The sequence below is a fragment of the Prionailurus bengalensis genome, chromosome C1 (assembly GCF_016509475.1).
Source record: "Prionailurus bengalensis isolate Pbe53 chromosome C1, Fcat_Pben_1.1_paternal_pri, whole genome shotgun sequence".
NCBI lineage: Eukaryota > Metazoa > Chordata > Mammalia > Carnivora > Felidae > Prionailurus > Prionailurus bengalensis.
This window is the reverse complement of record NC_057345.1, coordinates 208453401-208574217: the sequence shown is the minus strand read 5'-3', so window position 1 is coordinate 208574217 and position 120817 is coordinate 208453401. Positions and strand designations below refer to the sequence as shown.

Sequence of the window (120817 nt, the reverse complement as noted above, 5' to 3'; positions counted from 1 at the left end):
GATGGTTTTTGCAGGTCAGAATTTCACAAGGCTGAAAGGTTTTAAGGTGTCAGTCTGGCTGCGATTCTCATTTGAGGTTGGGCGTTCTCTCCTAAGTTCACTGGCTACTACAGGATTCAGTTTCGTGTGGTCGTGTGACTGTCTTCCAGTAGTGAAGACAGCACTAAGCGTTCATGATATGATCCAGCACTAGAAATACTCAAAACATCACCATTTGATACTCCCAATCAATGACTTCTAGGAAGCAAGAATCTGGGTGACTCTCTATGGACGACATTATGGTGATTGGACCCAGCAAAGAAAGAGTAGCAACTCCTCTGACTGGTAAGACATTTGGGATGTCAAAGGGTGGGAAACAAAGCCAACTAAAATTTGGGAGACTTCTACTCCAGTGAAATTTTCAGGGGTCCAGTAGTGAGGAATACGTCAAGATATCCCTTCTTTAAAAAAAAAAAAATGTTTATTTATTTATTTTGAGAGAGAGAGAGAGAGAAATTACACGAGCATGAGCCGGGGAGGGGCAAAGAGGGGGAAACAGAGAATCCCAAGCAGGCTCCGCACTGTCAGCCAAGAGCCTGACGTGGGGCTCAAACCCACAAACCGTGAGCTTGTGCCCTGAACCAAAATCAAGAGTTGGATGCTTAACCGGCTGAGCCTCCCAGGCCCCCCAAGAAGAATCAGTTTTTGCTTCTAGCCCCTCCTACAACCAAACAAGAAGCACGACGCTCAGCGGACCTTGTTAGACGCCCCGTATTCCTCACATGGGTGTGTTACTCGGGCCCATTTACTGAGTGACCCGAAAAGCTGCTGGTTTCGGGTGAAGCCCAGAACCAAAGAAGCCTCTTCAACAGGTCCAGGCTGTTGTGCAGCCTGGACTGCTACTTGGGCCATATGGCCCAGCAGGTCCAATGGCTCCCAAAGCATCGGTGGCAGATGGGGATGCTGTTGCAGTCTTTGGCGGGCCGCCATATGTGAGTCACAGGTGAGGCGCTTTCGATTTTGGAACAAAGCCCTGCCCTCCTCTGCAGAGCAACTACCCCCCATTTGAGAAATAGCTTGTGCCCTACTGCGGGTCCTTAGCGGAGACTGACCACTTAACCATGGGCCACCAAGTTACCTGGTGACCCGACCTACCCGTCGTAAACTGGGTGTTGTGGGACCCGCTAAGCCATGAAGCTGAGTGTGCACAGCAGCCCTCCATCACCAAATGGAAGTGCTATCTTCACGACTGGTCTGGGTAGACCCTGCAGACACAAGTAAGTTACAGGAAGAAGTGGCCTAAATTCCCACAGTCCTCTCTTCTGCTCACTGCCTTTTTTTCTCCCATCCTTCACTTCATGGAAAGTTCCTGATGATAAGTTGACACGAGAGAAGATTCAGATGATTCTGTACAATAGGCAGACACCACCTAAAAGTAGACAGCCGCAGCAAGTACAGTCCCTTTCTGGAACATCCTGAAGGACAGTGGTGAAGAGAAGTCCTCCCAGTGGGTAGGACTCTGAGCAAGGCAGCTGGTTGTTCACTTTGCTTAGAAGAAGAAATGTCCAGATGTGTGATCATATTCCAATTCATGGGCTGCAGGCACTGGTTTGGCTGGATGGTCAGGGACTTGGAAGGAATGATTGGAAAACTGGTGACCAGGAAACCTGGGGAAGAAGTTTGTGACAAGAAACAAGAAGGCATCTGTGTCCTGTGTGAATGCTCACCAATGGGTGACCTCAGCAGAGGAAGATTATAATCATCAAGTGACCCATTCTGTGGATATGAATCAGCTTCTTTCCCCAGCTACTTCTGTGATCACCTAATGAGCTGATGAACAAAGCGGGGACGGAGGCAGAGACAGAAGTTATGCACGGGCTTAGGACCACGGACTTTCACTCACTAAGGTCAATCTGGCAATGGCCACCACTGACTGCCCAACTGCCAGCAGAAGAGAATAGCACTGTATTGCTTCTGATCAAAGATCTCGCTTTACAACAAATGAAGTGTGGCAGTGGACCCGTGCTCAGGGAAGTCAGTGGTCTTATGATGTTCCTCCCACCATCCTGAAGCAGCTGACTTGGCGAAACAGTAGCACGGCCTTCTGAGTATGCAGGTACAGCACGAGCTAGGGCAAAGTTCTTTAGAAGGTTGCATGTGCTCCAAAACAGCATCCACCATACAAAGTTTCTCCCATTGCCAGGATTCCAGAGTCTGGTAACCAGGGGTGGAAATCGGAATGGCACCACTCACTGTTATCCCTAGTGACCCACTAGCAAAATCTTTGCTTCCTGTTCCAGAGCGAGAGCATATGCTCTGCTGGCCTAGAGGCCTTAGTTCCAAAGAGAGAAATGCTTCCACCAGGAAATACAACAATGATGCCATTGAACTGGAAGTGAAGACTGCCACCCCGCCACTTTGGCCTCCTTGTGCTTCTGAATCATCAGGCAAAGAAGGGAGTTACTGTTGTCTGGCAAGATTGATTCTGTCTGCCGATGGGAAATTGGGCTGCAACTCCACGATGGAGGAAGGGAGAATGTGTCCGGAATACAGGAGGTCCCTTAACGTCTCTCTCAGTCTTACCACGCTCTACGATTGAGGTCAATGGAAAACTACAGCAACTCAAGCCAGGCAGGCCTATTAATGGCCCAGACCCTTCAGGAATGAAGGTTTGGGTCATCCCACCAGGTAAAGAAGCATGACGAGCCGAGGTGTTCGCTGGAGGCAAAGGAAATGCAAAATGGGGAGTGGAAGAAGGTAGTCATAAATGCCAGCCATGATCACGTGACCAGTTACAGAGGACAGTAATTGTCTTGAGTATTTTCTCCTTATTTTGTATATTAATATATATACATATACACACATATACCTGTATATATGTGTTATGTATATTTGCACACGTAGCAGGTATCTCTATATGTATATGTGTATATACATGCATATTTATGCATATATATATAACAGATACTTCTGTTTCCTTTCCTCTCTTCTTCCCTTATCATGTAACATAATATTTCTATTTACTCTTTATCATAATGTTTACATATTAATTTTTCACTGTAGTATTTAAATTATAGGCTATCAAGAAGAACAAACATCACTCAAGGACTATTCCTCCCCAATTAGTTAGTATGTTTTTAGTTGTATAAAGAATAGTTACACATGTTAGGTGGAATTATGACCTTGTCATTCTTTTTATTTGGAGATTAAGTATGGTGTAAGGAGACGCATATGGGTGCCAAGTTGACAAGGTTTGGACTGTGATGGTTAATTTTTATGTGTCAACTTGACTGGGCTACAGAGTACCCAGATATTTGGTCAAACATTACTCGGGATGTTCCTGAGAGGCTGTTTTTGGATGGGGTTAATATTGGAATTAGTGGTTTGAGCAAAGAAGATTGCACTCCTCACCCAATCGGGTGAAGACCTAAATAGAACAAAAAGGCGGAGTAAGGGAACTGCCCTTACCTGACTGCCTCTGAGCTGGACATTTTGTTCATGCTTTGGGACTGAAACATTGGTTCCTTCTGGGTCTCAAACCTGCAAAGTTTCATACTGCCGTTTTACCATTGGCTCTCCTGAGTCTCCAACTTGCTGTCTGCAAATCTTGGGACTTGTCAGCCTCCACGGTCACATGTGTCCGTTCCTTATAATAAATCACATATCCATGCTGTTTTTGTTTCTCTGGAGAACACTGACTAATACATGAGCTTACCATTATAATTTTCCAAATAAACTTCAGGAGAGCTTGGTCAAGTTCCAGAGCAAAATCCCACGGAACTATTTCTTTACCGGTAGATGATGTCAACATCTTATGAGTACACGGCATGCCTATAGAAAAGTACACAAAGCACAAGTGTACCCCTTAATTCTCACAAAACTAACACCTCCCTGATCAGTTTCCAAATCAAGAGCCCCTCATGCCCCTTTGAGTCTTTATTCCTCCATGGTAGCTACGATCCTGACTTCTAACAACATAGATGGGTTCTGCCTGTTTTTGAACTTTATATAAATATACATATTTCATACAATATGTATTATTTTGTGTCTGGCTTCTTTTATACAACCTTACGTTCGCAAAATTCATTTGTGTTGTAAAGTGTAGATGCTCTTTCTCACTGTGCATAGTATTCCATTGTGTGATTACACAACCATTTATTTATATATCTTGCTGGATTGTTTCCAGTTTTTAGCTACAATGAATTGTACTGTGACAATCATTCTTGAACGTGTGCTTTGGGAAGGTACACCTATGGGGATTTTAATTGGAATTTTTATTAACTCTATACATAACTTTGGCAAGAATGAAATACCTAACCTCTTTGATCCAGGAACACAACAGATCTTCCATTTATGAAAAATTCGTGTCTCTTTCAGTAATGCCTCTTCCAAACTCACCCAGACTGATGTCCATTGTCCCTGGTCAAAAAGACAGAAGACAGAAGCAAGGAAATTCTGACCTTTTATTACTAATGTTGCACCATTTTGCAAAACATTGTTCTGAGTCATGTCTCTCACAGCCTCTTCTGAGGATAGACTTTATGCCTTTTGTTTCCTTCACTTTTCACAAGTGTTAATTGAGCCCAGTCATTAGCTTTCACAACACACTCCTTTGCTTTTCATTCATGGTTATCTCTTGCTCATTCAATTTTTGTGTACATGACCTTTTTCAAATGTACACTCACTGGAAAGCTCCCTGGGGGACTACTTGGGCTGTTTTAGAGACTTCCTTTCCTGCCTTATGCACTGTCACAAATGCCCTTCCCTCTTGAGTCATACTCTTGTTTAGAATCTGGTTTGTTTTTTTTTTTCACATTTCAGAAATATATGTCTCGGTAAGATCTTGGACACATGTCTTCCCATGTCTACAATTCCTCCCAAACAATGAAATGGTCATTAAGGCATGCCGGGAAGTGACCAGATGTCCTACTTTAAGCAAACAAAGCTTCCAGCCGATGGTGTAGTCTGACGTCTCCAGTCACTACTATATCTTACTTCTGAGCTGAGCTAGTGTGATAAATCTTCATTTAAAAAGCATCTGTAAGACAGAATAGTCTATAAATGATGAGGTCCTGGCAGAGACCATGGCTTGCATGTTGGGACGTTGAGCCCCTTCCAACGTTCGCCAGGTGGGCATCACCTCCCTGTTACCTGGTCAGGACTGCAACTCTGTGCTCTCCTCTGACCTCTGCGCTCCTTGATCTGGAGCGTCAGGAAATCCTAACATCCTCTTCCAGGTCTTCTAGGGGCCACAGGAAATACCTGTGTTGTCAAGTACCCCAGAGCACAGTTCATACTTACTCCTTTGTCCCCATCTGCTTTATTAATCCTCCTGGCTTCAAATAATTTCCGGTGAGAAGGAGTTAATGTTCTCTCGGTTTATCAAAGACCACAGAACCCCCTCAGAACACATTAATTTCTCCCAGTTACTCCCTCACCACACTGCCATTCTGCAGCTAGTCAATCATCTATCATCTATCTGAAGAGCAGATACCAGCCTTCCCTCAACGAAATCTTCCAGCTCCAGGAACAAGTCTCTTACAGACTCTGGGGTCACTTGGTTGGGCAGGATGGTGGTAGGAACAGAGGAAGTAACCTCCCACCATTCCATGAGGACAGTAGTCCCTGACTCCCTACGTCTCTCCCCATCCTTGTCCATTTCCAGAACTTCCTCCCCAGTCTGAGGGTAATGGAGCTGTGTCTGCAGTTATTTTGTTAGACCCAAGGGAGGGACCTGGGCCTGATCATTTATGGCAATTTTTAGAATTCAGGGGTATGTAACAACTCACTTGTTCTCAGATTTGAACCTAAGTGAGCTATTTAAAAATCATATGAAAGGTCTCAGTCAACAACAGGTTATACAAGGAGACATGTAACAGTGATTTCAGGTAGTTATAAATGATATGACAAAAGTGAAATTAGGCTAGATGATCAACAGCAGTAGTGAACCTCTTTAGCTATGAAGGTCAAAGACAGGTGGTATCCAAGAACCCACTGGAGTAATAGAAATCTCCCAAGTCCTTTGAGATCTGGGAGAAGAAGGGGCAAAGGAAGGAGCATGTGCAAAGACTCTGAAATATTCAGAGTGAGCTGGAGAAACAGAGAGAAAGTCAATGCTCCTTACATGCATTTTGCTTGAGCATGGGCAAGATTACTGCCCCATCCTCAATCTTCCAGGCAAATGACACCATTCATTTATCAATGAGAATGCATTGCGGAGCCTCTCCTCACAATCAAGGGAGGGGATAGGTGATGCTCAGTGAAGCCATTCTTTAAAAGGAACCACCTCGAAGCAAGTTTGACATAATTAAACCTTGGGCCCTGAGATCTCACTAATGTAAAAGTCGTTCTTGTCTACTTTTATGTGATCTATATACTACTGGAAACACAACAGGGGTAATTATTCTCTGTTGAGGCCTGGACATTCTTTAAAATGAGGAAACTAATTGAAGTCTTCATAAAGGTCCCTGGTACCCGGGAGGCAGCAGTCTACAACTCTAAGTAATATGATCAGGAAGGCTTTAAACAATTGGACGAACCACACAAAGAAAAATGTTTCGTGGTATGCCTGTTATCAGCAAGGAAGCAAAATAAGCTTGTGAACGTTCTATTGCCATTTCTAGAAAGGGAAATTATAAGACTATTTCTAGGAATAGGAGACAGTAAAATAGAAATTAATTTCATGATCCCCATTCTGAGCTAGGATTATAAAATGCCACTGATATTTCTTTAAAAATGAAATTTTCGCTTGATTTTATTAAAACTTTTTTAACACATTCATTTCTGATAGAGACAGACAGAACATGCATGGGGGAGGGGCAGAAAGAGAGGGAGACACAGCATCTGAAGCAGGATACAGGCTCCGAGCTGTCAGCACAGAGAGATCATGACCTGAGCTGAAGTCGGACACTTCCCCAACTGAGCCACCGAGGTGCCCCATAAAAATGAAACTTTCATTTTTAAAAAAGCCATTCAAACGTACCTCCCCAGTACAGAACTATGACCAGGATTGCCCTAGACACCACCATTCCCCTGCCGTCGTGAGGGCTGGAGCACTGACTACATCAGGGCTCTTCTGGACACTTTTATACTGGACGCTAAGGCTAACATAGGTGTGGAGGGCTGGGGTATGTTGGAAGGGCAGCTGAGGTTTTCCACACTCTGTTACTGAAATTCTGAAAAAACACTCATAGAATCAGGCTCTTCCTGATTCTCTGAACTCAGTCACTTCCTGCTTCTCACTGATGATCTTTGTCTACAGCCGTTCAGAGTCAGTTCATGGTGGTGATGGGAAATGTACAGGCTGAGTTGTTCTCTTATTCTCTTTCTCCACTCATGGACACCCACCGGTAAAAACAAGACAAAAGCTCTCCTCTTTCTTTCCTTAGTCAAAAAACAAGTCTCTATGCGTATCAGCTCACGTACTCAAATAGAACTCAAACATAGTCCATGTAGACTTTTGCTTCATCGTCTGGCCCTCCTCCTCCACAAAGAGCTAAGCCTCTTGAAACACTAATAAATGTCAAGTTTTGGTACTGTATACCAGATTTATTAGATAGTCCCCACAATCCTTTCCTCCAAGCCCAGTATGCATAGTTCACAGTGAATACGGTGAATTTTATTCCCACGATTAGGTGATGTTATATGGCATCATTGACCTTAAGGTAGGGAGATTATCTGGGTGGAGCTGACCTTGTCACATGAGCCCCTTAAAAGCAGAGAGTTTCTCCAGCTTATCATAGAAGAGAAAGTCAGAGATTGGGAGCTGGAGAAGGATGCCCTGCACTCTTACTAACGGAAGATGGAGGAGGCATGTGGCAAAAAAACGTGGGTGGCTTGGAAGAGAGGAGAACAGCCCCTGGCTGAAAGCCAGCAGGGAAATGGAGACCTCAATCCTACAACTTCGAGAAACTGAATTCTGCCAATAATCCTAATGAACTTGAAATGCATTCTACTCTAGAGCCTACAAACAAGAATTCAGCTTGATTGACATATTGATTACAGCCCTTTGAGACTCAGCAGAAAACACGGCATGTGCCTTCTGACTTCTGATGCTGAGAGTTAATAAATGGGTGTTGTCTTAACAATTAAATTTTTGGAAATTTGTTATGCATCAATAGAAAACTAATTACTCTTTGGGTAACTGAAGTCAAGATTTTAATATAGCTATGCCCTGCTATCCGCAGTCCTATTCTCTTCTGTAGGAAGGGTGAGACACTCCAGTGCTCCCCCAAGCCCTGGGAGAGTCGCACACATGTCTAATTCAAGAGTAGGTTCTGGGTCAGCCAGCTTGATCTCAGACCAAGAACTGTTAAAAATACATTATTTTAATTTTTATATTTTTCCCAATTCTTTTTCTTCTTTTCTCTGATATATAGGTAGATCTCTCTCTCTCTCTCTCATTAACTATCTCCCTCCCTTATTAAATATTTTCTTAGACATAAGAATTTAGCCTTTAGTTTTTCTATGTGGGCTCAGTATAGGTGCATAGAATGAACAAATGACAGTACATGGGAGAGAAGAGGAGAGATAAGAGAAAAAAAGAAGGAAGGAAAAATGAATTGAAGCAAGGTGGAAGGGAGGGAGGGAGGGAGGGAGGGAGGGAGGAAGTTAGGGAGGGAGAAAGGGGGAGTAGGAAAAGAAGGAAATAGGGAAGGGGTTAAAGAGGGAAAAGAGGAAAGGAGGGAGAGGGAAAGGAAAGGGGAATGAGAAGTAGTGTTTCAGTTACCTATTGGTGCATAAGATATCACTCTAAAACTTGTGGCTTAAAAAAAACAACTATTTTTATGTCACGACTCTACGGGTTGACTGGCTGAGGTGAGCAGCGGCTCTTCAGCTCGATATGATGTTGGCTGGGGCTACAGGTATGTAGGGAGCTGGCTGGGCTGGAAAGTCCGAGAGGACAGTCGACCAGTATTGCCAACTACTATCTGGAGTTCCCCTGGGGCTGCTGACTGAAGCTTCATTGTTTTCCTCCATGTGGCATCTCCATGTGCCTTGGGCTCCTCATAGCATGGCAGCTGAGCTTCAAGACGATGAAAACAGAAACAATCCAGCTTCTTCAGTTCTGGATTCCACGGTTTAATTGTGTCACTTCCCCTGCATTCTTGTGGTGAGAGCCAAGCATAAGAACAACTCAGATTCAAGAGGAGTGGAAATAAGCTCTATTCCTTGATATGAGGAGACATAGACATGTACAGGTTGGGAAAGAATTATTGTGAGTCATTTTTTGAGACCTACTACTAGAGAGAGGAAGAGAAAAGTTCGCACGCCATCACCACCACAGTGATCCTTCTAAAGCTTAGGTCAGATCATGTCATTCCTCCGCTCGGGGTATTACAATGATCTACAAAGTGGTGGACAATCTGCTCCAATCCTTGAGTCTCTCTTGAGTCTAACCCCTTGCGCTCTCTCATTGACTCATGCACTCTGCTCCCACAGGTCCCTGAACTGTTTCTCAAACTCACCCCCCTCCCCACATTCTTATTTTGGGCACTTAGCTCTTTTATAGGTCTGGAGAGGGTTCTCCAGCTATCCAGAAGGTTCCTTCCCTCACTTCTTTGGCTCTCAGATCATATGTCAGGGGAGTTTATCCTGACCATCCAACACAAAACAGCAACTTCCATTGTTGCAGCATGATAGACTGACCTGTGTCCCTCCAGGATTCACTCCGTTAGGACTGTACTTGGAGTAAGGAAATAATTAATGTCGAATGAAGTCATAAGGACAGACACTCAAGCTGGTTAGTGTCTTTATAAGGGCCCCCCCTCTCTCTCCACCATGAGAAGAAGTATCTGACTATAAGCCAAGAAGAGAGTCCTCACCAGGAACTGAATCAGCCAGTAACCTGAGCTTGGACTTCCCAGCCTCCAGAACTCTGGGAAAGTGAATTTTTGTTGTGTAAGCCGCTCACACTACAGAATTTGTTGTGGCAGCCTGAGTCAATGAAGACCCCCACCAACCTCCTCCCCGCTCATCTTGCCTGGTTTGTCTTCAGAGCCCTGTATCGCCACCTGAATGATTAAACCTCTATTTATTTGTGCGTTGTCAGTCTCTCCACTGCACGCTCCATGAGAAAAAACTTGGTTAAAATCCCTGCCCTCTCTCTAATACCCAAACGAGAACTGCACAGAGGGGCTATTGATAAATATTTGCTGAAAAATCGGAATGAATGAGTAAATTGGATTTTTTTTTTCTAGCATCAACAAGGGTGGAAACAGCGCTGTTTCTTCACCAGCTAAAAGCACATTTCTCCCCATTGCTAGCAAATGTTTACAACAGATGTTCTCACAAGATAGCACCGTGGATGAAATACCACAGAGATAAGACCTTATTTAAACCTTATGAGAACAGAGTGGAAGAGGAAATAAAATGGTGAGATAATAGGTGACTTTGGACAGTTCACAGCCCAGAATCTCTGATGGGGAGGACATGCTTCATTTTCATACCTGTCCATATCCGCGTGCTGGATTTCAGTGCCTCTCACCCACAGGAACCTGTTAGTGTAGCACAGGCGAGGCAGCTCTACCCACTGGGAAAAAGTGCTTCAGTTCACTGCAGACCCAGGATGTCTGTTCTGACTCTGTGGCCACACTCAAGGTGTATCTCAGAGCATCTTCTAAGAGCCCCGGGGGTTTGTTTCCATAGCAGACCTGCCGCGGGTGTCCCCTGAGACATGCGTCGTTGAGTCTGGGCCGGGATATTTTGGTGCCAGAACATTAACCCTTCGTGGGGTGTCATCACCAACTCTATAACACGGAAGGGTAAATCTACGACAGCCTCCGCGTTAGAGACACTGGAAAGCAGCTGTGACACTTGCCTCTTGGGGCTTCGTGTGTCTCAACCTATGACATTTCCTAAATGCGGACTACTCCGTCTTTCCGGCCAACGGCTGAATAAGGCAGCGGACGGTGCCGTCCGGTTTGCCAGCCAGGGGACTGATACTGAATAAATTGTTTAAGGTTAGGCCATAGGTGGAACCAAAGAAGAACCAAGATGAGGAGTTGAGGAATTCAAACGAACGGTCTGCTTCCAAGCGCCAGTTTAGACAGCTTCATAGTGGGAACGTAAAAGCTACCGCCCAAGAGGTCACTTTAAGGAACGCATCTTCTCTAGCTTCCAAAGAAGACTAGCCAGCTTAGTTGCCCTGTTGTCAAATCATTTCTCTGAAGATGATCCCTGAAGCCCCGAAGGAACCCTGGGAGCTACAGGAAGCAGGTCCACCGACACAAAATTGACAGGCACCCTGTATTAGTTTCCTAGGGATTCCAAAACAAATCACCACGAACCTGGTGGCTGAAAACACAGAAGTGTATCCTCTTGTAGTTCTGGAGGCCGGAAGTCTGCAATCAAGGCACGAGAAAGATTGGCTGCTTCCGGATGCTGAGGGCGAACCTGTTCTAAACCTCGATTCCTAACTTCTAGTGGTTCTAGCCATTAATTCCTTGGCTTATGGACAAATCACTTCAATAGCTGCCTCCGTCTTCACGTGCCTTTCCCCTCTGTGTCCCTTATAGGGCACTCATCCTTAGCTTTAAGGGCTCACCCTAATGCTGGATGATCTCATCTGGATACTCTTATCTTAATTAACATCTGCAAAACCATTATTCCAAACTAAGATCACATTCTAACGTTCCAGGGTTTAGAACGTGGACACATCCTTTTTGGGGAGTAGGGGGAGGTCACTGTTCAACCCACTACATGCTCTTAAACCAAGCTCGCCACGGGTTCCCAGCCTCATAGCTACAAATATTTGCATTCCTTGGTTTTAAAGCACAGATAGGATGGGTGACCTTCAGCTCTTTCTAATCTTGATCTGTAACACCCCCCTTTCCTCTCTAAAACTCTTTCCTTCTTTCTTCAAGTCTCTTCCCAACTTATACCTTCTCCAATAGTCTAATAATTTCCATAGATTATAGCTACTCCTTCCCCCCAACCCATTGCTGTAAACTCCTATCTAGTTATAGAGTATGTTGAAAAGCATATGGGCCTTAGCTCTCGACTCCTGTCATGTCACCTTGGATGAGGTACCCACTTTTTCTGAATTAATGACATTGTACATAAAGCACCCCGTTCAGTGCTCTTGCTCTGAACACAGCAAGGGCTCGGTCTGTGCCAGCAAATATTATTGTTCTGCCAGGGAAGACATTTCTTCTGTGTGTTGAGCACCTACTCTAGGTCTGACAGAGTAATGAGCATTGTGGGAGGTTTTCTGAGGCCAAAGAAGAAACATCAGCATCCTTCGAAAACTCACAAATGGATTTTCCCTCGTTCTGAAGTTCTTAGAAGATGCTTAGTAATACTCTTGAATCAGAACACAACCTGCATGGATCATGGCTCTTTCTGGGTCTAGGAAGGCAGGCACTTTCACGATTGCTGATGACGGGTATTTATCCTAATTTAAAACCTCTTCCGAAAAGAAATTACCTTTCAATAGCAACCCTCTCTCTCCTGAAACCTGCTTTCCTGCTCTCTGCAGCAGTTTTCTGGCAATTCCTATGAACAAAATAAACGCATGTCCTTCTAATTTTCTAGGTGAATGCCGATTTTCACCTATTCGGTTGCTTTTTTAGCAATCTTCTCTTGTTTTCAATTATGGTGACTTGATTTGCTCAGAACATTCCACAGGTTTAATCTCACCACAGCAAACTTCCTATTAGCACTTTACTGTCAAATGAAAAATGTCTACACGTGACCCCCTTTGCGTTTCCCTGGTGCAATGCCAAAACGATGCCCCGGAATCATTGCCAGCCTCCTCTAGTGTCTTCTGAATCATTGGAAGGATTGATAATGATCAGTCTAGTTTGGATGCCAAATGTATTTCCTTCCTTGCCAATTTCATGGGAATGGAAAATCTGCCTATTGTTTATAAGATAAAGCGCAGAGATTGTAACTGTGAATTATAAATCACGATGTTGATAAGCCGATGACTCCATTAATCTTACTAGCTACCAAAACGCCACTATTTTCTAGGGTCATTCTAGCTACTGTTCCTGAAATCTCGCCTCTCCTTTTAAGGTCGAGACAGGGGTACACACTGTCATGGCTTGAAATCAATTCTTCCCCCAAATTAACTTTGTTTGGATGACATAGTATAAAAGCTTTCTTTTCTTTTAGGGGTCAAGTGTTCCCCACTTCGGCATGACCTTTGCCACTCTATATTATAATCTTACCCATATGTGCTATTGCCTCAAGGTATTTGAATTGGTAAGCCCTAGATATATGAAGCAATTTCACTGGAAGATGTTCAGTAAGATGTTGGCTAACAGGTCCACTCAGGGGTACTAATAACTCCTGGTCTGCTAGGCACACCCATGAAGAGCTGGCTTGGTCATGCTGACTCATGGATTCATATTTCAAGCTTACTCAGACAGTTAATTGTCAGATTATTTGATTCCAAGAACCACATGCTGAATTTCGTTGAGTTATGGCACTTTGGTTATTTCCTAAGTTGTGCTGTAAAAGTACCAGAAAGAATATGCTTGAAAATGTTTCCTCCATTGAAAATTTAATTTGTAAATTTAGCATTTTAAATAAAAGCTAAACTAGCCCAATAAAGGCCATAGCAAAGTCAAAAATGTACCCAGGAGCCTGAGTTCACTGGTAGAGGAAACACCAAACAGACATATCAGTCTTTTTAAAAATTTTTTTTTCAACGTTTATTTATTTTTGGGACAGAGAGAGACAGAGCATGAACGGGCGAGGGGCAGAGAGAGAGGGAGACACAGAAACGGAAACAGGCTCCAGGCTCTGAGCCATCAGCCCAGAGCCCGACACGGGGCTTGAACTCACGGACCGCGAGATCGTGACCTGGCTGAAGTCGGACGCTTAACCGACTGCGCCACCCAGGCGCCCCCAGACATATCAGTCTTTCCTGCACGGAAAACTTATTCTACTCAAGTTGGTGGATGTTACAGAGAACAAGGTTCCTTGGTCAGATATATTGGGAAAACTCTGTGATAAATGTAGGGAAATGATTTTTTTTTTAACTATAAGATATCTGGGTCATTAGTATGCTCCAAGAGCTACAGTATGTTATTTCCCAAACTCATTTGTTTAGTAAACTCTTTTTGCACAAAACAACTGTTCACCAGTATTCCAATGCACATATTTTTAAAAAGGCTGATGCAGACATTGGGTGATGGAGCCACCCCTAAAAACTATCAGACCTTTGTGAGACCTCGGGCAAATGTCACAACTGCTGTGAGTCACTCTTTTTTCATCCAGAAAGTGGAAAGGTTAGCTTCTCCTCCAGCTTGAATATTTTCTGACTTGCCCCCAGAGCTTTATAATAATAGTGTATTTGGTCATTTTCACTAAAGGACTAAAGAGGAAGAAAACACACACAGAAAAACCTAGGACTACTCCAAAAGAACAGAGTTCCAGGACTTCCCAGACCCACCTGACTGAAGAAATACAATTTGGATTCCAAAGCCAAGTGGTTATTATTTTCCCAAAGACTCCATGATATTCCTTAGGTGGAATTTCAAGGCCTTGAGTGTTAGGATCACTAAAAATGGCTACTGTTGGCAGCTTTATCAATCCAAGATTTTTTTTATGGTTCACCAGAACCCCGAGACAGTCTTATCTGAGTACGGAAATGGAGAGAGGTTAATGTATTTTCATTTCCTAACCTTGGCAGAAATAGGTCTGGAGTTAGACCTCCCCATCCCCACCCAGAGTTGCCAGTTTGTCCCTGGCTTGGGTTCTCTTTCTTTACTGTGGTGGATAAGGATGGAAAAGGAGGTCATGGACCCATCTCCTCTCCTTCTGAGTCTTCACTTCCTGGGGTTTAAATCTAATGACTCATCTTCAGGGTTGGCTTAAGTGGCCTGGAAACAGCCCTGCTATTTTCAGCGATTTGTCTTTTGATGGTTCAGGAAAACATGGGAGCAGTTTGCATAAGTCACAGACACAGACCACCAACCTCTCCAATTTATGAGTCTTCTTTTTAAATCCAGGAAATAGGGAAAAAAAAAATTCTGCTTGTTTCTCAACCTTAGAGAAAGGTTTTCTGGTTAGAGATGAGAACAGGGCTTTATCTGAAAATAATACCTCCAGTTACATAATAAGGTTGTAATAAAGTACATTCAAAAGGAAAGTTAATTCCCATTAAGCAATTCATTCTTAGCACCGTCTGCTTTTACCAAAGATGCAAACATACCCTTTGACTTTTCTTCTGGATGATAATCTGTATTTAAAGAACTAAAAGTTTTCTCTTACAAGTTGGAGTCCAAGTAAACTATCTAACTGTCCTACATAAGAGAAATGTTTGGTGAGTGGAAAGTTTACATGAACTTATATCTAACTTGTATAGCAAGATTTAGCGTGAATGATATATATACACATATATGTGTGTGTGTGTATATTTATGTATATACACATCTATATAAATTAAATATAAATATAATTCATATAATTTAATATAATTTATAATTTAATAGTATAATTTAATAAAATATACATAAATATGCATACACACATATATGTATCATTTACACTAAATCTTGCTATACAAATTAGATATAAGTTCATATATATATACACATAAATACATATAAACACACACATATACATATATACATACACTTTTTGGAAGTGGTGTTAATCCAAATCTTTCGGTTGCAAGAGATCCAAACCCAATACAAACTAGCACTTAACCAAAAATGGTAAAGCGTTGTCCGGGAAGCCTGAGAAATGCATCTTTCGTCATACATGGGAAGATCACGGGCCCAGGTTGTGAGGACTGAATTTTCTCCCTCCTTCTCTCCATTTCCCTCTTTCTATTCACCTCTGCTGCGTGTTAATCTCAGTGTCTTTCTCCGTCTGGCAGTTCACAGTTACACAGTTCACAAAGCCATTTTGTCCTTAAAGCTTCTGATCCTAGAAGGAGAGAATCTCTCCCAGCTTTAACACATCAAATCTGATGGAAAAGTTCTGGTGGCCCTTACCTGAGGCATTTGCTGGTGGCTGCACCAATCACCGCGGCCATAGGAATAGTCTACTCTGATTGGCCAATCTTAGGTCTTGCACCCACCCTAGAGTCAAGGCAAACAGAGCCAATGACCTGGCAACATGGCAGGAGGGATAGTTTCCCAACGGAAGAGAGGTTAGCAGGCCGACACAAGGGATGGCTAGGACAAAAGACACTAACTTCCTGACCAGCACGGGTGCTGGAGAGCTAACGGTAAACTCGGAACTCAGCTAGCGTCATCTTTCCTACCCGGATACTGCTGAGGACTCCTGCGGGTCGTAGTAACCCAGAGCACATTTGCCAAACTTCTTCTCCCCAGGTAACATTACCCCTCTCTGAGATGTCTGCTGATGGGAGACTTGAAACCCAGGCACTCAGAAGTGTAGTAAGAACAGAAAGATGAGCGAGACAAAATACCTAGAATTCAAATTAAATATTTTATAACTTACTTAATGGGAAATTATATTTCATCTAGACCTCAAGAACTTCCTTTGCCCCCCCTTCAGTTTGCAATTGCTTTTCTTTGTTTAAAGCTTATTTATTTATTTTGAGACAGAGAAAGAATGCGCGCATGTGTGTGAACGGGCTATGGGCAGAGAGAGAGGGACAGAGAGAATCCCAAGCAGGCTTGATGCGGGGCTCTATCTCACCAGCCACGAGATCATGACCTGGGCTAAAATCAAGAGTTGGATGCTTAACCAGCTCAGTCACCCAGGCGCCCCTACAATGTCTTAAAATAAGGTTAATAAAAATATTTTTAGAATGCTTCCTATCCTACTCATGTGTCCCTCAGCCCAAGAACTAGTCAACCGTTACGAAAACTATAAATCACCTAGTGATGAACGCGATTCCTGAAGATATTTGCTGAAGATTCAGGAAGAATCAATGATTCACAGTTTAACATTCTTCTGAAAATTCTGGCTTGCCCTCCGAGTCATGGTGTTCACACCGGCTCTTTCCCTGCCTAGAGCACCCATCCTCCTCTCCATGTGGTTGGTTCTCTCTCTCCCACATTTTCACCTCCACAGAGAAGCCCTCCTGTGCCATCTATCATAATGCCACTGTTTTGTTGTTGTTGTTGTTGTTGTTGTTGCTGCTGCTGTTTTGCTGTCACAGAGCCCCATTTGATCCTCTCCTGGAGCCAACCACAGTTGATGATAGGTTTATTTATTTGCCTGTTTCCTGTTGATCCTAGGTCATAAGCCCTGCGAAGGCAGGACTGCGTTTTGTGCCCCAAGGCCCGTCCAGCAATCAGCATGATGCCTGGCACATTGTAGAGAACATAACATGACTGAATAAAGTAGACCAGAAGAAAGAAGTAACCTAGGGTCTCTTGGTCATTGGCCGGGCTGAGAAAAGCAGAGAGAGGCAAATGTGCTAAAGCACAGATCATTTCCGTCTGGCGGAAATTGAGAAGGTGATGAGGTGGAGTAGGGAGAGGGGGCCGGACGCCCTGCCTCACCTGTCAGTCTGCAATTCCTCCCATCTTCCAGACCCCATCTCAGTACTATGTCTCCTCCACAGTCTGCCCTAGTAAAACTTGCCCTTGGGAAGGAGAAGCTAAATCCCATCACTGTGTTGCATGTGACGAAGAACAGCTTAATATGATAGCCTTTTTAAAATTTGATTTAGGGGCGCCTGGGTGGCTCAGTCGGTCGAACGTATGACTTCGGCTCAGGTCATGATCTCACAGCTCGTGAGTTCGAGCCCCGCGTCGGGCTCTGTGCTGACAGCTCAGAGCCTGGAGCCTGCTTCGGATTCTGTGTCTCCGCCCCCCCTCTCTGTCCCTCCCCTACTCGGGCTCTGTCTCTCTCTCTCTCTCAAAAATAAATAAACATTTAAAGATTTAAAAACATAAATTAAAATTTATTTAAATTCAAGTTAGTGACCCTACAGTGTAGTATTGGTTTCAGGAGTAGAACCCAGCGATTCATCACTTACATGTAACACCCAGTGCTCATCCCAACAAGGGCCTTCCTTAATGCCCATCCCCCATTTAGCCCATCCCCCTACCCACCTGCCCTCCAGCAACCCTCAGTTTGTTCTCTGTATTTAAGAGTCTCTTGTGGTTTGCCTCCCTCTCAGTTTTTATCTTATTTTTCCTTCCTTTCCCCTATGTTCTTCTGTTGTGTTCCTTAAATTCCACATATAAGTGAAATCATATGATATTTGTCTTAACATGATAATCTTTTAATACAAACCATAGCCTGAAACCCATAGGTAGATTTCAGTCACCAGACTGGAGAGAATAGGAGATATACAGGCGTCTTTAGAGTCTAAAATAAAAAGGCAAATATGCAAACTGTCATCCACAATATCTTCAATTTATAAAGAAATCACATTTTTTTAATGTTTAGTTTTGAGAGAAAGAGGGAGACAGAGTGTGAGCAGGGGAGGGGCAGAGAGAGAGGGAGACACAGAATCCGAAGCAGGCTCCAGGCTCTGAGCTGTCAGCACACAGCCCAATGCAGGGCTTGAGCTCACAAGCTGTGAGATCATGACCTGAGCCAAAATCGGATGCTTGATCAACTGAGTCACGGAGGTGCCCTGATTAACCAGGGTTTAAAGTGGGCTTACTTACATGTAGGAACATTTTGTGGTTGTTCTCACTGAGACTTGAAACTGAGGCTTGAATAAAATCCACCCTTCACCACTGGCTCAAAGATCTGTCTAGCCAATGTCAATGGAATCTGAATTTTATTGTATGTTTTTTCTTTATTTTTTTTAATATGAAATTTATTGGCAAGTTGGTTTCCATACAACACCCAGGGCTCATCCCAACAGGTGCCCTCCTCAATGCCCATCACCCACTTTCCCCTCCCTCCCACCTCCCATCAACCCTCAGTTTATTCTCAGTTTTTAAGAGTCTCTTATGGTTTGCCTCCTTCCCCCTCTGTAACTTTTTTCCCCCTTCCCCTCCTCCATGCTCTTCTGTTAAGTTTCTCAGGATCCACAGATTCCTCAAAAAATTAAGAATCTGGACTTTAAAGAAGTCTGCTCCTTCTGGGACATGCCCCACTGGCTCATAGGTTTCTAATCTCTCTTAAAACACAGAAATGCATTTAATCTCTCTCTGGGTGTAAGTCCAAACCGAAGGCCCTGTCGCAGTGCACTATTAATGAAGGCACTAGGTTATCCGTGGCCAGGTGGATAGAGTCTGGCCATTTTGTGTAGGGGCTATCACTTCCAGGCCAGCCACTCTCGGTGGATGTGGTCTTTTGGACCCTTGCCGTTGAGCTTGCTTTCAACCTGTTACCTGTCTTTTTGACTCAGCAGCTCAGGGCTATGAGTAGTGTTTATGACACCAGGTCAACCAAATACTTGATTTCCAATATAAATAATGCTACAAATGCTATAAATAATGATTACAGATGCTGGGGACTTGCTTTCCAATTTTTTCCTTCTGGAAGCCACCACTAGAGTTTGATGAAATGAATATCTGGGTACTAGCAAACATCTCGGTGCCAGAAAAGACTCGCTCATACCAAGGACACTAAGAAGATCAGACATGACTTCATTCTACTTGTGATATTAATGAAAGTGGCATCCACCTGTACAAAAGGTCCTGAGCCCAATGACCGTTGTTCAAGTTCAACTCCTGTCTTTCCATGAACCCTGATGACCACTTCTCTGCGGTCAAGGAATAAATATGATGGTGATTTTATGCTTTTGTCCTCACCAGCGAGCCTGTAAAGATATTTCTCAACTTCTCAATATCTCTGTTCTTAGCATGAAAGGACAAGTTGATGCCCCAGTAAATACAGGAATTTCTTCAAACATCTGAAATATCTTGAAAAGACCACAAAAGCTTTGAGTTTCCTGCATCACTTGTAACCATTTTTGAATAAACCTCACTGTTTAATTTAATTTGTACTGGGGGTTTCTACCCTGACTGACATATTCTTTCTGTAAAGTGGCTTTAGAAATCATAAATACTGGAATTTAATTACATGGACCTATTTTTCCAATAAGGGCTTGTTCGGTTTTGGCTGTCGATATGCCTTGGGTCAAAACAAACTGTTCTATAAAAAATAAGGTATATAAACTGGTTAGGAAGAGAAACTCTGGAGGTAAGACTACTGTGGGAACACACTTACTAAACTCCACGATGCTCACTATTCATTTCAGTCCCGGTCACATAACTCTAGACGAACCTCATCTAGCTGCTTATCTTACAGGTGACTCCCAGAGAGGTTGAAGGTTTTATCCAAGATCACAGAGTTGGTTAATGACAGGGATAAGATCAAGCCCTATACCTTGGCCTTAATTTTTTAATCTTTATTTGTTTTTGAGAGAGATACACAGACAGAAAGAGAGACAGAGTATGAACAGGGGAGAGGCAGAGAGAGAGGGAGACACAGAATCCAAAGCAGCCTCCAGGCTCTGAGCTGTCAGCACAGATCCTGACACAGGGCTTGAACTCACAGACCATGAGATCATGACCTGAGCTGAAGTGGGACTCTTAACCAGCTGAGCCACCCATGCGTCCCTCTTTAAAATAGGACTTTAAAATGAAGCATTGTCTTTGCCTTATGATCCTTTTCAAGCCAAATCTGTTCACTACAATTTATTCAATCGATGTAAATTTATTGACTAATCACAAGGTCCCAGGCATTGGCATTTGACTGTGAAATAATGTAATTGGTTCCTGGCTGGGACAGATGCATATGTTAAAAAAAACAAAAAAAAAATTACAAACTGGGATACATGCTACAAAGGAAACAGTTAAGGGGCTGAGAGACAATAATGGGGAAGGATCCACTTTAGATACTGCAATTGTCACCAAGTGATAGTTGCCAACTTTCAACAGAAGGGGCATGTAAGCCCAGAGATCTGAAGGATGTAAAAGACATAGCCATGAGAAGAGTTTGGAGGGGTGTGAGAAGAAGATTCCAGACATACAGAGGTGCCTTCAGTGTTGTTAAGTATGAGGCCAGCCTAGACTGTTCTCTGATGAAGAACACATTTTGATGTCCAAGGATGAATCATACCTGACCCCCACTTGGTTCCACTCTTCATTCAACTTGGGACAATGCTTCCTATTTTCATAATAAGGGGCCCCTCTTGTTATTTAGAATGAGACCCACACTCTTACTCATTCTCTCCCCCACCCCATCCATCTGCCACAAACAATATAAGAAAATGAGGTTGCTCAGGTTCCCACTCTAGACCTGCTCAAGAAAGCTTGACTCCTTCCTGATTAAACTGAGGACAGGTTCCTAGCAGGGGGGAAAATGATAAAACATAGGTCTTAGGAAGTTACTCAAATAGTTCATGAGTGGATAAGAATTCCACCCCCCTCGTCAGTTATGTTTATAACCTAACGAGCTTGGTTCTCCATAGTTTACACATGAAACACATGTGTAACAGAAAATGATGCTCAGAAAGTACAATTGCATTAGATTTGCTGATTTGATGACATGGGTAGTCCTGCTCACATCTGAATCCATTGACCTTCTTCAAAATCTGTCCCATCAAAAGATCCCAGAGCCACTAATGGTCATCTTCATTAAAAAAAAAAAAATATATATATATATATATATATACACACACATATACATATATGTGTATATACACATATACATATATATGTATACACATATACATATACATATATATAATTTCCATTTTGGACATAAATAAGAATACTTTCTCAAAGTTTCAGCCAACCTCCAGTAGACTCCCTAACGTCAGACCTCGCACACTATGATGTAAACGTTTTGTAGGTAACATGAACATAAACCCACCCTGTCTGTCTGACTTAGTAGATAACTTGACCTCTCGGATAATCTTGGATTTGACTACTACAGCTTGCCCAAAGCCTGGTTGTTCTCCAGCCAATGGATTCAGCTGGGATGATACTAATGAAGCTGGAGCTACAGATTCAGTTCCCCTGAGGACTAATTAGATTCACACAGAGAAAAAAAAAAAATCTTCCAATTTTCCCTTATAACCCCAGCCATTATTTTGGAAGTGCACTCACTGGGGAAGGAAGGGTATTCTAATTCATTCTCCCCAAATTTACAGAATCCTTCTTCTTCTCAGCAAAGTTTCTTGTAAGAGAGGTTTAGACTCGTTAGCTCAGTCTCCTTATTTCAGAGTTACTTCTTAATTATCTGGATTCTTCCCTCCTCCCAACACTCCACTGAAATAATTCCTCTGAAACCACCAACAATCTGTTAACTGCCCTGAGTAAGGACCATTCAGGGCCAATCCATTTCTCCAGGGAGGAAAAACAATGGCAAATGTAGTCCCACTCATGGAAGATAAATGAGCCCCCGTGGAGGCCGTGCTGCCAGATCCTTCCCCATCTGTTGGGGTAGTTTGGGGCTGAAGCCTCTCAGCAGAGTTGCTCTCTGGAAATCCATGTCAGCTAAAGGAAGCTATTTCTCTCAAAGTCTTGTGCCTTTCTGGGAATAGCGAGCATCCAATGACTGGTGGGCAGGGGAGTGAATATGAAGGTTCAGCCCTCCTGCCCTAACTAAAGACAACTCTGAGGGCCCATTCTTGTTCCCAGGCTCCCTGTGGGTTTGACTGAAGCCTCTGTTGCAAATGCTTTGAAAGGACACCATCCCTTGATGCGGGTTACACTGGACTCTTTCCACCACGGAAGGGACAGCGATGGACTCTGACAGACATATGAGCACATTTTGGAGGGTCTAGGTTTGCCTTTCCTTCCCACGAAGCTATCAACGGCCAGAAACACTATCCAGGCGTTTACAGAGCATCTGATCCACTGATGTGAGTCCTATAGAATGTCATATGGAACCAAAGAACCCACTTGGCAGCACAGAAGTGTGGCACTTGTCACATGATCATACGATCTACTGGTTCAGTTACTTACGGGCCACTCAGAAACTGCTGGCCTGATAGAGCAATGGGATGGACTTTTGAAGATGCAGTTAAGGTACCAGGTTGGACGTGACACCCTGCAAGGGTGCTCCCCGCCCCCAGGATTTAGCGAATACTCCAAATCAGTCACCATTATGTGGTGTTGGGCCCACATTAAGTAGAATACGTGTATCTGGGACCAAGGGGTGGAAGTAGGGGTGGTCCCATTTCCCATCATGGCCGGTGACGTGCTTTTACATCCGAATAATTCCAGTTTCTATGGATTGAAAGATCCTAGTTCCCGGAGTGGAAACACCTGCACCCAGGGGCAATGCAAGAGTCTCATTCAACTTTAAGCTACAGGGCTGCATGTAAGTCACTTCAGTCTCCTCATGCTAAGAAACAAGAAGGCCAGGAATGGTGATTCCACTCTAGTAGGAGTGATTGACGCTGAGCATTAGGAGGAGGTCAGGCTGCCATTACGCAGCGAAGGGGTAGAGAAAACTGTGTTTGGCACCCTGGCAGCCCAGGTGAGCTTCTCACGGTACTCCAAGCCCAATTTCACTGGCAAATGGATAAAGGCATATCGACCAGTGTTCAGAGCCTTCGGGGCTGAGTCTCTGGGTTACTCCACTGAGTAAACCACCAGAACCAGCAGAAATGGCAGCTCAGAGTGATTTAAACGGATGAATCATTTGCAGCTTTGAGACCGGCTATAGCGGTGGGGTCTGTAGATCATCCTCGTAACTTTTTTTCTCATCAGTTCACCCAGGAGAGAGATTACGGAATCCTGGGGGAGTTATTCCCAGAAGGTATCATATGAAAAAATGGATCTGTGCAGTGTCAAGGGTAGACAGGAGGGCACATTTTAGTACCGCACCCAATCTTCCCGCTCAAGAGTAAGGCACCCATTCCCCCATTTGTTGTGAGGGTTGAAAGCAGAAAACTTCCAGGTGAGCTTCCCTCCAGAAATTGCCCTATGTTAAGCAGAGTTCCCTCACACAAGGTCATGCCTTCTTCTCACTGGAAGCCCACATCCAGTGGCTGGATGATCCTGGGAGGGTACAAAGAACAAGGCCCTTTGCAACAAGACAGCACAACTCTGAGGGGCTATTTCAGCTTCTGAGATGCCCGTGGGATAAAATGAGGCTTTTGTGAGCGTGTCATAATTCCTCCCTACGACCAAGACTGGCTTTCCTCAATCCCCCATTATTACTGATATTGGTAAGTACCCCACAATGAACTTTCTACCCACCCATATCCATCTCAGAGACTGTTTCCCAGGGAACCTAAGGCGGGAGGCTTAACAAAGGAAGAAGGTATTTCATGGGTTTTGAAGCCCCACAGAGCTAGTCCAACTGCTAAGTTTCCTTCTATTCTCACCTGTGAACTCTTTTTTTTTTTTTAATTTTTTTTCTCAACGTTTATTTATTTTTGGGACAGAGAGAGACAGAGCATGAACAGGGGAGGGGCAGAGAGAGAGGGAGACACAGAATCGGAAACAGGCTCCAGGCTCTGAGCCATCAGCCCAGAGCCCGACGCGGGGCTCGAACTCACGGACCGCGAGATCGTGACCTGGCTGAAGTCGGACGCTTAACCGACTGCGCCACCCAGGCGCCCCTCACCTGTGAACTCTTAAGCGAGGTGCTTACATTGAGTGTCCGATTCTGCGTCTGTAAAATGATAACGATGTGGCACTCAAATGGCTATGCTGATAGTAAATTAGGTATGACGCAGTTCTTAGTGCAATGACATAATAAGTACTCAGTAGATGGAAGCACATATGTTTAAGTGTCTTCTGCCGGGCCCTTCCTGAGTCAAGTGTTTGAATGCAGGTAATTTATCAGGGAGGTGGTTACTTCCTGTAACCACCCAAGCATTTATACTGTTATTTACCCTGTTGGGTTAAGTATTATCTCCCCTGGATAGTGGGTGAGGACCTGGAAAGCACTCACTGGGGAGAAGGGAAATGTGATGGAGAGAGGAAAGAAGGCAATACTGGTGTGTTAATGAGCAAGTTGCTGCATTGGGAAGTTAGGACTCGGTCCCACCAGGGACCTCTGAGAGACTGGCTAGAATCTGCTTTCCTCAAGTAGTACCGCCAGAGGCATAAGAAGGCTGGAGTATTGGGCCCTACATCCTATCCATCATCAGTTGAAGGAGTTTCCCTGGGGCATTAACTCATTAGTATTTTTAGTCCGCCTCTCCCGCTCATGGGCCAACCACGGTCCAGCAACCAGAGAAAACGCCTAGGCGGGAGTGGGAGGAACTTATAGGTAGAAGTCCTCGGCGGGTCGGGGAATGGTGGCCTTTCCTTACACGTTTTCACTTTCACACACTTTCCTTTTCTCTTGATTCCCTCACTTTTATTCTTTGAGGAGTGCAGTGGGTTGGAAGTTGTCTCCCTAGGAGATAGGTCCATGTCCTCACCCCTGGAACCGGTGAATGTGAACTTATTTGGGGGAAAGGGTCTTTGCAGATGTAATTAAGCTACAGATCTTGAGATAAGATTAGCCATCTGGGCCCTAAATGCAATGATAAGAGAGAGACAGAGAGTGTTGAGTCCGAGGCGCGAGAGGCAACGTGACTACAGGGTCAGAGACTGGAGTGAGGCTGTCACAGCCAAGGGACCCCTGGAGCCACCAGAAGATAGAAAAGGCAAGGAAGGATTCTCTGAAAGACTATAAAGGGCGCGGCCCTGCCCAAACCCTTGTTTCAGGCTCCTGGCTTTGGGAACTAAGGAAGACTCAATTTCTGCTGGTTTAAGCCACCCAGTTTGTGGCAATTTGTTATAGCAGGCCTCATAAATGAAATCAGGAAGTTTCCACGAATTTGTTTCTGGCACATCTTCAGAGTATGCCACCATTAATGTAATGCCATTACATTAATTAAGCTTTTTACTAGAGAGGAGAATCTACACTGACTATTCCCCAGGCTGGCACAGGTGCTCCAGGCCTTAAGAGCTAGGTTCTGGTCCCCTCTGCGTCCTCTGGCTCCAGACTACAAGCATAGCGCTTCTCTGACATTCTCAGGCCATTTCAGAGAAGCTACATAACATGTGGTCTCTTCTGTGCTCACTAAAGGAGCCTGAAAAAAAAATGAGTTAAATGAAAACTAATTGATGAAGTTGATTACTCTCTTAGAAACACTTCAAAACGCTTTCTGCAAATTGATGCAGAAGTTGGATAGTTATTCCACAAACATTTTTGGTGTGCCAGGAATTTTTTCTGGGTGTTAACTTCTCAGAGGCAAGAATCCCTATGGAAAAGTAATGGTTGTTTTGTTAAATGTGCATTTGTTGATGCCTACATTTCTACTCCAGACAAGGACTGTTGTGCATGTGGGGTGTCGGGGCGGAGGAGATCCGCTTTGACTCTGTTCAGAGTTCTGGAACCCTGACCCTTTATGTGGGAACTGATGCTCATCCTACAATCCATTCAGTTCTGAATGTGCTGTCGAGGCATGGTGTCCAAGAGGAGCACTGTCCCCAGGAGACAAAGGATACAGAGGCTGAAATCGTACCCCCTCCCCCACCCCCGCAGAGCTCCAGCCTTATTTTAAAGATCAACACCTGCAGGCAGGAAATAGAAGGAAAATATGAACCTTCCCCCCATTTTTCCTGGACCAGCTAGTCCAACCTCCTTCAAAATGCTTCCCAGACTTTTCTGGCCCAAGTAATTCATCCCCCAATGGTACTCAAAACCACCCAGCCTGACCCACGCATTTATATTGTTATTTACCTGTTGGGTTAAGTATTATCTCCCCTGGATAGTGGGTGAGGATCTGGAAAGCAAAAATAGGACCTTAATACTGTCCTAGTTCAGTAAGTCTAATAGGTATTCAATCATTTGTTTGAATGACTATCGAATGAAACTCACTAAACAGTTGGAAAAAATGAATGAATTTTGACACTTCTCTGCTTGAGGCCTCCCACTGGCTTCCCATTACACTCAAAGGAAAAGCCAAAGTCATTACAGAGTCCCCAGGCCCTCTCTGACCCAGCCACCTGCCGCTTCCAAGACTTTGTCTCCTGTCAGCCTCCTCTTTCTCATGTCTCCGTCCTTCCTGTTTTTCCTTGAACACACCAAGCATACTCTTTCCTCAAGATCTGGCAAAGGTTGGCAGATTTAGCAATAAAAATACAGCATTCCCAGCTCAAGGTGAATGTTAGGTATATGACTTTTTTTTTTTTAATAAACATGCCGCATGCAATATTTAGGACTTACTTAGACTAAAAAGAAAAAAAAATGGTTTTCATCTGCAATTTGATTAAAACTGGGAGTTCTGTGTTTTACCTGGCCCCCATCCAGACTTCCCCTCTGCATGGACCACTCTTTCCCTAGATGTCTACATGGCTTGGTCCCTCATTTCCTCCCATCAGAGAGGCCTATCGTTAGCGCTCTGTCTCAAAGACCACACCAGCATTCATATCCCTAATTCCCAGACTAATTCTTCTTAGCACTTATGACAACCTGACAGGGTACATTTTTGTAGGCTGTTGGGTATCTTCTCCCAACAGCATGTCAACCTCACATGAGCGGGGACTTGTTTCCTTTACCAATATATTCCTCATTCCTGGGACAGAGTCTGGCACAGGGTAGGCCCTTAGTAACTACTTGCTGAAGAAATAAATTCGAATGGCTTATAATTTGCTTTAAGTGGTTGGTTCCTATAAATGCCATTTGCAGGTAAATATCTGAGCTTTAAATTGTAATATTGCCCCCCTTCGAGAGTAATACTCCCAGCCTCCCCTTCAACCATCAGGACAGACTCCCTCAGGCAGAAAATGTCTCAAACCGGAAGAGAATTTACCTTGACTCTTGGGATTTTTCAGTTCAGTCTTTTCCCCTCCTTTGTTCTATGCTGAATGCCAGCTTGGAGACAGATGTCATTTATTTAGAAGTCGCAGAGAAACATTGAAGTTCTCATCCTTTCACTGGCAGAAAAGTATAGCCTTAGAGGTCCCACTGATACTTAAATCAGAGGATTTCTTTGACCTTGAGTTTTTCACTGAAATGTCGTGTGAGCCAGTTTATCTGTAATTGACGATCTGGGGAAGGCAAAAATAAACAGTAGTAATTGAGGGGATGACCCATGCTATTCTGTCCCACGTTCCAATTTTCTATTTGTCCCTTGCCCGGGAATAGGGAGAGAAATTTCCCTCTTATTGTAGAGTTTGGATAGAAAAAAATTCTAGCTGTTGTGTGAGTTGCCAGGTGAGAATGCTGTTCTCATTCCTGTTTCTCAAGCACTTGGAGGACCGGTCTTTGTAAGCACCTAAAAGGCAACGTACCCTGGTTTCTGCCAAGTTGACAACAAGGAGAGGGGAATCTCAGATCACCCATCCAGTATCCAACAAGACAGCTTTTGCCTTCTGAATCTTTGCCCAAAGCAAAGGTTTGAGCCAAGATCGCACCGATCAGTCTAGACTAGATGGGGCTCAAAAGAGCCTACAGCTCTTTTAACTCTCTTCGTGCAGAGTCTTTGAGACTTTCTCCTACCCCTCTACCACATCAGGCCAGGTTCCACCACCGTGTGCCTGACTTCCTGCCAAGCGCCACTTGATTACAGGCTCTGCCTTAGGGACCTGGAAGTGTCCGCAAGGGATAAATCTTCGTGATCTCTTTCACCTGTTCAGAAATCGTTAGTGATCTGACTGTCCAGGGTCTCCAGCTTGGCTTTCAAAACCTTCCATCATTTACTTTCTTCCTACCTGATCAGCCTCGCCAGCCCACCCCCTCACCTCTCTAATTTCTACCTTCTTTTCTAGTCTACACTGACCTCCAGGCATTTGTTCAGAGTGCCCCCTCTTGCCATTTCTATACCCCGAGACCGCTCACCTCCAATATCCACTCAGTCCTTATTGATCTCCCTTTGAAGGCCCTCAAACTCCAAATTTAACCCTTGATTAATAACTTGCTGCATTTCAAAGTTTTCTGTGCTCTTTTCTTCCCAGCTGAATCGCAAGCACCTTGAAATCTGCAGTAACTAAATGGGAGATAAAATCTATATCTGATGGGGCTCCTGAGTGGCTCAGTTGGTTGGGCATGTCTTCGGCTCGGGTCATGATCTCACCGCTCGTGGGTTCAAGCCCTGCTTCAGGCTCTGTGCTGACAGCTCAGAGCCTGGAGTCTGCTGCAGATTCTGTGTGTGTGTCTTCTCTCTCTGCCCCTCCCATGCTCACGCTCTGTCTCTCTCTCTCCCCTCTCTCTCTCTCTTAGAAAGAAATAAACATTAAAAAAAAATTAAAAATCTGTATCTGATGATTTATTTTTAATTTTTAATTTAAAATGTTTATTTATTTATTTTGAGAGGTGGGGAGGGGGCAGAGCGAGAGGGAGAGAGCGCCTGACTCAGGGCTTGATCTCCCCGCAGTAAGTTCATGACCGTGAGATCGTGACCTGAGCTGAAGTCAAGAGTTGGACGCTTAACTGACTGAACCACCCAGTGCCCCAGATGATGATTTATTTTTAAATGCTCCCAGTAACACATGAGCCTGACACGTAGGACCAACACCTAAGGAGGTCTCTATCCCTTTATTTCTCTACTACAATCAATAAGAAGCAGAGAGGTCTTTGTTGGCTCCATGGCTTCCTGACACTGGACTTCAGACCAGCCTTTTTTTTTTTACCAAATCTGGGGAATCTGCAGTATCTTGATACTGGCTCAGTAAAGGCAGGTTTATAGCCTCTTTTTGAGGCATCAGAGATAAACATTTATGCACTTAATAGTGATTATACATTATCCCTAATTCTTACAATAAACTCACACACAAGGATGGTTATCCTTGTGTTAAGACTTTTAAAAAAGCTTAGTCAGATAAGAAACAGGTCCGAGTTCACATAGTAGAGTGAAGTCGGGATTTGGATACAGGATGGGCTGACTTTCGGGACCTCAAGTTTTGGCTTCCCAGGCATGTCCCACTCGTTCTGTCGGTATTATTATAGATTTCAAGCACCAGCACCATTAGGACAGAAATGGGTGAACGAGAGAGTACGTGCTCGGAGGAGCCGTCAAATGTTCAAAAACACTGGCAGCGTTGTGCACTTAGGAATTAGTCAATACCTCATTTCTTTACCCTTCCGTGGATATTTGGAAAAACTCAAATCACAAAGTCTTCAGAGAGCACCACATTTGCTCAAAATTTTGACATGCTAAACCTGACAGTGTGCTTAAAAAATATTCACCATCCAAATATGATTGATTGGCCTCCTTGACGAGGGGAGGAAATCGATGTTCTGCTTTTCCCCTAGCTTGGAAGAGCCTTTTTTTCTTTCTTTAAGATCTTCCTTTAGAAATCTAAATGCGTAATCCAAATGAGTCCCGAGACTCTGTCTTACACAGTTGCATGGAAAAAATGCATGGCTCAACAGCCAAAAAAGTAACTTAATGGAAATCCCATGCTTTACTTGCATGTCTTATAGAATATCAAAAGGGATCAAGTTCCTAAACCGTGAAAACACATGTTCAAACCCTATTTCCTCTCACCCCCATTTCTTTTCTATACGGAAGTTGTTTGAAGCCTCTCATTTGCCAAATCCCCCAAATTCTTTCTGACATTCAACCCACATGAACTGCCTGTCTCCGCCACCCGCTCCTCTCTGTTTACTACCCCTCTCCACCCATTCTTCCCATTTGACTTTGCACAAAATACAGACGAGCAGAGTTGCGACATTCCTAAGTGTGGGAAATTGAAATTGTCCACCATGTGTCAGGCCTCTCTATAGCCATACCTTTGGTAATGTGATTTCGCAGCGCCTCCCGTTGAGGTAGAAGAGACTGCGTGCCAGTTCTGAGCTTAGACGTCCAAAAAGTGCTCTGCCTGTCCTCTCTCTCAGACATGGCTATCCCAATAAGTGGAGGCCAGCCTGCTGGAAGATGAGTAGGGAAGAACTCACTTGTTCCAGCTGAGAACATCCTAGGCCAGCATACAGCCAACCAACCTCCAAACGGGTGAGTACAGCCAAGATCACAAAGCCAGCCAGGAGTTAGCCCACCAACTCATCCCAGATTCCTGAGCAAGCCTAGCTAAGACCAGAAGAACCACCCAGCCAACTCACGAACTCCTGAACTAATTAATGTTTGTCGTTTTAAATCCCAGAGCTGAAAGCAGAAGGGAATAGAAAATACTCTCTCGTAAGTATATTTTGTTTCCTTTTGATATCTGACAGTGAGAGTTTCTAACAGTCCACGGTACTGGGTTGGATGTTACTTTCTTCTTCTTTTGGTCTGATCGATCAAAATAACTCTAGTCAAAATTTTAAAAAATATCCTTGGACTTCCTATTACAAATGTAGGAATCTTCTCTAGCCCCTGCTTGATCGTAACAATTTAATCTGCAATCTCAAGGCACCTGGGTGGCTTAGTCGGTTGAGCGGCTGACCTCGGCTCAGGATTCTCTGTCTCCCTCTCTCTCTCTGCCCCTCCCCTGCTAGTGCTCTCTCTCTCTCCCCCACAAATAAATAAACATTAAAAAAATTAATCTGAAATCTCCCTTATGATCCAAAGCAAAGGTCTTTTCCCACCACCGATGTGGTTTCTGGTCAGAGGCCACTGCTTGAGAGTTTCGCTAAGAGCAGTGCCTACATATCAAGGAAACATTTATCATAATCTATGAAAGGTTTATGTGTGAGCGACAGCAATGTGGAAGCCATCGGTTCTTGGAACAGAGCTGTAATAAAATCTACATATTGTCTGCATCCACTTAGGAAATATTCCCCTTCTGAGGATATTTGTTTGCCTTCAGACATTTTGGACATAAATTATTTTGAAGTTAGGGTATATACTCCTGAGATATTGCCGAAGAACTGCTTTCATCACATCCAAATTCTGTCCCCACGAAATATTCTATAGCTTGGTTTTTGTAGAAAGCAGAGCTATAATATAATCACGATGATGAAGCATTTCCTCAAGAAATTTAACAAACACACGCATGTCGAGATAAATTGGATTAGGAAATAATATGTAATGTCACCATCTGGTGACTCCCCCGAAATGTTACAACTATCTCCATGCCAATAATCAACATTTTATTAATGCCTTAAAGCAAGTAAAGATAATATTTGAAAGGACATATGGGAATTGTTTTGTTATATTTGATAATCTCATAAAGAACAGTGCATCAGAGTGTCTTTGGGGGTTCTTTGCTTACAACACAGAAATCACCCGTAACTAAATTAAGCAAAAAGAAATGCACTGGGAAGGATACAGGATGGCTCTCATAATCAAGAGAGAAGCTAAAACAAAACAAAAGGTGGCCGCCTCCAGAAAGATAAGGAGTAGGGTAGCTCCAGGTATGAGGTGCTAGGAACTATTTAATGAGTCACCTCTTCACATTGCTATTGTCATGACGAATAACAATCTTCAGTTGTTTTCAGCATTTTTGCGCCATTTTGCTGATGGTTCCAATCCCGGGAAGAGAGCGTCTCCTTGGCCTAACTTGGGTCACCGGCTCATTTTAAGGGCGGTTTGAAAGGAAAGAGAATATTAGCTTTCCGCTTAATTAGCATAAAGAGGATCCTGTTCTAATCACTGAGTCAAGGTAAAGAAGAGAGTGGAGCGTATGGAAAGGGAAAATGGACACAGACAATGAAAAGCAATGAAGGAGATAAATCTGTTATCGCAAAAAAAAAAAAAAAAAGCCATAATAATTATTGATTGTTTCCCTATGAAACCATGCAGAAGAAACGGACCCAGGATGGACACCCGCCCACGTCAACATCACGGCATGTGAGATGTGACTGCGAGAGTAGCTGGAAAGATTCGATGTTTACGTTTTTTAAGCTGCTTCTACTAGAACTCTCTCCGTCCTCTTTTCTTTGTACCTAAACAGACTCTTCGCTTTTGTAATTCATTTGACTTAATCGTGGACTCTCAGTGGTGATGGCGGAGAATAACACGTCATTATCTTCCCGTGAATGGCTTCGCCTATACTTACCATTCTCACACCCATCCCCGATCCTGCTGTGAATCAAGCTGAATGATCACCCAGCCTTCTGCCGTCGGTCCTGCATACTCAGCCTTTAAGCTTTTCTGAAACAAGATGGGTCACCTTCACTGTGCTCCCAGAGGAGGCAGATTTCTATTTGTTCTTCATTCAGAATGGAAAAGATTATTTATTTATTTATTTATTTATCTTTATTTATTTTTGAGAGACAGAGAGAGACAGAGCCTGAGCGGGGGAGGGGCAGGGAGAGAGGGAGACGCAGAATCCGAAGGCGGCTCCAGGCTCCGAGCTGTCAGCACAGAGCCCAGAATGGGGCTCGAACTCACCAAACGTGAGATCATGACCTGAGCGGAAGTCGGACGCTTAACGGACTGAGCCACCTAGGCGCCCCTATTTTTATTTTTTATTTTCAGAGAGAGAGAGAGTGTGCGAGCCAGGAGAGAGAGAGAGAGAGAGAGAGAGAGAGAGAGAGAATCCCAAAGAGGCTCCACGCCTAGCACAGAGACCCATGTAGGGCTCAATCCCATGACTGTGGAATCACGACCTGAGCTGAAATCAAGAGTCGTACCTTCAACCGACTGAGCCACCCAGGTGCCCCAGAAATGAATTTTTTTAAAGCAGAATCATATGGAACTAACTTGGGTTTCATCTCCATCCTCCCTTCCTGTGAATATCCTTTCACACAAAAGCAATGACACAGTTTACCTAAAGTGTATTAAGGCATCTCAACCTAAAGATATGTTAACATCTCAGCATCTCAGATTGCTGGAGAAGGGGCAGAAGCCGTAAGAGGGAGTATCCAGGGCAAGCTTGGTGAGCAGCCCTACCCATAAGACCAGCCTCCAACCAAATCAGCCCATCGTGAGTTATAATAATAATAATAGTATCAGGTAGTATTTGTATGTGCTGGACCTTGGGTCAAATGCTTTACATGCATGATCTCATTTAATTCTCTTATCCACTTTTACTGTAGGGTTATTTTTCTTACCTACCGATGCAGAAACTAGGGCTCAGAGGGTGAAGAAATGTATTCAAGGCCACACTTGTAGGAAGTATCAGAGTCTGGAATTCAGACCATGTGATCTGTTTCCAGGGCCCAGGCTGGAAATCACTGTCTTCTCAAGGGCAACACCCAATGCTGGAGGTGGAGACAGAACGGTGGGAAGCTGCCTGAGGGTTTGGAGGGAAGGTGGAAATCCTTGACAAAAACTGGGCAGGATACAGGAAATCCACTCAAGCCTCAGCGATAGGGCTTGGCCTGGAACCTCAACAGGAACCCATATGCCAAACAGTGTCAGTGCCTGACAACCTCACGCATGCCCAGGATGAACACCAGTGACCTATTACCTGATGGGTCATTCAGGCAGTGCTCATAAGCCAATGAGAGACATGCCTGGTGACATATTAGCAGTTGCCAAACCACCGGGGCCATGCTCAGTGTTGGGCGCTTAGCCTGGATAAATGGCCACCCAAGAGTTCCAGAACCAGAACTAAAACTTATGTACTTCCTCCCTACCCACGACAGCCCCACTCACAACCAGCACTGCATGTGCCCAGGCACTATATCCACCCAGGTTCCTGACCCATCCCCTGCTGGACCAGAACCCTGAGAACCAACACATTCTCCTGCCCCCTTCTTTCTCCAGTGGACTGAACCCTGATTGTCGACCTAGCAGCCTTTTGTAACACTGTTCCATTCCAAATACATTCTCCCTGGGTTGAAAATGCTACTATCCATTGACGCTGGCTACCGCTACTCCTCAGAGATCTTACCACTATACCCTCAGTCCCCAAACTGGACCACTAGGCTCCTGAAGCCAGTCAGATTAAACCCAGTCTGATCAAGATGGCCGGCTACCTTCCTGAGGCAGGACCTCCCAAATGGTCACTCCCCCTTGTGTCCGTCTCTGTGGCCCCGGCTCAGTTGGAGTCAGCTTACCCCCCTTCTCTACCAGTTAGTGGGGAGGGATCCCACATGCTTGGGGACCACGCTTCAACACATCATCCCCACACAGATCGCAAAGTAGAAGTTCGATTTTATTGACTGGCCCTGAGGGGCAGGCGGTGGTGAGCAACCACACCGACTGACGGCACTTACGTGCGACTCCAGTCACCAGGATGGGGCTGCCGTGAGCTGCCCAACTTCACACAAGCAGAGCTGGGGGTCACGGGGCCTGCCACTCCCTCTCATGTCCCCTCCCATTTCTCAGCCATCTATGCTGGATGTTCTGTTATTGGGGACCTGCCTCTTACCTGTACCCCAGGTTTGGGCCACTGGCTTTTCTCATTTTGAAACTGCAACTCTTCTCTGCTCACTGTTTTGGGAAAAGAAGAGTTACGCAAGCCCTTTCTGTGGCTGTGCCTCTATGTTATCCCCATGCATGAGGGTGGGGGGGCCTGCTTCGTTTGGACACTGGGCTGTTGAAGATGATGGCTTCGCACATTTGGAGCAACACGAACCACTCCAGAGAACCCGCACAAAGAACCTCAACCTGGCTGTTGGCCAATAGCTCTCAGAAGCTGGGATGAGAGGGGCAGTTTTTCCAGAGGTCGGAAACTACTCTCCTAGGAGCAGGACTTAAGCTCAGGAATGAGAATGGGGCCTGTTACAGGAGTCATTATGCTTGGATAAAAATTTTTGAATGTGAATTGCATTGAAAATAGAGTCCACAGCTTTGGTCAGATCTTTCCCTTACCGCCCCCCCTTACTTATCAGTATTGTCCCTTGAGTATAGCCGCACCTGCGTTCCTCTACCATCACCCTGGTCCAAGCTCTCGGGACTGCTACACTAGCTTCCCAGTGTCCTCCTGACCTCTGCATGCTCTTGTCTGCCCCCCATCATCAGGCTCAGTTGTGGCCAGAATGGTCTTTCAAAATGCAGATTCGGTGGGGACCTATTAACGTCCACCTTCACTCACGCACTAAAATATTTTGGCTGTTGCTTCTTAATTTTCTCCCCTTTGCTCTGCCCTCTAAGGATGTCCTGCCTTTGCCAGCCCAATTCCCAGGACTGTTGCGATCTTAAGTCAAGATGAATGTATGGAGACGTGGTGTATGGAAAGGTGGGAGAAAAGGTGAGGGTATGACACAACAATGGCCCCGCAGGCTGCACACTGGGGAGGAGTTAGGGTGGGAGAAGGGAGAGGGAAGGAAGAGATGACAGGTTCCAGAGCTGCCCTGGAATTGGCGATGACGGAAGTGGTGGTTTTAAGAAACGCTGCTGTTGGGATGAGCACTGGGTGTTGTATGGAAACCAATTTGACAATAAATTTCATATTAAAAAAAAAAGAAATGCTGCTGTTGTGTAATAAATTATATCCTAGAATGGTTATTGTAGTGGGTTGAATAGTGTTCTCCCAAAAGCGTGTCCACTAGGAACCTCAGAATGTGACCTTCTTTGGAAACAGGGACCTTGCAGATCTGATTGGTTCAGTTAAAATGAGGTCATCCTGGGTAGAATTGGGCCCCTACAGCTAACACTTGTGTCCTAAGAAAGCCATCTAAAGACACAGACAGATACGAACACACATGGAGAAAATGGAGGCAGACACTGGGTGATGCAGCTACAAGCCAAAAAAAAAACGCCAAGGGTTGCCAGAAGGACCAGAAACTAAAAGGCAAGGAAACATTCTTCCCTAGACCTTTTGGAGGAAGCGTGAATCTGCCAACACCCTGATTTCAGACGTCTAGCCTCCAGAATGGTGAATGTATAAGTTGCAATTGCCACTCAGTTTGTAGTGATTTGTTAGAGCAGCTCCATGGAGCTAATACAGTTAAATTGCACTGCAGTAACAAAGAGACCCCGAAACCTCAGGGCCTTAAAAAGGGGGTCCTATTTCTCACTCATTCAAAATCTGGTCTGTGCAGGTCACCACAGCCCTTTTCCACCTTGCTGTCCAGAATGACGATCTCCAAGTTCACGGTGGCAGGCCAAGCAAGGACCGAAACATCATCCCCGTGTGTTTCAGAACCAGACCTGTAAAGGACGGACATCATCACAGCCAAACCCAGTCTCATGGTCCCAACCACACTGCAAGGAAACCTGGAAAACAGGGAGGACCAAAGAGATATTGGAGGAGGTCTAATACTTTCTGTCAAGGATCTCCTTCAAAAGGCCCCAGTGATGATAAGAATGCTCACTGACAGTGTTTTGCATTTGAATGCAAGACTATGGCAAGACTGAGTCCAAAGGTACCCAAAAAGCACTGGTTGGGTCATGATTCTCAGAACCCTTCATTATCCCTTTTTCTCTTAGGAGAGAGAGAAAAGTCCTTACAATGGTCTCTAAGATTGATCCTTTGTCATCTGGACCTTGCCCACCTCTTTGGTCTTAGATGTGCTACTCTTTCCCCCATCATTCCCCCTGTTCCACGGATCTTCTGCAGATATCTCCAGGGCATCGTGCCGCATGATTGGAGGCTTTGCACATGCAGTACCCCATCCTTAACACCTTCCACTCCCTACGTTTCCTCTCAGACCACAGCTCACACAACACTTGCCAAGGAAGTCTTACCTGAATGCCATCCCTTCTCAGTCTAAATCGTACCCTTCAGTCATTCTCACATGGTTACTTATACCTTTCCTTCTCATTTATCATAGTTTCTCATTATACGTGCATGTGATTATTTGCTTAGTGTTTCTCTATCTTTTGCTGCCATTTCTTAGTAAATATTTGTTAAAAATAAATGGATGGATGGATGGGTTCTGAAAAGAGCCTTGGATCCAAATAAAAGTGAATAGTTGCTTTAAAATATTCTAAAGTAGGACATGTTTATTATGATGCTCTTAGCTGTAAGTAAAAGAAATCATTCAAATTGCCAAGACAGTAAGAAATATTTATTATCTTATATAACAAGAGACTCCTAGGTAGGGGGCCCCTTGGGTTGGTTAGGAATAGCTCAATGACATCACCAGAGACCCACGTTCTTCCTATCTTTTGCCTCTTTGTCCTCAGCATGTTGCCTTAGTTCCTCTTCGTGGTCACAAGATGGCTGCTGCAGTTCTAGGTAGCAAGTAGAAGTGACCTCTTTCAGTATGGATCTCTTCTTGTTATCAAGACAATCTTTCTGAGAAGCTTTCCCGCCAGTTGACTTCCCTGCAGATTATTTCTCCCTCTAAACCAAGCATTGGCAAAGAGAATGGAATTATCATGACCGGCCAAGATTAACCAGGATTTACTCCAAAATCAGGTATCAGAGAGATAGATGAATAGATGACGGAACAAAATCCGACTTCTGTAAGAAAGGGGGATGGCATATAAGGTGCATGTGATTACTCGATCAGTGTCTCTCTCTTTCGTTGCTATTTCTTAGAGTTTGTTAAAAATGAATGAGCGGTGGGGCGCCTGGATGCTTCAGCTGGTTAAGCGTCCGACTTCGGCTCAGGTCATGATCTCGCGGTTTGTGAGTTCGAGCCCCGCGTTGGGCTCTGTGCTGACGGCTCGGAGTCTGGAGCCTGCTTCGGATTCTGTGTCTCCCTCTGTCTCTCTGCCCCTCCCCTGCTTGTGCTTTGTCTCTCCCTGTCTATCAAAAATAAATAAATGTAAAAAAAAAATTTTTTTTTAAATGAATGAGAAGTGTACAGGTAACTTGTATACCATAAACAATCATATTTGCTACATACTGGCTGGCAACCAGTGTGCTGAATGTCGTAAGCCCTCCACAGGTATATCCAGATTTTGATCTGAGTTGAATTTATTATACGAATACCCATCTGGGTATGTTAATAGGTGTCGGACAGAAATGCTGTATTGAGCTGATTGTACTGCTGTGGCATGGTACAGAAAATAGTTTCCCATGAATAGGAGGCAAGGGGATATCAAATATTCCCAAGATGTGTGCAGTGGAACACATGAAAACCTCTCCTCATGAGTAAATCAGAGTGAGCTCTCAGGACGTTGGAGACATAGTGCTAAAGAGAGACCATGTGGCTTATTTCATGCCTGTGGGTATAATACCAGACATTGGCTTTCAAAAGTGTCCCATGCCTTAGTAGCAATAAACACACAGAGTGCCCTGCTCTTGGCTTCTAAATGCTGTTCTCCAACAGAAGGAACCAATGACTGATTCTAGGGTTGTGTAGGTATGCAAGATGAGCCTGGAGCATCTTGGAGTTCCAGAAAGCAAGAAAGTCATCAACAGGCAAAAGGATGAGGGGATGTCATGGGGATGGAAGAGGACCTCTAATGTCCACCAATGTCCAATGGCTAAATCTAGCCAAATATGAGCAACAGAATGAATAGGGTGCTATTGTATTGCAACCCTAAATCGAAAATAAGCAAAAAGAAGTCCTTGTTAATATAAATAAATAAATGAATGAAATAAGTCCATGGGGAGAAGGGACAAATCATCCCCACGGAAGATCTCCCATTTAATATAAGTAGATATTAAAGGAGCTCGATGTTCTTGAAGGTGCGCTGAACTTAGTGACAGGTAGCCAAAGAACAGAGTTTGGGAAGGGGAGAAATGGGGACTTAACAGTGGAGCCACGTGGCAAACATCACCTTACCCACATGACCAAGGTTAACTCCACCAAGGATGCTATTGATAGAACGCAGCCCTGATACGTTGTGATAGGAAGGGTGCCTCACCTTGGTGGTCTTCTCCCCCAAACCCACAACTCCAGTCTAATCATGGGGAGCACGTCAAACAAACCCACATTGAGAGAGACACTACAAAACACCTTCGCAGTCTTCCTCAAACGGTCAAGATCATGAAAAGGTAGGGAATTGAGACTCTGTCACAGACGGGGGGGGGGGGGGGGGGGCGGGGCGGGAAACAGTGAGGTCCAAACACAGTCTGGACTTTGTCAGTTAATGACAATGTGGCAGTGTTAATTTCTAAGTTTTGGCAAATATTAGACTGACTCTGTACATTATCTTTGCAGCTTTTCTGTAAACCTCAAATTACCCCCAAATCGAAGTTTACATCTATATCTATATCTATATCTATATCTATATCTATATCTATATATTTTACATTTATTTATTTTTTGAGAGACATAGAGAGACAGAGCACAAGTTGGGGAGGGGCAGAGAGAGAAGGAGACACAGAATCTGAAGGAGGCTCCAGGCTCTGAACTATCAGCACAGAGTCCGACGTGGGGCTCGAACTCACAAACCGCAAGATCATGACCTGAGCCGAAATCAGACACTTAACCGACTGAGCCACCCAGGCGCCCCCAAAGTTTATATTTTTTAAAGTGTGGCTGATAAAATGAGAAGAGAGGGAGAAAGGAAAAGGAGGGAGGGAGGGACGGAGGGAGGGTGGGTCTCTAGGGATCATTTTAATCAAAGGTGCTGCTGCTGGTGGAAAATAAAAGGATCCCATTGTCACTCCACTCAAAAATATCTGTGCCGCCGAGTGATACATTGCTCACTGTGCAGGGCTTAAGACGAGAAAAGATCTCACTAAAATGCAAATAGAAGTGACTGTTGAACTTGATTTTTCATCTTAGCTGGCAAGCCCTCTGGGATTAAGTACAGGGCAGGTGACTTTAGATATATGGAGGGAAGGGCCCAAATTTATTGGGCCTCCCAGGAGTCAGAGAGAGGAAGAGCCCCAGTTGGAAAGTCTATAAAGAGCCCGCACAAGAATTCTGGGGGCCAAAGGATGCCTACAGCAGTGACAGAAAAGGGGACAAGCACCCGGAAAATAAGGAAAAGCATGTGCACATTTCCCACCTGCACATTGCCCCAGGGGCTGGTTGGTTCGGCAGATCGGCACGGACAAGCCAAGCCAGGGGTGCTGGGAGAGCAGGAGGCTGAGAAATCTCCCAGTTGGACCACATTCTGTTTACTTTACTCTGGAAAACGAGGAAACCCTTGTCCTCATTCTTTCAAAGCCTAGAATCTAAATTAGACATAATGGTCTCAAAAAGACCAAATTTATGTAAAGCACTATTTTGTATTTCTTGCACGCTATATGGGATGCCTATAAAGCAGCACAGAATCAGGAAATCTAAGTTAGATTCATGATCATTTCTAGGTGCGTTTCACACGCTTTTTGTTGTATGTTCTCAGCAAGCCTTTGAGGGAGAATTACTATGTTTAACAACAAATAAATGGAGGCTTATAGGTACATGCAGGGATTTACCGAAGACTTTAGGTTAACAAAGGGGAGAGCCTGGGCTTGAATATTGGTCTATCTGACTCCAAGCACGGGCTCTCACCCACTTATCCACGTGAGCTCCTGGTTTACTTATGTGGCCTTGAGCAAGTCATTTGGGTTCCTGGACCCCAGCTGCCTTGTATATTAACAAGCGGATTCGACCAGTGTTCTTTTTTTTTAAATTTTTTTTTTCAACGTTTTTTATTTATTTTTGGGACAGAGAGAGACAGAGCATGAACGGGGGAGGGGCAGAGAGAGAGGGAGACACAGAATCGGAAACAGGCTTCAGGCTCCCAGCCATCAGCCCAGAGCCTGACGCGGGGCTCGAACTCACGGACCGCGAGATCGTGACCTGGCTGAAGTCGGACGCTTAACCGACTGCGCCACCCAGGCGCCCCTCGACCAGTGTTCTTAAACTTTGATGTTCATACGATTCAAGTGGGGATCTTATTAAAGTATAGGTTCTCATTCAGTAGGTTGGGGGCAGGCCTGAAATTCTGCATCTCTAACAAGCTTTTGGGTGCTGTTTATACCACCGGTCTAAAAATTCCATCTTCAGAAGTAAGGTCTTGGACTACATCAGTGCTTAGATGGGTGTGTGTACAAGTGACATCAGAGGGCTTTTTAAAAATATTCACGTTGAGATGAGTAGGTCTTGGGATGGATTCCCAGGTGCATTTTCAACAAGAATCTCAAAGACAGTCTTGCAGACCATCCTGGGACTACATTTTTAAAACACGCTGGGCTGCGAATCTATGAGGTCCTTTCTTCACTTCAGAATTTCTGAAGCGGTGTTCAATGCCAAGATGACACAGCCATCAAGAGCATGTGTTAAGAGATGCAGTGAATAAGAGGTCACACAGACCTCCTCGCAGCTGAGTTGCTTCTTCCTAGATCTTTTAGGGTAGAAGTCTGCAGACGCTAGACTAGAGAGGCAGGAGAGTGACTTCCGGGGGCCGTCTAGGAGTTATTGGTCAAAAAGTGATGATGGATCTCCATGTCTGGTGTAAGTTAATAATTGGCTTTTTAAAAAATGTTTATTTACTTTTGAGAGAGAGAGAGAGAGAGAGACAGAGTGTGAGCAAGGGAGGGACAGGGAGAGAGAGGGAGACACAGAATCGGAAGCAGGCTCCAGACTCCGAGCTGTCAGCACAGAGCCCGACACGGGGCTCGAACTCGTGAACCGTGAGATCAGGACCTGAGCCAAAGTCGGACACTCGACCAACTAAGCCACCTGGGCGCCCCAATATACATCTTTTTTAAAAGATGTTTTTATTTATTTTTGAGAGACAGAGACAGAGACAGAGAGAGAACGAGTGGGGGAGGAGCAGAGAGCGAGGGAGACACAGAATCCGAAGCAGGCTCCAGGCTCCGAGCTGTCAGCAAAGAGCCCGACGCGGGGCTCGAACTCACAGACTGTGAGATCATGACCTGGGCTGAAGCCGGATGCTTCACCGACTGAACCATCCAGGTGCCCCAATAATTCATTCGCTCTTACTCTTTAATAAGAACCAGTCTTTCTTCAGGGTCTCACCGAGATGGGGGCATCCTTACCCTCATTAAATCTGACCTGGCGTGCAAGGAGAGGTGACAGGTGGAAGCAGACGAGGGAAGTGGGACACAGGGTCCTCCCCAAAATGGGAGGCGGGTGGCCTGGAACACTGAACCGCTTTCCGGTGATGCAAGACGGAGCGCGTGTCAGCCCCTGCCCCGTAGCCGGCCGTGGAGCGGGTTCGGCAGCCTGTGATTTTTAAAAATTAAATTTCTTTTCTTTCCTACTCAGAAGCTATTGTTTAGAGTTTAAAGGCTGGCTATTCCCACTCCGCGATCTGAGAGAAATTTGACGATTCAGGGGTCATCCTGAGCGTTTGGAGACAAACCAACAGAGTTCTCGGAAAGCTCTCTGACCTGGTGCAAAGGTAGGAACCTAAGAGGACAAACCTTTTCCTCTATTTTACAAATGGAAATCTCAGAGCACTTCGCCTCACTTCCCCCTCCCCCAACATCTGTCGTTAGGGACTGGGAAAACAATAACAAATGTTATCATTTATTGATTTCTGCAACGTGCCAGCCACTCTAGAATGCATGCGGACAGTGCTGGTATCGAGCAGAATCCGCAAGGAGCCGAACGAGACCGATAAAGATCAGCGGCGTGCTTCCGCATTAACAACAGCAATCTTAACGGACTGAATGGTTCCTCTTCTCGACTGTCGGAGCCTTAACCCCAATGTGACGAAATTTGGAGGTTTGTCTTTGTGGAAGAAATTAAGGTTAAAGAAGGTCATAAGGGTGGGGCCCTCATCTAATAGGATTAGTGTCCTTATAAGAGACACAGCTCTCTTTCTCTTTCTGCATATGCACAAAGAGGTCAGGTGAGCACAGTGAGAAACAGGTCCTCTGCAGCCCAAGAGGAGAGCCTTACCAGAAACTGATTGTGCTGGCACCCGGATCTTGGATTTCCAGCCTCCAGGACTATGAGAAAATAGATTTCTATTCTTTAAGCCACCCGGTCTCTGGTATTTTGCTATGACAGCCCCACCAGAATAAGGCCAGGAACAATGCCTGTGAGATTCTTTGGACTTCCCAAAGTCTACCTTCAACTAAATTATATTCCTTCCTTACAGCCTGAAAAAGGTACTGTTATTCTTCTAGTAGACAAGAAGAAACTGAGGCCCGGAGAAATCAAACGACCTGCCCGTGATCACGATAAATAGGAGGCAGAACTGGGACAGGAACCCAGGCCCTCTGGCTCCCAGGGTCTAGTCTTCTGAGTTCTTCCCGCATGCAGTGGAAGAGCTGGAAGAAGCGGTGAAAACATGCAGGGAGCTTGCTCGAGTGCCAGACCTTAGCTTGGTCTGCGAGTGGCTCTCACTTTTTAGAACAGTAAAATCAACTGTGCCGTTCATTCATTCAACCGACGTTTATTATGGCCCTTCTCTGTGCAAGGCACTGTATGAAAACTTAAAGATATAAAAAACTATGGCCACTGCCTTGAGGTTAGAGCCTAAACCAAACGCTTACGTCCAAGGCAGGATGTGGTCATGTGAAATAAGCAACCCATACTTAGAGCTGCAGGAGTGCCCGGAGAGGACACATCATGGCCGGCTAGGCTGAGGGGGGCGGGAAATTGTGAAGGGTGGAAATTATTTCGGTGGCAGAAAAGGCTGGTGGATGATGTCCAAAACGAGGCACAGTAAGCCCTCTCATCCCTGCATGCCCTTTGGCAATGTGATTTTTTTCACTCCTCTTGTTATAGACTAAATTGTGTGCCTCCAAAGGTTGTATGTTGAAACCCCAGGCCCCAGTGTGACCGTATTTGGAGGTCGGGCTTTAAAGGAGGTAATTGAGGTTAACTGAGGACAATAAGGGTGGGGCTCTAATCCAATGGAAGTGGTCTTTATAAGAAGAGGAAGAGACACAGAAGATCCTCTCTCTATCTCTCTCTCAAAGACCACGTAAGCACACAGCAAGAAGGCAGCAAACTACAAGACAAGATATCTCACCAGAAACCAACCTTGATGGTACCTTGGTCTGGGATTTCTAGCCCCCAGAACTTTGAGAGAATCTATTATCTAAGCCTCTAAGTCTATGGTATCTTGTTAATGGCAGTCCAAGGTGATTACTACACCTCTCATCAAGAGGTCGTCTACTGCTCCTTCAATCTGAGATCGCTCTGTGACCTGTTGTGAACGCAGAAGAAGTGACGTTGTGCTAAATCCAAGGCTAGCCCTTAAGAGATATTGCAATTTCTGTTTTCACCCTCTTGTTGGACTCTTGAGCTACTGCTGGAAAATCCATGTCGAGGGAACCCCCTCAGTCTGAAATATGACAAGGGGGAAAGGCCCATGAAGATGAAAACACTAGAGGAGAGAGATGGCACAGAGTTCCAGCCATCCTGCTGAACATCCACACATGTGAGTGAGGTCGGACAACACTGGTGAGTCAGAGATGAACCATTCAGCGGAAGCCTGACCAGCTAACCCACAGAAACATGAACAAATGGTTGCTTTAAGCCATTACGATTGAGGTGGTTTGTAGTGCAAGACCATTTAACTTATCCAGATGGAACAAGAGAAAGGTATTTGGAGCAGAGAGAATGGTTTGAACAATGGTGTCACGGTAAAAAACTACAATATGAATTTGGGCGAGGAATTCAGGTCTCATTAGTAAAGCCCTTAGGACGATCTTAGAGAAAAACGAGAAAATAAGGCTAGCGAGATACATTGGAGTTGAATTGTGGAGAGCTTTCATTGTAATAATTTTTTATTGGGCACTTACCTAGCTTACTCAGCTGAACCCCTTTCATGGATAACTACTCAACTCTCACATAAATCTATGTTAAGGTTATACTATTATAATCCTCCACTTTATGGATAAGGAAACTTAGGCTCAGAGGTTAAGTTACAAAGAAGAAAGAAAGAAAGAAAGAAAGAAAGAAAGAAAGAAAGAAAGAAAGAAAGAAAGAAAGAAAGAAAGAAATCACATAGTGGTGAGAAGAGAATTTGAACACAGGTGGTCTAATTCCAGAAGCTGTGACCATGACCTCCCAAGAAGATTGCCTAAGCCAAGGAATTTGGACCTTAGTGATAAACATGGAAGTATTTTAAGCTGGGGTAGCATGACTGAAGCTGGCAACGGTGGGTAGAAGCTGGGAGCTGAGGGAATGGCTAGGGTGCCTTTGGAGCAGTACAGTCATAAAGTGAGAAGGGTCTGAATTAGGAAAAGAGGGGGGAAATGGGAGAATAAGAGGGATTTGGGGCGAAAAAACTATAAATAGCACCCAGGGAATGGCTGGATATGGATGCATAAAGGGAAGGGGAGGAGTCAGAACTTAGTCCCATCTTTCTGGCTTCGTTCCAAGGGCGGTCATTCCTCAGAAACACTTGGGGAGTGCAAGGGGAGGAGGTGCTTTGGGGTGGCACAGGATAAGTCAGCATTAGACTTGTTAGGTGGAGGCGACGAGGGAATATCAAGTGGAAGGGTCTGCCGGGCATTTGGAGATGTGTGAGTAGGAGCCGGGGACAGAGGTCAAGGTCACGTGTAGACAACAGGTTTGGAATTCGTTCAGAACTGAGGCGCCACACCTCTAGGACATGTCAGTTAGGGGCCCTGGGTTGTAAGCAAAAGAAACCAAATCTGGCTAGATGTGGGAAAACCTAGAAGAAATGAAGAGTCTACTGTGCACCTCTCCTCAGAAAGGGCAGGAGCCATGGAGGTTCCGGGTGCCCAGGTGGGAAGAATTCACGAACAGTCTGGTCAAGCTGAGATGAATCAGCTCCAACTACTTGCCCGACTCCTCAGGATTCAAAGTCCTGGGAGGGGATCCTGTTGGCTTGGTCATATACCCACCCCTTGGCTAAAGGAAGTAAGGACACCTTGTCTTCCATTCCCAACAATGTGGCACATAACGCAGGAGTGGTGATCTTCCAAAGGAAACCAGACCCGGCTATCAAAAGACAGGGGGGAGGAGATGCTGAGTGGCCACACCAGTCAATGTTCGGTCCGTGGAGAGAGTGTGCAGAGGAGAGAGAGCTGTTAGCAGCTGGCACCGCAACACGAAAGGGAGGAGGCGGGGGATCTGATGAGGGAAAGATAAAGGCTGGCCAAGAAAATGGAAGAGAGAGGTTAGGCTAAGGCATTTCGAAAAGGGGCAAAACACCAGAGTTAAATGCTGCCAAGTGATCAAGGGTGATAAAGGACAGTGAAAAACGGATGGGGCTGCCACCATTGGAACTTACTGGTAACCTTCTCAAGAAGGGGGGGTTGGTGGTGAGAGAGAGGCAGAGGACGCAGTGATGCAGGAAAGAAGGGAGGTCAGAGGGGCGGGGGCAGGAAGAAGACATACGTTGGTGATTGAAGGGGTCAGTATCGCAGTGATCCTCAGCACCGAGAGCTTTCCATTCTATTTGGCCAAACACGAGTACAAAATAATTCTCAGCCCAGCACTTAGTAATGTCTTTTCTCTGAGGCTCTTGTGGAAAGTAGTGACGACAATGGGAAGGTGTGAATTGATGCTCTGGTTTAATCTGTTTCAGAAGTTACAGAAAAAGAAAATTGGATTTATTTAAAAGCCAACCAGAAAGGGAAATAAAAAGACAAATGCCTTTTGTAAGCTTAAAAAAAAAAAAAAATCACACCCAATGCGACAATCCCAGAAAACTAATCGTCTAAGTGAACTGTTATAACCAGTCTCCTTTCCCCTGGTTAAAACAATCTTGTGTAACAACATTTGCATCCATGATGTTGTGTAACAAGTGGCTTAATGTGTTTTTAAACAGGGGTTAGATAGGAGAGGAGCAACTATTACTATCTTACTATTGTGACATGGGTCACTCTTCCAGACAAAACACCACCACCCATTGGAAGGTAGGGATGGTTTTTACTTAAAGACAAGGTCATACTGTTTGGGTGTGGGGGGGAACGGTGGGGGTGGGGCAGGGGGATTTTCGTCTTCTTCCAAAGCACTCAACACTGGATCTCTTCCAAGAGAGGAAACGAGACTAAATAGATCATTTGTTTTATTCTGTTTGGGCATTTCGTGCGTTTCTCTCAACTGCAGCTTATGGACACAAAGCCAAACTCAGAGACTGGCTGCAGCTGGCTAAATTCCAGGTCACTTTTGAAAATTTTTTTTAGGGAATAAACAATTTGAAGCTCTATCTGAGGATTAGGGCAAGCCACACAACTGAAGGACAAAATGAAATTCTGCTGTGAGTGCGAATCACAAAGGAAGAGGGAGGTAGGAGCATGAAACAATTGGGGTTTCTCAAATAAGACCGATGAAGAGACGGGAGGAAAATGCACGTTGAAAACACACATCTGCGAGAGATACATTTCAAAGAGGATCCCATGTGAGAAGCACGGTCGTTCATGGGCACCAACTGCCCGAGGACGGAACACGGCTTCTTTGGGGCAGCTCCCGAGTGACGGATGTCAAATTGCCTCGTCACTTGAATGTCATGGAGAGCTTAGGAGGTTGCTTCTGTATCCTCTTGCTGGGATGAGGAGGGCCAGCCAACACCAGCCATGCACATTCTGTAACAAGCATAGTTGGTATTCCCCACATATCCTACTGGAAGAATGGGTCTTTGTCTTGAATCGCTTCCCTTTGGGAGACACTCATTGGCAGTCCCATCCAATGTCCAAGGGAAAGAGAAAGGCACATTCGTGGTTGGGCTTAGTTTAGGAGATTAGTTAACACCGCATCCTGTCTGATTTCAGAACTGACAAGTCATGTACACTATTGCTCAAAATGTTCCTTTGACAGTACTGGGTAGAACAGGGAAGTGAGTGGCAGTCATTAAAACGTAAACAAAAGAGGTAAGTCCCCAAGATTTCGGTCTTTTATAGTTGGAGAATTCGGACCCTAATGATTAAAAATAAATCATTTCCCCTCCCTCAAAAATGTTGGCTCCGTTAAAACCAGAGGCCGAAACCCTTCAAAAGAGTCTCTGTGCATTCTTTCAAAAACTGAAGAGTAACTTTACTAAAAATTTTCAATGGCAAAAATTGAACCGAAGTGTTTCAGATCTAAGTCAACCTATCAGTGTGAACCTTCAGATTGTGATACTCTACGATAGATTTGCAAAAGGTTCCTATTGGGGAAAACGGGATAAAGTATACAAGGGACCTCTCTGTATTATTTCTAACAGCTGCACGAGGACCTACGATTATCTCCATAAGAATTTTCAGTTAAAAAAGTGATGGAGACAGAAATGGATGTAGGGAATCAAGCAGGCTTTCAGAAGCTGGCTCTACCCACGCTTCTTGGTTCGAACTTATTTCTCCATTCGCTAGGCTCCTGAATGACTCCCTTCCATCTGGAAGAGGCTGGTCCCCAGTTTCTCAAACACACCAAGCTCATTCCCACCTCCGGGTTTTTCTTCTCTAGCTTCCTGGCTTCATGTCATTCTTCCCAGGTCCGGCTGGCCCTCCCAGGCTAGAGTAAGCCCTAACACTGTTCCCCGGGCAGTACTTACCATGTCTGTAGTCACTTGGCCCTGTTCACCCACCAGTCAACAAACATTTATTGAGCAACTACTATATGGGTAGTGTTGGCTCGAGGCACTCGGGACGGGGTGAGTTGAAAACCATGTGAACTGGTTTCTCTTCCCTGCTTTCTGGAAGCATATTTTCTAATGAGGAAGAGTAGAAGACAAGTAGCCAAGAAAAAAAAATCTTAAAAAAACCCCCAAATGATGATGAGTTCTCTGAAGAAAGTTAATAAATTGGAGAAGAGAGGGAGTGACTATAAGTCAAGCGGTCAGGGAAGGTTTCCTCGAGAAAGAAGGTGACACTTGAGTGTGCCCTGAAGTATAAGGAGGCAGTGATGAGAAGATCATGGGGGCTAGGGGGAGCATTTTAGGCAGAGAGGACAAGGAAAAAGCATTTATATCCTGCCCTGTAATTAAATATGAATATTAGGCATGACTGTAAAATAATGAAACAGGTTTTCTTTCGGTGGACTGTGTTTCCTTTTTATTTTAAGAGCCAAACCTTCCCTAGCATATTTCTCTATAAGAGAGGCTGTGAATACCCTTAGGCTGGCCCAGATTTCACACTTTTGAAAGTGACTCCTTCACCCCGACAGGCACACACCGTCTAGCATGGCCGCCCACACACCAAGTGTAGATCATCCAAGTTGCTCTCATCAGTAGACGCAACCTCATTTCACGGCCGTGTCTTAGATTCGCCACATTTCCTTCTCACAGTTGGGGCCGTGGGCCTGCTGGCACGGGTTCTGCACTGAGGGCAACAGGACTTACGTCATTAAAGTTGGGTCCCCACAAACCCAAGTTGGCGCAAAGGACGACTGCAAGCCAGGTAACGCAGCTGGGAGCCTGAGGGTGCTACGTCTCCGGGCCTCTGGGGTCTGCGCCTCTGTGGCGCACAAGGTCCCAGCAGTTTTAGTTAGGGATTGGGAAGGGCCGGATTCCCAGGACTCTGCGGGTACCTCGCGCTGTCACCGCAGCCACGACTCCAGATTTCCGGATTCCCTTGTCTGCCATCTGCCTCCGGCGACCGGCCCACCTAGGAGAAGTCGGCTGTGGGGCACCCTGCGAAGCGCCTCGCGGGGTCATCTGCCCCTCCCCGGCCGAGACCTGGCACCGTTACCCCCATCACCCCGCCCGGTGGGCACTGTCCCGGGGCACCCCCCCCCCGCCCCGTCTCCTCCCGGGGGTGGGGGGGAGGGGTGCAGCCAACACGACTTGCCAGCATCCCCGGGACGCGCCGCGAGCCCTAGGGTCCCTCCCTCTCCGCGCGCGCGCGCGCGCACACACACACACACACACACACACACCACACACACACACACACACACACACACATGCACCCACACCCGGACCCCGGCGACCCACGTGCAGCTCGGCCCGGGGCTGGCGCCGCACCTCGGGCTCGGCGCGGCCTCCGGCGCGTTCCGGGCGCAGCCCCGCGACGTGGAGCCCTGGGGGGCGGCCTCCGCGCGGCCGCGGCCGGAGTGGGGGCGTCCCGGCGTGCGGGCGCGGGGACGCTGCGGCCCGCTGGCACACAAAGGAGGCGGCGGGAAGGCGGGGCGGGGCGGGCCGGGGGCGGGGGCGGCAGGAAGGGGCGGGTGCGGGGCGGGCGGCGATAAAGCCCCCGCCGCCGCGACCGCCCAGCTCGCGCTGTGGGGCTGCCGGGCCGGCCGGGCTGCGCTGCGAGGGCAGGAGGCGCCGCCGCCTCTCCGCTTCCCGGACCTGCCTCGCCGCCGCCGCCGCCGCCGCCGCCGCGGCTCTCCGTCCTCCGACTCTCCGCCCCGCCGCCCCGCCGCCACCCGGCTCCGGCTCCGGCTCGGGCCGCGCCGCCCTCGGCCGCCGCCACCTGGGGATCCCGAGCGAGGGGCGGTGAGTACGGGCTGCGGGCGCCCGGGGGCGGGAGGGGCGCGGCCGGCGGGGGTCCCTCCTCCCCTCTCCCCACCCCCCTGCGCCGGCCACGGTGCCGGAGCTCCGCGCGCCGCCCCGCTCCGCGACCTTGCGCCCGGCCCGGGGGGCGTGCGGGGCGAGCGGGGCGAGCGGGGCCCCGGGGCGGCGACGTCGAGGCGGAGGAACTTTCTCAGCCCGCCTCGGGCTGCCTCGGCCGAGGCTGCGTGCGCGCCCGGCTCCGCGCCCGGCCCGCGGGGAGCCCGAGGAGGACCCGGGCCGGGCGAGGAGGGGCCGCGACGGCCGTGGCGTCCAGGTGTGCCCGCAGCCGGGGAGCCCCGGGGCCCGCGTGGTTTCCGCCGGCGCATCCTCGCTGGCGCCGGTGACCCTGAACCTGAGGTACCCAGGTACGAGGCAGGCGTCCCCCCACGCCGTGCTTGGCGTGTGCGCTGCCCGGTGGGGAAAAGACAAACCGACTTGTGTTTACTGCTGGCCGAGCCGGGTGGGGGCGACCAGTGGTTTGGGGCAGAGCCTTTAAATTGGCCTCTGACAACCAACTCAGCCCCATGGAGCAGATTTTTGCCATTGTCACCATCTGTAGAAATGTAGCGATCAGTGGCTACAGGTAAGGTGAAAGTACTCGGGAATTCTGGGCGGAATTAGGTATTTAATTTGCCTCCCAACTGAGCGGGGATGGAGGGCTTCTATTACATAAGATAGCACTCCACCTTCAGGTATTATGGGAGACGCTATTGAAGGTTTTAGCGTTTTAATGAACGAAAAATAATCTTCGTGTGTGTGTGTGTGTGTGTGTGTGTGTGTGTGTGTGTGTGTGTGTCTTGAGAAATCGCAAACGCTGCCGTGTCTTGCTTTGGCCACTTTGCAGAGACCGCGCTTATATTTAGCACCAACATAAAAAGGTGTTTGAAGGTTTGACGTCCGCTTTCAAGCCGGGAAGCAGTTGACTTTTCTGAACTGTTCAGGAATAATTTACGTGGTAATTTTGTACTTTAGAGATTTTCTATCCAAAGTTGAACAGAGATAACTGGAAGAAATGTAAGCATTGCTAATTTGTATATCTAAAGCACAGTTCAAACATTGAAGATATTTCCAGTGCTGTCTGCATATCTAAATCAGTAATTATTGCTGTTTGCAAGTATTTCAGCAAAAATTTTCTTCAGCTATGCAAATGAAGGTGTTAACCCAAAGAATCTAGGGATCCTTTCAACTCTCAAATTTTGATTCTGTATTAAAATGACGCTTGAAAATATTGTACTATGGGGGGCAATTACTGAAGGTCATAAAGTTGTCCTCCATATTTTATTTTATTCGGAACAAAAGTGAATTTAAGCAGAAAATCTCCGCCTCCTATGAACTTCACATGTTAGTGTAATTTTAAAAGGGCAAAAATGACTCAGTCTCCAAAGGACATTAGTTTTTAAGTTCCGCACATGGGTGATTAACTACCAGTCAGAGATTGAGGTGTTGGAGTTGGACATGAGCCACGTCCTACCTACCCCTCCGTGTGGCCATCTTCTGCCAACCAGTCCTTCTCCTTCGGCCTGGGGGCCCTTGGCTGGGCTTTTTCTGTCCCTCGGGTCCCAAAGTCCATGGAGGGCGCGCTCTCTAGTCCCACTGCTGTGACCATCTTAAATGAGGTTACCTCCATGCACTCTAGCGACGGAGTCCCCTGACTATATCCAAGTCTTGCCCTCGCTCAGAGATCCTCATCTTCTGAAATCAGGAACCTCATTGTCTGAATGTCTCAGTCACAAGCTCCTGCCTTCCAGGTGGCCAACCGGTGCTCCCACTGCGACTCTTCCTCAACACAAGAGACTTCTTCCCTTCCCTCCTTCCCGTGTGACAGGTGACATCGAGGCCGGCTCTACCAGGAAAGTAGGGGCCACTGAGCTGAAGTCTTTCCGTGTCCTACCCCATTTCCCTCCTGCAAACCTTTCCGAATTTACCCCCTCACCCGAGAAACCTTCGTAAGCATCTGCTGTGTCCAGGTGCTTTGCTTGGTCCTGATGTGGCAAATAGAGCGGGTCCCTGGCATCTGTCTTGGAATGGCCATTCTTGTGGGAGGAAATAGACAAAAAGCAAACGTAATCCTGCTTTGATAAAATAAATGGGACAGAATCATAGGAGCTGGGGCAGGGAACTTAGGGAAAATTAGAGGGAAGGCCTCTCTTTGGCGTGCCAAGTGGCACTGCCTAGTATCTCCCTGTGAACTCTTATTGAACAGTATTTTTAGAATGCCATAGCCCTGCTCCTCCCTGCACCCCCACCTTGTCCCCAGTGACCACTGTGTCTCCCCAGGCTTCTTAAGCAAGTTAACGCTTCTCCAGTCGCTGCCTTCTTCTTCTCCGCTCCCTGCAAGCTGGCCAGAGGCCCCCCCAGAGTAGGAGAAGACCCCGTGATTCCTGAATGGTGATCCTGCAGATTCTCTCTCAGTCTCCGTGCGCCATTGGATGCGGACCTTTCCTACCTTCCTGATACCTACCCCCCCCCCCAAATTGCCATGTCCCCTTGGTTTTCCCTCTGCCTCCCTTGCCTCTCCAGTACCTCCTGAGGTTACCCAGGGCTCTGCCCTGACTCCCGTTCTGCTCTACGTAGAGTCATGGGATGAACCACATTCCCCACAACTTCAACTATCTCCAGTACAAAGTGAATCCCAGATTGGTGTCTCCAGCTAGTTGCCTACAGTCTGGTGGCTTATCTGTGCCCTGTAGGCAAAAACAAACAAACAAACAAACAAAAACCCCACCATGTGTCTAAGACTGATTGATTTAAGTTATCACCATTCACCCCATACCCATTTCATCGTTGGCCAAAGTTTGTCACTCTTTTTTTTGGGGGGGGGGGTGGTGGTGGCTCGGCCAGTCACTAGGGTATTAAAGCAGGAACCTCCTGGTAATGCCAGACTCCTCCAGCACCCCACCCCCCCCATGCAGTCACCAGGTCCTATTGTTTCTCCACGCGGTGAGAAGTTCCACAGACCTCTGCTCTAGTCATGGTGGCCCCGCCCTGCTTCAGGGTCCAGAACCCGCAAAATGGTAGCCGGTGTGCCATTTCCAGGGGGCAGATGTGTTGTTGGCCTGAACGAAGCGTACAAAAATTGGGTTCATATCAGAAATGTTAAAATGTCGCCTGGATGTATAGCTTCTCTAAAAAAATCAGAAGACCCGGAAGGAACATGAGGCCTCCAATCCCACGCGGCAACCCATGGCTGGCATGGAGTTTCCACTGACCAACTATGCTGGAGGTGGCTTCCTTCCTGGTTTCTTCTGGACCTGTGGTCCTCATTTACAGGAGCTTCCTGGTTCCTGTGGGCTTTGGAGTTAGCACCCAGAGGCTGGGAGACCATCGACAGCCTGTGAATCCCTGGTGCCTAACTATATGGCACCCTGCCACGTCTCTTATGCCTAGTTTTGCACCCCTTCCAGCCATCTCCCACATGTGCTGGGATGACTTTCCTTTAGTGCCCCAAGTCCGAATCTGTTCGTGTCCCTCTTTTTTTTTTTTAGATGTTTATTTTTGAGAGGGAGAGAGAGAGAGCGCCAGCAGGGGAGAGGCAGAGAGAGAGGGAGACACAGACTCCGAAGCAGGCTCCGGGCTCTGAGCTGTCGGCACAGAGCCCGACACAGGGCTCGAACTCACAAGACCATGAGATCATGACCTCAGCGGAAGTCAGATGCTTAAGGGACTGAGCCAGCCAGGCACCCCTGCTTGTGTCCCTCCTGATAAAAACTCTGCCTCCCTCTCGCCTTTGGGGCAAACCCTGACTCTGGAGGAGCGGCTCCATTGTGTCGCAGGTTAGCTGTCTCAAACTGGAAGGTAAACTACTGTCTTTATAAGGTGTCGTACCTCAGTGTCTCAAAAAACGCTTGTGAGCCTCTGTAGGGAGGGTGGTGAATCGTAGTGTTGCCTCACCTGGGTCGAGATGCAGTCTCCACTGTTTATAAACTGTGTCCACAGACCTCACCACCCTCCTCCTTCCTCACAAGTGCCTTGGGAGTGGACGGGACAGGGTGGATTCCGCAGTCTCCCTACTCTCCTGGGACCCTTCAGCCCCTGGAACGTGGCGGCCCCATTTCATACATGGCGTCCAGAGTCCGGCCTTGTGCTCCCGGGCTCACTCTTTGGACAGTCGTGCCGCAGAGCTCCTCAGCACTCAGCCAGAGAACTGGCCACAGTGCTCTGCCACTCTCCCCAGCAACTCCTCAGATTGCTGGCCCTTTGTGATGACATGCGAGAGTCTAACTTTTCTTCGTCTTCTTCCCACCTCCCTGCCCTGCCTTTTTAAAACCTTATGTTCTTGCAAAACTGACCTCCTGCAGACTCCTCACCCCACGGGGCTGCCCAGGCCCCCTTGCTCCTACTGGACCTCTGCCTAGAATTCTCTCTCCACCTTCTGCGTTCACTGGTTCGCTGTCTGGCTAACTCCCCCCTTTTTAAGACTCAGGTCCATGGTCCCCTGCTCCAGAAAAGTCTGTCCTGAAAATCACTATCCCCAGCCCTCTACGGCATGTGTGGAGTGTGCATACACATGTAAACCCTGCCCCGTGGAGGCCTCTCTGATGACAGTAACTGTGTCATACCTACAGATTTTACCCACTAGACTCTAAGTGCAATGAAGGCCTCCTGTATTTTAGCTTCGTTTGCACCAGCCAGTGGTGCATGACCCAGAGGCACTTAACGGATATCTGAACTGAACCGTACTTCTATTTTTCTTAAGTTTACTACATGCTTTATGAACTAGTGCTCGTGTTTTGGGCTTGAAGGGGAACCTCTCCCCTCCCCCCCACCCCCAGACCTCCACTCTTGTCCTGGTACTTCTGCATTAAATATATTTCTTCACGTTAAAAAAAAAGGGGGGGGGGGAGGGGCGCCCGGGTGGCTCAGTCAGTTAGGTGTCCGACTCGGGCTCAGGTCATGATCTCGTGGTTTGTGGGTTCAAGCCCCGCGTCGGGTTCTGTGCTGAGAGCTCGGAGCCTGGCGCCTGCTTCGGATTCTGGGTCTCCTTCTCTCTCCGGCCTCCCCCCACCTGTGCTCTGTCTCTCAAAAATACATAAATGTAAAAAAGCAAAAATTAAAAACAAGAAAATCTTTGATTCCTCGTGACTTTTGAGATAGAACATTACTTAGAAGAAAAGCAAAAATCTAACCCAGAAGTACTTCCGTCTCTACGTTCGCTTCAGCTATCCTCATCTGAACCTCTTTTGGCTTGGTTCAGCCTTCCTTGAGGTCCACTGGCTGGGCTGTACTCCCTGTTTTGTGGTTTGTACAAGGTAGGAGAGAATGCATTCTGGTTTATTTCCGTTAACCTTTTCGGTGGCGGTAATGCTTGCCCTCTTGCTGACTCCCCCCCACCCCCTTGGTAGTTTTTTTGGCTAATGTCTTCAGTCAAGTTTGATGAGAAGAGTTGGGAGAGAGTCTGGGCTGTGCTGCCGGGGGTTTGTATAGTTAGTCATCCAGGACTGAATTTTTTTTGTCTATACAATGGGTGTGATGAAATTATGATCTCAAAGATGTCATTAAAAAAAAAATGTAACTTCTTGACTTATTTTTCTTTTTGACCCAGCTTTCTCCTAAATATATCAGATCTAGGTGAATTTTTTTAAATGCATTGTTTTGTGTTCATCTACATGAAATTCTTATCCCTCTCTCCTAAGTCTCTGAAATCATTCAACTTGGCTCCTTTGTACTCAGAAATGGCATTGAGGGCCAGCGTGAAGATCGAGTTGGTCTTCCCACTTAAAGGCATTTGTAAAAGTGTTAAATACATTGGGTCCCCTATACTTGATCTTTTTTGTAAACCATTTCTCCACCCATGACTATGCCTATCTTCTCTTCCCAGGACCATCTTTCCTCCTGAGTAGATTGCATGTCTGATCTGCAAATCAGCATTGGGTGAAAAAATAATAATAATAAAATACCTTTAGGTGTGGAGTGGATTCAAATGCAATAAACTACATCTTTAGGTGGTTTCTTATGTATAAGTTCACAGTTTATGTAAGAACACTGAAAGAGTAGTATTTTGTTTCTCTTTTGAGAAACGCTGCCTTTCACTCAACGGGGCAAGTCTATTTACATAGTCAGTGATTCTTCCCTTGTTCTGCTCTTGGGTTTCTAGGTCTGGATGTAAGCCCAGGGCAGAGAGGTTGGTGTTCCTTCTGGGACTCTTTATTGTGCATGGGGATGTACACCCAGCCGAAGCAATCCTCTGTTTGCAGCTTCTGTTCTGCATTTTGACAAACGTGTCCCTGTCTCATCCTTGAATTCCTTCAACGGTTGGGGTGGACGCCCTAGGTCAAGATCAGCGCAGGAAACCTCATGCTCTTGCTGCAGTTTGACCTCAGCCTTTGCCCTTTGCTTCAGAAGGGGTAATTTGAGCATTGGAATCCACTGTGCCTTTCTATTTTTATTAGTTAATTCGTGGGAGAAAGATAATGTGGAGGAGGTTTTGCTATAACAGGGGAAAACCAAAATCCCATGAAAAGGCAGAAAGGATTTCTTGTAGTGACTGCACATCTTGGTAAATGTACTTTGTTTTGTTTTTGTAATGCCCTCCCCCCATGGCTGCAGCCAGAACTCTGGTAACCTGGGGAATTTCTCTTAAGAGCATACCAAAAATAGCATCAGCACTTTCTCCCCACACTTTCCCTTTCTACTTAGTGCCAGCTAATATAGCTACAGAAAAAATAACCACTTGTTTTCGCCCAAGTTTTTAGGGACCAAATCTTGAAAGTGGGTGTGGTATGTGAGAGAATTTAACACCAAATACGAAGCCCACTCGAAAACAACCAAGGTGACCCCAAATGAAAATAGATTTCTCTTTCTTTGTTTTGAGGAAATGCTATATAAATAATGGCAGTGTTTGCTTCCACTGTATTTATTCTTCATTCTTGAAATAAGGACTCCACTTAGGACGGAAACTATTTTGAGGATTTGATCACTGTTGGGATTATATGAGCTATTAACTACGGCATTATCTTTCGGTTACAAATGCAGAAATCCCTATCAGAATAAGTGATGCAGGGGTGCCTCGGTGGCTCAGTAAGTAGGTTAGGCGTCTGACCCTTGACTTTGGCTCAGATCATGGTCTCGCGGTCCATGAGTTGGAGCCCCGAGTCGGGCTCTGTGCTGACAGCTCAGAGCGTGGAGCCTGCTTCGGATTCTGTCTGCCTGTCTGTCTGTCTCTCCCCCATTCCCCCAGCTTGTGCTCTCTCTCTCTCTCAAAAATAAATAAACATTAAAAAAATAGATGATGCAAAGACATGGCATGCAAGGGGGGAACCTATTGGCTTACATTGCTGATCCTGAGTTGGCAGGGGTGTCTCTGGCCCTGGACTGAAACCAGAGACTCGGGGCTTTAGAGCTCTCCTCTCTCCCTCCGTGTCTCTTTGCAGGCGGTCTTCATCCTCTCCAAAAGCAAAAGCGCAGGTAGCTTCAGGCTTACCTCCCAACAGCATCAATGACCAAGAGGAAAGAGGGGCTTCCTGCCAGGCCAGTTGGAAAAATCCTAGGGAGGTACTCTGATTGGCTCAGTTCGGGTCATGTGCCTTTCTCTGGACCAATGGCTGTGGTGAGGGGAATGGGATACTCTGGTTGGGCAGAGTCTGAGTCACATGTTTAGACCTGTGGTCAGGAGGGGAAAGAGCCTTGGATGGGGTGTGCTGGACAGGCAGGTTACCCCCACTGCCATTGTATTTGTTTTCAGTCGGCAGAGGCTGTCTGGGGCCTCCTGGGGCCTCATCCCTGCCTGTAGGACAGATACTAGTGTTCTTTCCACCGGCTCGGTTGGGAAAGGCATGTGCCGCGGCGGAAGTATCCATGTCCGACGTGCAGCCTGTGTGTGTGTGTGTGTGTGTGTGTGTGTGTGTGTGTGTGTGTGTATCCATGGCCGACGTGCAGCCTGTGTGTGTGTGTGTGTGTGTGTGTGTGTGTGTGTGTGTCAGTGCCAGAGTCTGAACCCAGGTGTGTAAACGTGTGAGCTGTTTGAGCTGATACCACGAATTTTCAGAGATTTAGAACTCGTCAATAGTTGTAACTTCTCAAAAAGAAGTTCTCGTGAAACTCCGTGCCTCCTTGCAGAAGGACCCATGTTCCCGCTTGGCTGCATGGGATCCTTAAGTAACACAACCAAAACTCACCAGATGGGAAGAGGCTAGCATTTGTGTGTTCTGTTGGAAGTCACATTTTTCTGGCTGTTGTTCCCCACCCAGTTTATTCCTTAGACACTTGTTTCTTCCCTGGGACTCCAACTCTAAAATTAGTACTGACCTTTGGCTCAGAAAGGTAGAGTGCATTACCCGGAGTCCGAGGGAATAACTTAGGCTGAGCTGGATAAAAGTCCACATCACCAAAGAACAAGTATGACATGACTTTTAAAAGATACCTAATTGAACTCCACAAACGTGTACAGACTGAGCTTAGGACACTGGTTGAGGTTTAACTTCTGTTTCATGGGTTTTTTTGGTTTTGTTTTTTTCACGTATGCCTTTTGTTCAAAATCTGTCCTATCCACGGGGCGCCTGGGTGGCCCAGTCGGTTAAGCGGCCGACTTCGGCTCAGGTCACAATCTCATAGTCCTTGAGTTCGGGCCCCGCGTCCGGCTCTGTGCTGACAGCTCGGAGCCTGGAGCCTGTTTCGGATTCTGTGTCTCCTCTCTGACCCTTCCCCATTCATGCTCTGTCTCTGTCTCAAAAATAAATAAACGTTAAAAAAAAAAAATCTGTCCCATCCAAATGGTATACATTCCCCTTCCGCTCCTCCTCTCCTTGTGCAGTGTAGTGATTAAGAGTATGAAGGGCTCGGAAGGGCTTGGAGGCCCACAGACTGGTCTGAATCTCAATTCAGTCAGTCACTAGCTAGAGGCCAGGAGGCCACAGATGACTCACTAAACTTCTCCGAGCCTCAGTTTCTTCACTTGTGAGTTGGGCATGAAGGTATCCCCGTCTGAAGCCTGTGGGGACGAAGTGGGCCGTATACTTCAGGTGCTGAGCACAGGGACGAGAACGGAGCTGACTTCCGGAGCCTAAATGACGCGGCAGGGGGGTTCCCTCCGTCCCAGGAGTCAGGTGAGCTCCTCACTCCTGTGGGACGCACGTTCGCGTGGTGTCTTTGATCAAGCGAATGACTCACTCGCCCTGTTGAGTTCGCGTGCTTGGTTTCCAGACCTGTAACGCTCTGGGCGGACAGTACTCCTGGCCATCGGCTGGTCATCTGTGCATTCTGCAGGCTTCCACCTCTTCCGGTACTGGCCATGCAGCAAAGGATGGCCGGTGCGTGAAATAAACTACCCACCCCCCTGTGTGAGGATGTATAAACAGCTGTGTTACCAGTTCTTCCTGGGGGCACACCGCAGGCTAGCGCTGTCAGGTTGGGGGCTTTTTTTTTTTTTTTTTTATGTTAGTTATAAAGAATCAATAAATGTCTCTACAGCCTGGAAACATTATTTGGTTTAATATTGTGGCCTTTGCGCGTGTAGCATCCAGAGCCTTCTTTTTGTTCTTGTCTTTTAGGCTGTGAGAAAGTCCGGTGGGCAGTGCTACCCATTGATATGCAGATACCTAGAAATAATCATTTGAAACACATGCTGAATGTATTTAAAACACACGGTCACGTAATTATGCTTTGATTCCCTCGCTGTGCAGAAGGGTTCGATGCCCGTTGGACCTAACCTCGGCAAACATTCCTGGTTAGGAAATGTATTTTCTGCTGCCACTGAGAGGAGACTTTCGGGTTTTACAGGCAAAGAGCCGTTTGGGATTTTAGACAGCACTCAGCGCCTGCCCACACCTGAACTGTTGCTCGGACAGTGGGATAGGGGATGCCAGGGAGGTGGATTCTGCGTGATGACTTAATTATAAACCTTCCTTTCCCTGAAGGTGTGGATCTCGTCTTTGAAATTAATTTACTCACAGACCCCTATCGTCATAGGCCAAACCTGTGTTCATTTCTTAATGACACTTAATTAAAATATCAATTTGGAGGATTGGCCAGAGAATGCCAAAGTATTCATAGGAAACCTGTCCTTGTGCAGAACAGTGGTATATCATGAATAGCAAAGCGCTCAGCATACTAACCGTGAATGAATTTAGCAAGTGCTGGAAATACAGTGGTTCCCGTGCATGTATGTTACTCATTAGCCTAACATTTCTTTCGGGTAGGATAAATATATATATTTTTACATGTGCAATGGCAAAATCATGCTTTTTATCTCACTCTCTACCTTGTGTTGTAGTTCTGTGTGTCTTATCTGCCCCGTTAGGAACGCTCAAGGGTTTTTTGGTCTGTCTTATCCTCCTGGGTTCTTTCCACAGTACCTGCTGCAGAGGAGCTCAAAAGGGAAGAAGGAAACGAAAGAGCCTGGATCATCAGTGGGTCAGATACGTCAGGCACATCTTATACATGACCTTTTGAATGTCAACCACCCTTGTAAGGTAGAAATTAGTCCTGGCCGGCAGGTGAGAAAAGGGAGATTTGGGTGTGTGCAGCACTCTGCTGAGAATCTCGCCCCTGGGATAGTCACTCCAGGTCTGCGTGTCTCCCAGTGGAGATCTTGGATTCTGAAACATTGTTTCAGTGACTGACTGAGACTAAGCAGTGGTGGCTGAGCGACAGTGCAGGGTGGCCCCACAGAGGAGAGGGCAGAGCGCTGCTGGACGGGGTGAACTTGGGAGTCAGATGAACCTGGGTTTAAACCCCAGCTCTACCGTTAGTATTTTTTTTTTAAGTGTATTTATTTGGGGGGGGGGTGAGACCAAGGGAAGGGCAGAGAGAGAGGGAGAGAGAGAGAGAGAGAGAGAGAGAGAGAGAGAGAGAGAGAGAGAGAATCCCATGCAGACTCCATGCTGTCATTGCAGAGCCCGCTGTCGGGCTCAAATCTGTGAGCTGTGAGATCTTACTTAACCTGAGCTGAAATCCAGAGTTGGATGCTTAACCGACTCAGCCCCCCAGGTGCCTGTACATAGTTTTCTGTCCACAAAATACTTTCCCTCTCTGGGCTTCATTTCCAAAGGTAGGAAATGTTGTGATGAGGATAGTCCCTTCTTTGTATAGAAAGATAGTATTGTCCCTGTTTCACAGACAGGGACATAGGAAATAGTGACTTAAATCACGTGCCAAGGTCAGGGCTGAGACAGGTTGAGAACTCGTGTCTCTGCTCCTATCATTTGTCACCTCTCCGGTCACCAAGTCCGGGTACAGCAGCCAGAACTGCCATCACCTGTCACCCATCCTTGATTAGCGCCCAGAACACCGCACTGACTTGGAGGCAGTCACCGTGCATTCCTTAGAGTCACTTGACTGATTCCTGTCTCCTTTCCTCTGTGTTGTTCACTCCCATCCTCCCAAAGAGGATTATTTCCAGAGAGTCAAGAGATCCACAAGACTTACTCTTGATGGATCTGGCCCACACAGGACTTCAAAGTGGCCGTCCTATCATGTTTGGGTGTGTTTGGTTTAAGAACTCGTCTTTTCAGCCGGGTCCTCTGAGGCACACAGAAGTATCCACAAGACAAGTTGACCTTGGAGGATCTTACATGTTTCAGTAGAAAGGGCATATCTGTGATACTTTAACAGCTCGAGAGCTGTGGTAGACTGTAGTGGGGGGAATCAATAAGGGGGTGCATTTTCTGTAGAGGATTTCAATGAAGTAGCAAAAATACCTCAAAATCGCTTAGCTTTTTATTATCATCAAGTACCATAGTGATAAGCTCTTCTTCCGCTGGAGTAGACCCATCATCCTGAGGGACCCTCAGTACTGCACTGGGTCAGTAATTCACTGCCAGAATGAGTGCTCTGAATGAGATGTCCGGGAGGTCAGACTGGAGGGGATGGTGTGGACTGAATCACGGGGAAGGCTGCACAGACGCCCTCTCCCCTCCCTCCTGGTGGGGAAGGACTCTAAGAGAGCAGTGTGTGACCCCCGACGACCAGAGCGGTCACGGTGGCAGCATAAGTTGTGGGCTGTGGAAGCTCTTTACGTGCATCGCCCTCCTGCATTCTCTTGGCAGCCTTGAAAGGCTGGTGGCCCAAGATTGTTCTGTAGATGAGGACCCCGGAGACTCCACGAGGTTTGAGAATGAGGGCGAGTGATGGACAGTCTTGGAGTGTCAATTTCCTCTCACATGAAATGACTCCCAGCTTTCAAGGAGTCTGGGAGGCTCAGCAGCGCTAATGCTAATGCCCTTTGCGCAAAGAAGTTTCTTAAATATCAGTCGCTCCTAATGGCTGTGTGGGGGAGAGGTATGTCCATGCACGATGTGAAATGTTGTCAAGTAGCTGATAAACACAAATGTCTTAGCTAGCGCTCGTGGGTAATGCAGCCCTTGCTTTTTTCTTTCACCCCACCTTCGACAAAACCCTTTGTGCTTTAAATTTTGTGGAATTGCTACTTACTGATTTGAAGCAATAATAAGAGTTGGCCATCTCGTCTCTTTCCGTGCTCTCCACGGCTAAATCCAAGCAGGTAGTTCCTTCATGGAGGAGAGAATAGTTGTCTTTAGAAAAAAAAAGAAAAAGTTTTAGTGGATGACTTTGGAAAGGTGTGGAACTTTACAAGTTTTCTTCAAATTTTTTTTTTTTTGATTTTTTGGTTTTTGGTTTTTTTTATAGAGCACAAGTGAGTGAGCGTGTGCAGGGGAGCGGCAGAGGGAGAGGGAGAATCTTAGGTAGGCTCCACAGGCTTAATCCCATGACTATGAGATCATGACCTGAGCCAAAATCAAGAGTCAGACACTTAAGTGACGAGGCCATCCAGGCACCCCACAACTTTTCTTTTCATTGAATACTCATGGGTACAAGATGCTGGAGAACACAGAACTGCATTCAGGCCTGGTCTCTTCTGGGTTGGGCATGCAAGGCAAAAATGGTGTCTAAGTGATGCCTGAGTAAGTCATTAAAAGACACTGAAATGTGTAATTTTTCTTTGTGAATAAATGTTTTCTAATTTGAAAACTGCGTGCATGAATATGAAGTGAAGAATTTCCCCAGAATTGTTCTTTGGGGAAATCGGGCGTTGCTACATGTTAGGGTCCTTTCAAAATCTTCCTCTTACAAAGGTCATGATAGGTTCATTATTCAGAGTCCACCAAAAGCCTTAGATGGATGAGACTCATGAATGAGTCTTGGGAACAAAGGGAGAAGGACAAATAAGCCTGCCATCCCCTCAGTCTATATTTATTATGAACATTCATAGAGGTTGCATGATACAAAAGGGTTAGAAAAAGGCACAGAATTAGAAGACAGGTTTAGTAATTATTTCTGAGGTCAGGACTTCACAACTGCCAAATTTTGAATGCTGTGTTCATTAAGGTAGTGCTAAATGCCGTCTTAAATAAACCCAAATGTGTACCGTGGTACAGACTTCCACTTGTATCAATCCCAAGATGGGCATGTCTGTTCTGATCCTGGAGATTCAGGGAGCCAGCCTCTTTCCATCTTTTGGCTCCATATGATTTAGCAGGCGGTTTCCAAAAAGTCATGGTACTTGTCAGCATCGAGCTGGTGGAAGCAGAAAGATCACGGAGGATTGATTGCATATGGCGGCTTTTGATGGGCCAGGTCTGAGAGTGCCATACAGCAGTCCTGCTTCCATTTCGTTGACCGTGTTTCAGTCTCATGGACACTCCTACCTACAGCAGAAGCTAGGAAACGTAGCCCCAGCTCTGTGTTGGGGAAGCAAAAGAAATGGGTTTGCTGAGCGATAGCTGCTCTCTGTCAAGTGAATTCATGGAGACCGTTGAGGGTTTCATGAAAAAGTCACACACTCCGTAACATGCCGTGGAAATCATGTATATCTTTTCACCTGTGAAGGCAACAGTCCCAATGGCCTGTGCAAGGCTTCTCACGGCTTCAGAGAGATTTTTCAGTGACAGCGTGGCACACAGATTTGAAAAGTGCTGTATCGTAGGCAACTTGGACGAAAAGGAGATGACGTGATCGGGAAAGTTGTGAGACAGCTCGGAGTGATGACAGGCTTGGAGAAGATGTCTGGGAAGGCTCGGAGTGAAACTGCTTCGTGGAAGGGGAGAAGGGAAAGAAAAGTACTATTTCTAAATCCCAACATACGTGATATCCCATAGTAGTCATAAAGTTTGTTTAGTCGGGTTGACCAAACCTTGGGTGGGCAGGAGGGGGAGGTGTCGGGGACCTTCTCGTTGGGAAAAGAGGAGGTCTGTCCTATTTGGGAGATAACCATCTACTCAAGCACATGTGGTGCCTGGAACTTAGTCAAAGAAATGAAGCCCTTTATCCTGCAAGAAGGGGTGTCCTTCCAGTGTTGGAGAGCGTCGTCAGCAATGCTGGGAACGCCACGCGGGAGCAGAAGGGAATGGGATCCGTGCCAGCGCTGAGCTCTGCCTGCAGAAACGAAAGGACCCCAGGGATTGGACAAGGAAGAGGCAGGTGACAGCTCTGTCCTCTCTGGCAGAAGCCTCCGGCCACGTCTGACTTGTGGGCCTATCCACGTGGTTTCTCACTGGGTGCTGTGGGCAGATCAGTCAGTCTCTCTTCATCCCTGTTACCTCAGCTGTACCCGGGAGGGCTCGTGTGAGATTCGGTGAGATGACACATTCACAGGGCTGTGGACGCAGTAGGAGCTCTCTAAATGCCCTTCTCTCCACCCGTGTCCCGCACAGCCAGCCACTTGCCAGCCTCTGTTGTTCGTGAACATGGTCTCTGTGACTGGCTCTGAGAAACTGGGAGACGGTTCTCCCCCTATAAACTGTGCCTTCGTGACAGAAAGATGCTGAGCCCCTCCATCCCTAGAGTTTCCTCCCTGCGACATCTTACAGCAGGGGTTAGACAGAGGTAAGACGGAGAGCTTTCATTAAGTCATTGACTTTTAATTCCAGAAAGCCTTGTTCTTGGGCCTTAGCTTTGGATGGGGGAAAGTTAAAAGCCTGGTCTTATGAGGGAAGGGTGCGTGGAGCCTGAGAATTGTCCCCTCATCGCCCAGGATGATGTCTTACATGACCCTCAGAGCAACCTTTGGAGGTATGGGGTGGAAGAGAGGGGTTGTCATTGAGTCACAGAGCGCATATGCAATTTATCCGATGTAGGCAGGCCCGGGACTAGACTACAGGCCTGTCCCCCAGTTGTACTAACGCCAACACAGGTTCCTTCTGTGAAATAGCTGAACGCACGCCCCGCCACGTCCCTTCAGAAGGCATTCGGAGGGAGCTCGGCAAGAGGAATTGAGTCGGGCTAAAGGAAGAACCTATTTGGGCGGCTACAGCCGAGCTTGAAATCCTACTTCCCATCCCTTAAGACGGTTTCCGAGCTTTGCAGGACTTTGCTGGTTCGGAGGTTGCTTGCCAGAAATAAACACGTAAATGTAGAGGAGGCTTCTTTGAAAATATTGCTTGGAGATTTTATTTGTTTACCTCTCTCGTACTGGAAGAAGTGAGCAAAACTTCAGCGATCATAGCCAAAGGAGCCTTTCTCCAACTTAGTTATCTTCTCTTCCGTATCCCTCGTTCCCTCTTCCACTTCAGAAGTATTTCTAGATTCTGTGCCTGTAGATAACATGTGTATTTATTTCTGAAGATACCAGCCTCCTCTAATTTCCAGCCCCCCCCCCCCCCAGAAGTTAAAATGTGGGGACCGGGCAACCATTCCCTCATACCCTTTCTCAACCTCCTCTGTGTAACTATTTCGCTTGTAATCTATGCTGAAAACGCCCTGCTTGAGGGACTCCGATGGGGTTCTTTGGATCTCTTAAGCCGAGCCTGGGTAAAGAGGGAGCTTACTCACCAGAACTAGATGGGAAACTGAAGAAGAAGGGATGAAAGTGTGCCCAGGTATCCCGGGATCACTTCTGGGGGTACCGAAACTTACCTCAAAGCAGCCCTACCTTCCTCTAATGAAAAAGGGAAGACAACGGCTCCGTGTCCACCACTGAATCCATTTTTAATACGGCCTTTCATATATCTGGAGGGAGGGCAGGAAAGTTGCTGCCTGCCTCTTTGCCCTGAGCCTTTCGTTCCTGAACTCTGTCCGTGAACCCACCTGGGCCTGGAGGCGTGTCGGGAGGCTGAGGGAGCCACGTGGCTGTCCCCTTCCCCTTCTCAGGCTCCACAATACAAGTTCAGCCCTTTCCTGCCTTCCCTCTTGTTTCCCTGGGAAGAAAGGATTGTAAGTAAGTACCCAGCGGTGCCCCAAGGGAGAAGCAAAAACCTAGGATGGGTCACCACATGTTGCCGAATTCTATTTCCATGATGTCAGAGAAGCTGACTTTTCAGTTGTCCCCCAGCCCTCCCCCACCCCCTACCTCCCCGATGGCATCACTTAGGGGGACACTGGCATGCAGCACAGAGGAAAAGCTCGGATTCCATCAGGAGCCCCAGGAATGTTGCAGATCAGAGAGGCTGACGGTTACCACACTCCCAAGAGATGGAAGAGTGAGAGGCTGGCCCTTTAGCCACCTAGCCCGCTGCCCACAGCAACAGCGCCTCCGCGGGAAGCCCGCTGGCTATGGGAAGGTTGGCCGATCGGTCTCTTATGAAAGCACGCGGGACGGTGCCTGGCCCGAGTCCTAGAACTCAGCCTGGGTCTGTTCCAAATGGCCTGTGGGGAAGTTCCCGGACCATCAGCACAGGAGGCTAAAAATTGTCAACACAGTTCCGCACAGTAGATGCCTTTATCCTCCAGTGGCGGGGATGTCTACGTCCTCATTACAGGTAATATGAGACATTAGCCCCTGGTGACAGGTTATCAAAATAGACCATGTTGGAGTCCTTTCATTACTTCTCAATTCTGTCTCCTAATTTGTGGAACGAACGTGAGGGGTTAAAGGTTCGCATATCCAAGGAGTAACACTACTTTGCGAGTGGTACCTTCATTCCTTCAATAACTGTATGTCGACCGTCCATTGTTACTTTAAATTCCGACGCTTTGAGTTCCTCGTCAGTTTGGTTATCACTCGCCTGTTGCCACATTGCCGGTCACCCTTGTCATTGTGTGTTACTTAGGGCGCGGGACCGAGGGAACCGTGGTGTTGGGTAGGCAGTAGCGTGAGTATGTCGTGCAACTTCTAAAACTCTATTCGAAATGGAAGATGATCGGGAGTTCTGCAGCCCCCTTCCTCCAGACCCCCGAGAGTCTGGCCACTCCTTCTTTGGCACCTGTTACTTTGACAACCCCTTTCTTTATTGCCACATACCCTGCCAACCACCATTTGATCAACCATCAAGAATATCGAGGCCTCCTTCCTAACTCCAGAGCAGTCCTGTGGGCATTGAAGAGATCACGGCTTGGGTTCCCAAGCGAAGGATGTTACACACAGTCCCTTCTTCCTGGTGGGCATCTCGCTGCCATCTTGGGAATTTTGTCTGGGCTGTGAGGTTTGAACCAGTCAAGTCTGAATGCCTTCTCAGGAAACGCAGCTCTATTAAAGTCATTGTTTTAAAAGTCGCTCGGAGCATTAAAATCCTCAGTCGTCAATTTGTAGTGTGAAAATTTAGAAGTGGTTGGGGCTTCAGGCGAGCAATATTGACTTAAACGTGCAGGGCGCTTTAAGACAGCGCTTGACTGTACATTTTAAAATAGGGAATGCAAATTGGAATTCCTCCTGGGTGCTTTAAATCATGCATTATATGTGCAGTATTTTCAATTAGCTGCAGAAAAAAATATGTTCTGTGTGGCTCTATTTTACAGCCGGGAATTGCTCTGAGAACACAATTGACTGTTTCATACATGTGAGATTTATTTAAATGACTCATGGGGCATCTGCAGTTTAACCAATAATTGAAAATATTGTTGCAGTGTGGCAGGTGAGACGAGGATGTCAGCAGCATCCCATTAGTCAAAGGGGTTGGCAGTGGACAGGGAGCTGGTTCTGGGTTGAGATTCAGTCCTTCACGTTCCATTCCTGGGCTTTGCCACACCGTGAAAAGACTGCCTTGCGGGTTCTGTCGGTTGTGGTCTCGGGGAAAGACCCCAGGCATGAAGGCGGTCTCTTATTTCTCTGGTTTCTCTCTCCTGTTTTCGTGTGCCAGATACAGACAGAAGTTCTTACCAGGTACGGGGAACCCCATCCTTCCCCCAACTCTTCTCTCGCTCCCTATTCCTCCCCACCATTCTCCACCAGCCACTTCCCATCAGACAGCACTGATGTGACCTCAGACGTCACCTACGGTACCGATGCAGAAAGCTGAGTTGACTCTCGGGACGGACCAACCAGCCCCTCCCTGGTGGTTCGTGAATGTTCCTGGAATGCATGTTTCCACTGAAATGATGTCAATGGCGGTTGGGTAATTATTAAAATGCATTATTGCTCAATGTGATACAAAGTATCGGTTGGGTATTTTGTGGGCAGCATTAAAGTCCTAACCACCTCTTTTTAATTTGTCTCTGGACCAGTGGTTCTCTACCAGGATGATCTTCCCTTTCACCCCCGAGCATTTGTCAGTGTCTCCAGACATTTGGTTGTCCCAACTCAGGGGGAAGGGGTGTTACCAGCTTCCAGTGGGCAGAGGCCAGGGACGCTGCTCCACATCCTACAGTACACCGGACAGTCTCTCCCACCATGAATTTTTGTGCTTAAAATGCCAATAGGGCCAAAGTGGCGAAACCTTGTCTAGAATTTCGTTTCAGAAAAATGACTGCCCCAAATACATTAGTACCTGAAGGGAGTTAAGCTGATCGCTGAAAGCCCGGCTCTTTTTTTTCATCAACACTTGATGACACGTTGAGTACCTCCGTGTCCCGTGTGCCATGTTGGATGCTGGAGGAGAGCAGTGAACGCGACAGACGGGCCGCCCCTCGCTCTCAGGCACAAGGAGGGGGGACGATGGCAAGTGTTCCGTTCAGCGGGGAGCGTGAGCACAGAGGCTGGAAAGAGCCCGGCTGCTCCTGTGAACTGCATAAGGCAGGCCAACTCATTCCAAGAAATTGGAAGAAATTCCAAGGCCGCACAAGGCAGGCCAACTCATAGGCCGTGGGAGGGACTCTGTATTTCATCGTAAGAACGAGGGATGCCGTTAGAGGGTTTAACACTGGTCTGGGTGCCAAGGTTCCTGGTCAGCCCTTCTGGTCCGCAAGGTCACTGGGGTAGTACAGACAGTGAGGTGGGCATAAGAGCCCAGTGTTCTCTTCCAGGGACTAATGTCCTCTTTCCGGAACGTTGGTGGCTTGACTCTGGGAGCAAAGGAGGTAGAGAGAGTAGACCATTCAGGAGCGGTGTCAGAGGTAGAGTGATAGTTTGTTGATGGTGCGAATGGGGGAGAGAAAGATAATGGGTGGCTCTCAGACTTTTTGGCTCAGATTCTTGGGGGGGGGGTGGGGTACTCGCACCAACTGGGTCATAGAACCTGGAGGGACAGCACGTTTAGGGATGAGTATGTACTTGTTCCTCCCATCTCAGAATTTCTCTGAAAATGGATAAGGGGACGTCAATGCATCTTTCTACTTAACTTTTTTTTTTTTTTAAAGAAAACCATTTGAGTCGGCTCTGCTTGCTAAAAATGTAAGGTATTTTTCCTGTATTACCTCTGCTCTCTGCTTACCATCATAATAGGCTTTCCACTGTAGCTCAGAATTATTTCTAAATGGCTTCTTTGGGAAATCATCAAGCATTTTCTGTATTAGATTTTTTTTTTTTTTCTTTTTCCTATCTAAGCAAGTAAAACAGATGAGAGTTGGCTTACAGTCAGACTTGGACCACCGAGGCTCTCGACCACTGAGGCAGGTTTTTAAATTGTTTTAAAATTGTTTTAGTCTAATCCCACCCTATTTTGGTTTCAGCTGGTAGGAAGACGTTTTTTTTCTTTTTTTCTTATTCATGAGCCTGGCAGTCTTGGAAAGAACACGAGGAAAGTCGCTAGAAACTGAACCCATTTCCAAAGTCACACAGTCCCATCAGTCATTTCCTGACCCCATCACCAGGGCCATCGGTGGAGGCCACGTGGACCCTGGCTGCTGCTCCCTGGAGCACAAGGCCACCTTCCCTGAGGACTTGTGACCAGCTGTTGAGCTCTGATAAAGTCACCTAGTAGACCTTTGAATTCCCCCTACAGCAAAGAAATGAAGGAAATGGCCTACAGTTGAAAAAAGACTACACGTAAATAGAAAAATCAGCTCCTAAAATTTGTTTTGATGTTTAGAAATTAGGGTTGGGGGATATTTTGCAGTTGAGAGAACTATGAAGCTAGGTTGGCATGTGGGCCTTAAGAGGCGGAGGAGAGACCCGAGGGCTTTTGAGCTGCCGTGATAATGGCAGTGAGTGACAATAACGACAGAGACAGCTGTGGTTGAGCTCAAGAACTGTCCAAAGGACCTGAGATGTATCGCCCTGTTTTATTCTTCACAGCAGCCCGTAAGGCGAGACTGCTGTTTTATGAATCCATTTTACAGATGAAGAAACTGAGGCCCAGTGAAGAGAAGTTCTTCTCAAAAGTCATACAGTGAATTGGTAGTGGAGCTGGGATTTGAACTTGGGTGGTTTGTCTCAGGAGTCTGCAGAGGCCAAGAAGACTAATCAAAGAGTTATGAGGAGACATAATCGTGCAAAAACATAGTTTGGGTATCTTTTTTTAGAATATTGGGTTTTTAAGCGTGCTTGCAGTGTTGGGAAACGATTTAAGTACATTTAAAAAAGATCTGTCTTGGGGCGCCTGGGTGGCGCGGTCGGTTAAGCGTCCGACTTCAGCCAGGTCACGATCTCACGGTCCGTGAGTTCGAGCCCCGCGTCAGGCTCTGGGCTGATGGCTCAGCCCGGAGCCTGTTTCCGATTCTGTGTCTCCCTCTCTCTCTGCCCTCCCCCGTTCATGCTCTGTCTCTCTCTGTCCCAAAAATAAATAAACGTTGAAAAAAAAAAAAGATCTGTCTTGGGGTGCCTGGGTGGCTCAGTCAGTTAAACGACCGACTTTGGCTCAGGTCATAGTCTCATGGCTTGTGGGTTCGAGCCCCACAATGGGCCCTGTGCTGACAGTTCAGAGCCTGGAGCCTGCTTTGGATTCTGTGTCTCCCTCTCTCTCTGCTCCTCCCCCACTCACACTCCATCTCTCTCTCTCTCTCTCTCTCTCTCTCTCTCTCTCTTTCTCTCTCTCTCTCTCTGTGAAAAATAAATAAAACATTAAAAAAAATCTGTCTTAAGGTGCATGTGTTTACTGACAAAAATTTGAAAATATGGTTTTTTGTTTTTTACTCTTTATTTTAAGATAGCTATAGATTCATATACAGGTAAAAAAATAATGATGTAATGAGGTCTCATGTAACTTTTACCTAGCTTCCCCAGTGGTAACACGTCATGTAAGTATACACAACAATAAATGCCACAGCTAGGACATTGACTTTGGTACAAACATATACCTCACTGAGGTTTCTACAGGCACTCATTTGTGTGTTTGTGCGTGCGTGCGTGTGTGTGTGTGTGTGCGTGCGTGTGTGTGCGTGCGCGCGTGCACTTACTTGTCTGCGGTCTTATCCCGTGTAGATTGGTGTGACCACCACAGGAAGATAGCACAGAGCTGTATCCTAAGGACCCTACGTGTCACCCACCCACACCAACCCACCCTAACTCCTGGCAATCGCTTTTATGTTCCCCATCTTCATAATTGTGTCATTTTAAGAATTCTTTTTTTAATTTAATGTTAATTTATTTGAGAGAGAGAGAGAGAGAGAGTGTGTGTGTGTGTGTGTGTGTGTGTGTGTGTGTGAGCGGGGGAGGGGCAGAGAGAGAGGGAGACACAGAATCCTGCTTTGGATTCAGGCTCCAGGCTGTCCGCACAGAGCCCAACGCGGGGCTCGAGCTCGTGGACCGCGAAATCATGACCTGAGCGGGAGTCGGACGCTTAACCGACTGAGCCACCCCACATGTTTAGTGTTATAAGAAGCTGCCAAACCACTTTCCAGAGTTGGCCGAACCATTTTACATACCCAGCAGCAGTGTGTGAACTATCCAGGTTCTCTACCTGTGTGCTAGCATTTGGCATGATCGCTAGCTTTTATTTTGGCTATTCTGATAGGTGTGAGGTCATGGCCCATTGTGGGTTTCATTTGCGTGTCCCTAATGGCAAATGGGACTGAGCCCCTTTTCGTGAACTTATTTGCCATCTGTAGATTGTCTTCAACGACATGTGTATTCATGTCTTTGTCCATTTTCTGATTGGAGTGTTTGATTTTTTTTTTTTTTTTTTTTAATGTCGCGTTACGAGAGTTCTGTATATGTTCTAGATACCGGTCCTTGGTCAGATATGTGCTTTGTAAATATTTTCTACCAGCGTGTAGCTGGTCTTTCCATCGTCTTTGCAGAGTCTTTTGCAGAACAAATATTTTTAATTTTTAAATTAAATTTTTTTTTTCAACGTTTATTTATTTTTGGGACAGAGAGAGACAGAGCATGAACGGGGGAGGGGCAGAGAGAGAGGGAGACACAGAATCGGAAACTGGCTCCAGGCTCTGAGCCATCAGCCCAGAGCCCGACGCGGGGCTCGAACTCACGGACCGCGAGATCGTGACCTGGCTGAAGTCGGACGCTTAACCGACTGCGCCACCCAGGCGCCCCAAATATTTTTAATTTTGAAGAGGTCTGCTTTGTCAGTTTTTCTTATTTTGAGTCCCGCTTTTAGTTTCGAGTCTAGGAACAAGTAAGGTTTTGATTCCTGCCTCTGCTAACCCAGAGGTCTGATTGTGGAGAAAGAAGGCAGTGGGACAGGATGGACATCACAGTGGTTCTGATGGTTCTGATGGTTCTTCCAGCTCCTGTCTGGTTTGGCCTCTGGTCTGTGTCCTGATGAGCCGGTTGTCCGGGTTATGGCCCCAGGGCAGGCCTTGTCTTAGAAACACTATGAGATGTAATGGTGTGAAAAGAACAGTATTTCCAGAATCTCAGTTTCCAGAACCATTTATGATACCTCCTAACATAAGACCTTTTTGCACTTGAGATCTTCTGTCTGGAATACTCCTTTCTGCCCCACTCCCTGTCCCGTTATGTCCAGCTCACCCTCTCACATCCCCCCGTGCGGCCCTTCCCCACCTGTGAGGTCCCCCAGTGAGACCTTTCCCCACTTCGCATAACCCCCCATGCGGCCCTTCCCCACCTCCCATGTCCCCTCCACCGCCACTGTGCGGCCCTTCCTCACCTGTGAGGTCCCCCTGTTGAGGCCCTTCCCCACCTCCCATGTCGCCCCACCCCATGCGGCCCTTCCCCACCTCCCATGTCCCCCCCCCCACACACACACACCGTGCGGCCCTTCCTCAGAGCTCCCCTTCAGCTGTGTTGGCGTTTTGAGCAGACAGCTCCTTGCACTGGCTCTCCTGAGCCTTGGAGCGTGTTGAGCAGTGTCCCTCTTGGCCTCTGCCCTCTGGATGCCAGTAGCTTTTCCCCCGTGCCCAGCGGGGACAGAAAATGTCTGCACACGTTGCCGCCTGTTCCCCGAGGTTCAGACGCGCCCCGATCAGAGGCTCCAGGCCCTCCGCTCGGGGAGAGTCTGTCGTGGCCACGTCCTCACCTCGGCACCGTGCCCGTCACGCTGGTGTCCACTGATGTTCTGGAAGAGCGAGTGGACCAACTGCAGCCGCCGTCACGCAGCCCCTTGTATGGCAGCCTTGGAAGTCCCACCCTGCCTGCAGGAGAACCGAGTTGTGAGTTTGAGCCCCAGAACCCTAGAGTCCTCTCCACACAGGTGAATACGGGCTTCCTCAACCTTCTCCCCGCTGACCCACATGAGGATGCCCCAGTCTTCCAGGTCCTGCCCGATTAGCGCCCACATCCTCCCTCAACGCCGCCAACGCAGGGGCCCTCACGGCCTCGGAGTCTGGACCTCCTTCTGAGACAAAGAGGACATCTCCGCAGGGGGACCCGGGCCTCCCGTAGGTGGCGTCTCGCAGGGCGCCACCGGAGACCCGATTCAGCCTTCACCTGCTGGGCCTCCTTTCCCCCCAGCCGGGCCCTGCTCCCTTTTCACGAGGTTGGGGAGGAAAGTTGGAGTCGGAGCTCGGTTTTGCTGTGCAAAGCACATACCCGGGGGTAACGAGTTCAGAAAGTTCCCAGGGAGTAAGTGCAGTGGCCATAAGAATAGTTCAGGGTATGTGCAGGTGTTTTCGGTTTTGCCCTCTGGACCTGGTAGTTCCATTCAGGTAGAACCTGAATCCCAGAGCTGGCTTTGGCTTTGCAGAAAAGACATCGGGGGGGGGGGGGGGGGAGGGGGGGCTCGGGGGGGGGAGGCCAGGCAGCAGGTGGAGGGCAGAGGGCAGAGCCCGGTCATGTCAGCCCTGGCTCCCTGCTGCCGCTTCATGGGAAGTCTGTCAGGGGCGCCCCGAGGACACGCAGCCCAGGGCGGCTGTGGAGGAGTAAGTGCTGGTGACCTGGCCCCACGACAGGCTATACCCGTGAACCTGGTTTGATGAGGTGGACTGACAGCCCCAAGCTTTGGCCACCGTCGCACAAAGCTTCCCCTCTGGGATTCACAGAAGGGAACCTGCTGGATTCCCTCCTCTCCCACGCGGCAAAGACTCGGGTCGACCATTCCGGGGAGACCAGCTGTGACCGTCGGTGTCGGTACAGTTGTTGCTTTGAGAGGGACCAGCCTGGGACTGCAGGCCGAAGCCTTGATGCTAAATCAAGGCTGGTCGGCGGTGTCCTTGTGTGACGCAGCGTGGAGGAGAGTGGGAAGGGGTGTTCCAGCAAGGCCCTGACGCTTGGGGCCAGACGCTTCCGCGTGGGGCCGAGTGGTCTTGCCCATGGTAGGGCGTCTGGCGACATCCCTGGGCCCGCAGCACCAGGAACACCCCCTCCCGGTTGTGACCGCCAAAAATGTCTCCCGACCTTGCCAGATGTCCCCTGGGGGGCAGTGTCACCGCCCTCCCGGAGGAGAACCACAGCCCCAGAGTAACAAACGTTCTGTTCAATTCTGGGGCCTTGTAAAGCTGTGGTCACTTGTTTGCTCCCAGTATCTGACGGCTCAAGCACAGGACAGAGGGTTAGAAAGAAGGCAGCGTTTCTCTACATTTTCCTCTGTTGACTCTTTGAACTTCACCACGGGAGGCAGCATGACCTATTGGCTAAGCGTGTGGGTTTTCAGACACGTCTTCACCACGTGCCCTCTGGCAGGTTGTTTACTTTTCCTGGGCTTCTATTTTTGTTATCTGTAACGTATAAATACTAATGCCTACCTAAGTTGAGGATTCAGCTAGATGTTGGATATATAAAATGCGAGGTTCGTTGTCTTGCCTTACGGTAGACATTCAAGGAATGACACCAATTATCGTTGAGCGCTTACGAATGTACTCTCCATAAGTTTTAAGCAAATTGGATTTTTTTTTTCAAGTTAGCAATAACAGTTGCTGCTGCTACTTAAAATAGTGATGGGAACAGCTAATTACCATGGAACGCCAATGTAATTCACGAATACTGAGTCCCTGCTATATACCAGGTACTATGGTAAACAGGGAATAAGAAAACTAATAAACTGTAGTCCCTGCCTTTAAATATCTAATATGTAGGTTTAGCTGTATATAAACGTGTCAAATCGGGTTTGTCAAAATGGAGCCATCGCTTACTGAAACGGCTCCACGTGAAATGGCCTCTGGGTTGGAATGGGGTATAACACTCATCTGTGTATATAAAGGGATCCCACTATGTTGTTCCTCAACTATTTCTCCTTTTCCAATAACTACTATTTTTTATTCAGGCTTTTATGATCCTGTGATTTAACCACTGTCGTGCACTCTTTTCTGCTCCCCCTTCCTACACATTTAAGCTGATCTAAGTTCCCACTGCCGTGGTTTTATAAACAGAAAAAGGGATGTGTTCACCGTAGAAATTTTGAAAGATACAGAACAGTGTAAAGGGTAATAAACTGTCCTCCTATTCCCACCATCAGAATGATTATGTAGCTAATGTCTTGATATCCATCTTTCTAGTCTTTATGCCTGTGTATTATTTTTGCATAGCTTATCATATCATAGTTTTCCTTTTTTCAGTGAGGATATATCCAGAATGTATTTCCATATCTTTAAATTTTCTTCCAAGATAGTTTCTTAGCAGCTGGATGAATGTCATGGACCGACCCTGTGCTCTCCCACACGTCGCCCCTGGGCCAAGGAGAAAGCGAAAATGATTCATTGAGGAAGCGCTCTGGGGTGAGACAGCAAGACAGGCGGGGAGGTGGGAATTAGAAAGGAAGCAGCCAATCGGGGTGAAGCCCCGCAGCCCAATCCCATGGGGCGCTCTGGAGAATCAACTTCACCTTCACGTGGTCTCTGCCACCCGAAGGTAAAGGAGCTAAGCTTTCCTACTCCTGGATCAGTATTTAGTGGCTGTTGGCCTCCAGCAGGGTCAGGGAATGGTGTAGGTGAGCTCCAAGCCACGTAAGGCCCGCTAAGAAAATGGATTCCAACTCACAGCAGCAATCCTGTGAGGGTAACAGGTGCAAATATTAGCACACAAATCTGATAAAAGGTAGGTTGCAGTAATCATTGTTACTGCGATTATTTCTTGCAAAGAATATTGCAGTAATTCTACTAGAAATAACTCCACAGTGAACATTTTTAGGGCCAAATCTATTTGATTATTACCATAGGATGGATCCATAACAAGGGTATCACTATTCTGACAGGTATATACGTTTTTAAGATGATGCATACCCAAATTGCTTTTTTAGGAAGTCGTTTTCTATTTTGCTTTAATCCATTTACACTCACAACACCTACTGATCCATTTTTTGCTAGCAACAACCCAGAGAGCATTGATTTCTCATCTATGAATTGGGGACCTATAGACAACATCCGAGTTATTCTCAGGGTTCAGAAAAGTCATGTCCATGGAGCCTTGAGTACAGACTGAATAAATAATACCTCAAAATACGGTTTTTTGAAATGTGTCCAGATGCCGTTATAGATAAAAAGAGTTTGCATTTTTTCAGAGTGTGTATCGATTCATGGTAGTTTTTATCATGTATTTTCACAATTACTAGAAGTATGATTAGTTGTGAAGTATCTGTAATACTTGTTGATGTCTAGAGAAGGTGCTACCTTGTTTTAAAGATTGAGAAGTACTCTGGTCAATATCACTGTAACATCTTGGGTCCCCCCCCCCTCCCCCCCGGCCCTTGTTGTCATTTAGGAAATCACCCATTTGAACTGTTGCATCTTAAAAATGTGTTACTGAGAAAGTCTGTAGGACTTGATACCGTAAGTGAAACGGATTTAGTGACCTAAGACAACAGACCGAAAAACCTCTCTCGGAACCATTAAACGTTTTTTGGAACGTACCCACCTCTACTCCCATCATAACCGAATCCCTTCATTCTCTTATGGAGACATGCAAAACACACTTAGCGTGGTCTTACCCTGTCTTAAAATAATCTGAGGAAGTTGTACAGATACAGACGGGGCTACATCAAGGTGGAAGTATTGTGTTTGACCCATTTTCTTAGCTTGATCATTGAGACTCTTTTAAGTAGCCATTGAAATAAAAACCAGAGACGGTCTCAGGTCTTGAGCAAAGAGGAAGACCAGGGAAGAAGAACCAACGTTCCCTGGGTGCCACTCTGAGGTGGACCCTGTGCCAGCTACTGTCTGTCTCTGTTCGTGTTCATGGAATTTCCACGACCGCCGTTGGAATTTGATTTGTAATAAATAGCGTGCAGAGGAGAAAGCCGAGATTGGTAAAGATTGTGACTTGCCTTGGATCTCTTGGTTAGTGGATGATAAAATTGGAATTTGAAACTTGGGTGAATTTCCCCTGACTCTTAGAGGAAAACGGAATAAATGTCTCATGATCTTGTATTCTGAGGGAGAGACAACGAACCGAGCCCCAGTTGCCTTCTTCCTCCTGGCCTCCCCTTTTACCCCAAAAGGGATTTCAGAATGAATGACGTGTATACCAAAGGCACTTGGATGTCAGAGCGTACCTAACAAAATGCGTCTCTTCGTTGAAGGAACCTTTTAGACATTGTTGCCATACATTTCAGCTCTGAGATTTTGCTCCTGAGCATTTTTAGGTTCCTTTTGGCTAACTTAATCAGTGTCATAGATCAACCATGCACTTTGAGGTCTGATAAAAATTTGGGGCGCCTGGGTGGCGCAGTCGGTTAAGCGTCCGACTTCAGCCAGGTCACGATCTCGCGGTCCGTGAGTTCGAGCCCCGTGTCAGGCTCTGGGCTGATGGCTCAGAGCCTGGAGCCTGTTTCCGATTCTGTGTCTCCCTCTATCTCTGCTCCCCCCCCCCCCCCCCCGTTCATGCTCTGTCTCTCTCTGTCCCAAAAATAAATAAACGTTGAAAAACAAAATTAAAAAAAAAAAATTTAAGGAAAAATCCTAAGAGGTCTGTAAGCCTCCCCCAGTAACCCGAAAGAACATTTTAAAACCACCAAGCGCTGTCACTTTGATCGGTTGGCATTTCCTGTTTCTTCCCTTAAGTTGTAAAGGTGCTGGCTCACTCTGCTAACACTCTGTGTACTTCCCAAGGGTATCAAGATGCACTCTACAGTTGTGCTTGTTCATCTAATTTTCTATCTTAAGAGAACGTGGTAGGTACTAGGAAAATGAAGACCGGTTTTGATGGAATCTATTGCGATAATGTTTGCAAAAGTCTGAGAGGCCAGAATCATCCTCTTGCATTTATAGGAGCATACTTGAGCCTTAACCTCAATTATTGGTGCATGACAGCCACTGTCACTTTGCAGATACAGCCCTAATCACTGTGGGCCAACTCCTGAGGTGTGTAGAATGCCTCTTGCCAAACACCCTTCAGAGTTAGACCCTTGCCTGTTGGCAGAGTATTGGAGGGCAGCATTGGGGCCTGACTGCTGGGCAGCACAGTCCTACGTAAGGCCACGTGGACGTCTCTGGCAGCCCAGCACTTTTCCTTTGCTCTTGGAAGACTCTGGGAAGCCCGGTCCAGAAAAACTGGCGGGAGATGCTACAATTCCATACAATCTGATGTGCAGCTTTTCTCTATAGCCCTTGTAGAAGAAATGGTTGGTCCAAAGGCAAAACAACAAGGGGCCTTGGTTCTAAGAATCAAGAAACTACAAACACAGAAACCAGAAGGACATCTGCAGCTTCCCATTCCTTGAGAAATGTCAGCGTTCATGGAGAGGAGGGGCTGGTGGTTACCCCTTTCCACCTGAGATACCCTGGGGGACTCTCCTTGTCATGCTGGATGCCACTTGTTCACTCCAGGCACTCGCATTGTTTGGTTCCCACAAGCCATCAGGTTGGGTTTGATCCAGGAGACTAACTGCCTTCACAAGAGGGTGATCCATTTTGATTGTCCCAGCCCCGCTTGAAATGCCCATCTCTCCCCCCCCATCTTTCCTCACCCAATGTTCCTCCATGGGCTCTGTGGCCATGCAGGGCAAACTAGTTCACAGGTAAGCGGTCTCTCTTTCATAATTTGAACTTTAACATTTGGATATAGTCCAGGGAGTGCTGTCAGTAGATTCTGGATTTTCCACATTGCCCAGGATTCTCAGTTTATTTGGAGTTTATTAGGTGAGGATACTCAGATGGTTTCTAAATACTCTCGCTCGCCAAGAGGAACCAGAGCTCCGTTGAGAAGTGGCTGATTCTACCTGGGGCAGGAAGGGTGCAGAATGGGCCTGCAATATCTCGTCAAAGCAGAAAACAAGGAAGCTGTTGGGACTGTGAGGTCCTATGAAAGGCTCAGGTGCTCAACCTGACGAGGCTCATTTTGAGCATCAGAGAAAAAGAATACAATTTCAGTGGATCAAGATCCTTAGAATATGTCGAAAAATGTAAGTTCACAATTATACTAAGCAAACAAAGAAGACCCCTCCTCTGGTCAGCTCTGAGATGCAGGGTAACCAATTCATCATTTAAAGAATGATCTAAGGGGTGAATCCAGCATTCATCTTGCCTTTGCTCTACAAGCTGAACCTCAGGATACCGAATTTGGAATGGAAAGTTTCTTTTTATAGAAGTACCCAACTAATAAAGTTAGCACTACAGTAGCATCATTTGGCAACCCCTAATGAAACAATGCACTTAGACGATGATCACCAGCAACTTCTAACCTCACAAAAAAGAGCCATGTGGCCACTTTCTCCTCCTGCTTACAACACCCCTGTGCGACATTCTTGCAAAAAAAAAAAAAACAAAAACAAAAAAAACTGATCAGCCTCTAGAGTAGAAGTGGCAAACCTTCTGACCTTCTGTAAAGGGCCAGGTAGATGTTTCTGGCTTTGCTGGCCCAACAGTCCGTGTTGCAACTGGGCAACTCTTTTCAACTTGCTGCAGGAGCTCAGTGCAGCCATAGACAAAACGTGTGGCCAGCTCAGGCACAGGAGTTTGCAGACCCCTGCTCTGGGTCTAACTACAAAACTTACAGGAAGTACAGAAGACAGAGGAACTGTCAAGCAGCGTCACACGAATGCCGTTAGCAAAATCGAGACTGTGGGGAGACTCTACCGAAGACCCCCGGTTTCTTCAACAAAAAAAAGTTCAGAGGAAAAAGTTAATAAAGCAACTGGGGTTAAGATTTTTTAAAAGGCAAGAGATCTGTCAACCTGTTGTAATGTGTGGAGTTTACTTAGATCCCGATTCAAATAAACTATAAAAAAAAAATTGAACACTGGCTAGATACTAACATAATAGTCACTAATTTTTGAGTGGGACAATGGTACTGTGTATATATACACATATATTCCTTAGGTCTGGAGTATATGTTGAAGGTATTTTGAATACGATGATGTCCAGAATTGGCTTCAAAACAGTTGTCGATTTTAGAAGAAATAAAATAAGCCATGAGTTGATCACCATTTTCTCTGGGTGTTGGGTACTAGGGGTTTACATTATTCTTCATATATTTGAAATCTTTCATGCCCTGAAGATTTTTGATCCATACCTGTTATAAAAATATATCGCTTGAAACATATTTTAGAGAATGAGAAGGGATGGAATGCTTGCCGTGTATTAGATACTCCTGGGGCCTCCTAAAACAGATGTGAATCCTCTGGCTAAGAATGGGAGCCAGAAGAGTCTTCTAGTATTTTCCCCCGAAACTGTTTGTGTACATCTTATTTGTTACGCTAAATAGAGCTGACAGATCTCATATGATTTATCATTTGAGCTGACAGATACTATTTTATTTATCTTTTGCTCAGGTATTGTATGTAAGGTAGGTTTTATTTTGTAAAAAGAAAAAAAAAGAAAAGAAAAAAAAAGACTGTTAGGTTGAAAATAAGCTTCGTGTTCTGTGACCGGCTGGGTGAATCTGCCATTGCTTAATCAGGGAGCACTCATTCACTGCAGGGGTCTGACTACAAGCGCTTTTTCACAGCCTGGAGAAGTTATGTAAGAGGTGGTGACCAGTGGGGACCCATGGACTACGCAGCTGGGCACGTAGGAAACCCACACCCAGCCCCTAGAGGTGGTCACTACATAGGCCAGATGCTCGCCATGGGAATGAGGGCCCAGGGTCCTATTCATTTTCCTTTTTCCTGAGAACGGCTCTAAATCTAGATTGTAGGTGATACCTTCTAACTCACAGTTGCTTAAAATACTTTCAAAGTGCCTTTTATTCCGCACCAAACACTGGAACAGCTGGATTAGTCCCACGAGTCAACCTTTGACTTAGTGACGACCGCCAGGAAGGCCCTACGTAAGACCCTGCGGACATGCAGGCCCGTGGCCCTGCTTTCTGTGAGCTTCCGGTCTCGTCGGGGGTGGGGGGGCCTACTTGGAAAACAAAATGAAAGGTGCGGATAGGAAATCCTGTGGAAATTCAGAGAAGGGGGAGAACAGACCCATCTGGGGCAATCAGGGGAAGCCTCCCACAGGCCACAGAAGGAGTTGGGGGTGGGGGGCAATGGCTGTCACCAGGTGGAGAGCAAGGAAGCGAAGAAAGACATGAGCATGGGCAAGGCCAAGGCCAAGACCTTTAAGAGGAAAGCTGGTGGACTTCACCGCCCAGTGGCTTCGCCATAATCCGCCTACAGAGGATTTTTCAGGCCAAGATAATGTTCTGAACAGTCAGGTGAACATAGGCAGCAAATAGATGAGAATATGGCACTGACACTGTGCAGGGGATTGGGGAATCGAGGTGCAGATATGAGCATCGCCAGTGTGGACGTGATGGTCGAAGCCACGGCGTCTGTGGACGGTCGGTTTCTCTGATGTCCACCCCTACTCGGGGAGACCTTGCTGCGTGTACGGATGCACAATGAGTCCGGCATTTGTAAAAACCAGCTTATTATTTACTTCGCTCGGTCTCACTTAAAGCTCAAAGCAGTACCCAACTGCAGTAAAACCTTGGTTTGCGACCATAATTCATTCCAGATACATGCCTGTAATCCAAGGCACTCGTGTATCAAAGCAAATTTCGCGAGCCATTGGCTCGGCTGTGCTCACGTGACATTCAGCAGCACGTACTACTCGGATTGCGAGACGTGGCTCGTTCATCAAGTTACAACTTATCGCAGAACCAGTTATTCACTATCCACGGTTTTACTGTACTTTCACAACATCCCTGACCCTGGAAAGGAAAGATTTGGAGGGAGAGAAACTAGAAGCAGGTGGGAAAAGAGAAGCCCACATTTGAAATGATATGGCTGGGCTGTTGGCTTTATTAATAGGTTTATGATCTCCCTCTAAAGATGGCCTAAACCAGACTCTTGGTTTTTTGTTGTGTTGTGTTGTGTTGTTTTTAGTGTTATGAAAAGAGTACTCAAGAAATGGAGACATTTAAACAGCTTTCTGACCTTCCATACCGACGCCATGTAACACACTTGGGCAACAGCTTTATTCTTTCTCCCTTACTTGAAAGCTTGCAGTGTAATTTCTCTTACAAATAAACAGGAGGTTACTGTGTTCTTTCCATAAGGAGACGCTGCTTGTCGTAGAGAGTAAGCATTTTACAGCCTGATTAAGTTCAGCGGTTAGTTCATGTAAAAGATGGTCTATTTGGACATGAATCTCTATCAGCTAAGAATTTTATAAGCCAAAGTGATTTATGGGTCAGCACCTCCTCTCCTGGCTACTGAACTTTGGAGAGGAGTGAAAACTCAGTCTCAGACGTGTACGTAAGCCAGGTGAGCTTAAACGAGGGAGCATTTAGCCTCAGAAACTGAGGCCAAGAAGAAGTTATGCCCAGAACATCAATCAAAAATAGCTCTTATTCCAAGTCCTGCACAGCTCTGACACTGTCCCAGGACACTGTTATGAAACCGCACATAGACATCTCTCAAAAACGTCCCAAATCCCAGAAACCCAAGAAAAACAGTCATGGCAGCCGTCCCCCGCTTCATAATGAAGCTCTTCTTCTAGCAGAAATTCATAACCAAGCAAAATTCTGCCAAATAAGATGGCTATTTATTTGGGAGACTATCCTTGCTGACTCCAAGGCATTGGAGCTGTTAAATATTTTTCTCTCTCACTGATCCTTTCTACCTGTTTTACAGCCGTCTACATAAATTGTAATATGCGGGTGAATCAACTTTAAGCTACCAGAGGCAAAAGCAATTTGAGGTCCTTGATGAGTGTGCAGATTCAAATATTTATTCAAGCCTTTGCCAATCCGGGAGGATTTCTTTGGGAGGCTTGGGGAGTAGAGATTAGGCATACTGAAGGTAATGTCAGAATAGACTATCACGGAAGAGTCAACAATTGAGATTGATGAAGTTGGTGCCAGTTACGAGATTTGACCATTTGTGACAAAGAGTGTACAGATCATGGTGTACTTGGAAAGGCTTTGCGGTATATTAAGTTTTAAAGAGGAGATTTTTGGGGCACCTGGGTGGCTCAGTCGGTTAAGGGTCCGACTTCGGCTCAGGTCACGATCTTGTGGTTTGTGGGTTCGAGCCCCACGTCAGGCTCTGTGCTGACAGCTCGGAGCCTGGAGCCTGCTTCAGATTCTGTGTCTCCCTCTCTCTGTGCCCCTCCCCTGCTTTCTCTCTCTCTCTCTCTCTCTCTCTCTCTCTCTCTCTGTCTCTCAAAAATAAAATTAAAAAAACAATTAAAAAAATAAAGAGGAGATTTATTTCCAGAAAGAAGGCAGGGAGGGAAGACAGGAGGACACAGTGTCTAATTTTTAGATGAAATGAGTAAAGCCTCCGTAGTCAGCATTTGGAAGCTCTCCAGCGTCCAACAGGCTGAGAGAAACTCAGGGGATTGTCATGGCATTAGAGCCAGTCCTAGGTGCCAAAGTCAAAATAGGCCACGCTGGCCATAGGAAAGCCCCAAGTAGGAGCGTATGTAGGTCACTTACATGTTTTGAATTTAGACAGGCTGTCTTAACACAATTATTTTACAATTAAGCCCTGGAGAAACTCTCAAGTGTTCTAAATTTTTAAAAACATGATTGTTTCACAATATATGAGAAAATTGCAACATCCCCTCGAATGATGGTCTTAGTGGTTCACCTCGTGGGCCTGGGAGAGGTTTGGGGGTGCCGGGGCCGAAGTCTGCTTTTGATGGCAGTCCTGTCCCCAGCCCAGTGAATTTCACTCTCCTTGGAAAGTGTTCGGAGCTCACAGGCTCAGGACTAAACACGATCACTGTCGTAGGCACATTCAGTAGACATTATTTTGATGCAATAAAAAACAATTAGCAAAAATAGAAAGTATATAAGCCATCAGGTTTAACCCCACATGTATTTATTGAACATCTACTATGTCCTGGAGTGGGAAGCAAGGACAGATGCGTCCAAAGGAAGACAAGGAAACACCCAATGCCAGCTCTGCCTAATGCTCCAGGGACCCTCTGTCTGGAGCACACAGACCTTATTCCCCACCACTCTAAGGCCTCCATCTCCTAAAAGGCCCCCCTCTCTTTCTTGTTCTCTGCAGACATCCCCAACCTCTCACACGTAAATGCACGTGACAGGAGGACACATTGGCTTCTCGGCAAGCTTGGGTCTCCAAGGCAGGAATCAAATTAGCCACATCCCAAATTCTGCTTTTGTTTGGCCGACTTCCTCTGTTAAGTCCTCATTTAAAATGAAAGTATTTGCTTTTCCATAAACACATGTAAATTTCCTACCTCTTACTTGTCACAGCCAAAGGGAGCTCAGCGAGTGGTAATCAAGGAAGAACTCGTATTTCCAACAAATCACTGTAATTGAGAGTATCTGTGTAAACAGTGCCATTCTCACAATTGATATATTTACCAATTGTTCTGCCTTATTGTAGATTTAAGGGTGCCACTTAAATTTGTTTTTATTTCTAAGTGTTTATTTATTTTGAGAGAGAGAGAGAGAGAGAGAGAGAACGTGAGCAGGGGAGGGACAGAGACAGGGAAAGAGAGAATCCCAAGCAGGCTGTGTCAGCACAGAGCCCGACGTGGGGTTCGATCTTACAAACCATGAGATCATGACCTAAGCCAAGATCAAGAGTTGGACACTTAACCCACTGAGCTACCCAGGTGCCCCATAAATTTATTTTAATTAGCAATCCTTTAAAAAATAACATGCTTATGGTAAAAAACAAACAATAGTAATAATAAACAAAAATTTTAAAAATTAAAACAAGGACATATGGTTATAAAGTAATCATAGTGACCCAAGGGATTCACTCCCTTTTTTAAGCCCTCCCATGGTTTCTTGTGACTTTGTTTTTTTTTAATATAAAATTTATTGTCAAATTGGTTTCCATACAACACCCGGTGCTCATCCCAACAGGTGCCCTCCTCAATGCCCATCACCTCTTGTGACCGTAGAATGAAATCCAAGAGCCATACATACTAGGGTCTACGGGCCTTTGGGGATGTGGGCCCTCTTCCTCCTCACGTCCCCCCTGAACTCTCTCCTGCATGGCCGTGCGCTGGTGGGGGGTGGGGCATGCTTCTGTCTCATTCAGGACTCCCCTCACACGTGTCCCCTCAGCAGAGGTGTCTTCCGTGACCCATCTCCTGTCGTCCCCAACTTGTCCTCCGTTTGCGTGCACACTGTGTTCTATCACCATGGCCCTGATCCCTCTCTGAAGTTACCGCCTACTGGTTTCTTTTCTGTCTCCCCTCTGGAAAGGAAACTCCAGGAAGGCCGGGGTCTCGTCCGTCGTTTCTAGTTGTTTGCCCAGTGCTTCAAAAAGGGCCTGGCATGCCATAGTTCTTGATTAAATACTGCGCCCGTTGGATGAAGGGTGGTTGTCTGATTGGTGTCTGGCACATAGTTGGGAACCTGCCAGATGGGGGCTCCCTCCCTCCCCCCGCCCCTCCTCCCCTTTAGAAAATACAGCAGCAACTGATTTCAGCTACACTCTCGTATTTCAGGTAAATTAACAGGGCACTCAGTTATACGGGGTGTAATAAATCCTACCGGGTTGAATACAAAGTAGTCCCCCCAAAAGTGATCACTTAGGAAGTCACATATCGTTTTGATCTTATTTTTCAGGTTGTCCTTGCCGGAAGGAACCATGAACTGGCATTTCCCCTTCTTTCTTGTGGCCACAGTGACTTTGCCCTCTGTGTGCTCCCAGTTCAACCCCCTATCTCTGGAGGAACTAGGCTCCGACACAGGAATCCAGGTTTTCAATCAGATTATCAAATCCCGGCCTCTTGACAACGTGGTCGTGTCCCCCCATGGGATTGCGTCCGTCCTGGGGATGCTTCAGCTGGGAGCCGACGGCAGGACTAAGAAGCAGCTCACCACGGTGATGAGATACGGCGTGAACGGTGCGTGCACTCCGGGCTGTGGCGGGGGGCGGGGTGGGGGTGGCCCTCGAGGGAGTCGTGCCTCTGGAGGGGTTTCGCTGGTACCGTTCTGGGACTTAGGGCTGTCTCCTCTAAAGGACGGATGTTAGCAGTGCTAGAAGTTAGGAGAACTGGATTCTGGTCTCTTCTCTAGCCCTGGGGCTTTGGGTCAGTCACGTGATCTCTCCGTGCCCTAGTGTACTTCATCTCTAACAAGAAAGCTTCCCACCTGCCCCGCCTCCACGGTGCCTTGGGCTAAACCTCACGGTGGTGAGCTGGGGAAGTGGGTGGCCGTGGCCGTGGAGGGCAGCACGGGGGAGCCTCGTAGCGATGGCACCTTTCTGGGTCTTAACTGTGCTGGTGACCACATGAATCTCAGTGAGTGGCAGCCGTGCAGAGAGCGACACGCACACACACAGGTGCCGGGAACGTAAAACACGTGTGGTGTGCATGGGCTGGGTGCACTATACCCACGGCAGTTTCCAGGTCGTGATGCGGTGCCATAGCCACACGGGCTGCTACCACTGGGGGAGACTGATCGAAAAGGCCCATGGGACCACCCCGTCCATTGTTTTGCAGCTTCCTCTGAATCTGTCAGTATTTCAGCATAAAAAAAAAACGGAAGGAATTTTTGTCAGTAAAGCCCGATGGAAAAGGTTTGAATTGCTTTGAATTACCCACATCGACGTAAGCGTCTCTGTCTCCCAGCCCTGTGGCCTTGTCGCTCCAGTTCATATATCCTCTCCCAGAGCCCACCCTCCACCAGCCTCTGGGGCGGGTGCCGTGTGTGAGGGAGCAGAAGGGGCCCCAGAGGTCACCGTGCACCATGACCTCGAGCCAGTCGCTTTGCATGTGGAAGTCTTCCTTACTATTTTGGAGAACGAGGGAGCGTCCCTTTCCCTGTTCTTCCACTCCTGTCAGCCATAACGTTCTAGGACTCTTGACCGCATTGACGCCTGAGACTCGGAGAGGAAGGCAAGCTGGGGTCAGGGGTCAAGCGCTCCGTGCCTCCCTCCGTCCCCTTCCCCCCGCCCCCCCGCCCCCCTCCGCCCTCAGTTGGCTGTTGTGTTCAATGTAGCCTCCGAGCTGCCAGCACCGAATGCTGGGACACCCTGCTCTATTTACGTGGCCTTCAATTTTGCACGAGTCTGCAGTCTGATCACCTGTCGGAAGCATGGCGGGGCTTAATACTTGGAATGCTCCCAGTTCCGCTGCTTGCTTGGAAGTTCAGTAAACTCTTGGTGATTTATAGCTTCGTGGCGAATCACCGCTTGAATTTATGGCCGTTACCAGGGCCATCCAGACCCTGCCAGCCAGTACCCTTCCAAGGCAGCGACTGGATTTCTGTCGTTTGTGTTAATGCTGAGCCACATTCGTTTTGAGCGATATTTCTCAAGTTCTTGCCGATGTTGCCTGTCGGTGGTGTCCTTCCCCCACCCTCTCCTTCTCCCAAATCACTAGCAGTTAGTTGTGTTACAGAACGTGATTTCGGTGGCAGGACGAACTCTTTCAGGGGAGCCTGAGTGGTTTTCCAGGCCCTCGTTCGGGCTCGGCCCCTGAGAACTCAGGTGTCCTCTTAGTGAGGACAGAGGCAGAACGGTTTGGGGCAGTGGAGTGAAATCTACACCCGTCTTTTCCTGGCCGGAGATCGGGGCGTGTGCAGGAGGCAGTGTGGCCAGAAGGGACGGGCTCTGGGACTTGGCCTCTGCTCTTCCCTTACCGATGAAGTAGGCCTGCTCACTCCCGCCGGGCCTGCCCCACAGAACAGCGCGCAGGGTGGGGTCATGAGAGGCCAAACAAGGAGCCAGAGGGTTGCCTCCGTGTGCACCATGGCAGACTTCCCCTACCCTTATTTAAGGGATCTGGAGAAGAGACCCTCTGAGCGCGTGACACATCAGCTCCCCAGGAGACTGTCACCGTGACCCTGCAGGCTGTTTTAGGACAGTGTCATTTTGAAAGGACCCCAAGCGAGGAACCCAAGGCTCTGTAATTTGAGCTCCCTCTAGAGCTCGCACATTTCATCCTTATAATTTACTTGCTTCTTTTCCATGTTCTGAAACCAAATGGAGCCTGTGTGAATGGCTCGTGTAAGATAAAGCTTACATTGCCACAAAATTAATCCCCTTGCTTTTTGAGCTTGATATCAAGTAAAAATCACACTGTTCTTGGATGGTGGCACATGACAATTTTTTGTAGTCTTTCTAATGCTTATTTTATTCATTTTTTTTTCCAAAATAGAAAAACGAGATCACATTGTTAAATCTTCGGCAAGAAAGGAAATAGCACTAAAGGTAGTTAAGAAAGAAAAAGAGAATGAATTAGTAAGATCCCTTGGATTTATTCCCCCATGGTGGAAGATCCCTTGGATTTATTCCCCCATGGCTACATAAAGAAGAACTTGCCAGTCTTCCTATTGACCTGGCACCAGAAAAGTCTCCCAGGAGGACCAAGTGTATGTGGGGAAGGTGTTGAGATGCCTCAAGTATGCTGTTTTGATGGTGGAAGCACCACTGATTTTTAAGAACTGCTAATAATTTTACCCTCCTTCCCCTTTTCTTAACACACGGCCACTGAGAAAGCAAAAGGCGTAGTCTCTTGCTGCTGAGGCTTATCTTGTCTGTACTGTTGTTGGTTGCCAGACAAAGAAAGAGATCTTAAACAAAAACGTAGCTTGTCTAAAGTCTTGTGGAAACGTGGCTACATCTTCCCACTTCTCCTCCAGGAGTCGGTAAAGTGTTAAAGAAGATCAACAAGGCCATCGTCTCCAAGAAGAATAAAGACATCGTGACGGTGGCCAATGCAGTGTTTGTGAAGAACGGCTCTAAAATGGAAGTGCCTTTCGTTACGAGGAACAAGGACGTGTTTCAGTGCGAAGTCCAGAACGTGGACTTTGACGATCCAGCCTCTGCCTGTGACTCCATCAACGTGTGGGTTAGAAACGAAACCAGGGGTGAGTGGCCTCAATTCCCTGGGAACCACTGGGTGCCATTTTATACTTTGTGAGTGAAAGCGTGCGTTGGGCTCCTAAGATTCTAGCTGGTGTCTGCCTGTCCCATGGTCCTCCCATCGCGAAACGCCTGGACCCAGCCGGCTGGTCTGTCTTTCCTCTCTTAGGAGGTGCCCTGACTCCGTCTACCTTCCTTCCCCTTTCTTGGTGCCACGACTCACGGTACTCTCTGGGGTCTTTCTCCCTGTGGCAGGGGCAACAGAGCAGAGTCCAGCCCCACGGACTCTCCTCTGTCCCCCTCCCCCCGCGTCGCCTCTCCAGAGTCCCTGGCCTGTTCTGAAGGTTCAGTCGCTCAGTCCTTCCCACTTTCGCATCTGTTGTTCCCTTTGCCTGGAATGCCCCTCTCCCCCTGCGAGGTTCGAGACTGATCTCTCTGCTTGCTTCCCTTGCTTCTCTCTCTCGCTGCCGTCGCCTCCAGGAAGTCGGTGCCTCGTCTCTGCTTACCATTGGCATACGAGTCTGCGTTTTCTAAGCCCCTTCATTATAGCACTTTCCACGCTGTATAATGATTGCTTGTTTGCGTGCGTTTCTCCTCTCATTAAGCTGAGGAAATGTCTAACGTGGGTGTTTTAAACCTGTTAATTTGTAAACTGGAGGTCTAGGTGGAAATGTTCTGGAGTAGAGATGGGTCCAGATCAACAGGACACTAAGGCTGCAAATCTAGATTGGGGAACCTGTTTTTCATAGGAGGGAGAGTTAAGGTCGCAAGAGTGGAAGCGGGAAACTCTCAGTAGTCCCAACGACTCCATTGTGGCCCAAAGACAGAACGTGAGGAAACTCTGGCTTCTTGGGTCCTGTTTCCCAACGTGTGGTTCCTAAGGTGCCTGCGTCAGAATTACCCAGGGCATTTGTTTAGAATGCAGGTCACTGGACCCCCCACTTCCTCTATCAGAATCTCCGAGGGAGGGGCCGAACATTCTGCATTAAAACGAATGCTCCCCCAGTCTGCCTCCACCACCCATGACCAGGCTTGTATACGTAAATGTCCGGGGGCGTGGGACAGACTCGCAAAGAGATGGACCGGGAGTGCCCCGAGGGTGGAGGAACCAGAACTGGTTTTTTGGGGTTTTTTTGGTTTTTTTTTAATTTTTTTTTTCAACGTTTATTTATTTTTGGGACAGAGAGAGACAGAGCATGAACGGGGGAGGGGCAGAGAGAGAGGGAGACACAGAATCGGAAACAGGCTCCAGGCTCTGAGCCATCAGCCCAGAGCCTGACGCGGGGCTCGAACTCACTGACCGCGAGATCGTGACCTGGCTGAAGTCGGACGCTTAACTGACTGCGCCACCCAGGCGCCCCCAGAACTGGTTTTGATAAATCCACAGCATTCCTTCTCACTAGGCTCCTGGACAGTGCAATCCGGGCTCCCTTCCTAAAACCGCAAAACGATCAGGGCACCTGCAAATGTGAAGGGTCTGGTGGTTCTTTCCGGGCCCAGAGGCCTAAGAACAGTGGCAGGAAGTTGCTGGCACTCAGAGCCAGGTGGCTGGATGACCGTGGCCTGTGAGTGGCTCCTGCCAGCCGCCTTCTTTACCAACTGGACGGGTCATGGGAAGGCACATTAGCGTGCTGCTGAACAGTGTTCAAGCTCCTTGGACACACGTTGACTCAGTTGCTCACTGCCTGGGGGGGGGGGGGGGGGGGTGGTGCCCTAGCAGTGCTTTTCAACCTGGCCGACCTCTTGGTAAACAAAGATTTTGACTCTTCACTTCACCATCCTGCCGCGAGATCCGTAGCTCGTATAACCTATGCACAAGTACACAGACACTTCTAGAAATTAATATAATGCCAAACTGTAATACAAGGAAAAACAAAACTCATTTACGTATGTGGTTCAGCTGGTGAGCCCTTGGGTACAAGTACACCCGAGCACGTAACAGCGAAGCAGTCGTATTCTTAGAATAATTGTGAACGGACGGCTACGAAAAAAACAGGCGGAGACAGGCGTGGGGTGCTGGTGATGTGAAAACCACGAGCTGCCCTCCTGTGTTTCTGAAGCGAGTTCTTTCCTAAAACGGTGTGGTACTCTCGGTAAATTTCAGAACAAAACAAGAACAGCTTCCACTCGCTTTGCTCTGCACCGTCGTCACCTACCCGGAAAATTCGGTGAACGTTAAAAATGTGCCACGAAACAGATAACTTTGTGTTTACAGGGGAAGAAGAGTGAGGTTCTGGGCCCAGATGATGGTAAGCCAGTTTCTTGCCAGTGTGACTCTCCAGCGGGGCGTCTGAAAGCTATACGGGAAGCAGGACATTTCTTTAGCGAGTGGGACTGTTGTGAACATTGCAGGGCAAGTAACCTCTCGGGCCACCTGTCAGTCCACTGAAAACTCTCCTACAAATTTCCAAACGGCCCCTGGGGTGATCTGCCTCACTGAGAGGCACGTACCTACCTGGGAGAACCCAGAATCCTGGAGATCGAACATTCCATGTGCGGAAGACTGCCCAGTCCGTCCCATAGAGGTGACGATTCCTGCCCCCTGTGGAGTGGGAGAGCCAGACGGGAAGGTTCTTTCCACTGTGATAGGGTGCTGACCCCGCCAGGGCCGCCCTGCCCACCTCTCCAGCCTCTCTTCCACAGGCTCTGTGCTCCAGCCATGCACGCTTCCTTCCCGTCCAGCCCCCAGCTCACCGTGCTCTCTCCTGTCACAGCCCCCACCGCTGCATCCGGCCACCTGGGATACTGTTCTCCCCGCCTGTCCCTTGTTAACGCCTGTCCATTTTCACACTTGTCACGTGCACGGCATGATAGCTAAAAGCAAGGCGCCGAGTTTGAATGTCAGTTCTGCCACTTACTAGCTGTGCAACCTGGGGCAAGTTACTTAACCTCCCTGTGCCTCAGAGTCCTCATCTGTAAAATGGAGATACGACGGTGATACCTACTAAAACAGTTACATCGACACTAAGGTTTTTGTGGGAACGTCAGTAATACGCACAAGGCATTTAGCTGAGTGCCTCGCACTTAAACGTTCCACAAGCGTAAGCTGTTTCTATAGCCATTACTTGGTCAGCTTCTTCAAGGACCCATCCCTAACCCCGCTGACCGGATCTGATCCCCCTCTCATATGGCCTCGCTTCTACTTCGAGGTGTTTCTTCCTGTTGCATACACTTTTCCGAGCCATTTCTGCCAGCCTCCATCCACTTCTGTCTTCTCCGTAGCTTTTTGAAGGCGGGGCTCATTTTTGTTTGTTTTCTTACCTAGAAGAGCACTTGGCACATGGCAGGTGGGCATCCAGGAGCGGACGGAGGGGTGGTGCATCGACGGATGGGTGGGTGGGTAGGTGGGTGGCTGTGTGGCCGAGTAGGCGCATGGGTGGGTGGCCGGGTGATGCACGTTCACCGTGTGCAGTTAGCCACGGCAAGCCCCTCGTGGGCCTCCTCCTAACCATGCGTTCCTTACCTTTTTATCGTTGCTTCATATTTCTTCATGCCCCCGTATCGTATCTTAGTCCTACAGGTGGCAGTCAGAGGCTCTATTTACCATAATGACCACAAAAAGGGCTGAGGAGACTTCTTTAGACACGTGTTGAGCACTGATCGTGTGCCGAACATAGAGCTAGGCTCGATTCTTTTAACAAAATTTATTTGTTGTTTCGAGAGTGAGAGAGAGCACGTGCAAGTGGGAGAGGGGCAGGGAGCGAGAGAATCCCAAGCAGACTCTGTATCGTCAGTGCAGAGCCCGATGCGGGGCCTGAACCCTCAGACTGCGAGATCATGACCTGAGCCGAGGTCTGATTGTCCACCGACTGGGCCACCCGGGTGCCCTGAGCCAGGCTTGATGTTTCAAAAGTGAACGACAGGGTCCTTGCTCTGGCGCACTTGATGGTTCAGCTCGGGGAGAGAGACACGTTAAATTCGGCCGGCACAAAATACCTCGGGTATGGCAGCAGCGAGTGTTGAGCTTTATGGAAACTCCTGGGAGTTGGGGAGGAGGGTCAGAGGACATTTACTACAGGTAGAGAGCGAGCTGTGTCCTAAAGGCACAAAGGGGTTGGACTGGGTGATGTTCCCAGCAAAGGCAAGACACAGCCCTCACTGTCAGGAGCTCTAAGGTGCTTGCAGTGGCTGAAGCACAGAGCTCTAACTTCCCACAAGACGGAGTCCGCCCTTGCGTCGAATGATGGCCGTTCATGGCCTGTGTATCTTCCTTCAGGTCCTGACTTAGCGTTGGTGCCCCCTTGTGTAAGAAAGGAGTCGTGATGAAACTTACGGAGCCCTCTGGGGTCTGGGAAACCTCTGGGTGCGCGTCTTTACCACGACTTATCCAAACATTCGTTTATTGCACATCCGCGTCTTCTTGAACATCATCTAAAAGGACTTAAAGCTCTCGGGGCACCCGGGTGGCTCCGTTGGTTAAGCATCCGACTCTGGCTCAGGTCGTGATCTCGTGGTTCGTGAGTTCGAGCCCCTCATTGGGCTCTCTACTGTTGGCACAGAGCCTGCTTTGGATCCTCTGTCTCCCTCACTTTCTCCCCTCCTCCCAGTAAATAAATAGATAGACAGACAGACAGACAGACAGACTTAAAGCTCTCTCTGCTGAATTAGACCTTCTTGCTTCTTCAGAAACTATTGATTTTACTCTCACCATTTAAAGAATTACAACTAGCATTTACATTACGGCACTATGTATTTTTTAAATACACTAAGGCCAAAAGCTACAGTGAATTTCTGAACTAATTTTTCATCACTTCGGGTATCAGTGACCCCTCGTAAACGCACAGCTGGATCTTCAGAGACGGAGCAAAAGGTACGTTAACGAAAACCCAAACCGTCAAGTACAGATAGCACTCAGGAAGGATCCTCGTGGCCTCAAAGAATGTTCTGAAACTAGAGCGGTTGTCTGCTCCTTCACTCCTAACACAATCAAGACGGATGGTCTTCTACATTTTGTGGAGTGAATTTCCCCTCAAGACTGGGAGGCCTTCTAGAACAGACGCTATTTCCTTGCTTCTCTGTAATATTACACCTCGCTCAGTCCGTAACTCATAAATGTAGACACTGATTTTTAATTTTTTTTTCAACGTTTTTTATTTATTTTTGGGACAGAGAGAGGCAGAGCATGAACGGGGGAGGGGCAGAGAGAGAGGGAGACACAGAATCGGAAACAGGCTCCTGGCTCCGAGCCATCAGCCCAGAGCCCGACGTGGGGCCCGAACTCACGGACCGCGAGATCGTGACCTGGCTGAAGTCGGACGCTTAACCGACTGCGCCACCCAGGCGCCCCGACACTGATTTTTAGATCCAGCCCTTTTTTTCTTTTTTTTTAAATTTATTCATTTTTGAGAGAGTGGGAGCAGGGGAGGGGCAGAGAGGGAGGGAGAGAATTCCAAGTAGGCTCCAGTGCTGTCAGCGCAGAGCCCAACTTGGGGTTCGGACTCATGAACTGTGAGATCACGACCTGAGCCGAAGTCAGACGCTTAACCGGCTGAGCCACCCGGGTGCCCCTCCAGCCCTTCTTTAAAGTAGCTGTGAGGCCTTGTGGCATCAGGGATTCCAAATGCCCATCGTTTCTAAAACTTCAGGAGAAATTCAGCCTTTACCCTCAATCAGATCGCACAGGTCGAAGAGGTTGGTTTTTGACCGGCATTAAGTCTACCCGGTGGTTCAGACAACAACTGCATACCTTGTGCCTATCTTGTGCCCATCGAAAACCCTCCTTGGCAGTCATTCACGCCAGTTATTAGCAAACAGAGAAATTCATCGTTAATTAATCATTTAGGCGAGTGAAATTTTCTAAACCGTGGAGTTTGTGGGGAATTCGTTGTAAAAGAATTTCTTAAGGAAAAGTCTGGTAACCTCCAAATAAAGGATATTGAAAGTCTTTATGGATTCTCAGATTTTAGCCTTAACTGTTCGGCTTTCATTTTTAGCGAGAAGAACATGAGAAGGTACAAAAAGGGTGTTGTAAATACTTCCTTTTTAAAGTGTTTTAAAGATTCCTTTGATTTTTCACTGTCCGTGATCCCACACTGCCTTTTGCCCTCAAATAGACTGCCAATCCTGAATTTTTCCCTCGCTTGTTCCGTGACTTCTCAGGTATGATCGACAATCTGCTCTCCCCAAATCTCATCGATGGTGCACTCACCAGACTGGTCCTGGTCAATGCCGTGTATTTTAAGGGTTTGTGGAAATCGAGGTTCCAACCTGAGAACACAAAGAAACGCACGTTTGTGACGGCTGATGGGAAGTCCTACCAAGTGCCCATGCTGGCCCAGCTCTCCGTGTTCCGATGCGGTAAGTGTATGCTTGGCAGGGCGCTGAGAGTGCTTTCACTTAGTCCGAGAGCAAATCTGACTTTTATTTTTCTAAAAGGGTGGGAGAGAGGAGGGCAGGATGTTTTTAAAGTTCCTGGTAAGGTTTTGTATTATTTACAAGGGTTATGTATTAATATATAATATACAGGCTCTTAGGTTGAATGTTCAGAGGACAGGTCACAAAATACGAGATGGGAAGAGGCATAGAGCGCATGAAAACGTTACAAAGTCATCACCATCTTACGTTACCAAATTAGAAATACAAGTAAAAATTAGATTTCTTTTTCACTTACCCGATTAGCAAGAATTGCAAAGATTGACAAAGCCCAGTGGTGGCTCTCATGGTGGGGAAGACATGGCTGCCCTGGTCACTGTGGGCGGAAAGAGATGTGGGGCGGGGGACTTCCTAGAAGACCATGTTGCATTGAGGAACTTCTACTCTGAAGATAATCTCACCTCAGCAAATAAATAAAAGCCAGATATGTACCTATAGTGGAACGTACATGATAAACAGCTTTACAGAAGTGGAAAGATGATACAATATGTTGCTGATTTCAGAAAACAAGTTCTAGTACAACAGATGTTGATTCATCACATTTACGTAAAATGCTTTCTATATATCCATCCATCTGTAGAGACGTGTCTTGCAGGGTGTTTAATAAAATGTCAACAGTGGTAGTGTTTCAAGTGATTATTTTTCTTTATTTGAATTTGAAACTTTTTAAAACAAGCCTGTATCAGTTTTAATTTTTTTTTAATGTTTGTTTATTTTGGAGAGAGAGAGAGAGAGAGAGCGCGCGCGCACGTGAGTGGGGGAGGGGGAGAGAGAGAGAGAGAGAGGGAGACACAGAATCCGAAGCAGGCTCCAGGCTCCAGGCTCCGAGCTGTCAGCACAGATCCCGGTGCGGGGCTCGAACCCGCAAGCGGCGAGATCCCAACCTGAGCCGAAGCCAGAGGCTCCACCGACTGAGCCACCCGGGCGCCCAAGCCTGTATCAGTTTTACAGTCAGGAAAACAATGACCGAGCCCTGCTGTCATTGCCACAGCACTGATAGATGAAGCCTGGTGATTGTTTCCTAAGCCTGGTTTCATTGAAGCATTTGTGAGCCAATTTAAATTCATCTTTTTCCTCTGCAACTTAGCCTTTATGCCTCCGATCCGTACCTGAACGTGCGGGCCCCAGGTATCGCCTTTGCATACGTTCACTTCAGGCACTGCTCAGTATTGTGCCAGCTGCGTAATTCTCTAAATTAAGGAATGACTTAGGTGAAGAAGGCAATAAATAAAGTCACTTTCCTTCTTACCATTCAGCTTCTAGGTAAAATTTTGGCATTCACTCAAATGTGGGGTTTTTTTTTGTTTTTTTTTTAAAGATAATATGTATTTGAAAGCCCTGCAGAAAGATAACGTGCTCAGCAACTGAGAATAATAAAAGGCTCTTTTGGCCCAAAAGTCATTCCCTCCTTCCCGTCGGCCCCCCAGCCCTCCCTGCTCCCGGCCTGTGTTGCCAGGAAGACTTCATCGGAACACTAACATGGCTACCAACTCTTCTCTGAAGCAAAGCTGTTTTCTTTTAGGTCAATCTTTATACGCATTCTCTGTTCTAATAAAAAAAAAAGGGAGGGGCCTGGGTGGCTCAGTCGGTTAAACGTCCAACTCTTGGTTTCTGCTTAGTTCATGATCTTGCGATTTGTGAGATCGAGCCCCACATTGGGCTCTGCGTTGACGGTGTGGAGTCTGCTTGGGATTCTCTCTCTCTCCCTCTCTCTCTCTCTCTCTCTCTCTTTCTGCCTCTACCCCGCTTGCTCTCTCTCAAATTAAAAAAAAAAAAAAAGTGAAGGGCCTCAATTACTGTATATCTCTGTTGCTGGAAAATAAATGTCAGTAGTTCAAGGTTAAAACGCAAGGATCCTATAGACATTCCTATGAAACGCTACTGTGTGTGTGTTTGCGGGAGTGTAACGTGTTTTCTTGAGTATATAATAGGTTCCTAGAGAGGGAGTTGCATACGCAAGTAGCTTTTCCATTAAGAACCGATTTGTCTCAGAGCACACGTGTGCACATTACAGAGAGCAGTGCGTAAATGTACTTTTCCTCAACGACTGGAACGCTGTCGAACCAAGGTGAGCTGGCTGTCTTCCCTCCACCTTCCCGAGCGCCCCCCCCCACCCCCGGAGGCTGCATGTGTGGGCTCCCTTGCCTCCCATCCAGTTGGCTGTGGGGGGAGCTCGCAGGTGAGGCGACTTGGGGCCTTGACTTCCCGGCCCTCCCTGCGGTCCCCGGGGCTCCTGTCAGCAGGGGCGCTCAGGCGGGCTTTCTCCCTGGGTCACCATGCTTCCCTCGCCCCTGCCAGCCTACGGCTGGTGATGGTGCCCCACTGTTTGTAGCACAAGGGACTGTGCTTAGCGGTTTCGCTGCACTCTGCCCGTGCTTTAGAAGTGCTCCTGTGACCCAGCCTGGTGTCCTGCCCCCTTACTGACCTGCCCTGAATTCAGGACAGACGGTGGAAGTCAGCCTTCTCTCCACGGTTCTCGTTCCCTCGCCCCAAACCCTGGAAAACGGCTGCCACCCTTCTTGCCCCACTCCCCGTGCCAAAGATGGGGCTGCTGTGGAGGAACCTGGGATTGGAACCTGGCTCCTGTCCTGGGCCCTGCCACGGCACAAGGATGGCCCTGTGTCGCCCTGGTTTCCCTCCTTGGCCAGCACGGTGCCTTTTTGCAGTACGACAGGGCAGGTTTGTCTGGTGTCTTGTGGCCTCTGAAGAAAGCACAGCTGGTGTTTGTTTTCACGACCGCAGACCGCCTAGTTGGTCACCCACTTTCTGCCTGTCGTCGGTCTGGCCAGCACGACCGGCCAGCGCTCACAACGTGGCGGTTGCGGCTGAGACAGGCCACCAGTGAGCTCAGAGGCCTCCCTGCCCACTCACGCGACCTCTGCAGCCACCTGTCACACGTGTGCTGGGCCTCACCAAGCCGCCTCGGTCACCTGGTGGAAGCGTTGCCATTCCAACCCTCTGTCTTCCTGACCTGCCCCCGGCAAGATGCCATCAAGATCTCTGAGAAGATTCATTTAGTAGCATTACGGAGACAGGGTGGAAACTAGGAGGGGGAAACCCTTCTGACTGTATCCCATAAAGTGTAAGCCATTTGAGGATAGAAATTCTTCTAATTTAAAAGTCAAAAAAAAAAAAAAAAGGCCTTGCAGTCTTTTTTTTTTTTTTTTCAACGTTTATTTATTTTTGGGACAGAGAGAGACAGAGCATGAACGGGGGAGGGGCAGAGAGAGAGGGAGACACAGAATCGGAAACAGGCTCCAGGCTCCGAGCCATCAGCCCAGAGCCTGACGCGGGGCTCGAACTCACGGACCGCGAGAGGTGACCTGGCCGAAGTCGGATGCTTAACCGACTGCGCCACCCAGGCGCCCCCTTGCAGTCTTTTTTTAAAGGAAGCATATTTCATGCTCATTGCAAAATCTACAAATAAAACATAATGAGGCAGAAAGTAAATGTTCTCCTATAATCCCATTTCCCAGCATAAAAAACCCTATTAAGTGGTAGGTGTATTATTTGAGACCTTTTCTGTGCATATGCAAAATATGTCTATGAAACTTTTTTGCATATGGAGGATTACACTGTAATATGCTTCATACATTAGACAGTAAATCATGGAAAACTATGTGAATTCATGTGGATTTATTTCATCCTTTTACCAGCTGCAGAATATTCCATGGCATAAATTCATTATAATATCCTACGGGTCGCCATTTACTTTTTTTCCTGTAATAAACACCTCAGTGAGCATTCTTGTACTTAAATCTTTAGAACTGAGTCAGAATTTATAAAGGTAATTTCCTTGGATAGGAATTGCTGAGTCAAAAGTTCTTACAAACTTTTGATTTTACGATTATGAATTTAGACATTAAAGACTTTATTTTGGGGGAAAAAAAAAGACCACAAAAACTTCCAAATATATATGTATATATGTGTGGAGATATATATATATATATATATAGTATATATTAAGTTTTAGTTCCATAGATGAATTATATTATTGCCCTCACCCATCTGGTTCTCCTGCCATCTTCTTTAGCTCAACAAATGGCACCTGTACTCACCTAACTTGCTTAAACCACACTTTCTTCCCCATCAGCGCTCCCCAAACCCCCTTTGCATGTCAGCTAGAATATGGACCGCTATGTGCAGTGGGTGTGGGTTTTTTTGTTTCCAAATGTACATTTCAGTTTCGACCGAAGTGTAGCTGAAACAGTTCCTCAAGAGCTCAGGAATCCATAAAGCTACTTGTAGTAGGAGATAACTGGACAGGTTTTCATGTATGAAGTTTTCCTGATATTCACTATTTAAAATATTCCCTCTGAAGTTAGAGGCCGAGAAGAGTTCTTAACGTTTTAGTGAGCCTAGTTACCTCCTCCTTTTGTAGGATTTAAAGAAGGGATCAGAGTACTTTAGGGGCCTTTCCAGAAAATCTAGATCATCCCTAAAGTACCACTGACAGGATCTTCTAAATCTTCTCCATGTTTCTAATACTTGGTCGTTTGCCTGTTACCTCTCATGAAAGGATTTGTTGATCCCTACTCATCCGAGAGAAAAGACTTGTCTTCCCTTTTCATCTGTTTCCTCCTGTTTAGAAGGGATGAAACTGCTCCATTCACATTTTTATGTACTCCGGTATCATCCCCATTAAAGAAGGCTCAGTGGACTTCCCAGATGTTAAGGAATGGAGAGCCTGGGCGGGGCATTTTAATGGAAAGGTATCTGGGACAATGACAGGCTCCCTGCTGTGACACAAGGCTCCCAAATACCCCTTCCTTGCTTGATTCACTCTGCCCTGGAGCTGTGTCCTCTGCAGCAGGTGTGATGTCTCTTGGTGGACCAGTGCTGTTTCGACTGTTTGAACGGTGACCGAACGCTCGAGAAGTACTGTGCGAAGCTGCTTCCATCAGTAGATGCAAGTTTTTACAACGTGCAAGCCTCTGTGCTGAGCACTGTGCTGTGTGTATTGTCTCGTCTAATTTTCCCAGCAACTCTGTAAGCCAGGCACTGTTATCCCATTTTACAGATAAAGACACTAAGACTTGGAGTTAAGCAACTTGCCCAAGTCCCAGAGCTAGTGTCTCAGAGTCAGGATCTGAACCCAGGTCCTAGAACTCCAGGTCTCGTGGGCGTAACCTCAGCCCTTGTCCTCTGTGGGCCGATGCTGCGAAAGCTGTCTTTTACTGATCAGGTGGAAGGCAAGATGTTATTTTTGTCCCCTGTCTCCTCAAGCCACGGAGCAAAGAAGAACGGAAGAGGTATGGCCAGGGGCATCCGAGCCAACGCTGTGCCATCAGCGCCTGTGATCAGAAGCAGAAGTGGGGCCAGGGAGAAATGAGTCATCAGGCAAGATGTGCACGACTGGGTACAAAGTGGTTAGTGGTTATTCGTATTACTGATCAGTTAATGACGTGTTCGGTGGAGACCGGATTCACTGCTGAAGGTGGAAGCTGTCTCCCGACTCAAAAACACCCAGGCTCGTCACTTTTCATTATTCATGACCCCGCTGCCTCCCATCAGAACAGTAAACATGTCTAGAAGTGGTTAACGGCTGCCTCCAGGTCCTTATTTCATGCCCTGGAGCAACCGTTTCCTAACTGCTTCCTAAGTCGTAGAATTTCTCAAACAGCTTTGCCAGGTAGGGGCCTCCTCTTGTCTTTGAAGATTAAAAGGCTCATTAGGAAGTGATGTTTGTCCTGACTCTCCCATTGATTTTCTGGTTTCTGCCCAGACCATCTTATTACACAAGGTAAAAGGAAAGTGAAAAAAATCCCCTCTTTGATTCTCAGGCAGCCCCGAGACAGAACCGGGCTTGAGTGACAGTCCCCGCCTGTCCCAGCCGGCCAGGCCGCACAAGGTTGCCGAACGGCCCGCGGGCAAATGGAGCCGGCCGGGGACCGGGTGTACCGAGCGCTCCACGAGTTGCCCCCAGCTTTCTTCCAGAGGGAGAAACTCAAATGTCATCCTGTCATGTCACGTATTCTAAGAACTTTGCTATTCTTTCCCGTATTTTATAGCTAGAAGTGTTCGTTATGTAACGAAGACAAAGAAAGTCGGCTGTGCCTCTCGCCGCCCCCCGCAACCTCCACCCGTGGAGAACTGGCTTATCCAAGATCCCTGTCTCACATGCAGTGACTGGCGGAGGTCGTCCCCAAAGAGAAGACAAGTGAAAATCACGAGAGAAGCTCGCTTCCTCTCGTTTTCTTAAACACGTTGTCCTTCTAGGTCATTTAGAGAAGGGGGAGGAGGTAGAGAGAGCCAGCATTCAATGGGCACCCACCACAGGCCACGCCCTGTCAGGCACCTTACATATTTTTCCTCATTTAACCGTCACGGCGACCCTGTGAGGTACACACTTTTAATATCCGCGGTATCTCCATTCTCCATACCGAGAGGCACACAGAGGTTAAGTGCCTCACCAAGGTCACCGCGTTCTTAAAAAGGCTGAAGTGTTGAGTAAAACATTTCTGAAATCTGCCAGAAATCTAGAAATGCTGGCTTTCCGTTCACCTAGTTAATTTTTATAACTGGCATCACATGCCTAATGGGAAGTTTTCCCGGGACCCTATGGCATGCTGTGTGGAATATTCTTTCCCGGGGAGGCCGGGGCCTCTCTGGACCATGTACCCCCCGAGCTGGGCTCCCAGCTGGCACCCTTCATGGGTGCGCTTTCTTTTTTAAAAGCTTTTTTTTTTTTTTCAAGTTTATTTATTTTGACAGCATGCAAGCAGGACAGGGCAGAGAGAGAGAGAGAGAGAGAGAGAGAGAGAGAGAGAGAGAGAATCCCAAGTAGGCTCTCAGCTGACAGCACAGAGCCCGATACAGGACTTGAACTCACACACCACGAGATCATGACCTGAGCTGAAATCAGATGCTGAACCGGCTGACCCCGCCCGGGTGCCCTATGAATGTGCTTTCATCAGCTCCAACCGGTCCGCACACAGTTGTGCTGATCAGTTGCTGAATATTTTGAATATTTCACATGAGATGAGCGGGTTCTAGGATCAAATTAGCTTGGGAAACCTGCGGAAAGCCAAACAGCTTTCTTTCCTTCAGAATGACTCGGAGCCTTTACGGTACTGGGGTCTGTTATGAATCCGTAGGAAGAATCGATTCAGTGGCGTGTGGAATCTGTCTACTGAGCGTCCTGCAGGACGGGTGCTCTGTAGACCAACATTTTGAGAAGCGCTGGTCTAAATCGTTCTCGGGCTTTTATTTGTAAGTACAAATACCATAAGGTATCGAAAAGCCGTAAGGACAATGACCAGAATGGGTGAATTGTGAATAGGGAGTCGCGTTAGTGAACTACAAAGGTCATTGTTGGCATGAGACATACTGAGCCTGAGTCCTGGGGCTCCACTGCTTACTTAGCCCACGTGTCCCTTGGCAAGTTACTTAATTTCTGTAAGCGCAGCCCCCCGGGTGTAAAACAGGACTGCGTGCCCTACCTCGGGGCACGCTGTAGATTGTAAATGTGTTGGGGTGGTTGGGGGTTGGCGTGGGTTGGGTTGGGGTGGAGTGGCTGGTGTGGCTCCTACACAATGGAGCCGTTCATCCCTTTCTCCTTCCTCTTCACATGCTCACATAGGCTCAGCCAAAAGAACTGTTCTCAGGCAGCCCAAATCCATTCTCTTATTCACATGATAGGGGTCAGCTTCTTGCAAAGTACTGTATTCTAAGCGCCTCATGATCCAGTTAAATTCCACTCAACGGAATTTTTGGTGGCGCCCCAAGGCATTCTGTTAAGACAGATCTCAACTGAAGAAAGGGAATTATTTACCAGGGGAAAGAAGAAATAACGGTCCTTATCTTTGTCTTTCTAAGGAAACTATATTTGGAAAAGAGAAGTTTCCAAACGGAACCGCTCTCTGCCCCCTGAGGCCACCCACGTGATCAGCACTCGCTCCTGCCCCTCTCAGACGTCATCAGGGGATGCACTGAACCTGCCTCTGATTTCTTTAGGGTCTACAAGCACCCCCAACGATTTATGGTACAACTTCATCGAACTGCCCTACCACGGGGAAAGCATCAGCATGCTGATCGCGCTGCCCACGGAGAGCTCCACCCCGCTGACGGCCATCATCCCTCACATCAGCACCAAGACCATAGACAGCTGGATGAGCACGATGGTGCCCAAGAGGGTACAGGTCATCTTGCCCAAGTAAGAGCGCTCGGTCCCTGGTGGCGGTCGTGTCAGGTGCCAGACCACGTGGGGCTAAGACATGGCGCGTCGTGAGGCCTGATTTATTTTGCAGAAATTGCCTGGAGAGAATACAAGGGTCTGCTTTTGGAGAAGCTTTTTGCTTTTCTTTCTTCTTTTTTTTTTTTTTTTTTTTCCAATCCCTGTGCCTCTCATACGGCAGGATAATGACAGTGGGGAAGAAAAGAAGGCAGCCTGACCTCTGACCTCAAGCTCCTTATGCCATTTTGAGAGCTTTTAACATATTTAGTTTTGTCCCCAAGACTGAAAAATACATGTATAATGGCACGGTAAAGGTTCATAGCGTTTTGATGAGGAGTTTCATGTTAGTCTTCTTAAGTTTTAGCTGGAAGCTTCTGAAGGCCAAGGTCCGAAAGCTAGGTGGTAAGGGAATATTTTGAAACCATTCAGGCAGAATTCTTGTATTAGTATCTGTGGTAGGTTTTTTTTTTATTACTATACCCTGAAAGTGTAATATTGGTGGAATTTGAACTGTTATGACTTGAAGCCAAGGGAAAAGTCATCCTAAATTCTGCCCAAATCCTGAATTTCTGTCAACTCCGAGAATGCTTTACCCAGACCCATGAAAGAGGCAGCGAACGTCCCCTGACTGGTGATTGTGCCACCAGCGTCCAGGGCTTTTAAGCACCCACGTCTCGGGGTGGTAAAGCTACCTTCCAGTTCTAAAAGCTTTTACTTCTCTAGTCACTGAGTTAAGTAATCAGAGAAGCCCATTCATAATAAGTATTAGCAATCCTCCCAGGAGTGTGTGTGTGTGTGTGTGTGTGTGTGTGTGTGTGTACGTGTGTGAAATGAGCCTTCATGTCGGCAGTGCTTGATGTAAATGAATAAGATGGTAAGTGTACATTACAGAATGACGTAATAGGTAAAGCACAACAATAGTGGTAAATTATCATTAGAGTCCGTCTGCCCGCCTACCCTTTGCTCTTCCCCCAGATGGGATAAAACCTGGTAAAACATCCTCTGACGATAGGTTTACTAACTGACATTTACATATGTACGACTGGAAGTCCAGATAGATCGCAAGTATCCAAGAAACCCAAGGTTACGCCCCAACACCCGTAGCATACGTTCTCACCTATTCCTAATGTTTGTTCCAGTCTTAACAGTAAGATGCTTTCATAAACTCAACAAGAGTGAGCAGGAATGTGTCTCCTTTCTTTTGACCAATCCCGCTAAGGACGGTGGTTCTTACAGCAGCCATGATGATGGCTCTTTGGTTGGCAATGGGGGAAAAGTGGAGATATTCGGGGGGGTATTCCAGATACCCCCCCCATCAGCATAAGGGAAGGTGCTTCAGCGGATCTGCCTAGGTACCGGAATGGGGAAGCCCGTCGCACACGAGGGGGTGACCACCCCCTTTCCTGTCACGGTGTCCTCATTTTGCTAGCAAAGTGCTCGAGAGATGACTTGTCCTCTAACTTAAATCTTGGAAGTACAACTTCAGACACAGTTTAGACTGGTGTTCAGAGCATACTTACAAAGGAATCGCTTTGTCAACGTCTCCCCACCGGCACGGGTTCCACCCTCTTACGTCATTTACGGTGTAATGATTTCCCCCTATTTTCTCCTTTCCTGCTAGGTTCACGGCAGTAGCACAAACAGATCTGAAGGAGCCGCTGAAGGTGCTCGGCATCACCGAGATGTTTGATCCATCAAGAGCAAATTTTTCGAAAATAACAAGTATGTTCGATTTAAACCCCATTCTGAAACTTGAAGACTGTTACAAACTGGGTCTCTGATTCGTTCAGAAAGAAAAGGTCAAAATTAGGAGTGTGTTGCCCTGAAACCCTCCCAGATTTAGTCTGATTCGTCACCAAATGATGCCGCTCATCCTCCATCGTTTAGATCAGCGTAAATCACCTGTCCCCACGTTTCACGTGCACGTTTCAGGTGAAGCCCGAGTGAGTCGACACCGTTAAACAAGCACTTCGTGTATTGTCTTCATTACTTAAAAATTTAGCTCTTAGATAGTAGTCTTTCTCTTCCAAATGCAAACGATTCCCCGGTGTTTGCAAAAATCAAGGTTTTTGAACTCTCAGATACTTGCTTCCATCAAACAATAACAGGCATGCACCATATCCAGGTGTGTTAATGCCCATTAATCCGGGATCATGCGAATTCACAGGGTCTGATGAGAAGCTTTCTTTGCCAGAGCATCTAGGACACAGCTGGTGTCGTATCACCTCGTTTGCCAATATATGCACCTTTTCCCAGAGTGATATTCAATAGTCGGTTCTTGGTCTTTTTAATTTGGAGCACAGCAGCCTCCTTCCAGAGAAAAGTCACGGCTTAAACATTATTTGTACTCCTTTCCTGTTTTCCCCCTCGACAAGCTCATTACCAATCTCGATGGCCTGCAGGCGAGCACCTGTGTACCCGTCCTAGGGCTCCATCCACACTGTGTCCCTGGCGAACTTGCAGCCACAGGGATATTTTGACGCTGTTTCGTCCTCAGGCATCCGGACTCTGGCCCCCGGTCCAGCAGCATGACCATCACCTGGGAGCTCGTTTCGAGGGCACACTCTTGGGTCTCAGCCAGACCTCCTGAATCAGAATCATTTTAACAGGATTCCTCAGCCCAGTGAAGTTAGCCTTGTTTCATTGTTTTCCCCTTCGGGGTTCTCTTCTGTGGTCTACATACCACGTAGTGGCCATGGGAGTTCGCGGGTGCTCGAAGGAGGACCAGGTGCCTGAAGTTCCCCTGAGGTGTGATGTTTAACTCGCAGGTGACATGCGCCCTGCAGATGTCCCCCTCTCATTCCCCATCGGCCGTATTAGAGCCCAGCATCCGTGCAGGTGAAAACCAGGGGACACAGAAAGCACTTTTTCCCTTTGCATCCAGACCCATGTCCCACCAAGGCTAGCATTAACTTCCGTTCGTGTTCTCCTCGAATGCTACGGCCAGCGGGTATCGCTGGAGCGATAAGAATCTGCTGAGAAGGAAAGTTAATTCACTAGAAGGTTCTAGAGGCACAGTTGCAGTTCTGAGTCTGGTTCCAAACCCTTCTTACCCTCCACACTCTTCTCACTGATATGGCCATGAGATGAGTGGCTTTTGTGGTGAAGAGTGAGCACTTACTCTGCCAGTAACCAGCCGTAAGACTTGAGGACAGATTTCTTAACACTCAGTTTCCCCATCTGTAAATCCCCTCTGTAATCTTCCCTGGATCTGACATTCTGTACTGAAAAATAATATTGTTGCCTTGTTTCTTCTGGAAAACTGGACTTCCTTTTTTAAAGCTCTGCTCTTTTTATTTATTTATGTTTTACACAATCCTTAGCGATCAGAGTTGAATTGACAGAGGCACTAACACATCCAGGGAAGGGGAGTCCCTCCTCCGAAGCGAAACCACAGTTCGCTTGGCAGAGATTGAAACTCACTGCAGGTCGATAGTCCTCCCACAACCTCCAGTCACCAGACCGGAAGAGGTCACTTCTCCTGACACCTTTTAAGAACTGGAATTTGCCATGGATTTGAAGTCGCTCCCGCAGCCAAACCGATGGCCCGCATATCAAATAAATGCTGTTTTTGTTTCATTTTCCGGAAACAGGGTCAGAAAACCTTCACGTCTCTCAAATCTTGCAAAAAGCAAAAATTGAAGTCAGTGAAGACGGAACGAAAGCTTCAGCAGCAACAAGTAAGAACTGGGTCGTGAGCCAGGACCGGCTGGGGTGCAGGGGGAGGGAGCGTGCTGCGGTCCGCCCATCAACGTAGCAGATACGCAGCAAACCCTGTTTTCATCCGGGCACCGTGGGTTGCCCCCCAGGTGACAGTGGTGAATTTAGACAGTTTAAGGACCTGCACCCTCAAAGCTCAGAGTCTGTTTCGTAAAGGAAAGCCCTTCGGTGCGAGCAATTCCTCCGGGACAAGAGTCCACATGCTTTTTTGGTAAAGAGCTAGGTAGTGTGTGTTTTCTGCCTCGTGGGCGGTCCTGTCTCTGCCACAACTTCTCAACGCTGCCATTGTGGTGTGAAGGCAGGACAGAGGATACAAGCCCATGGGCGCGGCTGTGTTCCAGTAAAGCTTTATGTATTTATAAAGGCAGGATCCGACTCCTCAGACCTGGCCTGGGGACAATGGTTTGCCGACCCCTGCCCTTGGGAAGGTTAAAGCAGATGCTGGCTTCTTCTTGGCAGGAAAACCCAATCATCATATTGAAACATAAAATAATAGCCACTCGCCATGGGAAATAGGCAGCCAGGTTGGATCCAGGACGAAGTGAAGAATTAGCAAGCAGCTGTTGAATTCCCAGGACGGCTGTGCAGCCTCCTCTGATAATTAGAACCTCCACATCTGCTTTCTCCTCATGGTTTATATGATGAAGGAGAAAATAGAGCGATCTTAGGTTGGTCTCTGTACCCACTCATTATCCATCTGAGATGGGGTAAACAGGTCTGGCCAAACTCTGCAAACTCATAAAGTGAATATCCTAGTAGGCTTGTAACTGGGTCACATATTTCTGGTCGTTAAAAGGTACCGTTTATGCTCCGAATAGACACTTTATGGCCTTTCTAGAATAAACACTTAATTTGTAATCCTTTAAAATAGCATTAAAAACAAAGACCTAGAATAACAGCACTTAGAATTCTCAAGATGCCTTTGTCTCTTCTAGGTGATGATAAGTGAGAACCGAATGCTGCCCGTTATTGGCCAGTTTTGCCAATTAGTGTAACTATCAGGACTGGCTACGTTAATTTGCACGGCCCCATGCAAAATGTGAATATGGAGCCCTTACTGAAAACTTGCTAAGAATTTCAGGACAGGGGCAGCAGAGCCCTGACCCGAGTGTGGGGTTCTCGCGAGCGTGACTGCCCAGTCACACGCCCAGGAGGCCAGCCCTGCTGGGTCGGTCAGCAGGGCTGCTATAGCAAGGGGCCACAGACTGGGGGGGCTTAAGCAGCAGAAGTTTATGTCTGACAGTTCTGGAGGCCGGAAGCCCAAGGTCAAGGGCTGCTTTCTGCCTGTGTCCTCACGTGGCCTTTTGTCTTACACGCACATCCCTCCTGGCTCCCTATCTTCTTATGAGGACACCAGCGCCATTGGATTTGGGCCCCGCCTTCATGACATTCAGATTTCGATACCTTGGGAGTTAGGGCTTCAACATACGGATTTCGAGGGGATACGGTTCAGTCCAGAAGACCTGCTAACCTGCTAACCGTTGACTGCGTTTCAGTCACCCTGGGTTGGGGGATTTTCCCCAACATAAGTGGAGATGTTTCCTTTGTGACATTAAGCCCAAGCCATTAGCGCTTTGTGGGGTTTGAGGAAGGGAACCGGGCCATCGTGGAAAAAGCAGTGCCATGATGCCCGGCACCTGCCCTCCTGTGAGGCCTTGAGACGAGCTTATTAAACCCAGGCCACCGGGGCACCTGGGTGGCGCAGTCGGTTAAGCGTCCGACTTCAGCCAGGTCACCATCTCGCGGTCCGTGAGTTCGAGCCCCGCGTCAGGCTCTGGGCTGATGGCTCGGAGCCTGGAGCCTGTTTCTGATTCTGTGTCTCCCTCTCTCTCTGCCCCTCCCCCGTTCATGCTCTGTCTCTCTCTGTCCCCCCCCAAAAAAATAAATAAATAAACGTTGAAAAAAAAAAAAAAACCCAGGCCATGGGGCACCTGGGTGGCTCAGTCAGTTAAGCGTCCAGCTCGAGATCTCAGCTCGGTTCGTGAGATCAAGCCCCGCATCAGGCTCTGCGCCGACAGTGTGGAGCCTGCTCGGGATTCTCTCTCTCCCCTGCTCTGTCCCTCCCCTCGCCACACTGCACTCGCTCTCTCTCTGAAAATAAATAAGTAAACATTAAAAAACAAGAAAACTGAAGCCGCCACGGGTAAGTTTGGCAGAGTAAGCATGACTGGGACTCTGGGCCTAAAACGGTTTGCTGTCTAAGTCGAGCGTCTACACCCGACGGGTTGAACAGCAACACGAGGTCGCAGGTCCCAGATGAGTGAGTGGTCTCCGTTACCACGCAAAGGAGAACTACCGAAGGAAAAGTCACAGACAAAACGGTCGAACGCTAAGCTGGGCCTGGGTGTACAGAAGGGATTTGGCTGAGCTAAGAGGACCAGTGGCCTTCATCAGCAAGGCAGACGGTATGAATACAAAACAGCTAATAATAACAGTGAATATGCATTAGGTGTCGTTCAGTGGCAGGCACTGTTCTAAGAGCTTATAATAGTTTTTATGCCACTTAATCCTCGTAAAAAGCCTACGGAGTAAGTACCTTTGTTAAGGACGATGGTACTTGTGTAGACTGAATGAGACACCCAAGTGGAAAGGGCCTGGGCCATGGTAGGTGTTCCGTAAATAGTGACCGTTGGGCCTGTTCTAACCTGGGCAGCCCAAGGGACGGGAACTGTGTCCCCGAACTCCAGCATGGAAGATCCAGCCAGCCTGCTGCCCTGCTGGCCTCACGCTGGGTGTAACACATTTTCTCTCTCTTCCCGTAGCTGCGATTCTAATTGCAAGGTCGTCACCTCCCTGGTTTATAGTAGACAGACCCTTTCTATTTTTCATCCGACATAATCCCACAGGTAAGTGATTCTTCCCTTCTGTTGCTCACTGGCTGTTAACATTCAGAAAGGTCCCCAGAATCCTAGTGAAATCCAACCTTGCTGCTCTAATTCCACTGCCTTGTGTTAGGCAAACACTGAAGAATAGAACCGCCCACCTTAAAGAGATAAGAAAATCCAGGCCGCGTTTACAGAGTGTGATGGAATCTTGTGAAGGCTGATTTTAGATTTGTTGGTTGGTTTGTTTTTAACATAGAGCTCTGCAGCCCTTTTGGGGCTTTCTGATGTCTTTTGATTTTTTGGTCCACATTCTGATAAATGCAGTAGTTCAATTTTATAAGAAACCACACGTCGTCAACCTCTGTGAGCCCTCTCTGTTGTTCCGGCCTGAGGATTGTTAATTCGATAAATCTTGGCTTTGTAAGTCACAGGCTCAGAGTTGGCTCTGTGCTTTAGCTTTTGTCTTGAAACTGTGGGTAACAATAGTGCTTACCTCTTAGTACAATTACGAGGATTAAGTAAAGGGGGCACCTGGGTGGCTCAGCTGGTTAAGCGTCTGACTCAATTTCGACTCAGGGCATGATCTCACAGTTTCTGAGTTCAAGCCCCACATTGGTCTCAGCATAGGCTCTGTGTGGAGCCTACTTGGGATTCTCTCTTTCCCTCTCTCTCTGCCCCTCCCCAACTTGTGCTTTCTCCCTTTCTCCTCTCTCTCTCTCTCTCTCTCTCTCTCTCTCAAGCTTTAAAAAAAAAAAGGAGAAGATTATCTTTGTGGAGAGGTTGGCTTCATGTTCGTTCAGAGTAGAAACAAGTACATTTCAGCATTTGCCCCTTTTTTAATCAGTAACACCAAGAAGTTCCTTATCCTTTTGTCTCACTGCATCTTTAATGTCATAATTAGTGTTCTCCTGAACCAAAGTCCAATATGGGAGCCTCTAGCCACACGTGGCTATTTAACTTTTAATTAATTAAAATGAATTATCTTTTAGGGGCATCTGGGTGGCTCAGTTGGTTGGGCGTCTGACTTCGGCTTAGGTCGTGATCTCCTCTTCATGGGTTCGAGCCCCGCATCGGGTTCTGTGCTGACAACTCAGAGCCTGGGGCCTGCTTTGGATCCTGTGTCTTCCTCTCTGTCTGCCCCTCCCCTGCTCATGCTCTGTCTCTGTCTCTCTCAAAAATGTATAAACATAAAAAAAAAAAAAAAGAAACATAGATTAAAATTCAGTTTCTTAGCTAAGCCATATTTCAAGGGCTCAATAGCCACTGTGACTAGTAGCTACCATATTGGACAATGAAACTATAGACCATTTCCATCACTGCAGAAAGTTGTGTTGGACAGCTCTAGGGACTATCCCTTATTTTACGCGCCTTCTGTCTTATTTTATGAAATGGTTTTTATAGAGTCACGCTCTGTTTCCCCTTAATTCTATAGGTGCTGTCTTATTCATGGGGCAGATAAACCAACCGTGAAGAGTATACAGAAGAAACCATGCAAAAGCAAAGACTACTTTGTGACGAAGAAAACTCCTTTCCTACATCTTTCATAGTTCTGTTAAATATTTTTGTACATTTCTTCCTTTTTCAAAACTAGTTCTTGGGAACAGAGACTCAATGATGCAAGCATTTTTGTCCCGGGATATATATCAAAGGGAAAAAGGGGCAGGATGGCTGGAACACTGTACTGACAAATGAATAGAAAGGCTTCAAAATGTCTAAAAAACGCTTTAAACTACTGAGCAGGTACCTAGGCTAACCCTCCCAAGTATTTACTGTCCAGTTCAGGAGTTTTGTTCTGTTTACACGTGTGGCATTTCAGAAGAAATGTAATCAGTGTGATGGGGGGAAAAAAACCCACAACACATTTTATGGTGGCTTTTACTTTTTTATGAAAAAATATATATATTATTGGCCTTTTTAATTCTTTTGTTTTGGTCCCATCCAAAGTCTTGATAGTAAGCATTATTTTGGGGGTAGAAATAGTGAAATCTCTAGCCTCTTTGTGTTGTTGTTGTTGTTGTTGTTGTTGTTTTATATAATGCATGTATTCACTAAAATAAAGTTTAAAAAACTAACGTCTTGCTAGACAAGGTTTGCTCTTGTGCAGTGTGCCTGTCACTACTGGTCTGTACTCTCTGGATTTGCATTTTTGTATTTTGTACAAAGTAAAAATAAAGTGTTATGAGTAGTAAAAAAAAAAAAATGCCGTTTCTCTGTTATTGAAAATACAACAAAAGAAACAGAGCCTTTTAAAGGTACTTAAACCTCTTCTAAACCTTTGCACTCAGGCAAACGGCAGAAAACCAAAGCCCTTGGCCTTCTCCTACTCCTTTCCTCTAACGCCAGACACTGTTCCCTGCTTCACTACCCGTCCGTGCCTGAGTCGCCGCAGGGGAGTAAGTATGAAGGCAGTCCCAGCCCTGGTCTCAGCGCTGGCTCCCTCGGGGGCGTGTCCCCAGCGTTCGAGGTAAAGACCGGTTTTGTAGCAAGTGCGCAAAGAAGACGCCCGGTGCCGACATCCTTGGGAACTGAGTGAGGGGTACGTGTTTCACTTCTGGTGATGGGCTGGAGGGTCTGTTTTCTAAAATGGCAAGATGTATTTTTGTCTTTTGTTTTTGGAGAACTCATCACGTTTCTAAAATCAGAATGGTTTAAAATATGTATCTAGACTTCAAAACATTTTTTCCTTTTTTTTTTTTTTTTTCTTAAACCCGTGAGCTCTACTCATCACTCTTTTGAGAGGGAGAGAGAGAGAACCTTGAACAGGCTCCACACCCAGCGCGGAGCCCAACGCGGGGCTTGATCTCGAGATCGTGACCTGAGCCAAGAGCAAGAGTCAGATGCTCAACGGACTGAGCCGCCCAGGTGCCCAGCATCATTCTTTATGCATCAAAACCGCACATTCAGCACTCCAACAGTTTGTCATTCTTATTTGTCACATCGGCTGAGCTTTGCTGTTTGCAACTATTTAAGTACTTTAAGTATGGATACTTTGGTTAGCCAAGAGAGAAAGGAAAGGGTGGGGGGACTGCTTTCCTTATTTAAGAGTAAATTTATTTTGAACTGTTGACACAGATTACTTGCACCCTAGCAAACATGCTAGTGTGGTTAATGCCTTTGAGAGCCCGTTTTACTTCTCCAGTTTCCTCGTCCCGTTCTGTTACCCTATTTTGAGTAGTTGAAGATAGGAATAGTTTTAGCAGAAATCCAAGAGTTATATACACTCCATTTATTCATTTGGGCACCTCCTGGGTGCGAGGTACTAAGGGGTACAGAGATAAATGTGTCCTCTCCCTGATAAGCCACCGTGGAAGGGAGAGCGTGACTCCTACTAGGTCAAGTTCCTCATTGGTGCAACTGTACTTACAAGATACACAAATAGGACCGGGTGGACATTAGTCCACGAGAGAAGTAAAAAAGTAGCTGCAGGACCCAGACTGGATCCCTGGCTCTTGGGTCCTCGTTCCAGAAAGGACCGGGAGAGTTTGCTTTCCGAATACCGTCTGGTAGAGTGGCCCTGGTAGGTGTTACAGATAGGCTGCTCCCCCAAAATAGAAATTGGTCACATTTCACTGGGCATATTCAATTTCAAAGTATCCGGTCCCATTTCTGAATGCCTCTTCAGTGTGTGAGATGGTAAAGTTTCAAATTTATGATACAGAACTTGGGAAAATCTCATGGAAAAGTCATAATGTCAAGGTTCCTAGACAATATTTCTTCGCTCTTTTTCACTTGGTTTTACCAGCTTACTCATCATTAGCCCTTTCTCGCCAGTCAGCACCCAGTTTCTGACTCTAGCAGCCTCTAGAACTGGTTTATAGTCTCTGGACTGGGGAAAAAGTTCTTCTCAAGTTCTTACTTTTATATAATTCAACTTGTATCTTTTATACACTTCAGTCAATGAGTCTATAGGCCCTGTCTTCAAAAAGATAAAATTTATGAAAACTCCTTTATTTGACGAAAACTGGAATAAATTTAAGATACGGAGATTGCCACAAAAAATTGCAGACCTGTCACAAAAGATCACGTTTGCTGTGATATTGTGATTTATCGTAAGAGATATGTATTTGGTTTTCATGCCCATTTCTGGCACAGAACTTCCAAACCCTTGGAATTTACAAAGTGATAGAAAGCTACAAAGGTGTCTTTTGCTATGTTAATAAGGTAACTTTGGGCCAAACTAGGAAAGCACCCAGAGGGCCTGGGTCCTGGGAGGGAGCTCTTGGGGTTACAAGGCATCTAGCTAATTCTAAGCCCTAACCTACACAAAGTGTATATTTCCACAGAAGGCAGACCTTCAGGAATCTGGACTGCCAGCCAGGACTAGATCAGGTGGGTTGGCCGAGGAGAGACACCTGGGAGCCTTGAGGGCTGCAGGATGAAGGCTGGTTGCTAGGAGACCCAACCAGATTGGAGGGCTGACGCTTTCAGCCCCACCCCAGTGGCCTCTGGGGAGGGGAGAAGGGCTGGAGGTTGAATCAAATGGCCAATGGCCAAATGATTTAATCAAATGTGTCTTTGTAATGAAGCCTCCGGAAAAATCCAAAGGACAGGTTGAGAGAGCTTCTGGGTTAATGCGCCCTTGGAGATTTGCCAGAGTGGAGCACTGGAGAAGGCACAGGAGCTCCTCGCCCTGCCCCAGACCTTGCCCTGTGTATCTCTTCCATCTGGCTGTTCCTGACTGACACCCTCTTATAAACCAGCGATCACTAGTAACATGTTTCTCTGAGTTCAGTGAGTTGCTCTAGCAAGCTAATAGAACCCAGTGAAGGAGTCGTGGGGACCTCTGATTTACAGCCACTGAGTCAGAAGCACAGGTGACAACCTGGACAGGAATTGGCATCTGAAGTTGGGGGGTGGGGAGGCAGCCTTGCGGGCCTGAGCCCTTAACCCATGAGATGTGACACTCTGTCTCTGTAGATGGTGATAGAATTCAGATGAATTGTAGGACGTCCAGTGTCTGAGTGTTGGTGGTGTGGGGAAGGACACCCACACATTGGGACTGGGTGTCACAGCAGAGTAGCAAATGCCTTTCTAGGACTGGTTGGGGTTGGCTGCCCTGGGGAGAGGCATAGACAGAGTTAACTAATTGGGGGGATGACTTCTGTGTCCTTGGCCTCCCATGACTGCTCGAAGACCCTGTGTCCTACTGAGTCCACGTCCGGCCACCCAAGAGCGGAGGACACCACTGGCTCTAAAGTCCCATTTCTTCTGAGATTCCCCAACCGCCCCTTTGACCCTCTCCCAAATCTTGAAGAAAAATGATGCAGTTGTGATTCAAGGGAGAAGTTCGCAAAATGAGAAATCACTGTTTTATAACAGGTACATTATTAGTGTTTGCAGATTAACTATTGAATGCGAGGGAACAAAACAGAAGTGAGTTTTTACATTTCTCAGTGCTATCCGCCCTTCACCTGAAGTTTCTAACCCCAGCCACCAAGCGTGGAGTGGCAACACTTTGTGCTCGTCCTTCGTAGACAAGGAAGCGATCCCAGCACCCACAACGGAGTCTTGGAGGCAGGTTGTCAGGAGCCCCGCGGACATCGTTGTCAGGTTAGTTAATCTGAGGATGAGCCGCGAATTGTTTTTTTATTACTGTATTTGTCTTATTAACTATATTGCCTACTGATAAATATCTCTGGCCCTGACTGATACGTCTTGCTGGGGAGACACTGATCGATAACTTGCGTAGAGGAAGTATCTTCAGGAAGTCAGGCAATTTCTCCGGTTAGAGAGATTCTTCTTCCAGCAGGTCAATGATCTCATGACTCATCTCTTCTGCAAAACTCATTAGAACAAACTCATTAGTTCATCCTGCAATTTTAATGTACAACAGATGTGGTAAAAAGGTATCCTGCAAACAAATAATGGAGTTCTTCCTCAATTGAAGGGGGAATAGGTTAATGTTTTTAATCTTCTCAGTGGCTCTCCTTCCAGAAATTTTTCTTAGAACTGTTACGAGCGAGCCCTAACCGGCAGCCGGATACCCAAATAAGAACGAATGCCTGTTAGCGGAAAAGCACAGACACTCCCAATGTCGAAATGGCTGTCTTTTTTTTTTAGGAGCACGTGCGCTCGTGATTACAATTTTTGATTGTGTGAATTTTCTCCTGGAAAAAAAAAAAAATTGTTCCTGGTTTGCAAGATGGGATTTAATGTAACAATCGTTCTTGGTCTCCTACAGAGAGAGCCCTGGCTTCCCAGCGCTCTGATAGCCAGCCAAAGTTGTAAGCCACAGCTCTGGGTCCTGGGGGATGGTGGTAGAGGGGCTTTACACACGGAGGTTTGGAGAGATGACACGAGGGTCAGTTGAAGGGAGGAGAAGATTAAGTGGGCTTAGGGATACAGAGGGTAGCAGCGTGCCCCCTGCTGGGGGCTCCTCAGGGGGCGCCCCTCAGTCAGGGAGAGTTGGGAGCTGGTCCCCCAAATGGGAAGAATGTCCACACCCGGTTTTATGAAGTGTCAAGATGCACAGTAAGAGTCCCTGACCCTGCAGAGCATTGTTCACACACACACACACACACACACACAGAAGAAAAGAATAGGAAGAAGGGGCCAATAAAAATCTTTAAAAGTGTTGTCTATGTCAGCCCTACAATTTTCTCTCTTTTCAGCAAATGTAAAAAAGCTCAGGGGCACGTGGGTGGCTCAGTCGGCTGGGAGTCCGGCTTCGGCTCAGGTCACCATCTTGCGGTTCGTCAGTTGGAGCCCTGTGTTGGGCTCTGTGCGGACAGCCCAGAGCCTGGAGCCTACTTCGGATTCTGTGTCTCCCTCTCTCTCTGCCCCTTCCCTGCTCATGCTCTGTCTCTCTCTCTCTCTGTCAAAAATAAATAAACATTAAAAAAAAATCTTTTTATTTATAAAAAAAAAAAAAAAGCTCATTCATTCCTTGGCAGCATAGGTGAATTGCTCATGTATCAAATTCTTAGCTTCACATCCTGAGGGCCAAGGCGAGCTAGCTTCTTGCAGTCAGGTCCATAGAATATTAGAGCTCTATGCGACCTTGAAAAGTCATGTTTCACTATAATCCTCTGCCCTATACATCCCTCCTTCCTGTGTATGGAGGAAAGAACTGTTCCCTCCAATGGCACTTCGCACACTACTTAACTGTCAGGTGGGACTACCACACCACCTTGTGGCCAAAATCTAAAAAATGCTGAACACAAACAAAAACAGCCCCCGTTTGTTCCACTCTTCCTTGGAAATTCATTTCTAGTAATAGTTTACTTTCTCAAGACCACATGAAACACTTTGAGAATAATATTCCCTGTTTTATATATGCCTATCATAAAAACATTATGGACTAAAAAAGGATAAAGCTTATGTAACTGAGTCTGTAGAGATCAGTTGTACGTTTTTGGCTCAATTTTATGCTTTGGGCTCAGGGAACTGGCAAGTGGGAAATGGTGGAAACGGAGGTCAGAATTGCAACGTGAATGGCTTTAATGTCTTTCTCTGGTGCCAGGCCAACCCTAAGCATCAGTGCTTACGGTGTTGTTCCGACTTCGTGTGATCATAAGGACGCTCTTCTCAATGTCAATTAGACAGTGGCCAAAAAGGCAGTCCTCCAAGTGGCCCCTGTATGCTTTTGGTCACACACACGCCTTTGACAACATCCTCACACCCCCGTGTTCCTCCTGCCCACATGTCAAATGTACCCAGTATTGGTTCTTATGTGGCAAATTAAAGTTTATCTACAGGTTAGCTACAAGTTTCAAGCTCTTTCATAGGAAGCTGCAAAAGTATGTTAGCATTTTACTTTCTGCATTCCAGCCCATCATAGTTTAGTGGGTGTTTTTTAAAAGTACAACTTTGGGGCGCCTGGGTGGCTCAGTCGGTTAAGCGTCTGACTTCGGCTCAGGTCACGATCTCTCTGTTCTCGAGTCTGAGCCCTGCGTTGGGCTCTGTGCTGACAGCTCAGAGACTAGAGCCCGCCTCAAATTCTGTGTCTCCCTCTCTCTCTCTGCCCCTCCCCTGCTCGCACTCTGTCTCTCTCAAAAATAAAAAAAATAAACATTAAAAAAATGTTCTTAAATACAACTTAAATCGGGGAAGACTTTACTTAGAAATGTGTTGAAATCACATTCTTCATAAGAGATTTGGATCTGTCCTTGCAAAGTTTTTATGAACTAGACCTAGATTTCCTCCACATGTAAATCTAGAAGCGTTCAAGGTTCAGAAGCTTGAAAATCTAAGGGTGAGGAGAGTTCCCTCCAACCCTGTAGGATAAGCTCCTGCAAGACGCCCTGAGCAGGAGAAATCTGGGATTATCAGCACTACTTGTGAGGGAAATGAAGGACTACCGAGTTTACAATCGAATTCTCTAAAGACCTTTTGAAAAAATGTTCACCCCAAATAAAATTAGAATAATACTTCAGCTGGGGCACCTGGCTGACTCATTCCGAGGATGCAAGTGACTCTTGATCTTGGGGTCATGAGTTCGAACCCATGTTGGGCATGGAGATTATTTAAATAAATAAATACATGCATACATACATAAATAAACGTTTAAAAAGAACATTCATTTTTAAAAAGTGTTCATAAAAAAAGTAATACTGTAGCTAAATCTGACATTTTGCATATACTGGATGAGTTAAGTGATTGGAGGACATTTACAGTTTCTTCTTCTCAGAACCTTTTCTATGAGCTCTTCTTCTCTGGTGTCCATGAGATACGTACAAATCGTGTTTACTTGTGGATGACACACCCAAGTGTGGCACTTTACCACTAGGTTTGGCCCTCTATCCCGGCGTTCAAGTGTTAGGAGCTGGAGTGAACTCTCAAAAGAAAGGTGAAATACTTTACTTTTGACCGACCAATGCAGCCAATTAGGTAATTCTGAGACTTTCCTCTCTAAAAACAGTCTCTACTTTTCCTGTGACAGCTGTAAGCCCTCTTACATATGACAAAAGTCCCACTGTCCTGACCGGTCTCGGGAAAGAGGTTCCAAAGGCCCTTTATCTTCCTTAATAGAAAGATTTTATGGCCAGTCTTTTGCCACCGAGAAAGCAAGGTGGGTCAACCAGCGGTTCTACTGGAGCCGAGAAAATTCAGCCAGGGTTCTTGTTCTCGCCACTTCTGCTCCAACGGGCATGATCTGACCCGGAATTACGGCCTGAGGATGTGCCACCGGGGTGGGTCTCCATCAGGACGCAGAGGACCCAGGCTGCATGAAGCTGGATTAAGTGGACTTCACGAAATGGGTCATCCATTGTGTCGATCTTAATGCTAGCTCTTTGAACATAAAATAAAAATATTTCAACTAAAAAAAAGATTTCACGGCAAAAGTGCTGTCAGTTTTAACATTTCTATTCTCAACTCCCCAGTCCCACTTTTCTTGTTAACCCCTGGGACTGACTACTGACAGACTGAAACCAAAAATTATCACTGCTGCCAAAAGTTAGAAACAAACGAAGGGAATGTGTGGTTGGAGGGTCACTGAATCAAACACGAAGGACCGAAG

General features: G+C 46.9%; 1 protein-coding gene and 1 long non-coding RNA gene across 3 annotated transcripts; one reads left to right on the top strand and one right to left on the bottom strand.

The window, feature by feature from the left end:
• Positions 1 to 47149: 47149 nt before the first annotated feature.
• On the bottom strand, positions 47150 to 49894 carry LOC122481841. The gene is made up of 2 exons (XR_006296942.1): positions 49792 to 49894; positions 47150 to 49583 (listed from the first exon to the last, which is right to left on the bottom strand). It is a non-coding gene; the product is annotated as an uncharacterized LOC122481841 (long non-coding RNA).
• Positions 49895 to 50403: 509 nt separating this feature from the next.
• SERPINE2 (serpin family E member 2) lies at positions 50404 to 113199 on the top strand. 2 transcript variants are annotated; one of them, XM_043577984.1, is made up of 9 exons: positions 50404 to 50701; positions 87021 to 87301; positions 90042 to 90269; positions 96364 to 96561; positions 104593 to 104791; positions 106434 to 106534; positions 108406 to 108492; positions 111295 to 111378; positions 112790 to 113199. In XM_043577984.1, the coding sequence occupies exons 2-9, from the start codon at positions 87043 to 87045 to the stop codon at positions 112825 to 112827; spliced, it is 1194 nt and encodes a 397-aa protein (XP_043433919.1). In that variant the 5' UTR covers positions 50404 to 50701; positions 87021 to 87042; the 3' UTR covers positions 112828 to 113199. The 2 variants fall into 2 exon arrangements, with proteins under 2 accessions (XP_043433919.1, XP_043433920.1); XM_043577985.1 differs by lacking the exon at positions 50404 to 50701 and adding an exon at positions 50800 to 51123.
• The last annotated feature ends 7618 nt before the right edge of the window (positions 113200 to 120817 follow it).

Coding starts and splice junctions, on each gene's coding strand:
- SERPINE2 (XM_043577984.1), top strand. CDS start 87,043: ATGAACTGGCATTTCCCCTTCTTTCTTGTGGCCACAGTGACTTTGCCC. Junction 106,535..108,405: donor AAATTTTTCGAAAATAACAA/GTATGTTCGATT, acceptor TTCCGGAAACAG/GGTCAGAAAACCTTCACGTC. Junction 111,379..112,789: donor CATCCGACATAATCCCACAG/GTAAGTGATTCT, acceptor TTAATTCTATAG/GTGCTGTCTTATTCATGGGG.